Source organism: Metopolophium dirhodum, chromosome 5 (assembly GCF_019925205.1).
Source record: "Metopolophium dirhodum isolate CAU chromosome 5, ASM1992520v1, whole genome shotgun sequence".
NCBI classification, from domain to species: Eukaryota; Metazoa; Arthropoda; class Insecta; order Hemiptera; family Aphididae; genus Metopolophium; species Metopolophium dirhodum.
This window is the reverse complement of record NC_083564.1, coordinates 11,049,412-11,193,590: the sequence shown is the minus strand read 5'-3', so window position 1 is coordinate 11,193,590 and position 144,179 is coordinate 11,049,412. Positions and strand designations below refer to the sequence as shown.

At 29.1% G+C, this 144,179-nt stretch overlaps 11 protein-coding genes across 20 annotated transcripts in view; 5 read left to right on the top strand and 6 right to left on the bottom strand.

Annotated features, from left to right (window-relative positions):
• The window catches only part of LOC132944972 (uncharacterized), a 4,418-nt gene extending 4,141 nt beyond the window's left edge, over nucleotides 1–277 (bottom strand). Inside the window, exon 1 of one of the 2 annotated variants that reach the window (XM_061014551.1) lies at nucleotides 1–277. This exon is cut by the window's left edge and continues 211 nt beyond it. The gene's annotated coding sequence lies outside the window, so the exon portion shown is untranslated. The other variant, XM_061014552.1, reaches the window with a different exon arrangement.
• A 14,544-nt stretch (nucleotides 278–14,821) lies between these two features.
• Nucleotides 14,822–22,725, bottom strand: LOC132944817 (beta-galactosidase-like). Its single transcript, XM_061014332.1, has 7 exons — nucleotides 22,657–22,725; nucleotides 17,376–17,565; nucleotides 16,878–17,215; nucleotides 16,537–16,812; nucleotides 16,342–16,479; nucleotides 15,108–15,323; nucleotides 14,822–15,025 (listed from the first exon to the last, which is right to left on the bottom strand). The coding sequence occupies exons 1-7, from the start codon at nucleotides 22,723–22,725 to the stop codon at nucleotides 14,822–14,824; spliced, it is 1,431 nt and encodes a 476-aa protein (XP_060870315.1).
• Nucleotides 22,726–23,168: 443 nt separating this feature from the next.
• On the top strand, nucleotides 23,169–26,389 carry LOC132945301 (UBX domain-containing protein 6). Of its 2 annotated transcripts, XM_061015003.1 has the most exons (7): nucleotides 23,169–23,309; nucleotides 23,413–23,718; nucleotides 23,807–23,973; nucleotides 24,050–24,177; nucleotides 24,259–24,662; nucleotides 25,476–25,605; nucleotides 25,673–26,389. In XM_061015003.1, the coding sequence occupies exons 2-7, from the start codon at nucleotides 23,486–23,488 to the stop codon at nucleotides 25,919–25,921; spliced, it is 1,311 nt and encodes a 436-aa protein (XP_060870986.1). In that variant the 5' UTR covers nucleotides 23,169–23,309; nucleotides 23,413–23,485; the 3' UTR covers nucleotides 25,922–26,389. The 2 variants fall into 2 exon arrangements, with proteins under 2 accessions (XP_060870986.1, XP_060870987.1); XM_061015004.1 differs by lacking the exon at nucleotides 23,169–23,309 and having other exon boundaries at nucleotides 23,491–23,718; nucleotides 23,785–23,973.
• A 1,573-nt stretch (nucleotides 26,390–27,962) lies between these two features.
• On the bottom strand, nucleotides 27,963–29,598 carry LOC132944865 (uncharacterized). 2 transcript variants are annotated; one of them, XM_061014388.1, is made up of 4 exons: nucleotides 29,366–29,598; nucleotides 28,697–28,920; nucleotides 28,405–28,596; nucleotides 27,963–28,315 (listed from the first exon to the last, which is right to left on the bottom strand). In XM_061014388.1, the coding sequence occupies exons 2-4, from the start codon at nucleotides 28,894–28,896 to the stop codon at nucleotides 28,057–28,059; spliced, it is 651 nt and encodes a 216-aa protein (XP_060870371.1). In that variant the 5' UTR covers nucleotides 28,897–28,920; nucleotides 29,366–29,598; the 3' UTR covers nucleotides 27,963–28,056. The 2 variants fall into 2 exon arrangements, with proteins under 2 accessions (XP_060870371.1, XP_060870370.1); XM_061014387.1 differs by having other exon boundaries at nucleotides 28,697–28,904; nucleotides 29,366–29,595.
• Nucleotides 29,599–35,970: 6,372 nt separating this feature from the next.
• LOC132945504 (nuclear pore complex protein Nup153-like) lies at nucleotides 35,971–49,497 on the bottom strand. Its single transcript, XM_061015275.1, has 11 exons — nucleotides 49,156–49,497; nucleotides 48,741–48,960; nucleotides 48,540–48,662; nucleotides 45,715–45,843; nucleotides 44,561–44,644; nucleotides 42,901–43,007; nucleotides 42,610–42,819; nucleotides 41,959–42,113; nucleotides 38,233–40,504; nucleotides 38,034–38,161; nucleotides 35,971–37,967 (listed from the first exon to the last, which is right to left on the bottom strand). Exons 1-11 carry the CDS (start codon nucleotides 49,177–49,179, stop codon nucleotides 37,901–37,903), a joined length of 3,519 nt encoding a protein of 1,172 aa, XP_060871258.1. The 5' UTR covers nucleotides 49,180–49,497; the 3' UTR covers nucleotides 35,971–37,900.
• Nucleotides 49,498–49,780: 283 nt separating this feature from the next.
• Nucleotides 49,781–81,943, top strand: LOC132945505 (sushi, von Willebrand factor type A, EGF and pentraxin domain-containing protein 1). The gene is made up of 13 exons (XM_061015277.1): nucleotides 49,781–50,079; nucleotides 55,720–55,929; nucleotides 70,081–70,293; nucleotides 73,069–73,292; nucleotides 74,563–74,774; nucleotides 75,491–75,723; nucleotides 75,824–76,000; nucleotides 76,071–76,250; nucleotides 76,323–76,505; nucleotides 76,602–76,759; nucleotides 76,944–77,103; nucleotides 77,192–77,273; nucleotides 79,246–81,943. The coding sequence occupies exons 1-13, from the start codon at nucleotides 50,040–50,042 to the stop codon at nucleotides 79,628–79,630; spliced, it is 2,457 nt and encodes an 818-aa protein (XP_060871260.1). The 5' UTR covers nucleotides 49,781–50,039; the 3' UTR covers nucleotides 79,631–81,943.
• Nucleotides 81,944–90,227: 8,284 nt separating this feature from the next.
• LOC132945373 (small ribosomal subunit protein uS5) lies at nucleotides 90,228–92,113 on the top strand. Its single transcript, XM_061015095.1, has 6 exons — nucleotides 90,228–90,386; nucleotides 90,578–90,784; nucleotides 90,891–91,008; nucleotides 91,393–91,556; nucleotides 91,651–91,810; nucleotides 91,900–92,113. The coding sequence occupies exons 2-6, from the start codon at nucleotides 90,584–90,586 to the stop codon at nucleotides 92,052–92,054; spliced, it is 798 nt and encodes a 265-aa protein (XP_060871078.1). The 5' UTR covers nucleotides 90,228–90,386; nucleotides 90,578–90,583; the 3' UTR covers nucleotides 92,055–92,113.
• A 1,582-nt stretch (nucleotides 92,114–93,695) lies between these two features.
• LOC132945474 (E3 ubiquitin-protein ligase rnf8-B-like) lies at nucleotides 93,696–105,558 on the bottom strand. Of its 5 annotated transcripts, XM_061015226.1 has the most exons (9): nucleotides 105,288–105,558; nucleotides 104,805–105,051; nucleotides 101,918–102,050; nucleotides 101,795–101,853; nucleotides 101,515–101,729; nucleotides 100,820–101,033; nucleotides 100,506–100,746; nucleotides 95,972–96,061; nucleotides 93,696–94,639 (listed from the first exon to the last, which is right to left on the bottom strand). In XM_061015226.1, coding segments are annotated over exons 2-9 (1,071 nt in total). In that variant the 5' UTR covers nucleotides 104,923–105,051; nucleotides 105,288–105,558; the 3' UTR covers nucleotides 93,696–94,638. The 5 variants fall into 5 exon arrangements, with proteins under 5 accessions (XP_060871209.1, XP_060871212.1, XP_060871210.1 ...); XM_061015229.1 differs by lacking the exon at nucleotides 95,972–96,061 and having other exon boundaries at nucleotides 93,963–94,639; nucleotides 105,288–105,557; XM_061015227.1 differs by lacking the exon at nucleotides 93,696–94,639 and having other exon boundaries at nucleotides 95,612–96,061; nucleotides 100,506–100,737.
• Nucleotides 105,559–105,764: 206 nt separating this feature from the next.
• LOC132945471 (coiled-coil domain-containing protein 186-like) lies at nucleotides 105,765–107,838 on the top strand. Its single transcript, XM_061015220.1, has one exon. It carries the CDS (start codon nucleotides 106,233–106,235, stop codon nucleotides 107,775–107,777), a length of 1,545 nt encoding a protein of 514 aa, XP_060871203.1. The 5' UTR covers nucleotides 105,765–106,232; the 3' UTR covers nucleotides 107,778–107,838.
• Nucleotides 107,839–110,040: 2,202 nt separating this feature from the next.
• On the bottom strand, nucleotides 110,041–116,704 carry LOC132945472 (E3 ubiquitin-protein ligase rnf8-A-like). Of its 3 annotated transcripts, XM_061015223.1 has the most exons (11): nucleotides 116,311–116,704; nucleotides 116,144–116,216; nucleotides 115,942–116,054; nucleotides 115,749–115,859; nucleotides 114,321–114,472; nucleotides 112,725–112,806; nucleotides 112,022–112,138; nucleotides 111,355–111,424; nucleotides 111,172–111,290; nucleotides 110,917–111,115; nucleotides 110,041–110,639 (listed from the first exon to the last, which is right to left on the bottom strand). In XM_061015223.1, the coding sequence occupies exons 3-11, from the start codon at nucleotides 116,038–116,040 to the stop codon at nucleotides 110,446–110,448; spliced, it is 1,143 nt and encodes a 380-aa protein (XP_060871206.1). In that variant the 5' UTR covers nucleotides 116,041–116,054; nucleotides 116,144–116,216; nucleotides 116,311–116,704; the 3' UTR covers nucleotides 110,041–110,445. The 3 variants fall into 3 exon arrangements, with proteins under 3 accessions (XP_060871206.1, XP_060871205.1, XP_060871204.1); XM_061015222.1 differs by having other exon boundaries at nucleotides 116,144–116,704; XM_061015221.1 differs by having other exon boundaries at nucleotides 115,942–116,216.
• A 5,443-nt stretch (nucleotides 116,705–122,147) lies between these two features.
• On the top strand, nucleotides 122,148–124,873 carry LOC132945817 (uncharacterized). The gene is made up of 5 exons (XM_061015589.1): nucleotides 122,148–122,428; nucleotides 123,167–123,274; nucleotides 123,358–123,491; nucleotides 123,580–123,838; nucleotides 124,636–124,873. Exons 2-4 carry the CDS (start codon nucleotides 123,220–123,222, stop codon nucleotides 123,805–123,807), a joined length of 417 nt encoding a protein of 138 aa, XP_060871572.1. The 5' UTR covers nucleotides 122,148–122,428; nucleotides 123,167–123,219; the 3' UTR covers nucleotides 123,808–123,838; nucleotides 124,636–124,873.
• Nucleotides 124,874–144,179: the final 19,306 nt, after the last annotated feature.

Here is a 144,179-nt window from a genome sequence, read left to right as displayed (position 1 = left end):
TATTGATTTTACAATGGAGTGATATTTATTTAATTTTTTTGTGTTTGTTTGGATAATCTGTAGTAGAAAAATAGATTCGATTAGGGGCGGCGCTTACGTTATTCATGAAAAAGTGCGGCATTTTTAAAGGAAATTTATATTAAATTCAGAATCACGCTAGCCGTCGTCGTCGCATCGGCCGGTTCCCCCACTCAATTTCGTGTATGCAGCTCGAGGCCTAGGTGGGAGCAAATGACGACGAGTGTCTGCGGTCGGCGGGTCATAACCATCTATATTGTATAAATCACAACAAAAACCCTTCGTAAACTTCGTGCAAAAATGACTAAGTAAAAAAAAAATATTAGATCATTAAGCACTATAAAGATGTGATATCAATTAATGCTAAGTATATTGAATTTAAGTAAACGTATTTTGTTTCAATAATTTATTTACTTGGCGAGGAATTATTTCTGAAAAAAAAATTTTGATTAATATAAATATTAATAATAATATTATTAAAATAATCATAAATATCTAACGCAGCAATGCTATTATAAGGTGATAAACTCTACAAATTTGAAATTAAAAATCACCTTACAATAAAAATTACCACAATCTCGTTGCTCTAAAAACATTTTATAATTAGTTGCATTGCTTTCAGTTCTAGTAACATATAATAATAAAAATGTAATATTAAAAATAATTTACCGCCCAAAGCACTAGCTTAAAGTGTTTACTGGGAAATACGGCACTGGCCATTTAATTATTTTGTTCATCACACTTTGTTAATTCCTCGCCAAGTAAATAAATTATTGAAACAAAATACGTTTACTTAAATTCAATATACTTAGCATTAATTCATTATATCACATCTTTATAGTGCTTAATGATCTAATATTTTTTTTCTTAGCCATTTTTACAAGAAGTTTACGAAGGGTTTTTTTTTTGATTTATACAATATAGATTCACTCTAGTGTAAAACTTTCAAAGTTGGAAAACGAAGCATTATTTCAACTACCTACTTATCGTGTACACGGAAACAAATTTTATAAAAAAAACACATCCGCTCAGAATCTAATATAAAATAATATATAATGTATACATAAAATTATTTATAAAAAAATGTAATAGTTATAATGTGTATTAGCTTAATGAACTATGGTTAAAAAAAAATCGGTATATATTATATATATAGTATATTTTTATTATAATATGATGTGTGATTAGGTACTTACGTGATTCCATTTTTTTTACCATTATTGTCATATCGGTATCCATCATGGTTCATTGTAAAAGTGTGTATATATTTGAGCAGATATAATAAATATAATATTATAAATTTTGAATATTATAATTTATAATATTCAAAATTTTAAACTACCAACATTAATCCTCCTTGAAGTCTTGATGAAGAATGACAAATTTCAAAACTCAAAAATAAGAAATATAATAAATAACTATATACCCGTATTGATATATATAAATTAATTATATATATAAGAGGTATAAGTAAATATTATAACTGATTTAAAATTGTTATAAAAACAAAACAAAAGAGTCTAGACATTATGCTTACTTACCTTTATAGACCTACAATTGTACGGGTTACGTGGGATTAAATATTATATTATTATTTCCAAGGATCCGCTATTTCAAATTAATAAATGATACCCATTCTAGGTAACTGTTACATTAAATGTGTCTAGACTAATTAATAATAATAAATAAAATAAAATAATATAACTTAACACAAATTATTAGTTTTAATTTTTACCTTGTCTAAAGGTACCTAATACGTTTTGCCTTGCGCTATCACGATCTTGTCTTCTTGGTTTATTTCGACAACACTACGTTGCGATCGACAAATTTATAATTTATGCTACATATTTGCATTGTTCTAAATTATAGTTTTTAATAAAAATAAACGACCATGGTACCTACAGTATAAAAGTTTTTTTTTTACCAATGTAACTGGTATCGTCAAGTATTAAATAGAACCTAAAAATAATTATCTGTTTTAATTTGTTTAATTTTTAAACACATTTACTTTACTATATGTACTTCTTGTTATTTTTTTAGTTGACATAATATATGTATTTTAACTAAATAAAATAAATTTAAGAATGAAGATCATAAAACATTTATATAATAATATATAACAAAAAGTTACGTTACTTTGGGATCTTAGGGTGTTATTAGACCTGAAACAAGACAATTTTTTTTCTTATAGGCAATAAGTACTTGCATCTCATTTTTAGTTCAAATTCATCTCAAATTTAATTCTAAGTGCTCTTTTAACAAAATCGCGTTTTGGGAAAACAATATTTTTTGAAATTTTTCGCCGTTAACTTACAAGCGAAGGCTGTAAACTAGAATATTGTTCCAACGTTAACACGTCCTGAGCAGGTCTGTGTACCTACATACAATGGTATATCATGATTCATGCATGATTTATGTATGATTATATGTACATTCATAAAAAAACTGGAGTTTGTAGGGTACACGCCATGTGCCATTACATTTTGCAGAAAACATTGCATTATACAATTTCATTGTGTGTATAAAATATAATATTATAGGTAAAAGTTATAATAGTCACCAAAAATAATGTTTTTGAGTTATAATGAAATAAAAAATATCATTAATATTCATTTAAACATCTAATTTTCTCCAAGTTTCAACTTAAAATAACTATAAAAAAATCTGTGCTTATATATTTTTTTAGATTTTTTAGTTACAATATTACCCACTTATGAGATATCTCGTTTTAAATTTCCAAGCATTAAAAATTAAACATCTTATACATTTTGAACCGAAAAATGATTTGCAAATGTTCGTGATATTGAGATTGACTAATTTTGTAGAAATCTGAACTTAAAATCTTCATTGTTTATCTTCATAACAACTATTATGAAGAACCTTGTATTAATTGTTCAAGATTTTAGATTTCATTGATCAATAATAAGAAAAAAAAGTTTTCAACATTTAAATTGCCTATTATGAACATTTTATCATGTAGGTAGTAGGTATAGACAGCCTCTCCCGGCCCGTTATCAGTTTGGTACCGAAAATGGTTGAAAAATACCGAGTTTATTTTTTAAATCAAATATTTTGTAGTTTTGTACATTGCCAGGGCGATTTTTTTCAACCTTAAAAAGTTAAAAGTTGAAAAGTTATCTAAGATCAACAATGAATGAAGTAATGTATTTTAGGAAATATTTTTATAAAAGTTATAAGTTATAACATAACTATATCAAATTCTCTGAGCGGAGCTATGAAGCTAGTGGTTTTACAATGATGTTTATTTATTTTATTTTTTTTATCCTGTATACAAAATTTCTACTAGAAGGAGTGCTTTGATTTCAATATGTAGTATCTTATCTTTTAGCAAATTGGATCAAGGCGGTACTTTAGGGACGTCATTTTTTGATTTTCTCAATAGTTATTTAATGACACGGAAAAACCACCGACAAATTACAAAAAACCGCTAAAATTGGGATTTTAATTTCTAACGCTTTGTTTATCACCATAAAAACGAATAAAAAAATAAATATATTTCAATATAAAATATCCAGACTGACAAATCATCTCCGCTCAGAATCGTTTTTCTTATACAATGATAATATTATATCATTGAATTCAAGTTGTATGTGTTCTTTATTAATATTTACCTATTTGATAAGCATTACTTATAAAAGTGTCTAAACCATATACAATTTTACAATACTAGTTATATTATTATATAGTATTTTTGAAAATATAAGTTGCTTTAGTTCGATCAAAATTAAACCGATTTTAAAATTGTGTTTTATCCATATTTAAATCTACATAACAGATTTTAAACGTTTTAAAAATATATTTTTTTTAGACATTGGGAAAAGGAGGCTATTATTCATACGATACACATACAAAAAAAACTGTACTAGAATATCTATATATTATCGAATTAGAGTAACTGACTTTCCAATTATTAAATATACCGTAGATGTATAATAATTGTATACCTAACTATTTTTATTTTTATTTTGTATCTATTTAAACATAAAAAGTACCAATATATTTTTTACCAAAACCATTGTCAAACCATTTATTTATTTATTTATTTATTTATCTCATAATTATAACACCATGTTCATAAGTTTGGACTTTGGATTCTAGTATTGTTATAGTTATGAATTAATTTTATTCGCACTTACACGAAAAGTAAAACTACATATTATGTAAAAAACATTTTTTAATTTTTTTTTTTTTTGTGTAAAGGGGCCTATTGAAAATTATTGTCGTGGGAGTCCAATATTAGCCAGCCGACACTGGGTACAGACGATTATAAATTATAATATTTTATTTTAATTATTTGGTGACAATTTTAAGTACCTATCTATGTTCAGTTGGTTTTCTTGTTGTGTTAATGCACATATTATATCATATAAAAATGTTGTTAAAATTAAAAGTTTCTACGGTGGAGCGGTTATTCATTTTTGAGTACGACAGAAAAATGATTTTGTCGATAACTGGTTTTGTGTAGAAACTACCTTTTTTTCTTAATTTTTTTTCGTTTTCATGGCGCTTTGAAACTACTGGGAATTTTTTACTTTTGAGTTTTGAGCCAACAAAGTAATGACTAGATTCACTTTCCTATTAGAAAAAATGCTGAAGTATACAATCACATAATTTTTGCTGTCCTAATAGGTGATGGTAGACACAAAATAAAAATAAAATATAAAAGCACAAATCGTTGTAAAATCAATACATTGGGCCGCGGTGTGTGTGACGGTAAATGGACATTTCCCTCCCCCCCCCCGACTGTTTTCGGTTTAGTAGGACATCCCCCCCTATATTTTTGATGCGGACATTTTTCTCCAATTTTTTTTAATTAATTATTGACTAATAATATTGAATTTAACAATATAATATTATTTATTATTTAATATGAAATTTTTTTTTTAAATAAAATATAAAATATATAAAATAGTTTTTATTTTCATAAATGTAATAGATTATAAATGTATATGTTTGATTAACTGAACTACTTACTTGAAACAATAAAAATTTAAAAAATAATAAGTAATTTATTAATTAATAATTTATTATATTTATGAAAATATTTGAAATTAGGCATAAATATATTTATACTAAATAATAATATTATATTTTTAAATAGTAAACTTTTAAAAAAAGGGGGGAATGTCCTACTACACCGAAACAGTACCGGGGGGGGGGGGGGGGGAGAATGTCCGCGATTCGTGTGTGACATGGTGTGAGTTTAATTATTATGTACGTCGAAAGCAATCGGAGTATACGACAATACTCAGTGGTGTTTTGGAGGGTATACGCGGGTATACGACGTATACCCGTGAACCAACTTGGTGATTTAGCATATACCCTATAAAAGTAACGCCAATACGCACGTATACGCTCGTATACCTACTTCATAAACAGAAAAAAATCCATAGGCATAGTTTATTTTTAGAAAATTTGTTATTGGTAGGTTAATAATAAAATTGATAATTTATTATTATTTATAGCTATCGATTATCATCTAGCTATATTCATTAGGTATCAAATTATAATAATATATCTACAAGCGGCCGTTGATGTTTCTATACAAGAATATACTAGATAGTGTGGCGAGTGCTATTGGAAAAATCAACTTGGCCTGAGGACCCAGATATTCGATATGGAGAAGATGATATTAAATACTTATGTAAAAGATTTTCACTGGACCAAGATGAAGCTATTAGTGGTATGAGAAAAATTATTTACGACCAAACTATTGATCCTAAAAACGTGATGTCTGCATTCTACATCTTTCTTAAAACATTTCCGTGTTCAACCGCAGAATGTGAAAGAGGATTCAGTGTTATGAATAACATTTGTACGGATCTTCGTTCACGGTTAACCATAAATAATATTTCTAATTTAATGTTCATAAACATAAATGGACCTCCTCTAAGTGATTGAAATCCTGAAGATTATGTGAAAAGTTGGCTATTCAATCATAAGTGTGCAGAAGACACTAGGACCAAAATAGCAAAAAATAACACAGACAAAGGTGAGGGCAAAGTTGTCAAAAAGAGTCTATGGCAAATTTTGTAAATTAATTAGTGTTCAAGTTTTGATTTAATGTTAAGTACCTACTATATAAGCATCATATTTTATTTGTTAATTGTTACTTATTTAAAAAAAGAAAGTTATTTTTATTATTTTTTATTAAAATACTATTAAATTTTGTTAAACTTTTTCCACTCACTAATACAATTTTTTTTTATATATAAGCCTAATACACTTTCAAATAAAACTAGTTTGAAAAAAAAAATTATATTTTTTATTCCTTATTATTATGTATAGGTTCTGTTAAAGTTTTATATTTTATATTTTTTGCAGTTACCTATTTGACTATTACATGATTATGCTTTTATTTTACAATTATATTAATATTTTTTGCCTTTAAAATCGGGCAATTATTGAATTTTCCATAGAAACTTTAAATACTTAGATAAATCAAGAAACAATATGGACATATGGCATAAAATTAATATACATTTTTTTTTGATATAAAAGCTTATACTCGTGAACATGAGATCTAAAAAAAACTTGAATATTCGCGAGCGAAGCGAGCGTCGTTTTAAGTGATAAAATCTGATATGTTTTGATCCCAATAAATACACGATAGTCATTGTCATAAATTCTTCCGCGTATACCCTCCAGTTTTTTTACCAAAACACCACTGACAATACTTAATTACGTAATTACAAATATGTTTACAAAACAAGTTTTAAACAACTTGTTTTAAACATGTTTAAAACATAAATTCAAAACATTTATTTTGAATATTTCGTTAATTATTTAAAACGAATAAAACGTAATATGTTTAAAACAGTGTAACTCCAAGTAATATTGAGTTTTTTTTGTTTTGAACCGTTTAAAAATATATACTGTTTGAACTGCTTGAAACTCAAACAATTTTTTTTGTTTAAAAACCATTTTGAACAGAAAAAAACAGTTCAAAACAAACAATTTTTTTAACATAAAAATACACCAACTGATTATTAATTGTAATCTGGTGTTATGCAAGGGGTTTAATATAGGCAATTTACAACACTTTCCGGACAAATACGTTCCGGGCAAATACGGTCCGGATGAATACGGTTTTTACCTTTTAAGAGTCCGGGCAAATACGTTCCGGTCATATACGTTCCGGAAGAATACGGTTTATACTTTTTGGATTCCGTCGAAATACGGTCCGGATAAATACGTTCCGGAATTATACGGTCCGGACATATACTTTCCGGAACTATACGTTCCGTTAAAATACGGTTTATATTTTTTGGATTCCGTCGAAATACGGTCCGGATAAATACATTCCGGAATTATACGGTCCGGACATATACTTTCCGGATTATTATAGCCCCCCAACATAACAATGAAAGAAAATATTTATCAACTGATTACGTTACGTATTACCTACGTATTGTTAACATAACTATTCTACCTTTACACTTTTTCTTCCCCCGTCTCACACAGCTATATACAGGTTCAGCCACTCTCATTCCACTCCTCCATATGATCGGTATTCTGTCTATCCATCTCTTCTTCAGTCTTCTCGCCCCTCATTTCCCCCCTAAATTAACTTCTATAGCCACTCTCACTATCTCTTATCATACAGTGACCGAACCACCTAAACCTATTCTCTCTTGTTTTCACTACAATATGTACACTACCCTTAATTAATTAATTTCTTATTCTATCCTCTTTTGTACCTTAACACTTAACTTATTATTCTCATATCTGCTACCCTCACTCCACTTACCTACCCTAACCTTACATTTCTTTTTCATCTTTCCCTTTCATACACCAAACATTCTGAAATCCTGTTGACCCATTTCCTTATCTTCGCCATATCACACACTTCCTAATTCCTATTCACTCAGTCTCTAGTTACCTACAAGTCATCGTACTTGATTATCGGTGAAAATATTTAAATATCATTGAGCGAATTCCCTACTCGAAAGAATTGCTTAAAAAAATATCATACCTCACCAATTTTCTAATTTTGAACACGACTTTATCGATAGCCCGAATAGCGTTATACCAGTATAGTTACAATACAAATATTGAAAATTTTCGGGCAATACATCCCCTGATCAATTAACTATAATAAAAAAAAACCTACTGAGAAATAAGAAAATACATACCCCGTGACGGAATCAAAATCTGCTACGGAACTTAGTCTTCGAAGCACTGAAACGTTCACACATTTCAATCTGCTATGATATAATATTATTCCCAGTTTGAAAATTTTCACTGACGAATACCATTTCTGAAATAACACGCATCTTATGCAGTAAAATGTTCAACAATATTCCAATGACCTATTCGTTACAGTCTATAGATATTATATAAACCTACCAATAAATACCTAATATTAATTTTTATTACACAGAGTTTGTATTTTTAAATGTTGTATTCAAGGATTTATAATTTTTATTTTTATACCTAACAAAAATTACATTTATTCACAAGTCAGTTATCAACTAGAACTCGACTACGAGTAAGACAGCGTTTGGATTCTTCGGACTGGCGAATAATTTATTATTATTATACATTGCGCCTTTGGTAGGTAGTAAACGTATATGCTTCTACGTTACTGAGTTAACAGATTTTCCGTGACAATAAAAATTTAATTCAAGTCTAAAAAGTAAGTAAATGTAAGCCCCAAAATAATATGAAAATAAACTAACACAACAATCGCTTAAAAATTAATTTAATTCAAATAATGAGATGAACCTTATTAGACCATTTAAATTTTCCAGAACAAGCCCCCAGTTGGTCGCATGCCAATTTTAACCATAACTATAGACCATAAGTTTATAGACATTCTATAATGCATTATCCTGCCGGTGGCCCTAGACACTGTTGGGGAAATAATATTTCTTTAGTAATTAAATTACGATACGAATTATAAGTTACGTAGGTACTTGTCCAATACTCGACTACCAGAATTTAAATTAAAGAATGTGATATACCTAGGTAACCTATCGATCGATTCTAAAACAGAAACTTAACCTAGGTACAAATAATATCATAATATCAAATAGTGAAATGTGAAAATTTGAAGAAAATTTCCTATAGGTATATCCCGTAAAACCCCCAAAATAAAACGTACGTTTGAGGTGTTCTCTTAAAACCCAAATGTTTAATACCCGTATCCGTATGCGTCGAAAATGTATGTTTCACATTTAACGAAAACTAAAACTATCGTGACGGAACGGAATTACGAAGAACGTATAAGACAAAAATAATCGTCACCAAGTGGTAGGTATAATCTGCTATGTACTTACAAATCATATTAAATAACATTAATCATTATGTATTTTCTTATTTTATTAGGTATAGGTATAAAAACCTACCTTCCTACTTATAAAACCATTGCCTAATCATTGATTTCAAATTTTAAAAATTATTCTACTATAACAATAAATTAACAGTTGTAGGCAAAGTATTATAATTTAAGGTATTTTTCATAATATTTTTCCTAATTTTTGTACACCTATAACAACTACTCTACGTCTAGCGGGTATATAAGTTTGTCTGACAATAAATATTTACATTAAGTCTACCGCGTCAACAGAGTAGAAGAACAAAACTTACGTAATTATTTATTATTCCGGCGAAACGCGTTCCCTTCGAGTGTATAATATTGTCTAGTGTCAGAGCTGTGCATCTCCGCCAAGGAAAATGCATATCTCCGATCCAAAAGTTCAGTCTGGATGTATTGAGATTAATGACATTTATAAAAATAGGCACCTAGCTTAATAACCAGAATGGAACGAAATATGTGAGTACGTATTGGAATCGCTGTTCGTCTCAGACGATTGTCATTTGCCATAGATTATTTATAATTATAACCTCACCGTCCTAATCATAGCAAATATATATATGGTCCTAACCGATGGATGATGGATATTTTTACATTATCTTCAAAAAAACATTTATTTGTTTCTATGCGGTAAATTGAATTCAAATTTACAATATAGATAACGGTTTTTTTACTTGGTAACCATTTATTTATTACTTGGTTTATTAACAAATTCTAATTGATATAAAATAGTAATTAAATGAAAATAGTTTTATTGATCCCAATACTTAAAAATAATGTTTCAAATAAAATAATAAAAAGAATTTAAGAAATACCTATTAATTAATATGTAATACCTAAATAACAAAATAACTAAATAAATTCGTGTTTTTTTTAAACATTTTCACGCCTCCTCTCTTACGAAATTGTGTCACTTCTCCTTAGAGTAGCATAGGAGGTTATGAACACTTGAAATTGTGCATGTTAAAAAATCAGCCATATCCTCTTCCTCCCCCCCTTGACAAAATCATTTGACTCATTTAGCTACTTTTTGAATTAAGAACGTTACATTGAACATACAAAACGGTACCTAGCTACTAAATAGTTATTTTGTTGTAATTTAAAAATAGTAGGTATTCGCAGATTTATGAAACTTTTAGAGTATATTATTATAATTTATATACACGATGACACTCTCAAATGTAATTTTTTGGGCAAAAATGACTTTAACCTACTATATTGTAGGTACTAATGCCTAATAGTAAAATAAATTACTTTAATCTCAATATTATTTATTAGTTAACGATGTCTTTGCTCAGAATCGTTTTTCGTTTGTTCGTTTTGTATTTTAATAATTTATCCATGGATATATTATTATTACTAATAATTATAGTAGGTGTGTTTGTTCTATTTCATTAATTTATTTAATACTATACCAATAAATTATATATTAATTAATAATTTTTGAAACATTGTGTTCGAAAAAATTAAAATAAATGTGATTTTAATTAGAGTCTTGTAATGTAACCTACCTATATGTAAAAAAAAAAATAAATTTAATAATAACTGTTGAACTTTTAGGGACATAAAAGGTAACAGATTCGTGCATGTAGTATTACACTATTTATATATAGGTATATTACGAGTATACGAGTATATGAGTAGACACATTATTCATAAGTGCGCACAGGGCAGGATAGGCTGCAGTTGACCATTCCGTGAATATTACTTTTATGTGTACTAGGTTATACGTCCCTAATCGCTATGATATAGAATATAGATATTAGGTGAACAATAGAAGTTAAGTATGTGACACTAAATTAATAGTTACCTATAACTTATAATAACGTTGTATTTGGAAAAAAAATTACCAGTTATTAATTAAAATTGTAGCTTATGACTATTATCAGTTAAAAGCTATAACATAAATTTCTATAAATTAAACCAAAACATATATATATTAAGTACCTTATATAGGTAAGCTCCTATTGATTATAATTATTCTACGAACAGGGACTGGAAAAACGACGACGACGTTTATATCTCGCGTATTTTATACATTTTTGGTTCGGAACTAAAATATGCGCATACAACACTTGGATAGCACATTTTTCGTGACATTAAATATTTATTTTAAGTCTTAAAAGTAAATTTAAGCCCCAAAAGAATATAAAAACAAACTTACTTTAATTATCGACTCTTTCGGCGAAATCCGTGACGTGTGTGAACTGCGACGCCCATGAGGAAACGCTCCAGATTACAGAACTTAGAATATTGTAATTTATGAAAAATAAAATTGCACGAAACGCAGGAAGTTTTTTGCTCATGTTTTCTTTGCTTATTGAAATTTTAGAATTTTTAATCGACTGTGTCTTCTGCAACGACTTTGAGATTTGCCATAGATTAAATAAATAAATGATAGATATCATATTAGGAACGTCAATATGATGAATCCACGGATATAATATAATGGAACTTTTTATATCAAAGAGTTCTGTGTTAAGGACCAATTTGTTCATTGAAATTTGATATGACAATAAACCAAAATAGTTTATAATTTTGAATTTGAATTATAATAATATGATATAGGTATTATTTAAATTATTATTTTCGTTTATCGATTTAATTATTGATAAGGTGGTGAATAGATATCAGAAGCACAAGAATATTTTTATAAGAGCATATTGTATTTTATGAATTATTAAATAAAAATGTGATTACTGGATTTTAGAGTTAACATAAAGCCATAAACGTACACAGTAAATTCATCAAATACTATAATACCAACTATATTTTTACAATGATGTGTGTTTTTTTTTTTAAATATTTTTAATTATTTTTTCTTGTGGTCTGTGTAAACGAAAGTATTCGTAAAAAAGATTCAATTTTCATATATAATATTATATTATAGGCACTCAGTATGTAATCATATGTTTATTTTTAGTTTAATTTAATTGTAGGTATTTAGTAAATAATAATAGGTATACGAAATTGTGTTTTCGAATAGCAATTTATTGTTTGTATTAATACCTACACCATAATAGGGAACTAAAATTTTGTAAATGATGTACAAATGTATTTTTGGTGTTTTAAGGCTGCTGTAAGATCAATTTATGAGAATCCTTGCATTAAATTGTAAGGATTATTTGATATGAATAATTATTTTATTACATATAGGTTTATTACATATTGGTAAGTCGATCAGAAACTATATTTACACTGAATGTTAATAGTAAAAAGCTATTAAGATATCTATTATTTGTATTTATTTGTTAATAATAATTAAAACTTAAATATTAGCAGTAATCTTGTTCCTTTCACAAAATGTTTTTTAATTATTTTTACGAAGACGGTCTCGCGTATTTTATACATTGCGCTTTTGGGATTAAACTTATAAATGCTTCTACGTAACCCAGTTAACAGATTGTCCGTGGCAATAAATATTTAATTTAAGCCTAAAAAGTAAATGTAAAATAGTAATAATATGAAAACAAACTTACGCGTAAGCATCGACTCTTCCGGTGAAACCTAGCTAGAATGCCGCCGTCGCCGAAGAAACTATCTTTATCCATCTTCATCTCGCTCTGAACTGAAACTTGAAAGTATCAAAATATATTATGAAAATAACCTGAATACCTGATCATAACGAAATGTGTGAGTTTGTATTAGAACTTACATTATAATGTATACGGCTCATAACTGTCGGTCTATATCGATGGCTTATTACTTATTTGTTCACTGAAATTATTAAAATTGTTTATCGTCGCCGACGAATGTCGACAATTGACGATTGCCATAGATATTATAAAATATATTATTTACTATGATAAATCCATAGAACTTTATATTATACTAAGTATCTATACAGTCTATTGATAAATATTAAATCGAATGTACTTTTACAGAAAGTACTTTGTGATCAGCAATGTACCTATTCTGGTTATCTATTTCAGTTATAGTTTGCATGCCAAATGACTACCGGGATTTAAATAAAAAAATGTGATTTATAGGTAATCTATTGGCTATTGATCTATTATAAAATAGAAATTTAACCTATACCAATAATATCACGTTTTAACAAAATCAATTTTAGTTTTTGGTGTAACTTTAAGTCAAATGATCGTAGATAGCTAAGGTACATGCAATTTCCCCTGATTGTTTATAATAGCATTTTCTATACACCACCAAAATATTTTGACTTGTTTTGGCTGTTTGCGGGCATTTTCAGTTTCCATTTTTTTTAGTTTTATTTTCTATAAATGTCAATAAAGTTTTAGTAGTGGGGTCAAAAAGCATGAACATTTAATAAAAGGCTCCTGATATATTGTTACAATAACAGGTGAAATTTTTTAAAACAAATAGGCACAATTTATGAACTTTAAAATTGAAAAATGATATTTCAACTTTTGTAGCTAAGGTTTGAAATTTGAAAACAAAGTTCCACGTAAATAGATTATTCTGTAACCAAAAAATCTAAAAATTTTTTTTAGAAAAAACACAGTTTTTCTTATACCTAGTTATTTTATATTTTTATAATCAAATTGGACGAAATCAGATATTTAAACAAAGAAGAACGATTGTAGTTCGTGCTATACCTATTTTAAAAATATTATTCGTGGGTAATTGAAACGACTAAAATATATTATTATATACAAATATGACAATAAACAAATAATAATAATTCAACTTAACCGTATCTATTCATACGTTGCAGATCACAAAGATTTCTGTAAAAGAACACACAATTTATCAATTGACCATATAGGTACTGAGTATTATATAAGTTTAATGGATTTATCATAATATACCTAATATATTTTGTATCATCTAAGATAATCGCCAATAATTATCGACATTAGTCGGAAACGATTAACAATTCTTTGATAATTTCGGTGAACAAAAAAAATAAAATGAGCCAACAATAGACGGACAGTTTGTTAAGCAGTAGGAATATATAATATTAAAATATAAGTTTATACCACGAACTCGCACATTTGAGTGCGTTCAGGTTATTTTCATAAAATAGATACTTTCAAATTTCAGTTCAGAGTACTTTTTAAACTTGAATTATATATTTATTGCCACGGACAATCTTTTTACTGGATGACGTATCGTCATCTGGTATGTGGTGATGGAATCACTAGAAAAAATTATGTAAATAAAAATTTAAAAAACAACAAAATACCTAGGTACTCAATTTGAAGCTTCTAACGCAAAGACCATACTGTGGCATCCACTCACTTCCGTCGCAAGATACCTAGATTGCATTGCTATACACAATATATGAATTATGTAGGTATCCTAGCTGGGCCCTATCTAGTTGATGTTATGAACTGTGAATTATTGCTTGTCAATGAATGGTTTTATAGAATGACACACAGAGTTTAAAATCACGATAATTATTATATGATAAAAATAAAATAAATCAAACATTTAATAATTTTAATATATTTTTCTTAATCAATTATATAACATACATTTTATCTATGTCATTATAGGACCATCAAGAACAGGTTTATCCACAAATTTCACGGACAAATCTTGAGATGTACCTTCAAGTTCTAATATCACTAGTGTATTAGCATAAGGTGATGGTTTTAAAAAAGGAGCTGGCACATAAAGTGTAACTTGAGGTCCACCAAGTGGCCAATACCGACCAAGGTTTACATTGTTTAAAAACACTACACCCTGTAAATATCAAATATTATTTTTTAAATTGTAAATATGTGGATAAAAGTCGACTTAACAGTATTAACTTGTAAGAACACACCTTTGTCCAGCCTGAAGTGTCCAAATAAGTGTCTAAACATTTTGTATAGTTAACTGTTAATGTAAACTGTGTTTTATAAAATGCTGGTAATTTAACACTGTTGACGTTTTCAACTGATTTGATTGAAGAAATCCATGATGTACCATTCAAAGGATATGCAGTCATTTTCCAAGGGCTTAATATTTTATTTCCGAGAATCACTTGATCAAAAATTCCCTAGAAAATATAATTAGTATTATTTTACATACAATATTTTAATTCAGTAATTATACTCAGTTGGTAGTTAAAATAAATATAATACAATCTAATTCAGTGATTGTAAATATTACCACTTTTGTTTCTAAAAAGGTAATGTAACCACTCGCCAGTCTGTACACAATTTATCAAATATTAACTTCTATGGTAACTGGTGTAATGATATGCTCACACACCCTTATAATAAACTAAAATTTTACAGAATAATAAACAACGGCCAGACTGTCGCTTGTAGAAATCGGTCGCATCAAATAAAACCATTGACAACGACAACTAATAATTCGACACGCACTCATAACAATATTACGTAGGATGTGTGTGACCTTATTTTATGCTGACGCCAAAGAATAATCTAGTTCCCAGGCCCACAATAAGTTAGTGACAAAGCCACCCTCCACTCTCTGGTCAGCATCCTCGCGTCCGTCCCTTAAACCAGTGCATGAGCACCAACCACCAAAGTAACAACCTCTCAAGTATCAAAACCGATTTCAACGAGCGACAACTGGACTTCTTATGCAAGCAATAATCAGTGCGTTCGTTAATTCAATTTGTGTATTTGAAGTAGTACTTTATCTTATCTAAAACCTAAAACTCTTACAATATCGTCTACGAACAACTGCGAATCAGGTAAGGCATTTGATATAATATTTTATGTGGATTGCAGTCAATACGTTCTATGTGCTTTTTTCCATAAAATCATATTGTACGGTGTATTTGATATAATTCTCGAATACACGATCTCGAGAGCCCTCCGAACACCTGGAGGAAGGTAATAGCGTAATTATACTATTCTAACTTTTACTATTTTAATATAACTATCGACAGGAGTCGTATTTATAATTATTTATATTTTATCTAATTTTACGTTATTACACTGGAAAGCATTATATTATACTATAATACTATAGTATACTATTATAAATTATACTATTTCAGTCTCAGACCATGAATAAAATAATTTATTGTCAGCTATTATTACCTTCCTATCTTCAATTAAGTCTCCAAAATTCATCCTTCCCTGATTCTCAATTAAAATGCTTAGGTTTTGAACAGTACGGTTAATGTTTAAGCTTATTGTAGTATTAGCTTTCAACCGATTCATAGTACCCACTTGTACCTAAAAAAAAATTTGAACACTCATGTTTCTAAAACTATAACTGCAATGTAACTCTACTTGATCCAGGTAAATGATTGCTCGATCTCTAACCGTGTTCACAGTTAGGTTTACTGGATTTTCAACATTTTTTTGATCATCTGTTAATGTTGTTTCATACATTACAAAACCAGTGTTAATATCTAAGTCCTCAAACGGTAAAGGAACATCACTGATCACTGGTTTAATACGTTGAGCAACCTTTTCAAATATGCTAACCAAAGGTCTTAAATAGAATTTTCCATAGGCACCTTTGGGTGCGGGATTTGGTGATATCTCGTTTGTCACAGCATATTTCTTAAAAATAATTAATTAATAAACTGTATATGTATATTGGATAGTTAACTGTTATTAAAACTCACGGCTTCTTCAAGTGTCTGTTTAATTTTGAAATACTTTTCTGTAGGGTCTACAGCTTCATCCAATGGAGCATTATAATCGTATGAGGTCAACTGTGGTAAGTATCCAATACTTTCTTTGGTGTCATTTGTATTCGCTCCCGATGTGAATCCAAAATTTGTACCGAAAATTTTAAACGAAGCATTAATTGCCAACATTACTTTCATTTGTTTTACAACATCGATGGGGTTGACTATAGATACTGATTCTTGCCAATGAGTTAACCAACCGGGATAGAACTCTGAGTTCACTAGTGGACCTCCTTTTTGAACCTTTCTCATGAAGTCAAAACATTGAGAAGCTAAAACAAACATATAAAAATATACTATAATTCAAATCTGCAATAAATTTAATATTTATTAATTCAATTTTATAAATTGGCACGTCTTTCAGTGTTTTGATGATATTTTTAAATTTTTTCACACACCAAATAATCTACTTTGACTTTTTGTAATACTAACCGTTTAATGAAATTCCAAAATCTACAGTTGCGTATACTTCTGGAATAACGCCACAGTCAAAGTATGACTGACCACATCCATCAATTGTAAAAATCGCAGCCTTATTTTCTATATAACTCCTAAATAAATCACGTATCCATAATTTATACCCAGAATCGAAGGCATAAAAACTTCCATACTCATTTTCTACCTAATGAAATTTATATATATTTTTTTCATCCTTGATTGACAATAGAACATTAAAGATATCTACCAGGCAATCAGAAAAAAATTCCCAAAATATTAAAAAAATAATTTCTGAAAAAATTTCTAACGCTGTATAAGAACAAATAAATGTGGAATTGTGAAAATACAAAAACAAAAATGATTATATATACTTACTCGTTATTAGTTATTACTTGTTAAATTCCTGTTCGGTTTTTAATGTAGTATTAAAATATAATTTTGATCTGCAACATCATATTATGATTCAAGTTATTAACTTTGCTTATTAAAACTGCTTAGTACTGCTTACTTTCAACTTTTATCACTATTTTGTTACTAAGTCAATAACGTTCCGAAAAGTGCAAAAACTAGGATTTACCACATTGTGACTAAAGTGATGAGTACTGACTGTTTTAAAACACTAATACCTTAAATATATCTTTAACATTAATTTAAATATCACAGTTGGATTAATTTAATTATACCTTTACGGAACCAGTCCCGGATTTTCAAATTTTCCTCAATTCTATAAAATTTGAAAATGATTACAAAGTTCAAACTAAAATGTCCCGAAACTTAAACAGAAAAAACTATTCAAAATATTTAGTTCATTAAAGAATGATTATTCATGGGGCACCAAATTATCAATTTTCAAGTCAATACAAAATATTCAACTAAAGTTACAGTACTAAAAATGTTTAAAAAATTCGGCTAGAGTTAAAATTATAAAAAAAAATTGAAGGAAGGTGTTGGCGCCCACCGGCAAATGCATTTTAGAATACAAAAAAAAATTTATATAAATTATATTGTTGGATTACACATTACAAACATCAAACTAAAATCTCCAAAATCTTAAACAGAAAAAACTATTCAAAATATTTAGTTCATTAAAGAATTATTCAAAGGGTACCAGATTGTTAATGTTTAAAAAATTTGGCTAGAGTTAAAATCATAAAAAAAAAATTGAAGGAGGTGTTGGCGCCCGCAGGCAAATTGATTTTAGAAAACAAAAATAAAAGTTTGGAAAAAATTTGACAGTAGAAACACACATTACGAAGTTCAAACTAAAATGCCCCGAAACTTAAACAGAAAAAACTATTCAAAATATTTAGTTCATTAAAGAATGATTATTCATGGGGCACCAAATTATCAATTTTCAAGTCAATACAAATTATTCAACTAGAGTTACAGTACTAAAAAAAAAAAATTGAAGAGAGGTGTTGGCGCTGTAGTAAACCCAAAAGCCATTATACTATTTTAAATAAAATAAGTAAAATAATAAATTATACATAGTATAATTTATGAGTAGAAACGTAGGTATTAATATAATCCTAAATAACATAATCCTAAAGGGCTAAGTAGATTGCGCACATCTGTTGGTCACTATGTAGCGTACTGTAAAAGAGGGCCTAACAATTGGGAATTATTTGATGACACTATCAAAAAGTCAAAAGCAGTCAATCAAAATACAGTTGTATTGTGTGAGCTTCTGATTTATACAGTATAATAAAATAAATTATCAAAGCATTTGTATACCATAAAATGTACAAATAAAACATTTTGATTAACTGAATTCAAATTGTATAGGTACTACATTAAAATAACTTGACAATAAATTGTTATCTATTTAAAAAAATTCCAACCTCCAAGTGTAACCAATTTTAAAAAATAAAATTTAATAAGATTGTTTACGAAATTTCTATTAAACGTTTAAAAAACTCTGTGTAAAGTTCTAATAAATACTTAAATATAATACTGCAGAAGTGTAATGAGTGGGGAATAAAATACTTCATACCTGTACTTATACAATAGGTGCCTATACCAATGGAGGTAGGAGGTATTTTATGATTCAACCAGCTTCAGCTGCCTGAGAAGAGGCCGAAAACTTATTAAGTTGGGATAATAAAGCAAAATTATATGTTGATTTTGATTCAACGTGGATGCGTCTGAGTAAAACTTAAGTTAAATTAATTAAAATATCAAATGGGGAACTTTATTTCAAAATTTTCTTAACCAGAAATTACGTTTCGAAAACCTTTAATTTAAAAATATAAACTTGGCGCAACTCGAATTTAACTTTGTACACAGTTTTGTATTATTACCAAAATTAAAATCTTAGATTTAAAAAGAAAAATTTTTACGAATTCTCAACTCAAAATAATTTGCTAACTTTCGTGATTTTTGAACTTTAAATGCTTATAAAAAAAACGCGCGAAATAGTCGAACGTGGTTTGTTCGCGAACCAGACACGTGCGAATTTCCGGGTATATCGTGCAAATTCGTGCTAATCACGTGCTACATTTTGGTATATCGAGTTTGTTATTATTTTTAATTTTTCACGTTGGGTGGTGCTGGTGAGACGTCTCTCCAGCACCGCACATCATTTTTTGTCATAGAGTTGTATACTTTGTCATGCAAATTTTGGCGATAGTCATGCAAATTCATGCTAATTACATGCTAATTTCCTGTAAAAAAAAATTGTAAAATTTTTGAATGGGTGGTGCTGGAGAGACGTTCGTCTTAAATATTCTGGGGGGCTACAGCACACCTAACAAAACTATTAATTTAAAATAACCTATAAACGCCTTATATCTAAATAAATAAGGAATATTTTTTGGAGGGGTCTGAATCGTAGTTGGGGGGTGGGGGCTATAGCCCCCCTCTCCCCTCCCCTGTAGTTTTGCCACTATACATGGGCCCTATATATTTGGTCGCACACCCACCAATATGTACCAAGTTGCGGCACTGTAGTTAACTATAAAAAGTTAAGTTACAACAATAAACATTTAAACTGAATAAGTTAATAAGTTAAAAACAAAAATAATTAACAAGTTAATGTAGGGTTACCAACTTACCATTAGTATTCTTTTAAAAGTACATGTACTCTTATGAGCTCTTAAAATTTTTGTACTCTCACTTTTTTTATATTGGCAACAATGTACTCTTTTTTTCTATTTCTATTTAATTCCGAAAATACCAAAATGCCACAAGTCGTAATAAATTTATAAGCTAATCTAATAAAGTAATAACATAAATATAAATTTAATCGGCACGGACGTTATCGATGTTATCGACGTTTTTCTCAGAAATGTCTGCGGTATTACGGTATATATAATATATGTCACATGTATGAATGTATGATCGATGTTTGAAAATTGGAATTAGTCTGTGTTAGTATTTGCTACTAGTACTATAGTTACAACCATATAGTTTAGTTCGTTAATTTCGTAAATTGTGTTCATCAAAAATGTCTCGCCGAAAATGTAAATTTAATGATAAATTAATAGAAGAATACCAAATGTTTAAAAAACAGAAAATGAACACGAGGCTTTTTGTAAAATTTGTTGTTTAATTGTTTCATTGGCCAATAAAGGCAAAGCTGATTTAATACAACATTTGTCTTCGTCTAAACATTCAAAAAATATTCAATTATGCATTTCTGTATTAAGTATTCATACATTGTTTAGTATATAAAATGTCTTGTTAATTAAATAAATATGTAATCAGAGTTTTTATATTATGTACTCTTTTCTAAAAGACACAATGTGGTAACCCTAAGTTAATGCCCACCTTTGCTTGTTAGGTATTTACTTTAGGTTTACCATTAGGTTTTTTGATACTACATATTATTATCTAATTATCTATTTATCTGGCTGTAGTCAGTTTTATGACTGTATAATGCAAATTTAAGTCACCATATCACTATTATTAAAAATAGACGGTTAAAGCCTTTATATACTATTGTTTAATGGAGGAGGGGAGTTCACTTAGACTCTAAGTCTTATTTGTATAAATCATGGCGCCTATGATTGTACCTATATTACAGTACTGCCTACTCTGGCTACTCTATAATATCAAGTTTCTAATATTATATAATCATAATATATTGTTTCTATTGTTTATAGTTATAAATAATAATATAGGTCTCTAAATATATAGAAATTCATTAATTATAATTTATCTTACTTAAATCCATATGAGTTTTTCAGTTTTTGTTTTATGTTCAAAAACACATATAATGGATCATGGTACCTATATGGATGATGGATGGAAAGCACATCCGAGATCGCAATTATTGTTATCAACTCAATGGTGTTGGGTCATAGACATAGGCGCCAAGATTTAAAATAACCTATGGTCATAGGCATAGGCACAACTAGGGATATTTTTCTTGGAGGGGGGCTAAAATTGTGTCAGCACTCAGCAGCAGTGAAGTACAAACCCTGATAATTCACCTATAATATTTTAAACCAAATTAAGTAAAATATGACTGAAAAACTGGGAGGGGCTTATCCCCCTAACCCCCCTAATTGTCATAGGTCCATTGTTTGAGTAACAAATAACTTTTTAACTCTCGTAAATCACGTGAATTTCAATAACATAATTATTTTCTTAATATTCATTTTTGAAAACGAGTGAACAAATTCATACGAGTCACGTACTAAATTATGGATCCGAAAAAAACACCCTGACATCATGGTGGGGGGGGGAGTATCTCCAGGAAATCCCCAGTTTTTTGTTTGTGGTGCGAAAACTAAATGCGTATAAAATTGAAAAATAGTCATTTAAATTCATATTAATTGCATACTAAATATTAGCAAAAAAAAATTATGTAAATTGTATGTGAAGACGCTAGGAGAACGTACGTCAAACGACAGCGCGCACGATAAGTCCCGTTCGAGTCGGACACGTATCACCTCCTATATTATGTATAATTGCAGTCAGTGGCGTAGCCGGGGGGTTTTGGGAGTTTACCCCCGACAACATTGCCTTTTGTTACACTAATAATTTATTGTATTATTTATATACGAAAACTGTAAAAAAAACTTAGTTTAATTTATACTTCAACCCCCCGTCCCCCCTTCATAACCCTGATAACGCCACACATTGCTATGATAATTGCAATTATAATAATATTATATTGACTGGAATATATTATATCCATGAACATAGTTGTATCCATGTCTTCCATGAAGATTGAAGACTAGATTCATGAACTAAGAAGATTCTTCTTAGTTCATGACTAGAATAGATCAATAGGTGATTGTATCCTTGAATCTTGATCAATATTCGATACCTGGTAATTTTCGTCGATGATAAGTGATAACTGATAAGGGGGGTCGCGTAGTAGCGTTCTAGCTTCCATGAACATAAAATATTGTAAATATTGTAATACACGAATGCACGGTAAGTCGCCAAGTCGGTAACAAACGTAGAAGTCTTAGAACATACATACGTAATATAAAGTTACCGCGCTTACTTCAATATTACACGTTATCCGTCTTACGTTGGTCGTCGTCGTTCTTAGCTGACCGTTCGACGATAATACAATTAAATAACATTAATATTATTATTATGGTTTTTCGAACGCCGATCGCATCGTCTGGCCCGCATAGGCGGAATCACCGTGAGCAGCTGTAATGACATTTCAAGAACAGGTCGTCCCGCCTCCGTCGAACAACGATACATCGACGATCGGCTGTCTGCACGGTCTGTCCACGTTCGCCAAGCTCTACACGCTCACCGTACTCGACGACTGTTTCTCGGTGTCGGACCTGCGCGCGGTGGTTGTTCGGGCCCTGTGCGACACACTGCACTTTGTCAGCTTCGACCGATTCCAGGTCGACATATTCAACTCGCTAGTGCTGTTCGAGTGTCTGCTGCTCGTCCTGTTGATATTCGTTTGGGGCAAGTACAGCGGAGACATCTACGAGCGTTTCCTGTCCACCGGTTGGTAACAGATCATTTCTGGAATATTCGGCTGGTCGAATTCTTCGATCGGTCTGACTGTCCAGGTAGTAGTTACTCATCAAACGTCGTGTTAATTTTCCAGACACGGTAGTCGATGAACTAAGGGAGGACGTGTCTCAGTTGAAGTTACCCAAATCATACACCCCGCGCATATAATGAGCGACAAATTGAAAAAATTTTTCCAAAAAAAAAAGGCTGACGTGAAGTTCAAAAGAGCGGGGCCCGGTCACCGTTTGAATGAAGGCGCCACCACAGCCAAGACTGTAGCTAAACCGGGCGAGACGTCTCGCGCCTGTAGAGTCGAACCTACTGATGAAGCCAAACAGGCTGCGGCCGCAGCCTTGGCCCGGTTTGAGAGTAAAAAGACCACCACTGGCCCTCTTAACATGTGAGTAAAATATCATACCGTAATAGGCAAGCTATTATAAGAATAATGTTTAATATATGTTGCAAGCGGGTACAATTTTGGTTTTCAGTTCGTTGGCTGCCATCAAGTCAAGAGCTCGAAAAGAAATGGAAGCCGAGAGAAAAAATGTGGATCAAAACATAGATACATTTACATATTCAGAAGAAGAAAATACGAGCGCTGAAGTCCCTAGCCAATTAGCTACTAGTGGTATTTTTTTCCAATGTCCGATGATAGGCGAGTTTTTATTTTATATTTATTAAATTTACTGGAGTAGTAGAAAAAATGTTTTAATAAAATCAATTGCATTTAGGCCTGGAAGTTTTGCCACAAGAAGAATGGCATGTAAAAATAGAAGAATTTATTAAGGAACAAATGAAAGATGATCCTATACTACAATCAATTCTACTAATCCAAAACTGCAATCACAATAGAACCAAGGTAAAATAAAATCTTCAAACTAATACTGTAGAATTAATTAAACTATTTTATTAATAATAATAATAATTTTCTGTTGGAAAGGTTGAAGAGTGCATTAAGTTGCTAGTAACATATGCAGAAAATATCATTAGAAATAAAGATGAAGAAAAATATCGGAAAGTCAGATTAACGAATAAAACATTTGTGGAAAAAGTGTTACCTATTAAGGGAGCAATTGAGTTCTTAGAATCTATTGGATTTGTTAGAAAAAGACTTATGTACCAAGAACAAGAAGAAGATTTTTTAGTTTTCCCAGAAGAATGTTTATGTAATTTAGCCTCAGTGCAGAGCACTGTGGACGACTTGCAGTCTGCAGAACGTATTCAATTGGTGTTGGATAGAAATGCTCAGGTTCTTTTACCGTCACAGGCATCAAAACAAGTGTCACTACCCCCAGAGTTTTTCATAGTCTCTACTGCTGAAATAAAAGCAGAACATCAAAAAAGGTAAATAAATATAATAAATAATTAATGACACAAACTATTTCTTCAATTTATTAAAAAAAAAAAAAAACAGCTTCAACATGGAAAAAACCAAGGCTAGGCATTAACAAGTTAAAGTTAAGTTACTAAATTTCTTTCTTAATTGACGTGAAATTAACGAGTTCATTTTTCATTTTAAGAAGTAAGTTAAGTTAATTTATTTTGTTTTTAATTTTATAATATTTCACTATTTCAGTGTATTTTGTTTTCATGTCAAAAAATATGTATCGTAAATTGTTTAAAGTTAAAAATGTATATCATTTGAATCTAACTTATATGGAAATACTGTATGAAGTATTAACACTATATCTTATAATTTAGTTTTGGGTTGGAAAAAAATTAAGTACGCTAGCGTTGTATAAACAAATTAACTTTTTTTTAACTTAATAAAAACTAAAAAGTTAACAAAAAGTGTGTATTAGCTTCTAACTTAACTGAGTTAACCTATAGTTAAATTAACTTTTAACTTTCAACTTTTTGTTATTGATGCATATTAACTTAACTTAACTGAGTTAAAAAAAATCATTAACTTGCCCAGCCTTGGAAAAAACTATTCCCTATTTACTGTGAACATTTTGTAAAGCTTACTGCTGAGAGCCTGAGAATACTGTCTCAGTAAGTTCCCTTCCAAACCATTTTTATTTATAAATTACGGGTAATGTTGGCACGTGGCGCAAGTCCTCTTAATAAATAAACAAGTACTTTTCTTCAAATGAAAAATCATCATAATATACGCGAATTTTAAATTGTACAATTTACTTGTTTATTTTATTTTAGAACTGAAAGATTGGAGAGTGAAATGATTCTGAAAACTAAAAACATGCGTATGAAGGAACAAAATAGATACAAATCAAATTACAAGTACTGTTTGATTCGAGTGAAGTTTCCAGACTGTTTGATTTTACAGGTAAACTTGCATTGAAAATAATCAATTTTAATTGTAATTTATATAATGTTTTGATTTATTCAATCAGGGAACATTCAGTGTCAATGAACATTTGTCTGACGTACTGGAATTTGTTAAAGAAAGCGTATTTGACGAAGAGCGTCCATTCAAGCTAATACTGTCCAGTGGAAGTACATTTGGTAACGAGCACGAAAACATGACCTTAAGTGAATTGAACTTAGTGCCTACCACGGTTTTACTCTTCACAAACGATCCACCTGAAAACAATGAAGAACATCCATATTTAAAAGACGAGCTAATGGCATTGGTTCAGTAAACACTAAAAACATTTATTTTTTTTTCTAATCAATTGTGATAAATTTCAATAACCAATTTAATTGTGTATTGTTTAACTTATACTTGGGTACAATCAATGAATATATTTAATTAGTTTCTTTTTGACTTTATTAATAAAATGATATAATTTATTTCATACTTTGTGATACCTAAATAAAATAAATTATACATTACTAAAAATTTAACATTACTTTTCTGTTAATTTCTTTATAGTGCTTCATTTATACCAGCCACATATCCTTAAAACACTGCATAGAAATTATTATTGTTATTTTGGTAAGGTAAACATATTTCTAAATTTCATATTATATTAAAATTTTATTTGAAAAATAAGTATTATGTATATGTAAATTAAAATTTATTTTCAAAATGTACTCTGCAATTATTAAAACTTATTATTGTAATATTGTGTATTATTATGGTAAAATAAATTAACAATTTATGAAAATTATCAATTATTTTTTTTCATCTATAAATAATTCTTGCATGGGTTTGATGAATATAAAAATAAACAATACTTCTTATACCTAATATGTAGTATGCTACCTACCTTAAAAAGCTTTTTACCTACCAAAAAAGTTTACAGGTGTTTACCATTTTTAAATACTGATTAATAACTATTTATCTAACTTAAATGTATTTAATGTATTGCTGATGATCATCATTGTCGAGTATTTTAATACGTTATATATTGACATATTATTCTGCGTAACATATTTGTTATGCTTTGTTTAGGTTATCTCAAAAAACTTCAAATAAATTTAAAATTGTTGTCGTTGTTGTGTTTTAATTGACCGCCACCATTCTCTTTTAGTTGGCGGTCTAACAAATCTGCTACTTTACAAAGTGAGGTGGAAGGACACAACAGACTGCAATTTAATATCTAAAAGTAAGTTATTATGGGGCTTGGTAGATATTTGCCGGCACTTAAACAGTATAATTTTTATTTAGCCATTATAATATTTAATTTATATATTATGTTATATGACCAACGAATGTTATGCTGTTCATCTTTATAACTCAAGCCACAGGTACTTTCTCGTAGTAAAATTAAATAAAAATATAACGCTTATATTATTTATTACTTTATTAGTATATAGGAATTTTAGATATAATATTAATTATAATAATTTACATTCACTATACATACTTATAAGTTATAAGTATAAAAGTTTAAAAGTAAGTATTAGTAAGTTACTCATAAGTTGTATGTCACAACTATATTTAGCATAATATAGCTATTATTGGGCCTTTAGACGAGAATACTCAGCGAGGTCCAATATTCTTTTTTTGAGAAATAAACTAATAATAATAATTTAGAGCACAGCTAATGGGCCGTGAAGTGATAGACAGGCCCCCCTCTGGCCACCCCTTTAAATCTACCTTTGAACACTGGTGGAATGTAAACTGTCAGTTGACTATCAAATTTATAATTTAATACTCAAGTATGAATATGAGCAAGATTCTAAGAATCTACTCTCATAAACCGATGACTGCCCAATGAAATAAGATTTTTTTTACCCTACAGTAAATCTTATTTATAGGTATAATATTCTGAATCTTCATTAAAATGGATGTCAGCGCACTATATGTTTTTCTCCAATCTACTCATAACATGACAATGTGCATTCAGCAGAACCATCTTTAATATTAGAGTAAGTTGACCTACTATTAATCTTAAAGTTAAGAATATAATATAATCTGTGTATGTATGTCAAATTTTTCACAATACAAAAATTTTTCTGCGATGCATGATCATTTTTAAAATGTATTATGTTATATACTCTTCATTTGCATAAAAATGTAAATATAGTAAAAAAGTAGATATTATGTTCTTAACTTTAAACTTGATAATATAAAGGCCTGGTTCAAATAAACACAAATATGGTATATAGCGCTAGGGTCAGAGATAAATTATAGGCTCTAGCCTATTATATCATCTAACCCATTAGTCGTTATTTTAGGTCTTGTAATAAACACCTTTTTTTAATCACCTATATTATAATCACAATAAACGAAAGTATTAAATATAAAAGTATAATTGACATTTCTTAATGGTTAGTGTTACTCATAAAAATTAATTATTTTTAATTAAAAATAAATTCTATCCGATGTTCAAGGATCTTTCAGTATGTTGGTGAAATCTTTTCTCATTAAGTCTATTTGTTGTAAAATGTTATTGTATTTAGTTTCACATTCTTCTATTAAAATTGTTATCCTCTCTGATACTTGATCAAATCGCTGTTTATTGAACTTTCCTTGATTGAACAAAACTTCATTAGTTTCTTCCAAATCAGAAATTTGTACATCAAGTTTACGTATAGTCTCTTCTAGTTCTATGATTTCCATGGATTCATTATTAATGTAATATTTTCTATAAATTAACAATAATTTCTCATATAATATTATATCAATGTGATCATACTTAATAATAAATAACTAATAAAACACAAAATAATATACTTTGCTTCTTCCTCATTTAATGCATTCTTTTTGGTAAATAGTTCAGACAGATTTTCTTCCTCAATAATTTGTTCAAAATGCTTGCTCATCAGATTCCTGATCTGCGTTTTTAATGTAGACAACAAATTTGTTACATTCCTTTTACTTTTTAAAAATGATATATCGCCCATTATGTTTTTAAACTCTTCTGGACTAAAAAAAATGAAAATGTTTAATAGTTATATAAATACTACTAACTCCAGTAATAGAGTGGGACGTGAATAATATATTATAGAAATTGTTTATAATTTACCCAATGCAATCGCTAATTTCTTCAAATGTCTTATTGATAGCTTCGAGAAATTTTGTATACCTAGGTGGATCCTTGGACACTATTTCCTTAAACGCCACACTTATATTCATGTGATCAGACAATGGATGAATGTTGGAAACTTGAACTTCATTTTGAGGTTCGTCAGTGACCATTGGTTGGTGTACAGCTTTATTATCCATTCTGATACCTAGTGACAAGCAATTCTAATACATTAATTACAATAGTAACAGTTTTGTATGAATAAAAAGTGTATATTGATAAAAATAAATGTGTTGCATGCACAAGTTTAGAAGAATAAACAAAATATCATATTATGGAATTCTAGACACAGGTACCTAGGTGAAGTTAAATTATGTCGAAAGTATTCATTATAATATTTAAACACCCACATGCACAACTCGAAAAGTAATAATTGGTCAACCTAAATGGTTAGGCTTAGAGCTTGGGCTTGGGCTTCGACTAATGGTTCATGGTTGGAAATCAATTATGACTTGTGTTAATATTCGTATCGGGCTGCAATTTGATAATTGTTTAGATTGTTTGAAGTTTCAAACGAAATTGAAAATCAAGGGTATAAGGGGAAATAAACAAAGTTCGAAAGTAATGAGAATTAAATCTGTAAGAAATATTAATAGATTTGGAACCCACTTTAATACTTCAATAGTACAACGACTCACGACGGTCGACGGAACTCGAGACAATAGACGTTACGTCTTACTTCAGTAGTTTGGTTAGTCAATAACTACAACTACAGCTACAACTTTCGGTCGTAAGTCGTTACTTCGTAACTTTGAACTTCGTAAAAACAAAATAGGTAATAACAACTAACAAGTGTCAAGTAACAACAAAAACAAAGAGGAAAAAGTTAAGATAACAGATAAACGTTCGAAATTCAAATCGTTATCACATACGGACATAAAAAGTTTTGATTTCGCGGAATCAGCTACTGTGGTAATTGTCATAGACCTTAAGGTATACCTTATACCATACCACGGTCTTCTACCGTACCATACCGTACTTATGCCACTACCTTAAATCATGGTTCCAGTGGGCACACGTCGTGAGTGCGCTGTTCGACTATTACCACGGATTAAACATAAAGAAGTAAAGAAAGTTTTAAATAATGTACTAAACGCTGGAGTCAATTTTTAATCACAAACCAAACATTTTAAATACAAAATATAAAAACATCGTTATTTATCGTTTATTTAATCTATTCTATGGTTATAATGTTAAATTATATCAACCATGATATCAACAGTTTTGGTATTTGTAAATAAGTGGGGAAAAAATTAAAACACAAAACCATATTTTACATTAAAAATAACTATTTTATACATTTTCTATTAACAATGACTTAAAAGTATTAAAAACCTTATAAAAACCCTACCTATATACCGTCGATCCTAATTAATGTTTATAATGTTTACATTATTATATTGTTAAATTTAAAAATAAATGTTCATTTATCATGGTTTGTAGTAAAGAAACCATTAATTTGGGTTGGCTGTATTTAAGTTTTAAATTACCTACATAATATACTGGTACAACGCTTTACGCTACCCAGCCAGCTATAAAACCGTGTTTAAAAATTATGATAATTAGTTGGGTTCTAATTTCCCTCTCTATTCCTCTCCCTCCCTCTCTATTTAAATATTTTCTTTCATCGTTAAGTTTTTTACAATATCAAATACCTTGGTAATTACCTACTAGTTAGTAACAAAATATTGCAAAGCTCACGACCAGTAGTGATGACAGTCGTCTATCATGACCATAGCTTTAACTAACCATAGGTTTACCTAACTACCTTCTAATATAATAATAATAATGATAATATGACTTATTTAACTAGGACACTTTGAATACAAAGATCCTGAGATTTAAGTGTTGGATCCGTTGATCTTTGACACCTTATAGGGCCATATATAGATACTAATGTACTATGGATGGAGTCAGCTCACCTCTGTAAAAAAATTGATGAACATAAAACTATATAAGCGACGATTCCCTGACGTTTTAATTGATACATATATAAATGCACATAGATAAATATATTGTGACATTTCTTTTCGCACATGTATCTTAGTCAGACACTATCAAATTATCAGGATATGGGCCCATTCATAGTACCTATACCTATAATATAATATATATTATTATTGCAATATAGTATATAATGTATATGATCTAAGGTTGGCACAATAAGTGTGATCAAAACTTGAAAGTATGGTTTGATTTAAATTGTAAAAGTAATAACTAATAGGTATTAATGATTTATCCGCATGTATCGTCTCTGTCTTACAATTGGGCATCAATTTCAGCAGATCTTATCTAGCATTGTTATTTTAATATTAGAGTGAATATTATTATTTTAAACGAACGAAGCTGAATGAAAATTTGATATCTTTCACACTTGTACCTAAGTCACACTTGGATACAAGTTTACAACACATTCAGACGAAACGTATTCTTTAGTGCAACTTTTTTAGTGATTTTTTATTAACTTCATATGTTTTGTAAAAATACTAGGAACCTTTTGAGATTTGAAGCAATTTTATAACGTACCTACCTATTCAAATAATTTTATATTGGACTTCTTGAAGAATGGTCTGGACTCTGGAGGGTAGTCCTTTTGGTCGTCCAGTGTCCACATAGGCACAAATATTTCAATTTATAATATAAAAGCTCAACTCTGCCATCATAATCTAATATGAAAGTGCAAGCTCACCATCAGATTCATTAAGTATACAAGAAGTACATTTAAGACAAAATTATAATTTTGTAATAATATTTCTGATTTTATTAATTTTTAGTTTTTTGTATATTTAGATTTGGAAAACGGAAGCCGATAGGTAGTTCATTTAATTTTATAGATTCATATGTATAAAATGATATCATTGATCCAAGTTAAACAATCTGTTATGTTTAAATTATTATTATCTAAAATATTTCCATTTGTATTATATTATATGTAATATTTTTAGCCCACATTTGTAACTATTTACACCTTCCGTTAAAAGCCAATATTATTTTAATAGTAGGGTAATATAATTTCCAAGCACATACTTGTTTTTTATTATTCTTAATTTAATTTACATTTATACTTTTGGCATTTATCTCCAAGTGACCCCAGAATAATCATTTAATGAATAATTTAATAGTTACATTAATGGGAAAATAAATTAGAATAAACTGCAGTTTTCAGCTTCTAGTACAACAGTATTTTATAATTTTATATTTTATTTTATGTTTTTAATTTTTAAATGCATTCTGCCACCTTTGTCGGCGACCCTAGACATAGTGTAATAAAATTGATACCAGTGATACCTCAGTGGCGGATCCAGTGGGGGGTAAGGGGGCATTTCCCCCCCCCCCCCCCAATCACCGTAGTTTCTGTTTGTTTTACAATTATGGCTTATGGATTATTCGTACTCGCGTATTTTATATATATTGCGCTTTTGGGAGTAACCGTATATGCTTCTACGTTACCGAGTTAATATTTAACACATTGTTCGTAGCAATAAATATTTTTTCTAACACTATAAAGTAAATATAAGCCCAAAATAATAATATGAAAACAAACTTACGCGTAACTATATCGAGCCTTCCGGTGAAACCTAGCTCTATATACCTACCATCAATGGCGTAGACATGATTTCTGAAAGGGGGGGGGGGATAAAAAAATGAAAATTACATAGCTAAATGGGAGGGAGAAAATGGAAAATCCCCCACCCTCTCAAAACGTTTTACTAAGGTAATAAAAAGCCAATTTTGAGGGGGGGGGGGTCTGACCATAACCCCTTGTCTACGCCACTGCAGTATACCATATATCTATAGAATGCAGAATTGCTGTATGTGCCTTCGCCGAAGAAACAGCTATATCTTCATATCCGTCTAAATCTCGCTCCGAACTTGTGTGAGTTTATAAGTATAAATTTATATTTATTAAGTATTTATATAAATTCAGTTGAAAAAAATGAAAAAAATGCGGGAAATTGAATATTTAAATGTATAATAATATAATATGGTAAGTAACGAGTTGTTACTCGGTAACTGTTTATTTATTACTCGGTTAATTAACAAATTCTAATTGATACAAAATAATAATTAAATACAAATAGTTTTATTGATCCCAATCTTTGAAAATAACAGTTTCGAATAAAAAAAGGTGGGTAAGTGGACGTCGCTCTTCTGTACAGTAGGTTAAAAGTGGGTCACTGTAATGGATGGTGTTAAATTTGAATTCAATAATATAATATCATTGTACCTATAAGAAAAACGATTCTGAGAGAAAACGGTCAGTCAGCCTATGACATTACCAAGTATATTTGATGATATTATTGTGAATATCTAAAGTAATTTATATATAACCTATTTACGCGGAGCCTTGTTTTAAATTTTTAATCCTTCTCCTTATCCTCAGTCAAATTAAATTTTTATGAGCGTTTGAAATTCATATTTTTACAACATTTGATATTCACTCGATTTCTCATGTAACGATTTTCTTATTTTGTTGTAATTAAAAAACGAATGACTGTAAATACTTGAAAATTTTGCTGAATGTTTATATTTTTATTTTCTATACACCATACAATTTTGAAAATATTTTGACTCTTTTTGAGCTGTTTACGGACATTGTCAGTTTTTAATTTTTTCAGTTTTTTTTTCTATAAATATCAATAAAATTGTATTTGTTGGGTAAAAAAGCATGAAAATTGAACGCAAGGCTCCTGATATATTGTTAAAATAGCAGTAGAAAAATATTAAAAATACAAAAGCACAATTTTTTTTCTATAAGCATTTAAAGTTCGAATTTTGACAAAATTTAATAATTATTTTGTAGTTGAAAATGTATAAAATGTTCAACTTTTATAGCTAAGGATTGAAAATTTAAAACAAGGTTCCACGTAAATAGGGTATATATAAATTACTCCATTCACAATAATATCATCAAATATACTTGGTAATATCATAGGCTGACTGACCGTTTTCGCTCAGAATCGTTTTTCTTATACAATGATATTTTATCATTGAATTAAAATTTAACATCATCCATTACAGTGACCCACTTGTCATATACTGTACATCAGAGCAACATCCACTTTTTTGTGTGTGTATTTTATCAACTATCTATCTATTACTATATCTATCCATCTATCTATATATTAAAATAATATAAACTGCTGCACCGATTTGGCTAATTCTTTTTTTGTCGTGTTCGTAATATTGTCAGGAGAAGGTTCTTACCTCTTAAGCTCATTTTAAGAAAATCCATCAGAAAAGTAGGACATTTGGATGTAGGTGCCATCTGTCCAGTAAGAACAGAAACTAAATAATAATAAATTTTTGTTTATTGTAAGGTTGCTATATTGGTCATGATTAAATAATGAATATAATTTTAGACCTGTAGCGCAATATAGCTTAGTAAAAACGGTATTCCCAAGACTAATTTTTCGACACATGCACATCGTAATATCAACAGGTTAATAAATATTCGTAATTACGTACGCACTTCGAGGAGTCTGCAATCCACCGCTGAAAACATACTACGTGTCTCACGCATACAATATACATACAAGCGTGTCTCTCGGGTAATTATATAGTCAAGAAGATCGATGAAAATTTTTAAGTTTTGAACATCATACACCGAATATTAAATAAACGACTTGAACAAAGTTTCAATCATATAGAGCTGGTACATATTTTAACGAGCAACGAAGTGAACGGGATTAGCTATAATATAATATATACAATTAATGCGTTTTTAAGTCCTTGAACTTATACACATAAGTAATAATATTGGCTATTGCCAACTATTTCAATTGAGGTAACTTTTGCCCGGGCAACGCCGGGTGGGACAGCTAGTATATAGGTATAAATTAAAAACTATTTGGTCCTAATTAACCCTGTAAGTCTTAAATCAGGTACCCCATTTCACGGTAGGTAACGAAGATCAATAGTGTTTATGGTTTATACAATAGATAAACAATTGGCACAACTGGTGCTTAGTCCATGTTTTTTTTGTTTTAAATGCTTGCTGGTAATATTGTGTGCAGATTATTATAACAGTTCTTGCATACATTTTTTAAGGAGATTACTATATGAAAATGTTGTCCCTATTTGTGCCTTGGCTTCTCGTGTCTTCAACACTCTTTGTAAGAATATCAAATTTGAAGGGGCTGGGACGAGGTACTTTCCTTTAGATCGTTTTTAAAAAGAAGTCTCATCGACATTGATTGAGTTTATAGGTCTATGCTTCCAAGTTACACAAACAAATAATAACTAATTCACATATTTTGTGTCATTTTTTACACAACAATAATAGGGATAATTTTAAATTTTAACTTATAGACAATATTATTTGATTTTTTGTTGGGTTCATAATTCATCAATTTCATCTTGTGATTGAGATTCATTGATAGGTTTAATTGGACTGTCACTGAGGCCTCAAAGTAACATTTAACACCCACTAAATAGGACTCGCAAGAACATTTTGAACATAGCCTCAATATTAATCAAGGCTGGCCAAATCATAAGTGTAGAAAGAAAAACCATACAATGAACTGTTTTCATAAATTAATTTTGGTAACCCAAAAATAAAATACCTTTTGTAAGGTTGTGACATTTGTAAGGCAGTTATTAAGAAATATCTTAGAATTTTCTATAGTTTAGATATTACTTTATAATTATTTTTATGAAGATAGCTAATATTGATGTCTGGCACAATGCATCAGAAAATTAAATTAATATCTACTATGTATAAATATAATTTTTGATACCTATTGTATCATGTGTTTCTATATTTAAATTATATTGTTTTATTAACTTGTAAAATATATTATACTCAATATTCTTTTGACAGAAAGTCTAAGATTCATCTAAAAAAGACAATATAATTAAACATACATTTAAATTCACTTGTAAGGTAAAAAGTAATTATTGAATTGATGTCTTTTGAATTAGCATAAAATGAAATTTAATTGCAAATATTCGAATCTGTAATGGAAACTATGACTTATGAGTAATATTAAAAACAATTAATTTAGTATTTTGTTTTATATAAAAAGGCTACATATTATGCAATTTAGAATGGCCTAAATTATTATTTTTCAAGTTTAAAAATATTTCAAAAATTCCCACCTTAGATTGTCTAATTTTCAAAATATTACATACACAATCAGCCTTGAAATTGAAAGACACTGAAATATAATACGGTTATAGGATGTTATATACTAGTTAATAAATGAAAGATGTTTAAAAAATAAACAAAACATATAATTTTATTATGCATCATACCTAAATTACAATTTTTAAAGAAATGTAATGCAAACTATTGTACAATTAAATTTATAAAGACTTAAATTACACTTATGTTAACTAAAAGACTGTACACTTTATAAAGAAAAATAGTCTACATGAAGCTCAAATTAGCAGCCTTACTCCTAAAATTATTCACTTGGACAAAAATAAATTATATCCTTACATCACAGTCAAATTTGTTTATTTCCATTTATCGGCTTACAAAATATTAAATCAGCAACACTTTACAACAAAATGTATATATATAAAAAAAGACAACAATATAATAACTACTTACTGATGCATAACTATGTAAATGGAAATAAACATTCTGAAATTTAAAAAAGTTCTAAAATATCATTTATTTTATTTCTTTTTATAACATATTAACATATTAAATGTATATTTAAGTTTTTAAATTAAAAATACATTTTTTTCAAAGGAGTGAGCCTGCTACAGTTTTCGATAATTATCATCGAACATAGCCTGACCCACAAGAATATCACAGACATCAAAGCCATTTGGGTAACTTTTAACTAGTAATGTAATAGTTACTTTTTTACATTTTACTATACAAAAATAAAATATAATACCTGTATAATATTTAGGAATTATTTTTTGAAATAAAAATAGGGGATCATTTGAGTATTTTTCATACAGTATTATAACCACACTTCTGTTGCCAATAGAAATTCCCTGGGTCAGACTCAGAATATTACACTTAAAAAAATAACCACTAAAAAAAAAAAAACATTATTTAACATTTATAATAAACGACATTTAATAAACAATGTTGTGTTCTGTATACCACGAGTTATTAAATAATAACACTTAAAATTGTTTTGTATCATAACAATAGAATGGCACATAGTAGCCAATAAATGATAATCAAATTAATTAAACTCACTAAAACAAAATAGTTGTACATTTATTTAATTATTTTTAATATAATTTTTAAACCGTCAAAAAATATACACATTACATGTTTTTAACACAAAGCAAATATTTAACAAAATATGTTAAAATGTATCAATGAATTAAATCAACTAAAATAAAATATATATTATCTTATAAACGGTTTGAATAAGGTTATAGAAGTGAAAAGGCGGCGCACAGTAAAAAGAAAATACTAGTATTTTAGTTGTTGAGTTATTGGTATTTGATTTTTTTTATAATAAATAATTTTTACATACATATAATTTATTAGATGAAATGAAAATGACCATAAAATAACTTACAAAAATACAAAATACAGAACATTTATTATTATGTACATAATTTTTAAGATATAAAACGTTAGTATATTATTCTAAATTGTATAAAATACATTAAAGAATAAAGTTTAATTAGGTCTGGTGTGGGTTGTAGTGAAATTAGGTAAAATATTAACAACTGGGACCAAATACTTACAATTATTTGATAAGATTTTTAAAAAATAGGTTTCACAATTCAAAATATCAAAGATTAAGGACAATAGTTGATAAGATTTATTTTTTTTTCACCAAAATAATATTAAAAAGAAGTCATTTAACTGTTTGGTGTATAAAGTTAGTATATGTTATGGTTCATGACGTAGAAAGTTTAAACTAAAATTAAAAACTAATTTATTAATATGTTATTAACATATCCTCAAATTCTGTGCGCCATCAAATATGTTGTCAAATTTAATTGAATATCCAAATAATAATCGTTTATCTGTCTAAAAAATATTATTGACCTCAACCTGTTTATTAAATAAGCTATTGTTAACCACAGAATATAATTATACAAATATAATGACAAGAATCAGTTCAAACATTGAACAATTTTAGTATAACATTTAAACTTTGTTACACAATAAAAACAATGTAACTTACAAAATATACAAAGCAGTAAATCCATATTTTACCGAATCCTTCTAACTGGTTTTAAAATTTTTCTTTTAGGTTGCTCAGATGTTTCTGGTTTGGCACTAAAAATAGAAAATATTATAATTAAAAAATTAAAAAATAATGAAAACAAAATTTTCAATACTTACGTAAATTGAGTAGTTGCTCCACCAGTAAAATTAATAGATATAGGTGCGTTGGGGTCTAATTTAACAGTTTGTTTCGTGCTTGGCTGATTGAATATATTATTTGATGTACATTTAGTCTGATCATCATCCTATAAATAATTATTAATTAATTGTTTTTTTAATGTTATATAAGTATGTTATATATTGATGTGGTTTTTACCGTAGCAGACATTTTTGTAAGCCCTCCAGTATTGGGAACACTAAATACGGGTGGAGATTGTGCACCAAAAGAAAACCCAACATTATTCGTAGAATTGAATGAATTAGAAGTTTGAGCTAATTGTTTTTTATCATTGTCATTAGTAGTCTTGGAAAAAAAACTATTGGAAATCTGTGGAGCCAATGAACCAAATGAAAACTGAGGTATAGAAGAACCCAATGTTGCTGGAGTAGATGTAGTAGGTCCAGTACCAAACATTGAATTACTTGCACCAAACACTGGAGCAGTACTAGGAAAACTACTAGTACCCATTATCGAAGAAGTAAATGGTTTGTTATCACTAGTGGCTGATCCAAATGTAAACATTTTATGATTTTTTTGGTCAATGGGCACATTTTGATCTTGTTTTGCCAAAGAACCAAAACTGAATAATTGAGAAGTCTTAATCAAACCTGGCTTTTGATCTTCGTTTAATGTTTCATTAGGATGTGAATGACCATTTACCAACTGATTTGTATTTTCAATTGCAGATTGAACAGGCTGAGTAGAACCAAAATGTACTATTGGCTTAATTTCAATTTTTTTATCCCATACAAATTTCCCTTTGGACAGATCTTCATTTTTGTGTTCAACATTTATTAATGGATTTGAGTTATTACAGTTAGTTTCAACAGATCCAAAAGATACTTGGGGACTTGAATTTTCACTTGCATCATTAACTTTACGCTTATTATTTTTGTTTTGTAACTCTAATGAATTTTCAGATTCTTCTTTTTTATTATTTACTATTGACTTAAATTCATTTGTTGATTGAGTAACTATATTACTATTAACAACAGGGTTCTGAAGAATAGATTTTTCAGTTTCGATTTTATCTGAACCAAATTTAAATTGTGTCATTGGTTTATTAGTTGTGGCACTTTGACCAAACTTAAACTGTTGATCTTGTTTAGATTCAAAACCAAATTTAAACTGGGTTTCGGGATGATCGGTATTATTGATAATTGATCCCTCATTAACTTTCTTTACTGGCAAACTAGATATACTATCTGTGCCAAATTTAAATGTACTAAGGGGTTGATCAGTTTTATTGTTAACCATGCCAAATTTAAATTCACTGGCAGGAGTATCTAATTTTCCATTATCAGAACTTGAAAAAGGTGCAGCACTTCCAAATTTAAACTGATTATTAGACGTTTGATCAATTTTACTATCAAATCCAAATTTGAACTGACTAGCGCTAGAATTTTCAAAAGTGTTATTATTTAATCCAAATTTAAATTGAGTTGAAGCCAAAGGTTTATTTTCTGGAGCAGACCCAGGCTTTGTTGTCCCACACGAAATACAAATGGTACAATCACTTTTATTTTTCACCCAACATCCATCACAAGTCCAAGTAACACTTTGTACGACAGTTTTCTTTGTAGTTCCAGGCTTCTGTGTTTGACATGCAACACATTCTTCAATTTCATTTTTATTGGGAACCCAACAAGTTTCACAAGTCCATGTACTTGATTTGATTACTTTTAATGATTGTGTTTGGGATTTTTCAGACTTGGGAGTTTGACATGCAATACATTTCATTATATCAGCATCATTTGAAACCCAACAAGCATCACAAGACCACTTCTTTTTTAATTCAGGTGATGATTTTTCTGGCGGTAATTGATTTTTATTTATAATTTCTAGTTTTTTAGGCGAGCTGTCAACATTTATATTCACAGGTTTTGTAATTTCTGATTTAGAGCCAGAACATGACAATGATGACTTGAGAGAATTTTTAGGATCATCAACAACACTACTAAATTGTGACAGGGTGTCATTTTTATTTGAATTCTCAATTCTCAATATTGCAGTATCATTATTTGCAATTGCTTCTTTCTTGGATTCTTTAATAAAAGATTCACTTGTAGAAATGTTAAAATTTGTACTTGGAATTTTGGTACTAGATTGATCTATACTATTTACCTCAATGTTAGTATTTTGTGAATTCTTCAAAGTAATTTTATGTTTTTTTCTACAAGTTTTTTCTGCAATTTGTGAACTAAACTGTTCTATTGTTAATGGTTGATTGAATGTGAATTCATTATCTTCCGCCAAAGTATTTGATAAATTGATATTTGGTAAAGCAGTCAATGGAAGAGAAATCCTAGGCAAATTGACTTCGGCGGGCATTTCAAGTTCATCAGACTTAAAACCAAGCCCTTTTTTTGAAAGATTTACTCGAAGTTTTCTTGTTGTATTTGCATCTACTTGGCCGGAATAACTTGATCTATAAAAATAATAATATCTTAATTACACATTACTGTCAATATGTACTTTTTTTTACTGAATCAGTTGTCTCGCGGTCAGACCTTATTTTTAAAAATAAATTTATTCACAACAGCTTAAAGAAAAAGTATGATAGGTATATTCTGATTCCACCCAAATTTTAAGGAATAAACTCACATTTACAAAAAAAAAAATAATAACTTAAGTGTTATTTTTATATTTTTAACTTAAAAACATGATTTTGAAGTTTTTTTGAAAGTGCAATCATATGAAGCATGCAAAAACATGTATTAAATAAATAAAATCGCTTGTAAGTTAAACGGTATTTATTCCAAATATTCTTCCTAAAAACGGAACAAGTGCAGTTATAACTGAAGGTGTCAATCAATGTTGGGGGATGAGTGGATCTATCTTTTTTCCAATGTTTATGATCTGATAACCATAAATTATATTATAAATAATCATATAGTGCATGTTAAAAAATCAGCCACATCCACCTTCTCAAATCATTTGACTAGGTGGCAGTAATCAGCAAAAATACTGGTCTACAATTGTTGAAAGATTCCTAAAATTGATGGTGAGTAAATGAATTTATAAAATTATAAAGATTGTCCATACAAAATAATTCACAATAATATTGGCAAGTTTTGAATATGCACTAATAAGTGATGCAGTAGAACGCAGTTTTTTGTCATACAAGCATAAACAAACCACCATTTTAATTTCACAGAACTAATATGGAACATACTATTGTCTTTTTTTGCTTTAAATCAATGTAAACAATTTAATAATAATTAAGTTAATTGTATACAGTATTTTTTCTTGTATATTTTTACATTAATTTGTTCATAAAAATTGGGTCTTTATAGTTATATTATAAGCATTTAAAGTTTTGATGAGTAGAGTGGTTACTCATAAAAATGTTGGTCTACAACTGCACTCATCTAAACATTAAATGTATAGCTAATAAATTACATGTACAAAATTTGAATTCGATAGATTGAAATACTCCGAGTTAATTAATTGTTATTTGAATTTATATTATGTTTGTTGGTCATATTGTTATCTGTTAGTTTTGTGTTACATCATTTACTATACATTATCACTCTCAACTTGTTGGGTTGAACTGTGGTTACACCGAGATACACGTATATCCTGTTGTTTGGTTATGTTCATATTTTACTATTATGTTTTTTTGAATACACACATTACAATACAGAGACCGCTCATGTCAAATAATAAAAAACACATTTTTTTCACAAACGTTTTTTTTTTTTTTAAAGTACTTTTATATTTATTGTTTAAGTTTTGAACGTATAAACTTTAAAGTATAAATACAGTATGATGATTAGAACATCAAAATTACGAGAGACATAAATGGCGGAAGAATACTTTTTTGGCTGGCGCATTAACTAAACCAGTACCAATAATAATAAAGTTAAATGTTTTACTCACGAGATTTCACTAGACTTGTTATCCGCTTTTTCAGGTGTTGTTTCAACAATTTTGACCGTGGATTCTACTCTAATAGGTACATTTTTTTGATCTGCTTTATGCCTTTGATGCACTTTAGGTTGAATAATAAATTTATTTTCTTCAATTTCCTTGTTCTGAAATAAATATGAACTATTATTTTGAAGTCAAAATTAAGTTTCTTGTTGTAAGCAGTATGCTAATTAAGTAATTATAGAACAATTTTGTTAAGTATTTGAATAAATGTATTCAAATAAAAGTATTTAAATACTTTTTTTTATTCGATTACTATATTAATAAATTTTTGAAAAAATTATTTGAACACGTATTCTAAATAATTTTTTTATTCATTGACAAAACAGTTTTTATTTGAGACAATCAAAATTTTTATATAAAAAATCAGGCACATTATACCTAAGTTATAAATAATAGTCTTTCTCTCAGAATAAAATATGATTGACCCACGTTAATTTTCAACCATTCCAAAAATGACAAATATTAGCGGGGGAAAAATAAATATTCTAATAGTATTTGTATATTTATTGTTTTTCATGTATTCTTTACAAGACTGTTATAGAGAATATAATTGTTTGTTACTATTCTATATTTTCTTATATTATTTATTTTACTAACCTTAGTAGAAATATGTCCCAGGAGAATAGATGAGGTTGTTCTAATTTCACTATTATTTGTAGAAGATATTGGAATCACCGCTTTTCTATGAATTGGTGGAGTATTCCCTAAAATTTTTGATAAGTTGGAACGTGCAGAACTGCCCCCATACATAACTTGAGAACAATTTAAAGGTGACTTTTGGGCAAATAATTTTTGACGCTCTGACAACTGAAATTAATACACAGTCAATTAAAATAAATATATAATTTCTTGTAATGAATACCGTTAAGTATAAAATGGATAACTTACTTCTCCATAGTTGACAAATGTGTCCCATCTAAATGATGCTGATGATACATGATTTGTGGAAATTTCATGAAATTTTATTGAAGATTGTTGATGTAATTCATTCTCTCCTAAAATTAAATGTTTGATAAAATTATAATATAATCCATTTAAAAGAAACAACAAGCAAAAATTGTCTTTAATATGCATAAATAAATAAATAAATAAATATTAGGCTTCTTCAACAATATATTTTTGAATATCGATATCGTTTTAAATTGTGCGATATTGAAAAAAAAAATTTAGGTATCGATATAGCGATATCTCTATGACTATCATAAATGCCAAAACTCAAATACTCAATTGACTGGGTACTAGGTAGTAACTAGTGGATATTATTTATATCAACAATTAATTGTTTTGAAATATATTTTTCAAGAGCTTTGGCATGAAAATCAGTCTTCTTGATATACATCAATTATCGATACCAACATTTATGAAAAAAAGTTCGTGAATCGAAATATTGATATCCTAATATCCTAATAAATATCATTGAAATACTTCCATATAAATTATTGATAATTGGTTTAAAGACTTTATTAGTTAAGTGCTTCAGCAAGAATAAGAGTATAATCTTAATTGATATTTTTATTTCTGATATTAATTTAAGTTTTTTTATAGCAGTTAAGTATTATAGAAAATTAAATATTATGGAATTAGCAAATTCAATGGTGAACGGGTCCAACACTAAAAATACTTTCAAATATTGTTATTTCATATATAAAACTAGATTTCTAGAAAATGGGGATATTGTGTATCTAAATAATGAAAATTCTTTACATTTTGTGAAATATTTATGAACCAGATTTCCTCTTTAAGAAGACATTGTAGCCGCATATGTGGTCTGTCTCTCACACACATACATAGACATTTTTTCGTTCACTAATTCTAATAGTGTGCTGTTAGTTTTGGTATTAAGATAATGTGATACCTACGTGCGTAACTTGAAAAATTTTACGCTCAGGAAAACACGTGTATCTCCGTAAAATTTAAAAATGAGAGTGAGACCTCTTTTAAAATCTAAAGGTAAGATTATTATCTAGGCAACCTCATGGGCTTTTTATTGTATTTTAATTTCAAAGTGAGTTATGTATATTTTAAGATGTACAAACAATTTACAATTTTAAAATTAAAATATAATAAAAAGCCCACGAGGTTGCTAGATAATAATCTTACCTTTAGATTTTATAAGAGGTCAATTAATTCACTCTAAATTTTTAAACTAACGGAGCTATACGTGTGCAGCTGAACATAAAATTTATTATGTTACGCTCTTGTAAGACGGAGACAAGACATGCGGGTATCACATACTCATAAGGTATCTTTAAGTATAAGGAAAAACCTCCAAAAATGTAACAAGTACAATTTAAATCCAGATTTATGGTTTATTAATGAGAATTTATGATACCTTTTAAATCTATACTCTAACAATAATAATATACAACAATCATGTGTCAACGTGAACAGAGCATATGTTTTCAGCTTCCAATATTATTTTACAATAATAATTAAAATGAACATATTCTGTATTTATGTAAAATACACAGCCCAATCTTTGTTTATTCTTAACTATAGTCAAAGGTTTATTCAAACAAAAATAAAAGTTAACACTCAATTAACTTACTTGGTTTTATTAGTTTTGATGAAGTTGGCGTTGAAAATTCATTACTAGTAGATGATTTGTCTAAATTTAGTGATCTTTTTGTATCTAGAAAAATATATTTAATCACAGTCCAAACATTAAGTAAAATTAATTAATTGTATTAAAATATAAGTTATAAGATTTTTTTAATTCTTATCCGTAACTTAAGCACTACTTCAAATTATTAATTCTATGTTTATTACATTTAACAAAGCAAAATACAATTTTTTTAACAAGTAATTGCTGTTATAAGAATCATCTTAACCTAAAGAAACTACCCACTAAAGATGAAATCTTCACATAATTATTGGATATTCTAATATCCAGAGGATGTTTTCTCTCTTAGACCCAGGTGCAACATAGATAAAATGCTTCACCTAAAATCTTTTCTTTTTTTTTGTGATTTTTGAGTGGTCTTTTAAGTAAAATCAACTACTTATTAAAAAAAAAATTACAGAGGATAATATTTTTGAGAGTATGACATAATATTGAATTTATATTTTATTAGACTTTCAAAATAAACAAAAATAAAGTTGTACATTTAAATGATGTACAAATTGTTTTGAGACAATATTTAGACAAATCGATATATCATACTCTCAAAAATATCATTTTCTATGGGTGATTTTACTTTAAGATAACTTAAAAACATTAAAAAAATGATTCTGCGTAAATGCATTGTGTCTATGTTGCACGTGGGCCAGAGAAAGAAAACGAAGTGTGCTGACATCATCTTAATTTACATAGAATTTAATGTATCTTTTACATATTTAATAAATATAGCATACTCGGGAAATGTTTTATTTTTTTTTTCTATTACTCTAGAATACAAAAGGACTAGAGGTAATTTTCTTATATATCGTCGATGGGCGAGTAATATGTCGTATCTCAAGAAAAACCGATTTAGCGTTTTATACATTAAAAAAAAAATGGGAAAAAATAACACATGATTTGATCATAATATTAATACAATAATAATAATCTCCGAGGAGATTAAAGATTTAACTGTAACTTTTACGTAACTTGATTGCATGTTCTTGTCTTTCCTGATCATTTTACTTTTTTTGAGATACGACATATTACTCGCCCATCGACGATATTTTATATTCAAATAAAATAAAAATTATAATACTTACTAATAGTAACTGGTTGTTTATTTCCTGTAATTACTGTAGGTGTTGATGAAGCAAAATTGAAAGGTGTTTTTGAACTTGGTCTGTTTATATTTGACAAATCTATCACATCAGATTTTCTTTTAAGAGAACCTTTATTTAAAATGACACAGTAATTTTAGTTTATTTTATACATTCACAAACCCTGGGAGGTTATTTTTTAGAAAATTAAAACTATTGGTGCTATGGAAGTAATAATGACAACATCAACAGTATATCATAGGTATAAGTATAAACTTATCTATAGGTAAGTATATACATATTGGAAGGGTTCAAGCATGAGTATATAAACGTATTGGTGTAAAAAAATGTACATTTATTTTTAATTTAATACTTTTAAAATATATACAAAAAATAGCATAGTGTAAATGCAGTATAAATTATTTTGTCTTAATTATAATATGTAGTTGGATCTTTTCTCATTAGTTGTTGCTTGTGGTAGGAGAAGTGAGTACTAACAGATCAATTTACATTATACTTAGTACATTATCTAACTATAAAGGTAGTCATAGTAGTGTCAATGTAGTATGTAAATGATCGATAATCCTCAAAATTGAAAAATAAATAGTACCAGATATTTACAATTGTAAAATAATGATATCATTTAATGAATACTGTCTTTGAACATATCAATTACAAAAATTAAAATATGAATGGATCTAGGGGTCCCTTAAGCATCCTCATAAATACGTCCCTAAAATAACAGGTAACATTATATAATTATTAATTATTAGTATGTTATAGCATAATAATTCAATGACTAATATACGAATATGATTAGAGATTTTTCATTTCGGACTTTCCCATTCTACAAATTTTACTTAATTTTGTACTGATGCAAAAGAATAAATGGGACAACTTTTATAAACAAGACTACCTAGTATTTCATGTTTATGAATGAAACTCATTTTTTAACTTGTTATCTATTACAAGTCTATACATATTTTGTACTAAAAAGCAACAAGTGTTAAAAACTAGTAAGTCAGATAAAAAGAATAGAACACAAGTGATTAAGCAAATATTTAACATTTGTAGCTATGTACCATACTGTCAAGCTATACGAATTAAAAAGTATCTCCATCGAACCAAAATCAACTAAACAGATTTAGACACAAAACTGATCTGAGCACCAAGTATAATTAACATACAATCCTAAAATAAACGTCCATATACTTATTTTAAACCATAGTATTGATTTAATGAGCTTTTAAATATTTTTGTTTATTCTTTAACCATCAAAATGTACTTACTTAAGAGGATGCAGCACACTATTCGTTTTCTTTCTCTAGCCCACGCGCAATATAGTCAAAACACATTTGCACAGAATTGTTTTTTCTACGTTTTTAAGTAATCTTAGAGTAAAATCACACATTACAAAAAAGATAGAGAATAATATTTTTGAGGGAATGACATATCGATTTCTCTAAATATTGTTTCAAAGTGATTTAAACATAATTTAAATTTACAACATTTTTGTGTTTATTTTGAAAGTTGAATATAAATAACAATAAAATATAAAACTGATATGTCATTCCCTCTAAAATATTGTTCTCTATCTTTTTTGTGATTGGTGATTTTACTCTAAAATTACTTAAAAACATAGAAAAAACGATTCTGCATAAATGCGTTTTGTCTATGTTGCACGTGGGTCAGAGTTAAAACAAATAGTGCGCTGACATCCTCTTAAGCACTATCAGAAGCAAAATTACAGTATATTCATTTATATTCCCTAAAACTAATAATGAACATAATATCAGCGGTGTATAAGTTGTGACCAACTACAGAATATACTACTATGTATCAAATAGAAAATACGAAGGTACTGTGTTTTTAGTTACTATTTAAAATAATTAAATGTCTTGAAAATAAGCGAAATAGCAGTAAATCTATGTCACTAACTGCTTATTTGCTTTCTATTGGAATTTACCGTACTTTTGATTCTAATTTCACAAAAATTATGGACCTACTGTTTATTTTTTTAATTTAAATTGCTTATTTTCAATTTTAATATAGGATACACTGCTTTTTATTTCAAAAAATTGTACAAAACTACATTGTTAATTCCCCGGGACCAATCTCAATTTTGACCAAAATTGGAGATAATGATAATTCACTTAACACAACAGCATGGTCCATAAATTAAAAGTATGCTTTATATAACAAAAACCACACTGGATATATAACAGATTTATATATTCATAACAACCTCATTGTTTGAAGATTTCACATATTTACTAGAGGATAGTTAAAGAAATACAGTTTATAATTTTTCACCTAACAATTTAGTTTCAAAAACCTAAGCTAGTAAAAGAGGTATTTTAGTTTTCAGTTTTTAACTGGTTATTTCATAGAGGCAATAAAAATAATTAATATTGATTATTTTAATATTATTTTGTATGATAGTAATTCAAAATATGTTCACTCAAGAGATAATTTTAAGAATCTGTAGTCAGTGTTTAACTAAGCCCAAACTTAAATATGCTAACTTATGAAAATAATTGTAGCTCCTCATAATTTATATTCTATCACCTACTAATTCAATCGATAATAACATCATAAGATACAAAAAAAATTAGCTATAGGTATGTATAGTGGTTTAGAAGTTTAATTCTTACCTAAACTTTAAATACCATTGAAATCTTTATTTATTTAAACTGAAAATATTGATAAGAAAATATACAAGCAATGTATGGATACTAACACAATCAGAAATTATAAAGAATTCATGTTATAATATAAATACTTTTGTCTAGCTAATTTCAAGAATAAGGTTTAACATTCACACTTACTTCTATTGCCCACATCATGGTTTAGCAAGGAAGCACTTGATTGGCTTGTAAATTTTGGACTTTGTTTACTCGTACTTGGTATACAAGTAACGGCAGATATCTCTGGCAAAAGGACATTTACATCTACACATTTACAAGTACAACAGTTAAGAAAGGTAGACATTAGACATCATACAATTAGCATTATGGATCATAGCTTACTTGAACTACTCCTGTGGTTGTCAGTTGAATTTGTATGCTGGTATTTGGTATTTGTAAATGAGTTATTGGACGTGCACAGTTTTTTCACTGGAGGTTGATCGTTATTTTCGGTCGTCGACGTAGGGTCGTCATCGGTTTGCGCATCGCTGATCAGCGTATTCATCCACGTCATGCCGGGTAGGTATTCGGACACGCGTTTCGTGACCCTCCTCATAAAGGACTGGAAAACAAATATAAAAATTTAAATAAAAATTGACGGATCCAAAATCGCACGAGACTCGGACGTATCAGGCGGTCGCGCCGCACGAGACCATGTGATCGCGCGGCGCAAACGGGCGGGAAAATCAGTAGGATATCGTTGGACGTGACGTCGTTGATCGGAGGAAAGCTTTGCGACGGCAAGTACTCTACTTACGTTTGATTTGTCGTACGGCTTCATGGTTCTCGAGGCCCGATCCCATCTACACGCAAACAAACCACACGGCTCAACGTACGCTCGTCGCACAGCGGTCGGACAATCGCGAAGTCGAGGGCATAATCAACCGAGATAAAAAAAAAACGAGGCAGCTGAATACCGAACGCACTTGGTTTCGCGGCCACCTTTGTTGTAATTGTTGTTTGGATTTTGCGGTTATTGTGTTACCGTTGTTGTTATTATTTTTTAGTTTTTATTTTTATATCCCTAATCGTTGTTAACGGAGAACGCGATCGGCACACAAGCGTAGGGACGTGACGGCCATGATGGATAAACTAGATCAGTCCGTCGCGCGCGACCAAATACACTGTGACCAACGGAACGGACCGACGACCGTTAGGCCGGCAGCACTGGTCACGGCACTACCGTAGAAACGCCGGATGTAGCGGACAGAGCGCGACGCCGTAAGAATGCCGCCGCCGAAGAGTTTCCCTCCTTCCAGGCGTTTGATGGGGCGGCGGCATCGCACCTGCTGCTCTGCCCGCTGGATTGCTGGTGGGCGGTGGCGGCAACGCCGATGACCGGTTTGGCTAGGTTAACCGCCGGGTAACTTTCGTATTTTTCAATTTTCTCCAGTCGCAAGTGTCACGCTGCTCCGGTTAGTGCTGTCGAGTCCCGGTTCTCGTCCGCCGTCAGTTTTCCGCGTCGTATCTGTCGTTGTAATATTAATTAATATATTTATAATTATTAATTTCATTGGTCATCTTGGTTTTCTCTGCCGAATGTGTCGCGGAACACGACCGCCGATAATATCGTAACTACACTGCAGTGTGCAATATACGCGATTTATTCTGCAGGGGTGCTCTTCTTTTCTTTGCTGCAAGATGCGGCGATTATCTCTTCTCGTCGTCTTGACGATTACAGGTTGGTGTGATTTATTTAATACACATACCTAGGTACCCATGCTGACATGCAGTATGCAACCAGTTCCGCAACTACCGTGGTCCGGGGATGCCAAATACCCTCATTTTCGATCATTAGTCAGTCGAATCATGGTCGACATGTTTGATTTTAAATATTAATAATGTTATAATATATTTTAATATATGATTTAAGCAACTAGCATATTTATACCTGATCAAACTGTATTTTTTACCAATTATACTTACCAAACTGATAATTTAAAATTTCGCATAAAATAATCTTGCAGCTTGCACCCTCGGTGATTTATAAATTCTTAAGTTGCGGAACTGTATGCGATGCGTGATATTGTTACTACAGATCTATATAAATAATACTACATTCAAATTATTAACTAGATACTTATATTGAACATTATCGATGTAATTTTATTATTTTGAGAGTTGGGTGTATCGTGATCATGTACCTATACAATACTTATAATATAATAAGAGCGTACCTATAAGGGCAAATCTTCCTGAAACATTTCACATTTGGGAGTTACCTAGAAAAAAAAATCTTACTGGCTGGCACCTTCCTCTCAGTATTTTTTTCCTTCCAGACGGGCAAATACTTATTCATAACTATTAATGTAGGGCGTAGGCCCGAGTTAAACCTATATAAATAGCTGTTTTCTGGACTGCTAGTCGAAAAGATTTTTACGATTTGACAGAAATTCTTACGAGATAGAACATGAAACACAAAATTAAACTTTAAGTTCCTAATCACTGATCATAGGTTTGACTGTAGTGGAGTGCAGCTTGTGGATGAACACCAGCTTCCTCTGTAAATACTTGTTTCCCCCAAAAATCAAAAAAAATATTACAGGAGTCATAGATCATTAAATTTAATCTAATCAAACTATCCATAACAAAAAATTAGCTAAAATTTGTGTTGTACTCTTTATTTATTTATTTATTTAATAATATTATAACGGATAAAAACCCTATTTTACAATGTATAATCTATAATTTATTCTATCTGGTATACCTTATAATATATTAAGAACATGATACAACTATAGTAATATTTAGTACCTATTACAAATTACAATAGTCTGTCGAAATCTAAATTACCTAATGGGCAATAGCTATTGATCATAACAATTTAGTTTTGAAATTTGAATCTCGATCAACTTTTATGAAAAACTATTTAAGTATCATACTTGAATCAAATCAACTTTGACTTCAGCTCATGAAAAGTTTACGTGATTTCTAACAACGAAACATAAATGCAGATTAATTCTCAACCATTTTTGTACATTTTTTGGAATCCTGTGTATTTCAACGAGTTAAAAACAATGGTACAATCAGAATTTGTTGGTCAGACTTAGTTTATGCTATAATCTTTTGTTCATGATTTTGCGTGTTACCATTTTTTTTTTATTCCTTTATTAACAATAACATAAAAAGTAAGTACGATAGGTAATTTGTGATTCCACCAAAATGTTAAGGATGTAAAAACTCACATTTATGAAAAAAAAGTTCAAAAAAATTATTTTTTTTAAAACGCAATTTTGAAGTTTTGAAGTTTTTTACCATAACTTCTAAAGAAATTTTGACTGACTTTTGAAATTACTATCACTTATTAAGCATGCCAAAATTACACATTTTGAAAAAAATTTCCAAAAATCGCTCGGAATCACTATTTGTTCCAACAAGAAAGTATAGTTACCCTTAAAATCAAATATATCCCATAAATGTCCAAATAATAAAATGTACTTACTTATCCAATGTTGGTTATTTTACTTATATAGTTATATATAAAGCATACAAAAAGTTTCAGCTGAAATAATTAAAACCCAAGAAAGTGAAAAAAATATTATTGATTCATTCTCGATTTATACAGTTTTTATATCATTACCTCGTAGTTTTATTATATAAATTAATTAGTAAAAATAGTGTAGGTACGATTTCCCTGCAGTATCTTGACGAATGACAGCCTTCCCCGTGCGCTCACTCTAGAATATATATAATAGGCGTCTAGACACTATGTCCGGGCTAATTAGGTCTAGATCCTATAGATGGACAACTTATACTAATATATGTACTGCTAATCACTGCATCACTGCAACTTTATAATTTAATTAAAAATTAATTTAAATTTGTAGTAAAGTAGATATAACATATTGTGTCTGTTTATTTTGCAATAATAGTTAAGTTACTATACATTTTGGTAAATACTACTACATATAGGTAGTTACTATTTGTTTTTTAATATATACCTGGGTTCTACCTATGTGGCTAATGGTTATTTTACGTTAATTTGTTTTATTTAAATTATTATTTTCAAGCGTTTTCTCCTGCTACTTACGCATATAGATTAAATCTGGTCATGTTTACTTAGGTAACGAAATTGTATGATTATCGACATTTTTATTACCTTTCCGGAGTCAGTTGCCTATATATTGTACAACGTTTAAAATATTTTTTTAAAGTATTTACTTTTTTTAATGACACAAAAGTTAGCTTATAGCCTATATGCAATTGACATATTGATATATTATAGCATACCCCAAAGCACAACCACCACCAATAGTTACGCTAATTCGCCTGAACTGTGTTTTACAAAATAGGTTCACGAATACATGATAAAGGTTCTTATTCGTAATTTGCAAAAAGTAATAAGCTATATAATATGCATATGCATACTTTTACATCGATAGTCTGAAAAACACATCGTATTTTTTTTGTGATTATAATTTTCATTACCTATTTTATAGATAAAAGCCTTGAGAAAAAAGTTAATAAAAAAATGTAATTTTTATTGTATTATTTTTTTTCAAAAGATTTTAATTATTGTAGGGAGCTAAAAGATATTAGGTTGTATTATTATTTCGGGCCTTCGGGGGGAAACTATTTGAACGGAAGAAAGTGCTAATGTTATTTTATCGTATTAAGACCATACAAAAATGTAAAAAAGAATAAATACAAAATTACCGAACACCCTTTATTATTTGTTTATACTTATTTGTACCTACTTGTTTGGAACGATAAAAACGAGAATAATTGGTTTATGCTTTCACATTCCATTATTTTATAATTTAAAATATTTTTAATACCTTATTTACATTTGAATTATTTATTAATTATGGTTAATTAAAAAGTGTATATTTCAATATTTGCATTACCTGCTGTTTGCTGTATTAAGATTTATGCATACAATTCCATATAATATAAATATATAATATGCTGATTTTATTATTACCTATGCTCGGTAGTATACCTACATCATATTTCATGTGAATATAACTGATAAGTAGTATAAAATTGAGAACGATCGGTAGTCGGAGATGCTCTAAATTAATACATTTATATAAATATATAATTGTATTTATAATCAATATTACATAATAAACTTAGACTAGAAAAGTACTAAATTCTAAGACCCTTTCTAAAAATTAAAAAATAAAAATGTATATAACGACCTATTGTCCTGTACAGTTCTGAGACGTGGGCATTGAGGAAGGCTGAAGAACAGAGACTTGGTGTATTTGAGATGAAAGTTTTAAGAAAAATATAGTTAGGCAGATCAAAAAAAGAAGACTCATGTGGGGGACATGCCTGGCGTAAGCAAGGATCTCTAATTAGGCAGATAATAGTGGAAGACCATATACGTAAAATACCTTTATGGAGACCCAGATTGAGATGGGAAGACTGTGTAAAAAAGGATATAAAAACGATAGGACCAGGAATCAGATGGAGAGAAGCGGCAGAGGACAGGAACAGATGGCAAGTTTTGTATTTAGCGGCATGGTCTTAATGGCCAAAACCAAGAAGAAGAAGATTACATAATAAACTTAAAATATATATAATATAGTATTTATTACCAACCGTGGTATAAAAATAATAGTTTTAATGAGTCTATAGACAAATTAACACGGTTTTATAGTTGTTATGCTATTTTAAATAAAAATAAAAAGTATTATGAACATTTATTTTTTTAATTTATAGTAAAAATTAACTTAATATTTTATCAATAAATATAATTGCTGACTTTTTGGTTTCTTTTAGTTAATATTGTAGTAATACATATAGGCCGTAGCCAAATATATTATGTAGGTACTCACTAAATAAGTAATTGGTACTAATAGGTTAGGTACCGTAATTTGAAAATATAATGTTATTATTTACCTATTTTCAAGACATAGTTTATTATATCGTACCTATTTATATTAGTTAGGTACTGTAAATATTTATTCTTCATAGTTGTAATACTATTTTACTACATTGCCTACATAAACAATTGTAACGATTTTGTCATTTTCGAACACATAAGTATAGGTACCTAATACCTGTAAGTAAATATTGGAGTTAATAATAATAAATATATGTATATATTGCTGTACCTATAATATATATAATATATATGACATATTAATCATTGATCAATAATGATTGTTTTCATAGAATCAAAAATTGAAATAAATCATAAAAGTAATTGTAATGTATTCAGTTCCTAAGTAGTAAGTACTAATAACTAATATTATTATTATTATAATGCCTATATAGTTATAAAGTGGCTATATAGATAGTTTATTGTAAAAGATGTTGGGATCATTATTATTTCATGCGTGTTTTAGATTGAAACTTGACGTCAAACCGACAATTATAAACATTTAAAAGAAACATGAGAAACAATAAGGGGAAACGCTTTAGTAGATGTTGATTATTATGATAATCACCATTCACCGTAGATTTAAATTCAGGTTACTCTAGGAAATTCATAGAAATGTCAGTGCGATAATTTTGAAAATTGGAGGATGATTACAACATAACCAAGAGGCACTCGGTCATTTGACACGGTTGTTTGTTTCGCTTATGATTAGCCCAGATCGTTTTTCTTCCGTAAGTCCTCCGTATTTGCTCCATATAACACAATATTATGTTCTATCACTGATCACTTCTATGACCTATGTAACATGCTTTACGTGCTCTACAGAATAACAAAAACAGTAGTTTTTACTTTTTTGTAATCAAAAAGGATTTTTGTGGTTACGTATTACAATTATCTAGTATTTAATTTATATTTTATATTTTACATATAATTATTCAAAGTCTGATTATTTGAATTTTTAAATACACATAATATAGAGACCATATTTTAAAATTCTTGAATTTTTTTACATTACTTAAGAAGATCTTTTTTGAAGATATAAACTTCTCTTTTTCAAAAAACGACCGGGGGGGGGGGTATTTTTGTACAGTACATATTATTTACCAAATAATTCTTCTGAAAATGTTGACGTACCAAATAAAAATTTGAACGAGTAATTTATGAGTTATTTTACTTTAGGTCCATGATAATGGTATAGACTATATAGATACGATATGGGAACTATGGTAATTTAAATCTTTTAGTTATTTATATATTAATCTAACAATGCCTATTTATAACTTATAAAAATGGTCAAAGTATAATAAATACTAGACCCGATATAATACATTTATTTTGTATATGAATTACATACCCCACATACATTTTATTTTAATGCAAATTTATTCAGTAGATAATATGGACAGTTTTTTTTATGTATTGGTACCTACTATTTAAACAATAGTTATACTGCTTGTGATTTGTTTTAATATTAATTTGGTTTTACAGGGTTGGTAGGATGTTGGGCAACTTCAACTGAAACCCGATGCAAATTTCCTGGTGCACCAGCACACTCAACTGTATCGTTTTCCAATGAAACGTTAACCACTGGTGCAATAGCTACGTATACTTGCGAAAGAGGATTTGAACTTCTAGGACCAGCAAGAAGAGTATGCGAATCTACTGGCGAATGGCTACCAGAAGGAATACCGTTTTGCGGTAAGTTTAAATTGTTCCTTTCTTAATTTCAACAAATATACAAAATATAAATGCATGAAATATAGTTGTATATAATTCTATAACCATATAAATTAAAAATTTGAACGATGTTTGATCAAGAACTATTTTTATCCTTAATATATTTCGAGTTTTTGATTCATTTTTAATCGATAAAAAATAGTTTCCGGCTTTGTGAACGACACGCTCGTTAGATTTTTAAACTATTTTGATTTTTGGAAACTGATAGAAAGTCTTCGAGCTTATTCTATACTCCACGATTACTTTCCTTATTATTTTTAATTTTTCATAATAAATAGTAACAATTGATCAAGTACTATAGAAGAACTGTTTATTTTACAAATAATATTTTTTTCATTATGCGTTTTTAATAAACATTATGTCATTCTTTTGTTGTTGTTTTTGAACTTTCTCTCACGTTTATAAGCAGTATAAGCACGATTAAAATAAGATTTAATTATTTTTGGTATAACGGCTACATTTTGTGGAAGTAGTAAATGATAAATAATATTTACAGTGTATTTTATTACAAATTGATACGCCTATAACTCCTATAATGTAACTTAATATAGTGTGTAACGTGTATATAAACTGTATGTATACATATATATATTATACATTATAATGAAATATAGATAAATCTAGTAAGCGAACGATGAGATTATGTATGTATATCCTCGAATTTGCGTTGACAAAAAAACACTATGATTTTTTACTAAAATTAGTATATTATACCGTTGGCTAAGATGATAAAAAAAAATAGTATCATGATTGTCGTCGGTTAGAATAATACAAAGTGGGAAATTATGCTCGTAAATTTAATGCTCCGTGAAAAAGTATATTTTCATGTGTAAAAAATATGGAATTTATTTTATAACAATAGTATACTGCTGCTACTTCGACAGATTCTAGAACCGTAAAGAATTGTAGTATGTTACCTCCACAACAACAGGAAAATATCGATTAAAAAAATATTCTCTATACTAAAAATCATCATTAAACCCTAAATATAACTATTTGAAACAAGCTCTTGAACTATAGACATATAATGATATTGATGATTTTATTTATAACTTGTAAATTATGTATCTGATGAATGATGATTAACTTATTTTCTTATATATATTAATGCACCTATTAATTTTAGTTTGTAATTAAATTGTTTTAAGATGATTATTGAGTTTTAATGTACCTATATATTTGAAGAATAACAAACCCATATTATACAATGTCATTAGGTAGGTACAATAGTTATTTATACACAGGTAAATGATAAATTGTTTATATTTTTAAAATTAATTTAATACTTATAATGTTATAGGTACCCTCTCATATTTAAATATAACTAAAATCAAAAGTTTAAAAATTGAATATAAAACTTTAAAAAAATTAAAATAACTTAATTGACTTGATTTATCTCTACACTATAGGACACAGATACCTACAACGTGTATAGAAATTAAGCAAAGTATATAAATTCTGAATTGGAATATTTTGTTGTATTATAATAATATTATATATTGTATTTTTTATACTTACTGAAAAGATAAGCACGGAAATTCGTATAGTTTTAACCATGGGAAATGTTGAAACAATTAATACATTTTTAGTAAGGCGTTAAATTCTCATTTACATCTAGTGTAAGAAGTGAAAAGCTAATTTGTATGTGACCCTATTATAACTTCCAAAGTGGGTGACGTATTCATTCCTGTGACCCATCGATTTGTGGGGCCGACACCATTAACTGCAGTATTCTATCGCGGGACAAACCAATACTTATACATAACTAGTATATTGTACATATGTATTATTATATACTCAATAGTATAACGTACATACGGAACACGCACATACATATATAAAGAACCTGTTTTTTTTCGGCTTACAACGTTACTATAATCTTGCCACGTTGAACGATAAATTAAAATAATCACAGTTAAGAAGAAAAGTACGTGTGTTTATAAAAATAGTGGCTATAAAATTTGAATCTACATAATATTATAATATCGTCCTATTATTATTGAAATCGAAAATGAGATACAATGAGAACATCGACAAAGGCGTGCATTTATTATCTTATTGATACTTGACGACACATATAAAATATTTTCTCGATCAAATACAACATTAATTTTATGTCACACACTCACACGGAAATCCTTTTGTCGCCGTGATGAATTTAAACACACATTATTATTATGGTAGGTACTTTGAGTGTTATGTACACGCTAATACGTGGCCCAATTTTTTCGGACATACTTCTACGTCTTCCCATATTATAATAGTCATAATACCGCTATTACAACGGTAAACTACACCTTCTCGCCTGCGTCTCGTTTCATTCCACCGCACGTTTAGATCTGACAATCGGCACCCATCGTTGCATGATAATTGTCAATCGGCATGAGTAATCGATGAGTTTGCCAAATCATTATCAAGATAGCAATCGTTCAAAATTCAATAGCTGTTTGTTTTTTCCTAACCTTAAATTTCCAACAATCCTTATAGGTATAGGTCATAGGGACTTTTTTATTATCAAATGAAAATATCAAATTCACAAGTTATAATAATGGGTAAGACCATTACCATTTAGGGATAACTGATAATTAACTTTTTATTGTTTGACGAATGGGAGTTAGTAACTGTTTTAATTGAGAAAGTTTGAACCTCGCGGTTTAGGTTAGGCCTTTTATTTTTCATTAATTGTTTTCATAATAATCTCATACTTACGAATAAAAAATATTTAACTCATTTTTTTTATTTAACACTAGCAATACAAATACAAATTAAAATAAAGTTAATAGCTGCTCTTCAAAAGTAAAATAAGACCTTATATCTACCTAACTTCAAATATAAATATCAGATAATATAGGTACCTACAATATATCAATAAAATATTATAAACTAATTATTACTAAAATATATTATTACTAATATATTATGGCTGTACAATGTATATTAGATTATATTATATAGTATTTTTACACGCAATAAGTAATAACTATACAATGTATTACTTGTAAATTAGCTGAACTCCTAGAATCAGAAAAATTTTAAATTATTAATATAAACTATGTCAATGCTTTTACAAACTGTTGAGGATAATATAGAATTGTATAATAATATGGTGTTTGTATTATTATTATTATTAATAATTGGTGTTTTATTTATTTTATGAATTCTTCTTCAAATTAGATTCGGTAAATTATGAAAACGTACTTTACCACCTTCCTATTATTAAATATAATTGAGTAGGTAACAAAAAAATAGGTATTTTTATTAATACATATACGATGGACATCTTCAAGATATGTGGGTAGGCAAATAATGTTTTTTTTTTTTATAAGAGTCATCTGAGCGTTATAAATCCGTAAGATTCGCACCATAATTGACCATTTAAATAGTACATGGATAATGAATTTACCTATGTCGGATAAGCGTGGTCTCTTAACCTCAATATATGCTATTGTGTAGTGGAAACGCATTTAACCAATATTTCATACGTACGGAAGATGAATTTAAATAATCTTACTATCTATGTTATAAAACATAGGTATTATTAACAAATATTTTGTTTTTGTCATAATTATCAATTTGTTATGATTCTTAATTTAAAAAAAATTCTAAATTGATTGAAATATAAAATATATACTATTTATGTACTGTCAAAGTTTGATACTTAGAAATAAAGAATATGTGTCCTCTAAGATTTTGGTATGTTATGCTGGTTAAGGTAAAGGATATAGTCTACTTATTATTACCTTCATCGTACATTCAAACGTTCATGCCTATAAGCATATGATACAATGAAAGAGTAAACATAGAGGAAAACTTGAAAGTGTGTGCATAATGTATTGATGAATTAAGTATTTAAGGTTGGATTACGCTATTTTTGTAGTTTATTAAATCTATTATTTATATATTTTATTATTATGATATCTACCTACAATAGTTTCCAATTTGCATATCTTGATTTATCTTTAGAAAATAAAATTGAAATAAATCGAATAGGTAATTAAAATTAAAACGAAGATTGCAAGATTAAACTTAGATTTAATTTTTAATTTTTAATTTTTAAATGCTGTGGATTTTATTACTTAAAGGATCCAAAGGTTATAAATATATTAAAAAATTATATATATTTTACATACTAGATATAAAAAATATTTATTTTATTTCACACGTCGATTTTAAACTTATATATGTAATAAATAAATAGGATGAGTTAATGCATATAATGCTGTATTGTTGTGAATATAAAATTGATATTAGTATAGAAAAAACCAAAGTGACAATATAAATATGGATACATTTGCAGATACAGTTTTATAGATTTTACTTAAGTAACTATTAAACTATGTAAGATTTTAAGACTAAATTAACCAAATATAAATGGATAAAATACAGAAAAACGACTTAAATAATGTCATTGAAGTTATTAACTATTATTTAACAAAACTATTGTTAGGAGTACCAATATTTTTTGTATTCAATCAATCTAATTTTACTGATGTTAAAAATTTAACAAAACTTTTTTTTTGAATTAGGTAATCCTTAGCAGTAAATTGGACTTTTTTATAACACTTAGGTATACAAAACTTATTGTGTATAAATAAATGCTAGTAGAGTGTGATTTTTTTGTCTACAATTTAGTAAATGTACTTATTCCAAAAAAAAAATAATTTAACTATATAACCTTTCTTTATATATCTAGGTATCAAGATAATATACATAAATAATAAGTATACTTACATAACTATTTGTAATAAAGTGTACAATAAACAAAAATGATAAAATGCAAAACAATTATTATTATGCAATAGTTCTTTTATGTTAGACCGTCTTAATGAGGCTGGTAGTAATGTTTAAAAATATAAAACTATACTAACAATGTTCCAGAAGTATAATTTGCTTGAAAGTACGCAGTTTAAGATAAAAAAATAATACGTAACCATATATTTTGCATTGGGTCATCCTGTGCCAAATTAACGGTGCTTGGGAGACGAGCCAATATTACACAAACAATACGTGATCTTACTATATTTGTGGGTGAAATGTGAAAATATAGGTCCTGACCGCTTTTTAACTTCTAACAGGCAACGTGTATCATACATTAAAAACAAGTTAAGCAGCTATTGTATTTAATAATAAATATATTAGATATTAGAATCGTGATGGACAATACGTGCGAGAATTTGATTTTATAAACAAATATGGAATAAGTATTTTTCAGTATGATAGACAGCTATACCACATAAATTGGTAACGGTATACAAAAACAAAAAAGTCTAAAGGCCAGACAAAAAATACATTTCGAGGGTCTTTGTCATCAATGTGTAGCCTGTGTCCATTGTAACATAGTGCTGATACGGTTTGATTCGTAATTCCTGATTATAGTTAGTTATGGCAATCCCAATTACTGAAAATTTAATTTTAAAACAAAAACTGTTTTCGTTGGTTGAATTTGTATTAATTCACTTTCCATTAAAAATAATTTAAAGCTAGTTAATAATGGGATGTTAGTTAGGTAATACTTGAATTGTATTAATTCAGTCACTCAATACTTACACACAAGAGTTAGGTACATCACTCAAAATAAAATAAGAAAAAAATTATTTGTTATTTTTTTTTTATTTATATAATATTTATTTGAATAAAATAATGATAAAAACAAAATGTTTTATTATTTTTACTAATTGTTTAGAAAACTATAATTGATACAAATTAAAGTAAGATATAATTTTAATCATCTAGGTACATCTAAATGATGATTTTTTAGATACCTATTTGTACCCACTTTCAAAATATAGGCATATAGCTATATCAGTTGAAAATGAAAATGAAAATAATATTATGCATTAAAATCACGACATACCCAATCGTATTTGCGTGTAGAAGTTTATTCGTGCACGATCTATGACATTGCGTTCTCGTTTTTTGTGTGATTTTTCTTTAAAACGAAAGTTATGTACATTTTTCATTGACCACGGTAGTTCAAAGGGCTAGCTTATTCCTGTCACGTTTTTTCCACAAATACTAGACTTATTCGCAATTAGAGTCGTCGGTAATATTACAGAATGATAATCATAGTATTATTTTTGATAAAAATAACATCAAAGATGTGATAGTTTTTATAGAATTATTATACATTTTACAAAAGATGTAGGTATAAGAATTGAGAACAACTTTCCATTAGCATTCATTGATCAATGATCAATGATTATAAGCTGTACATAGGTACATTGATAATGTACCTACATGGCTACATATTATATTAGATGTGTTTTATTCAAAACAATAATATTTGTAATCGTATACCTATAGTTTGTTTATTGTTTTATGTATCGCCAGATTTAATAATCTTAAGTTCAATGACATCATTTCAGCAGTAGGAGGTACCTATATTTGTTTTTACTATATTAAATTGATATTTTCATCCCTAACAAATATTTAACACTGATGAAAATTTAAAAAAAAAAACATTACTGAAAATATATTTTATAATATGCTGATGTTATTATAGTACTAATAACTGATAAAGAAAATAAATATAGACATTTATATTTGTTAATTAGACTTGCAAAAGAAAGAAATTTAGCTAACTCGCCTTTCAAAACTAATTAGCTTTAATATGCCAGAGGATTTGACATTATTAATTCGTTATAAATAAATTATATTTTTACCCTTTAAGTGTCAATTTTCAATGTAGTAGAATTTGTAAAAAAAAATGATGATGTGCACGCATTCATAACAATTAGCAAATAATCATATAGGTAAGTGATTTTTTTGTGGTGATTAGAATTCACACTTGTACCTATACCAGTATAGTTTTTTTATTTAAAAAAAAAACAGGCGTGGTAACTCAATTTTATAAGAACGTGATCGTTTAATTTCCAATTATTTTGTAAAGAAAAAAAAATCAATGACAAACTGAGTTTTGTATGTCTATACATTGAGATCACGTATTTAATCACATAAAAATGTCCATAGTAATATTACATAGTATTGTCAATCGTATACTGACTAATTAGCCACATTTTAAAAATATATATAGGCATTATTGTTTTTGTGCCATTAAACTTGGCGTTTATCGACAGATAAATTAAATTATGCACAATCAACAAAATTGATTTAGGTACTCTTATTTAAAAAAATATACTATTAATCTTGACATATAATATTATATTATGTATTTCACTGTAATATTCTATATTTACATGAATATCAGTTATAAATTATAATGTTTTTGAACTTATAAAATAATAAACAATGAACAAATAAAAAAGTTATATAAATAATATTTTTAAACGAAAGTTGGAATTTTATATTTTCATCAAATGGATTATTGGATTTCAAATTGCTTAGTTTCACAAAATGTAACATAGTGATACAATTTGATAATTTTTTTACAAAGTTAATAATGTAGATAGTTGTTAATAAATCATAACTATTTACATAATACAATGTTAATTACTAAATATTATAATGTGTTATGGTACAATAATTTTAGGCACATTTTTTGGGGAACTTAACTTTATTTACTATGTATTTTTTCACGAAAGATTTCATACGGAGATATTTAGATGGAATTATTTAAAGATTGATTTGTCTTTCAAATTTAAAATATTTATTATTAGTATCCGAGTGTATCACTGTACTACGTATACTTAATTTTTTTTTTCACATTCATAATAGGGACGATGCGTAGGTATTGCATTTTGCCGCGTATGTGTATGTTATTTCATGGCCTCCAGTTAGGTGAAGGCCACGGTCGGCTCTCATTGGTTTGCAACCGGTTCCGCCACAGCATCTAGGTCAAACATTCCGCATCTATATAATGCCTTGCATCGCAGTATAAAGACGTAGGTACTAATATACTAGACACGAAGAAATTTCACTGTAACTACTGAAAATGTGTGGTAGTAATAGTAGTATCAAACCCAGAGTTCTCTCTTTCTTTTTATAACACATACACAGCATGTGTGTTGTTGATATTGTTAGGTTTTTATGGCTATTTTAGCGAGTGCGTAAATTATTTTCTCGTCTGAATACTTCGAACGGCATTACGATAAGGGTACCCTATTTTATTTTGATATGCGCATGTGGTAATCATTCTAAATGACATATTTTCAATTTTCAAATACCTACTCAATTAGTTTTTCCGAAACATATTGATTCTAAATAAAAATTCAGCCTATAACAATTTAACACCTATACTTTTCAAATATTTATTTCGGATAAAGTGTTTCTTAAAATTATAATTATAAAATTATATTATTGGGCCAACTAACTTGAAGCTATTATAATATTATGTCATTATAATACAAGTCACGTTCAGATATAAATATAAAATTTTTCCAAATTAAATTATTAAATTTGACCGTATTTTTACCTAATTAGTTTGTCAAGTATAATTAAACATGTTTTTAAAAAAACTATTATGTCTACTTCACTTAAATGTTTCATTTTTCCTCTTTTATAGTATAGAGTGACATCATTAGGAAGTTGATAAAATCTCCGAGAATAGTTCAATAAAGTAAAAGTAATTTCAAAGTAAAAATAATAAATATCGATCGTTATCATTTTATATTGTTTTGATGTTGGCCTGTGAACTTGAATGTTTTAAAAGATGCGCAACGGGACCTTGAGATGAAATTCTTAATCTATTGTTACTGTCTTAAGTCGTGACCATTTCACATTATAGGTAGGTGTAATAACCATATGAAATATTTTATAATTTATTATTATAGATATTAGATATATATATATATATATAAGGCCAAGGGCAAATATTTTGATAATCTACTTTCTTTTCTACATACCTAATCAATAAACTTAGACATATTTTGTTTTCACTTTATTTAATATTACAAATATATAGTGGATATTGATAAGCTACCTTTTAAATTTAAGTAGATCTAATTCAAACTGTATTTCCTAAAAATTTAGAATATTTAAATTAAGTACATAACTATAAAAATATATAGGTACACGTTTAACTTGAAACAATTGTTTTGCTTTTTTAAAAGATTTTATTGGTTTATTAGAAATTGTTAATTTAATTTTAACAATTAATAATGTTCGCTTTCGTTTTCATTAAATATACTTTCACGTGAAATTCAATGCAATGATGACATTTAATCAATGTTTATAAAAAATTATATTCATAATATAAAAGCATTACTCTCCTTAGTCCTTACTCCTTATGCCTCAATAGTCTGAGTATAATAATGGTAATAAATAATAATACCCCTGTCTTCTATGTTTTCTATAGAATAATTATATTATCATTATTATTATTATTATTATATTCTATAATATAACAAATACATTATATTTGTCATTCATTATATTATATTAGATACACATTTACACTGTAAAATTCGTAATAACAACGAAGACAAACTCTATGAAACGCATAAATAACTTTTAAATTATTTATTTGAACTGTTCACAAATCACAATTATATTCTTATTCTCGAGTGTATCTATATAATATAAAGTTATTCTATACTAAATGGTAACCGAAGTTGATAAGGACATTTACATGATTTTGTGTCTAGTAACTATATTTATTTATTGTTTATTTTAGTATCAAGTTAATTCTATACATGCAGCAAATTTCTTGAATCTTTGAAATTCGTATTATTACATTTTTTAGATGTAAATGATAATATTATTTCAACATTTTGTTTTATTTTATTGTATTGGCTCACGAAACAATTATTTTCGAAAGTAAAAAAATGAACAGGTGCATGATACATCGTTGTTAAATTATACGTTTTTCACTGTACGCCTATAGATAACTACCTTCCTATAATGGGGTTGGACCCTTTTAAACAACATTCAAAAACCAGTTGTTCCACTTTCTGGCAATACACCCATGTCAAATTATAAAGAAATCTCCCCCAAACTATAGAAACACAATATTTGTTGATCTTTATTAAAAAAAAATATATATTTTATCCACATACCAAAGTTATTATATATAAATTTATACGATACCTATATATTATATTATAGTCGCGATGTATTTGTTACGTAATTTACTGATATATTATTATGATTCAGAGCCTCGGAGGTATAGTTCGATAAAAATGTTTACCATGTTCATGCTTCATGAAGAATTTCATTCGATATATGATGTCCTAATGCATCTATAGACACATGAATATTAGAATAAAAAATAATAGTGTTTGTCGATCTTACGAAATAAAAAATCAACCAGATAGGTAAATAGAATAATATATAGCAAACAATTGACATACCATTTTTTTTATTTATCAAAATGTGTTTTTTAAAACTTTAGGTTTGTTTGTTTCTAAATTCCTAGTGCTAGTTGTTAGTTAATGTGAGATCGCATTAGTTTTTTTCCTTACTTATAATATGCTTTGTCAAGTGAAACAATAGATCACGCAAGTGAAACTTTTACCGAGGGGTCATAACATTATCTCCCAGCAGGTCATCTATATTTCAAACATTATTCAAAAAAACAACAACGTCTATGTATGAAAGTAACAGTAACAAGCCCATTTTCATTGTTACGCTCAGTAGCCTGTTAACATAGGTATATTATATACGTTACAACAACAAAAATATTGGTCATTTCAATTATATATATCATTTTTAATTTTTCGAAAGTCTAAATTAATTTAAGTAGCAACAATTATAAACATTTCGAATACATTTCTGTCAAACTTATTTATTAATACTTAAATAAAATGTACCTATTCGTAATGTAGTCAATTTTGTTATTAGGGGTAAGAGGTATAGAAAGAGTTGCATGACCTGAGGACCAATCATCAGGGCTTATGGAGGGGGTCGATCAACAATAGTTTCAATAGTATAGTGTAATTTTCGCTTTTTGCTTGTCCGCCGGCGAGTCCACTCATTTGGAACTCCACAAACCACAGACGCTACACAAAAATGATGGTTTTCTTTGCCGATTGAATAAAGCACGTCGGTTATATTTTTCATTTGACTCGTAGATTGTAGACGAGAATACCATAGAAAAAAAATCGAACAGACGAATATACAACCGGTTCTACCTCACTTGAAACGTGCTCTAGGTTTTCCGACAATTCGTCTGTTCAACCAATAACTGCAGTTAGCGATCACTGTGTATTTTCGTCAATAAGTTTCCAACATAATCATCATTATTTTTGTTCATCGGTTTATAATGGTTTAATACATTAAACAACGACCATGCGTGAGAATGTTTTTTTTACAAAGTGTAATTTAGTTTTTGATAATAATACCTCTAAGCAATTTTTAATCATCATGTCGGTGTTAAGAATCGTATAAAGAGATTGATCCAAAAACGAATTTACAAAATATCAGGTATATTAAAGTAGAATATATATGTATTTTATTATTTTTGGATTGTAAATTGTAATAATTATTAATCAGCCGTATTTTAATTTAAGCTAATTTTAATTTTTAACACGATCCGGAAATATTAGGTAGGTATTAGGTACCTATAGTAATAAGACAAATTGTATTTTTGATTTATATTTTTTTTTATTATTCAGCCTTGATAAATTTTACCGATGAAATTACAATAATATTGTAAACAGTAAACACTAGTAATTTTAATCTATAGGTAAAAATGAATGTATCTATTTTATTGCGAACAAAACTATAAAGTACAAAATCGTAAGTTGTTGGAAAACACTATTAAAAAACACGAAAATAACAAAATGTAAATATTTATTTATCATAAATATTATAGAGGATAAAGATAGTTTAAAATATTTTTAAAAAAGCCATCTTATCACTTCTATTATTTTGAAAAGAGAAATTATTGTGTATTGTACATTAGTATCTATAAAGGCTAAATTACAAATTTTCATGAATTATTAATGATATGAAAATGAAAAAAAAAATACATTTTTGGAATGAAAATAAATATAAAATAATTCGAACTTCGTATTTAAACAGGTTTATATACCTATAATTTATAAAATCAAGACACATATATAATTTTTACAATCCAAAAATTGGGGCTGAGTTTACACTAATAAAATACAAACGATGTTGTTACTTTAAATCGGAGCATGTTTATTAAAAATTTAAACGTATGCAGAGTTCCTACTCAGTTTTCTAATCTTTGTTTTATTCAAGTATTGGTTGAGTATAGTTCCGTAGATAAAGCATGTATTTTATTGGAATTAATATTTTATGTAATACACAATATGTAGCATTTAAATTTGAAAACCATCCAAAGTTTAAATCACTACGTAAAATTACGTTATATGAATGATTCATTTCCAAGCAGGATTATGGGTGCCTACTTAACTGCAAGGTCGTAAGGAGAAAATTATTTCTTAAGTACCTATGTAGGATGTATAGGTGCCTATAGCCAATTATATGTGATGATTAACAGTCAGAATTCCGTCTTAATGTCTGCGCTGGTGTGGTCAGGAATTCCATTATTAGGAAGTATGATAGTATTTTATGTCTGTTGACACAACTAATAATATAGGGTTTGTGTTATTGCTAACCATCGAGGAGGTTGAATCACACAGACCATGACCACTCCCTCCGCTTTCACTGGCTGCGTTCCATCCGGCCGGAAGACCTACATATAGGAAAGTTTCCAGGCTATAACGCCGTGCATACGCATATATTATTATTATATATGCACGATACTAACTATGTTATAGACACACACACACACACGCACAAGCACGCACTAACATGACGAAGTGTGTGCTGAAAATTTCCAAAGTCGATTTTGAGTCATGGCTATATGATAGATACTTACATACATGATGTGTTTACTGCTCTGTTCTCTTTTGTATTTTGCGACACAATGTGTTACATTATAATATATTATATTATATTATGACCAAAAATAATGAGCTCGAGTGATCCGGTAAATTATTGCTATAATATTATGTATATATTATAATACAAAAACGTTTAAGACGAAATTTCCATGCAGCCACCGTGCGTAGGTAGGCATATTATAACAATATGTATATAATATGGTATACCTATTATACCTTATTTAGTGTTATTGTGTTAGTGCACGTATAATAATTGCTCGACCGAAGCGAAACAAATTGAATTCTCCTCGGAGGATCATGCGCGACTTCTTCCGGAAAACTTTAATCGATGTGCAGTACCTATAAGTATATGTATATCCATACATAAATGGTCAATGCAACGAACACGAACACAGTTTTCAGTCCAAAAAATAAACAATTTATCGCCATGTGTTATGTACCTACTTATGGTGTAGCATATATTAAATTAATAAATATAATTATTATAAGTAATGTTCATGAGCACTTGCCGTTTAATTTCATGTAATCTATATGGTTTTAAATGGAAAATAAATTGTACCCAAACACGGCATCGTAACAAAATCAAATATGAACAACAAAAAACAAATTTAAATACCTACTAACTAAAAATTAAAAACCCATACCTAATTAAAATAACGGATAGAATTTCTTTTCTATCTTTCTTTCTCTTTAAACATATTTTTTATTGTTACTATTATTATGGTTGAGGTAAGAACGACGACGTTTACGCTGATCCATGTTCTATGACCCACAAACTCGATCGTTCGATACGACCGTGATGCTATTGGATCTTATGATTTTACATGGCAAATTCGTTTTGGTTTTCTCGCACAAACTAAAAAGTGAAGTAATACGACTATTTAGAGCTTGAGTAGAATACACGACAGTCATTGATTGATTTACGAAATTATTATCACATAATATAATTTAGTATTTATGTATTAGGTATGTATAATCCCTATAATATATATACCTAAACTGTGAATAGGTTAGTTTTAATTTATTAAAATATTATAATATAGCAATATAATATTCAAACGGTTAAAATTCTTGTGAAAGAAAGTAGGATACCTGCAGATTATAAATGATACTAAAAATTTTTGGATTAAAAACATAGTTCTTTAAATGATCCAGTATTTTTTCAGCCATAGTACTTTCGTTTTAAATATATGTATAATACTGTAACTTATAAACTATATTATCTTATAATTACACCAGTTTTACGAGATTTCACTGTGTATGACATACCTACATGTAAATAGTCGTATTATATCGATATATTATATACAATTTAATGTTTTGCCTTTAATTTGTTGTATAGTGTTAAATGTTGCTGCGGGCAAAGCGCCTATGCAAATCAGCTCAGAACCCGGCGGCCTACCTCAAAAAGCCATCGATGGTAGCACCAGTTCATTTTTCAGCCCCGAAACATGCACGCTCACCAAACCGGAACGTACCCCATGGTGGTATGTTAATCTGTTGGAACCATACATGGTACAGTTGGTGAGACTGGATTTCGGTAAAGCCTGTTGTGGTGAGTATTTTAATTTAAAATATTACCATAGTTAAACGAAAATAAGAAAACTTTTTAGCTGATAGATTAGGTATAACAAATGCAGTACAGCAACATTATAAATCATAATACAAACAGTTTTGAATAACGCTGAGAAAGTATTTGATAATTATTATTATCAAATACAAATAATCAAGTCTTAATATTATTTTTAATATGATAACGTCGTAAAAATATATGACCACATAACAACATTATTTAATTATTTACATTTTCAGATTTCCTTAAAGATGTGTCTTATAAAAAAAAAAAATGTTTTAAAAATAATATGATAATGTCGGAATATAATTTGAGATATTATTCAAGACAAAGTGATTTTAATTTTGTGTACATTTTGGGTTTCAAAAAAAAACTAGAATTGAGCATTTGTTAAATTATTTCTAATTGATAATAAAATGGTAAATTCCTAATGGGGTGATTATACTAAGAACCTGAATATCGGAAAATAAAAACTCAACATTCTCGAACTGATGAAATGGAATGTAAAATAATAATGGAGAACGGAGATCGTTGTAAATTAATACTAAATCGATTATTTATTCAATCAAATGGTATGAGACACCAAAATATTTTCTCTTACTATTATAACTAGAGAATTAATTCTATTCTAATACATTTTTATACTTAAATAAAATAAAAACTAAAGGTGTTTTTATTCAGTAGGATTTAAAACAAACATAGGTACATATTATAAAGAAATATTTTTTGAACTCTATAATACTATTAATAATATAGTATAGTTAATTAAGTAGTAGGTATTATTATGTAATATAATTTATCAACAAGTTATTATTATTTTAATAAGAACCATATTAATGAAAAATACACAATTATTTAACAACAAATTACTAACTTTTATTTTAATAAAAAAAACGAAACTTCCAATTTTTTACACGAGGAATACGAAGTATACAGACATTATAAATAAATGTTACAGTTATCAAAATTAATATCGAGATCATTGATTAGCACTAGTGTTAAAAAGCATCGAGCATTTATTTTTCTGATAACATTTTTCTATAAATTAACATTATAGATTTAATTTTAGAATTTAATTTTAGGTCATCTGAAAAAATTTATAAATAATCGGGAAAAATGTGTGATTTAACCTATTAAAAAAAAAAAACGTAGATAAATTACTGTTGGTGCAATAAAACAACTACCCACCTACCTATTTACCTACGTACCTCGTAAAAAAACATGTAGGTAGTAACGCTGCTTAACCTATATTTAAAATATATTTTGATTTATCTGATTATAATAGTTTATAAAGAATTGCAGAACTGTGTTAAATATATAACTCAACTTTATATAACAATAGATACTTTCAAAATAATGGATTCTAACAGAAAATGTAATGATCTGATATGTATAGTTTTATTTTGAGGGTAAGTACTAAGTATTGTGCAAACGGTTTACCCGCATGCAGCGATACCACGTCCGTAAACAGTTCAAAACAAATCAAAATATTTTGAAAATTTTATCGTGTATAGAAAATGCTAATATAAACAATCAGTGAAAATTTAATGTATCTACAGTCATTTGTTTTAGAGTTACACCAAAAACCAAAATTGATTTTGTCAAAAATCGATTTTGCATATAAATTCCCGTATTTCCTTAATTTTTATTTTATTTTTCAATGCGCTTTTGAAAATTATTGAGAATTTTAAATGAGACCTCCTGAATACATCAACTTGTCATCAAACAAGATACTGCTGAAGAAAATCGAAGCAGTTTTACTGCCCCCAACGGTGATGACAGACGCAAAAATAAAAATTATTAAAAACACACATTATTATAAAACCAATACATTCAATCCTCTCAGAATCTAAAAAGAAAAGAAAAAAAGATGTATAGTCTAAAAAACATATTTTATGGAATCAGTACCTATTGAATCCGTCATTTAATATGCAAATGCAGTTCTTATTTACTTATTTAATTTATCAATTAATTGTTTAGTTTTCATTTTAATTAACCATCGTTTTGACTTTTGACTTTCTATAGTATACTATGATTTGTTAGCATAACTTCAAGCCTGTTGTAAACCATAGGTATGTTGGTCGCTGAAAATGATCAACTTTTTTATTTCTTCATTTAGTTCAAAAATGTAGGTAGACAATTTGAAGATGTTATTTTTATATAGACTTCATAATATTAAATATCTTAAACTTTGATAAAAAATCAACAAAATGTGGAGAAAAAGAAAATATTACAAACAGTAAATTATATTATGCACTGGTATTTTATGAAAAATATAAAAAAGTATACGATTGTTTTCACTTCAGGAGGAATTTTGTTATTACAAAAAAATTTTGATAATCTAAATATAAATATTGTATTATTTTTGAGTTGCTTGTATTCATAGAGGTATTTTTGGTTAATTAGTTACAATGAATAAAACCAATTCATATTATCATTCAATATTCTATTAGCACGTGCGAAAAACGTGCACAAGAAACCGGTCAAAGAAAGTAGTACCCACTATACTAGTATATTGTATCCTATATTATATTATATTATAGTCACTGTCTAACTACCTATATTGTCGCTTCTGTATAATAAAACAATGCAAATACATTTGATTTTTGGAAAAAAACTTTTCACATGGTCTGAAGATTTCCCAAGTAATAGGGCTTGTCATAATGACACGATAAACATTACTTATGATTGTTTACATTAAATTATATAAATAAAATGTAAGTGTTACCTGTTAACTTATGTCGGCATTGATTACAGGCAAAAACAAACCGGCTACGATAGTCGTGCGAGTGGGAAACAACAGGCCCGACCTGGGCACGAATCCTATATGCAACCGATTCACTGGGTTTATTGACGAAGGAAAACCGTTGTTCCTTCCGTGCAATCCACCTATGCCAGGAGCGTTCGTTAGTGTCCACATGGAAACCGCTAGTGGATCCACTCAGTTATCAATATGTGAAGCTTTTGTCTATACAGATCAAGTAAGTTTATAAAACTTAAGTTTTGTAATGTAAAAATAAAATTTCTAGTTAAATTAATATATTAGTTTAATTTAATTAATTCAAAATTCATTTAAAATGTTCATAGACACATAGTTAATACACCTACATATATAATACCTCTAATAATATGTTATCGTTAAAGTCTTTAATCTGTTTTTCGATAATTTAACGTATTAATGTAGGCTGGTAAAGTATATATAAAAAAATGAAAATAATACTTCATCTAAAAAATACAAATATACAATAAATAGTTATTCCACACAATTTAGCCTGCTGATTATTAGTTATTTAATTATTTTAGTATTTACATTGTATAATATGATTCAAAAAAGGTAAAATTCGTTATCATTAGATACTTGAAATACAAATTACAATCATGATATTACTATTACAAAATAAGTATTCGATGCATTAACAGTAAAGGTAAACCATACAAGTCGTCGTGTACTCGTGTACTCGTGTACTCGTATTCTTATTTGTGTATAAATTGTAATACTAATTTTATTAATAAAAAAAAAAATTGTGAAAAAACAATCTAATTAATTAATTATTTTTTTTATTATATATTAATATTATTAAATCATATACACCTATGTATCATTTATAAAATGCATTACACAAATTAAATTTAAAAATAAAAAAAACAAGTTAGCTTAAATTATACTTTTTTTACCATTATATATATTATTAAATATAATATTAATTACATTTTTATTGTTTTTAAAAATAAATACTTTTATAAAAATTATAATTTACCTATACATTTTTTTTATTTATTATCATTTGATAGTTTAAAATAGATTCTGGTTGAATTTTGAATTTTCCAATACAGTATACACTACTATTTTAACATATCATACATAGATTATAGGGATACAACTAGTAATGCATGTACATTTACGAATAAACTTTCATATTACCGATGCGTACCTACAAGAAACAAAATATGGATACTGGATAAAAATATCGGTTTTATTTTATTAGAGCGTATGAAGTATCTAGGTAGGTATTTCATGAAATAACAACATTTATATTTCAACTTTAACACAAACATATAAATTAATTAATAGGTACTTGATTGAAGTCTGAAGATCAACTTTTGACGAATAAAATATAATAGGCATTATAAATTATTATTGTTAAACACAATTAATCTGTATATTTTAAAAAAAAATATTGAAAAATCGAGTTACTTAATACAATTTAGAACAATTATGGTTATGACTAAATTTATTCATATTATTTGCAGGCGTTGCCAATTGAAAGATGTCCACAATTTAGAGATCAACCACCAGGAAGTACTGCCACATATAACGGAAAGTGTTATATATTTTATAACCGTCAGCCAATGAATTTAAGAGACTCATTAGGGTTCTGCAGATCAAGAGGTGGAACATTGGTCGATGAAAGTAACCCCGCGTTACAGGGATTCGTCAGCTGGGAACTGTGGAGAAGACACAGGCAAGTTAAAATATATATATATAAATATATATTTGAATAAAAACGCAATTTTATTAAAAATTAATATAATATGGTGATTTACCAAGCATGCTAACCACTATTTTTCATTTAATAATGATTTATGCATTTTGAATTTTGATTTTTTTATACTCTCAAGATCAAAAGCAGGTTACTGTTTTCAATTAGTTAGAATTGTATTCAATTTAAAGAGAGTCCCGTGGTGATTCCGACCTTTTTTATTTCATATGAGAATCGTCCTTAATTCCTGACAATTGATAAGCAGAATGCTTTTTGAAAAAGTTGATATTATATATAATAATTTGAACGAGTATAGTTTTTGTATTATTTAATCCAAGCTTTTATTCTTAGTATATACATTTTAATAACGCAGAAACAACTAGTTCAAATATTGATTAAACATCAACTTTTTCAAATATCATCTGCTATACAATTTACGGTAAAAAATATTAATTTGAATTTGAATTTGAAAAAAAAAGAAGTTTGTATAAGCATAGGACACTCTTAGGACACTCTATAAAAATCAAAATAAATGACAATACTATGGTCTATACTATAGAACCATCTTGTATGTTGTATAACAATATGTATGTATACTATTATACGAATATTTTTACCTATATACCTATACACAAACATTAATAACTACCTCTCTATATTTTACTCCCAATTCACATTTTCACGGTATATATTTTCAGGAGTGATTCACAAAGTCAGTATTGGATGGGTGCTGTAAGAGACACTCACAACAAAAATAATTGGAAATGGTTAAATGGTGATGATCAAACAGTATCTTTTTGGAGTTTACCGTCAAGTGGTTCTGAAACCACATCTATAAATGGAGGCGATTGTGCACGATTTGATGGTTCCAAAGGCTGGTTATGGTCAGATACTAATTGCAATGCTCCGCTAAATTTCATTTGTCAACACCGTTCGTATTAATTTGTTTTTAGTATTATTAAATAAGTACCATGTACAAATAAATTGTAATTATTAGAGTTATAAAATCTTTTTTAAATTTTTTTTCGTAGAACCAACTGCTTGTGGTAGGCCAGAACAGCCACCAAATTCAACAATGATAGCTGAAAACTTCAATGTGGGCACTGCGGTCGAGTATTCTTGCGATGAGGGCCACCTGTTGATCGGGCCGTCTACTCGTACATGTCTCGGAACAGGATTTTATAATGAATTTCCACCCGTGTGTAAACGTAAGTTAAAATAAATATTTTAAATCAGTTAAAACTTAAAAGTTAAAACTGGGTCATGCTGTTTTTATAGGAATTCAATGTGGTTTTCCTGCGGACATTTCAAACGGCAGCTATAAGCTAATCAATGGTACCGTCAACTACTTAAGCCAAGTACAATATAGTTGCAATGAGGGACATAAAATGATCGGCAGGGATAGATTAATTTGCGATTTAGACGAAAGATGGGATGGACCACCTCCAAAGTGTACAGGTAATACAAATAATATTCTTATAACTTTTTAATTTTTATATAATTATTATAAATGTCTTTTTTCCTGTTAAGTCCAAAAATGTGATGATCCTCCGGTAATTCCTAATGGTGAATACCAGATGTCAAACAATGAAAGCATTGTCGGTACACTAGTGGAGTACACGTGTGTGTCTAGACGATTCCGTTTGGTCGGACCTAAACAATTAGTATGCTTACCAAGTGGTCAGTACGACAATAAGCCACCTTATTGTAAAGGTTAGTATTGTGGTTATTTATAATATATTCTGTTCAGTAAATTGTACTCCACTATTTATGAAAAACTATTATTGATGTTAAATATTTGTTAAACAGAAGAAATCAAAACACCGATTGTACCAGCCGTGTTGGTGACCAAGACTGTATCGACTAGTACTGTTCCTAGCAGCCGTGCGCCACCGACTCCTAATCGTGAAAAACCACGGCCGTTCACAACCAAGCCAACCATATTAACGAAACCAGCTACTGATCAGGTATGTTAATTTACTATATGAATATTCTACTATAAAAAAATTAGACGTATACACTTTCTTTGGGTTACAAATTTGAAGCAAGGTCGATCTATATAGTTTATCCGAGATTATTAGTTCAAATCTGAAAATTCGGTGCTTTATCAACCGGAAACTGAGAGAAATAATGTTACTTTCTCTTCATTAGGACGATAGCGGCCAAACGTCATCCAATGTGGTAATCGCCTCGGCGCATCCGCATGACAACGAGATTCCGGATAGCGTTCACGTCCGAACAAATCCGAATGCGGCCAACATACCGTCTCAGGTGGAAAGCGAACACCGGCTCGGCCCCAAATTGAATTTGGGTAATTTATACTAAAACAATTTCGTAAACAATAGTATACCTAACCATAATATCTTCAATTTTTTTTTTTTTGTGTATTTGTAAAACAGGAGCAATAATCGCGTTGGGTGTGTTCGGAGCATTTGTATTCCTGGCAGCAGTTGTGACCACAATCGTCATACTAGTGAAAAGGTAACGTGATTTTACTAAGTGGTGTGCTGCAGCAGTGTAGGACTTAAGTTAAAAAAAAAAAAAAAAATTGTGCGCGTCTGAAATCCTTGTGTGTCTGTGCGACTAACAACAAAAATCGCTTGTCGGCTGCTATATGTGGGCTGTTTTGTTTTTGTTTACAGCAATAGGAACCACAAACTTCCGTCCGGTGCGCATAACATGCCGTCCCGATGGTATACGCTACTGGCAATGCCGTTCCCCGACCAGCAAGTCGGACGGCGTCAGTTCTCTAGGGCGTATAGAAGCCGAGCTGGCTATTTCTCTAACCCGTTATGACAATAACCGTGCACCTATAGACACATTAGAATTTTAACGTGTATCCGTACCAAAACAAAACAAAACAAAAACAAACCATATACCTACCCGAAACCCATAAGTCTAAGGTACGACTGATATGTATCACCACCACGTTTTCTAATCGCACTGCTATAATTGTTGTTATTATCGTCATTATTATTTATTAGTATTGTTGTTGTCGTTGTTGTTGTTGTTGTTATTGTTGTTGTTGCGTTGCTCTCGTCCGAGTCGTCCGACTATCGTAACAATAATATTATTATTTTATGGCACACTTTTGACGCACCACATGCTACAGTTTTTCGCACGCTTTTATATTTTATAATATTATGGGTATAGCAGCACGGTGTTATTGAAGTATGGGATGTTGGATCGGTTGACGCGAACGTGGACGACCACGAATACCTTACTCGTATTCAGGCGTGCGCACGGGATATTTTAATTCAGGTGTAGCTCAAAACATGCGGTGCAAAGGGCAGCGAAGAGCTTAGAATTAAATTATATTTTAATGGAAAACAAATTCGGGATTCTAAGTGAAAATCTCAAAGATAAACAATGATAAAAAAAAAAACAAAAATCAGTGCGCACGCTTATAATATTATGATGGGTGCATGTGTTAATTGTTTAGCAAAAGTTTTTTTTCATTACCGCCAAAATGTGAAAAGGTTCGATTGCCATTCAGGTCGAAAATAATATTACACATATTTTTGAATAGTTATTATATTGATTAAAACAAATGGCTTTGAAATGAGCCACACGGGGGCTTACTTGATACTTAAACTTTATAATATAGTTACATTTTGTTAAATTAATAAAAAATTAAACAGATAAATAATTATTAATTGTATTTTTGTATTATGAAGTTTAATAAGTTGTACAAGGTAAATTTTCGATTTTATAATAGAATTTTGTTATACAAACATTTAAAATTTTGTAAGCAAAAAATGTCAATATGAAAATGAATGTTAAAATAAAAATTTACAAACCACAATTTATAAGCGATTTGAGAAATATTATTAAGAGAATGTAAGCGCACCATTTGTTTTCTCTCTTTGATGTTCGCACAATATAATATATATATAGCAGTACCAATCCTGTTACTTGTAGAATTTGAGTGGAATCACTTATTATCAAACTTTAAGTCAAAAACATTGCTTAAATCTATAAGCATTTTTAAATTGTAATAATTTACATAGATACCTCCTACTCATAACTTACATAAAAATTAAAGTATGATAAAAGGTGAATTCACTCAAATACTATAAAAGTAACTATACACAGGCTGTAGCCTATAAGGTATTGGATCTGCAAAACGTAAATTTGGTATGTCGCGCGTGGTTCAGAGAGAACAAATGTCAAATAGTGCTTCGACATATTTGTAATATAAAATATTGGAGGGATTATTTGAAATCTGGAAGTACTAAGGAAAAAAAATGAATCAATGATGATGATGATGATTATGATTATGTTTATGATAGTTTCGAGATTATTTTTGGCGGTAAACGAAAAACGAACCTTTTTTAGTTAACAACTGTAAATTGTCGAGTTTTCAGCAAACGCATCACTTCCGCGGTCACAATATATAACGTACAATACCTGCATATTAACATGCAATTTTCTATCTTATTCACATTCGCAGGAATCGCAGTGCCAAACATTTCCGGCACCGGGCATCGCCAGACACCAACACGGTCGCCTCGCTGGACTCGTCAGGTTCCGAGAGCCGGGGAGGCCTGAACCGGTACTACAGGCAGGCGTGGGAGAACCTGCACCAGTCGGCCGCGTCGCCCAAACACTCGCGGCCGCACCATCACCACCATCACCACCACGCGGGCGGTAGGCGCAAGGATACCGCGGCCGACGGGTCACCCCGCGTCGAGAGCATGCGCGACGGGTCCGAGCTGGTCGTCAACGACGTGTACCACCCGCGGTCGACGGCGGCGCCGATGGACCACAACAAGAAATCGTCCAGGCATCACCACCACCATCACCATCACCAGAACAGGGCGGCCAACCGATATTGATGGCGGGCGCGAACTGTAGTATAATTATTACAGGCGAGATTTCGACGTCGCCCACGACTTGTACTACAGTATAATAATCTATAATATAACTGCAGCAGCTGCTGACGTCGCGCGGTCATAATAATATTATATTTATACTCATAAAGTTAAACGTTAGTTAGGTGTATGCCTATTTTTATTATTTTACACTAATTATTGTATACAGAGCGATTGATTCACTTCCAACAACGGAATCGCTCGTTGTTTAGAAAATTATTCACTGTTTTGGAAAACTCAAGGTACTATAGGTATACCTATATGGACGCAATCATATATATTATTTTTTTCACGTTTGTCGACTGATCAAGAAAATACTCAAGTAGGAAAAATATTGATGTACCTACCTACCTACCTACCTACCTATGAATATCGAATATTGTGAACGAATTGTTTTGTACCATTAATAAACATTTAAAGTTTAGACGAGCGGAGTATATCTAGCGAACCACAAAATATGTTTGCAGAATGTACCCACCGTAGCCTCTAAACTTTAAATGCTTATAAATGAATAATGTTAAATTTGCAATCGTCTTCAGTTTTCCCGAATAAACACTTTTATAAAACTTCATACTTTTTTCAAAAAAACCATTAGGTACAATATGTAATAATGAGTGTTTGCAGCTGTACAAAAATCGCAAAGTAGCGAGTGCTGCACTAACCACACTGCGATTATGCATGTCATATTGTTACATATACATTAACGGTTTCGCATCCCGCAGTTTCATAAATACCAAAGACTTAAATACTATTTTTATTTTTTTTTTATTAAACATACGACTATACGAGACACTGAATGTACTTGAATGATAATACAATCGTCGATATGTTCGTCGGAACAAGTTTCCTCGGATTATTACTATTTTCTATTTATTTTTAAAAAAATAATATTTTTCGGGTGAGTGCTTTGATATTTGGTTGAATATACTTATGTAAAAGATAAACTATGACAAATATATTTTATAGTATCAATTAACAGTGATTTTAAACTATCATTGAAATTGGTTTCTAATATATTCATTGTTGATTTAAACAGATATCAAAGTGTTGGTGATTGCTTTGTAAATACAAAATTCTACTTCAAATATAATCACTATATACCAATCCAATCTCCCGAATGAACCGATTTATTATTATTTTATTTATTAACTAATTACATTTTTACAAAGATACACAGTTCATACCTTCCTTAATTCTCGTAGTCCCAATTAGTTCACAAAAACAGCAGTTAATTAAATTATATTTACATAGGTATTAACTACAAAAAATGCACTTATTAAACAAATAGATTCTTTGGAAAACTTGTACCCATAGTACATGTGGGTATATTTCTTTAATTTTATTGTAGAAAATATAAATTAATTAAACAAATAATAGGTAATTTGTATATAAAATATATTACTAAACATTATAATATAAATGACATAAATGTAAAATATCGCGATCAATAATTTTCGTGGAAAGTCAAATAGGCACCTATGTTCATTGTTTGACTTTTATTTCTTCAAAATATTTCAATTCTTGAGTTTTTATAATATTTAGATAAATAACCCTTTCGCTATTGAAAGATCGTATCACTTTATTTTTCTATTTGTCCATCTCTATTATATTATTACATTATATATAATAATATTATAATATAGTTGATTCTCAAGCCTAAAAATTATTTTACTTGTAGAATGTAGAAATACAACTATCAATGACTGACAGTTAGAAAAATAAAGCTTTAAGTCAACCGAAAAATTAAAACCCTCATTTTTAGTTTCTTTTTATTTATAAGAAATAAGATCCATTATATTATATTTGTCAGCATTGGACACACAAATATAAAATAATTTTTTAATGATATATATTATTTTTAATGTTACCTTTTCTGACGTTGAATTTTAAGTCAATAATGTTTAAGCTTAATTATTATTATTATTATTATTATACAATAATATTTATTATATATATATATATTGTGAATTATTTATTTATTTATATAATATAATACTATACATATATTTTTTTTTAATGAACCGTTTTGACCACAGTATTGTATCGTAATTACCGTGGTTATAACAAACACGTTCAAATGAGATGATATGTTTCTATTTTTTATGTAATTAACAGAATTGTAAAAAATTGAAACATATTTTTACTGCCAAAGTTGATCGCGTTTATCTATATAAAAACATAATATTTTCATATTGTTTATCTTTAGACTAATTATTGAGTTTTGTAAATATAGTAAACATAACCAAAGTATTATAATATATTTTGACTTATATACTATCTGCGTATTTTATTCAATGATAAATATATCTGTTCTACGAGTTGTATTAACTTATATTTTAATTAAAAAACTCAATTATTTGTAATTACGGCCAAATTATCAACATAGTTATAATTCAATGACGATGACCTATAGGTAAAAATCACCCATGGATAATGGGTATGCCGTATGCCGTATGCATACGTAAATTTCCACATGAAATAAATTACACCCGTACGTAAGTTCCCTCCCGAAAAAAAATTATACCAAATAACCGAATACAAACTTCTTTCTCACTTGACTGACAACTTAAACGTAGTTGGTGTGGTTGAAATTTGTTTGTTTTTGTGTTGTATAAAAAAGTTTAATCTAATTTTTAATTGAATTTAGTCCATATAACATACGTCATACAATAATATAATGTGTATATATAGTGCACATATTATTTGTATATAGGTATAAAAAAAAAAATAATAATAGTAGGTAATAGATAAAATCAAATTTTATTTGGTTTATTGAGAAAGCTCAAACACTTCACTTGGTCATACTGCGTGTAATTATTTTTAAGTTATAATCTGATATTTTCTTATTGATATAGTTTTTCTTTTCTTCTTTTTTTATTTTGAGGTCTATAGCAATCCGATGTTCTTATCGTTACATAAGTATTTGTTTGAAACATTTATAAAACTTCAATTATTTTGTATATAATAGGACGATGATATAAAAATGTGTTTTAAATTCGGAGTGGAAACTTTTACAAGTATTTGTAGTAAGACTTGTATCAGAAGTCAAATACTAGGGAGGAACGTACTGGTTAGGTATATTCGATATAATTAGTCACTAAATAATCACTTATAATCGTTTCTATTTATTATTTTCTGGTTTTCAGCCATGAAACTATCTAGAAAACAATCTCCAACTTCTATGAGATTAAGAAATGGTAAACCAATTATATGTACCAGCCAATTTCATAATTTATCATTTGAAAACCCTAAGCTTTGAATTTTTTGGTAAATGCAAGATTGACCCAAATGGAATCAGCATCCCCATATTTGTGCTATCAGAAATATAATATTTATTGCTTGGTGCATTAGTATCTCTAAGTCTACAAATTTATTTGGGTTTATTCCAACTGCATTCATTATTTTTTAATAATTCAATATATATTTTTAATATTTTATCAGGTAAAAATTAAAACATTAATGCAATATAAATACTATTTTTTAATCCTCAAACTGTATATTATAGTTGAGTGAAATTTTTATCAGAATAATTAAAATTGCCATCCATGTAAACTATTTCCAGTTTTTTCAAAAATGCAATATCAGTTTAACATGAAAGTTAAATAATCTCATTGAAATCGTAATTTAAAAAAATAAAATGTTCACCTCTATTAGTTTTTACATACCTCTATGAGCTTCTTTTCTTGACCTTGGTATTTTAGGAAAACAACTGGCTTTAGCATTGTGTACATTTCTGGAAATTATAGCTTTATATCAGACATTAACAAATTAGTTTCGTTTTCATGTTGTGAAAGTTATCGTCTGATCAATTTGATGGTTTTTCAACAACGCTGTCTTCTGCTTTTCTTTTACAAGAATTATTTATTTGTTTCTGATTTAAAGTAGTTTCTTCTTTAGGGTTATGTACAAAACATGTATTTTTATTTTCAACTGATTTTTCATAATCAGTGACCTACCTAACATTTAGCACGGCACTTATTGTTTATGCATATCTACCTAGGTACATAATATATTTGCTATACCGGTAAGTTTTTTTTTTAAATTTATAATTATTATGGACTAAAAGAATTTTTCCCTTTTTACTTAACATATAATAAATTACATTAATTTTTATAAATTGTACCAATTTACCTATAGTAAATTTAATATTTGTTTAAATGTTAAATCTGTTAAAGGTCCTGGTGCCAGTTTTTCAAATTGTCCACAATTCTATAAAATTTGAAAATTAAATTTTATGTTTTAGTTTCCGCCTCAATTATAAGACTTTTCCACTAATCTACTACCCGATACCTTTTTAGATGGGAGGGGTAGATAGGGTATAATGGTATATTATATCGATAAAAATGACTTTACGGGAATAACTCTCAAGTTTTGTATTGTCGGATTTTGATGACTATTTAACTGAAAGAAGAAGACTTCCTACAGCCTGCATCGATCTCTGATTTTGTATTTTATTTCATATAATTGTATTAAAAAATTTTTAAAAAAATGCTTTTTATCTTGTATTTTCTTAGACATATTATTAAGTTTGAGAATAAAATATTGAAAAACAGAGATGAATGCGGGCTGTAGAATATATCCCTCTAGCAATTAAAAAAAAAAATTATGAAATTTGGTTGATTCTACAAGGTGGTATCGTTATTCCCGAGGTTATTCCCGCAGAGTGTATTTTTGAGGACAAAATGGCATCGGCACCGGGCGCCTTAATATAATGAACGACAAATGAATTCAATAAAATGGACTGTCTATACTATTTCATATTATTATAGCCCATGCCCCGTAGGTAATAAAGAAAAGTCTAGATAGAAAGTAATGCATTTAGTTTTATCGCCACGCGGGAAAATGCATATTACTTATTAGTATCTACATTTTTGTTCGTCTATAATAATTCAAATAAAAATTGAATTTTCAGAATTTTTCTTAATTTTATATTATATTATTTTATATTATATATTATATTATATAAGAAATCAAAAATATAAGAAAAAAAAAATTGTAAAATATATGTGATGCCGCTATATCATCTAGGTTATAGTGCTATACCTACACTACACTAAACATCGTTGTTAATACTGATAATGAGTAGACAAATACATTGTTTTAAATACTTTGCCCGAATATAAAGTGTTGTCCGGCGTATTGTATAGGCAAAATAGGTACCGCAGTGTTCAATATTGTCCATAATTACATTTTAATTCATCGCAAGTATATACTACGTTTGCTGAAAGAAAGTGGTTGCGCACAATCCAAAACTGATCGTATTTTGCCACAAGCGGACCCAAAATCAACAGCTAAGTTAGTATGCGTAAATATAAAAAAAAAAAATAAAAATAATTGGGAAGAGAATGATGCGATCAGTTGCAGACAAATGCATATTTAGAAGCAAAAAATATTATGTAACTAATATATTATGCACTACACTTTAAGTTTTAGTCTGCGGAATAATATACTTTTTGTAACCAAAAAATTACTCTCAAAAATAAGCTTATTGTCGAATGAAAAGATTATAGTCTTCCAGAGATAGATGGTCAATGTTTAAAAATGTATAAAAAAAAGGTGGGTAAGTGCGGATGTCACTCTCCTATACAGTAGGTTACAAGTGGATGTTACTCTGCTATTATAGAACCATATATCAGGAGCCTTATATTAAATTTTCACGCTTTTTTACCCAACAAATAAAACTTTATTGATATTTATAGAAAAAAAAACTAAAAAAATTGAAAACTGACAATGTCCGTAAACAGCTCAAAATAAGTCAAAATATTTGGAAAATTTTATGGTGTATAGGAAATGCAATTATAAACATTCAGTCAACATTTCATGTACGGTCATTTGTTTTAGAGTTGCACCAAAAACCAAAATTGATTTTCTCGAAAACAGATTTTGCGTAAAAATTCCCGTTTCTCCTTAATTTTTCTTTTGTTTTTCACGTCGCGTTTGAAAACTACTGTGAAAATTTTACCTTTGACCCCCCAAAGTACCAACTAGAATCACTTTCCTATCAGAAAAGTTACTGTTGAAGAAAATCCAAGCACTTTTACTGTCCTAAAAGGTGATAACAGACACAAAAATAAAAAAAAAAATAAAAACAAAACACACATCATTGTAAAATTAATACATTTATCGTTACACTCAGAATTTAAAACGCTTGCCAAGTCAGGGATCGGCATGTAAACTATCTTGGTCTTTAATTTTTAGAAATGTATTAACTGATATCACATCCAAGCTGTATAACAATTTGAATCCAGAAAAATGTCGGTGTGTGCAGCCCCACAAAATAACATTTTCATTTAGTGAGATAGATCTCCGAAACCGGAGAGCGGATTTCGTTGTTTGGGGTCTTGTTAGATTCACATTGCAGGTTAGGAAAAGTGCAGTGAAGATTTTTAGAACTTTATCTTTAATAGTTAATTCACTACAAAACATTAAAAAAAAATTAAAACCAATTTTATTTGGCGTTTTTTTACGATATTATCATAGACTTAAAATGGACAGCGCATTCCACTCTGTCCTGTTAACAATACTTGGTGATCATAAACCATATAACTGAGAGACAAAGAACATAAAGTACTGCCCTAAAAGGTGATGACAGACACAAAAAATAAAAAATAAAAAAAAACACACATCATTGAAAATCAATATATTAATCGCTTCGCTCAGAATCTAAAAATTGGAAGGAGAATATGAGCACCCGAAGAAAAACTCATTATAAGAAGCAAAAACAAAAAGGTGGATAAGTGGATGTCGCTCTGCTGTACAGTAGGTTACAAGTGGGTCACTGTAATGGATGGTGTTAAATTTGAATTCAATGATATAATATCATTGTATAAGAAAAACGATTCTGAGCGAAAACGGTCAGTCAGCCTATGAAATAAGTATATTTGATGATATTATTGTGAATAAAGTAATTTATATAAAACCTATTTACGTGGAGCCTTAGCTATAAAGGTTTAACATTTTATACATTTTTTAACAATATTTGAACTTTAAATGCTTATAAAAAAAAATTGTGCCTATGTATTTTTAATATTTTTCAACTGCTATTAGAACAATATATCAGGAGCCTTATATTAAATTTTCACGCTTTTCTACCCAAAAAATAAATTAGATAATTAAGATAGATTAAGATATTTATAGAAAAAAAAACTAAAAAAATTGAAAACTGACAATGTCCGTAAACAGCTCAAAAAGAGTCAAAATATTTTCAAAATTTTATGGTGTATAGAAAATGTTAATATAAACATTCAGTGAAATTTTCAAGTATCTACAGTCATTCGTTTTTTAATTACAATAAAATAAGAAAATTGTTACATGAGATATCGAGTGAATATCAAATGTTGTAAAAATATAAATTTCAGATGCTCATAAAAATTTAATTTATGTTTCTTGTAGACATTTTTTCTTTGATAAAGGTAGACAAACTTATGAGTAATCTTATATTACATTTTCAAATCTCAGATTTAAAAAGAAAAATTTTTATGAATTCTTAACTCAAAATAATTTGCTAATTTTCATGATTTTTCCGTAATTTGTCAAAATTTTGAACTTTAAATGCTTATAAATAAAAACCGTGACTAAGGATTTTTAATTTTTTTCATTTGCCTTTAAAACAATAACCTAGGAGCCTTCTATTAAATTTTCAACCTTTTTTACTCAACAGATAAAATTTTATTGATATTTATAGAAAAAAAAACTAAAAAAAATGGAAATTTACAATGTTCGTAAACAGCTCAAAATAAGTCAAAATATTTGGAAAATGTTATGGTGTATAGGAAATGCAATTATAAACATTCAGTCAAAATTTCATGTTCCTACGGTCATTTGTTTTAGAGTTACACCAAAAACCAAAATCGATTTTCTCAAAAACAGATTTTGCGTAAAAATTCCTGTTTTTCCTCAATTTTTCTTTTGTTTTTCACGTCGCTTTTGAAAACTACTGGGAAATTTTTACTTTTGACCCCCCCAAAGTACCAACTAGATTCACTTTCCTATCAGAAAAGTTACTGTTGAAGAAAATCCCTTTCCTTTACTGTCCTAAAAGGTGATGACAGACACAAAAAAAAAAAAAAAAACACACATCATTGTAAAATCAATACATTCATCGCTTCGCTCAGAATCTAAAATTAACTTTGAAAAAATACTCAAAATATAGTCATCCTGGTATAGCTGGAAAAAGTATAAAAACGTATAGTTTAACAATAGAAAAAAAATTGTAAGGGGAACGTGGGCACCTGCAGGCAAACACATTTCAAGAAGCAAAAAAAAACCAATTTAACTACAAAACAAGTACCTACTATTGTTTGTATTAATATAAACGAAAAATATTATCAGAGGTCATATATCCCCATTGCTTCAATGTATTAGAAAATGTATAAAATAGGTTATGTAGTATCACCCGTATTAGACAATACGCGGTAAACCAACTATACTATACCCCTCGTATTCTCTGGTTAATAACACTCTCTAAAGTTAATTAAATGACACTGTTAACTCGTTGAGGTACGATGGTATGCGCTTGTCAATTCTTAGTTAATTCCTATCTAGTTGAAATAACTCAAAGATTACATATACCTTGGCACTATTCAGTTTAATAAAACCTCATTGACACATAGTACGTATATCCCGGCGCTGTTCCTATAAAAGGTAAGAACGTAAGAATGACTAAAATAATGTTTAACTCGGGTTTTCAGGTCGGAAACACTTTTATTGTATTAAAACAACCATAAATAAAACACTTAGCAAATTCAGATCGCCTAGCCCGTACTACGATCGGCGTTTCACACGCACGTCGTAGCTATGTCCTCGCCGAATCACTCAGCCTGCGCGTACGGCCGTGTTATATAGAAAATATTATTGTCACCTCAGCACATTATTGCTTCGCTGGCCTGACCTATGTCAATAATTTACAATTTAAAATATTCCCACCTATATTACATATATATTAAATAATATTATTTTGACGACTGTCTGCAATATACGACAGTTAGGTTACCTATTATAGGTAATACGTATAATACGAGTATATAATAGTAAGTATAACTTATTATTCATAAGTGTGCACACGGGTTGGTCAGGATAATTAGCAGTTGACTATTTTTTCAAGTGTTTTATCCCTATGATTTAGATATTAGAAGAACAATAGAAGTTAAATATGTTACAATACATTAATAGTTACCTATAACTTATGACGTTTGATTTGGGAAACAAAAATGACCAGTTATAAATTAAAATTGTATCTTATGACTTATCAGTTATATGTATAACATATTATATTCCTACAAATTAAACCAAAACGTATGTTCATTGCAAGTACCTAAGTATATGTACCTGTTAATTATAATTATTTTACGACCGGCGACTGGAAAAACAACGACGGCGTTTGTACTATTCGATCTCGCGTATTTTTATACATTTCGAGTTCAGAACTAAATTAACATAATGCGTCTACGTGGATAGTGGAATCGTTACATTAAATATTTATTTTAAGTCTAAAAAGTAAATGTAATCCCCAAAAGAATATGAAAACCAACTTACTTTAAACATCGAAAATGTTGGCGAAATCCTTAACGTATGTGTCGTGTGTGCACTGCAATGCCGGCGTGGAAATGCGCCAGATACAGAAATAAAAAAATTATGATTCATGAAAAATAAAACCATACGGAACGCAGTACCTATATTTTTTGTTCATGTCTGGTTATTTCTTATCAAAATTTTAGAGTTTTTAGATTTTGGCAATTGCCATAGAATATAAATAATATTTGTCATATTACGTCTATATTATGATGAATCCACAGATATATTATAATTCAATTTTTTATCAAAGAGTTCCATGTTTAGGAACAATCAAGAACTATGATTCATAGTTCATGGGAACAATTAATTGTTCATTGAAATTTGATTTGGCAATTAAGAACCAAACTAGTTTATATTTTTGAATTTGAATTATAATGATATAAAATATTATTTAAATTATTATTTTCATTTATTAATTTAATTATTGATTAAGGTGGTGTATAAATATTGGGAGCAGAAGCATATTTATATAAAGGCATATATTTTTTTTTATGAATCATTAAATACAAATGTGATTATAATTTATAAATAAATGTAATTACTGGTTTTTTAGTTCTTAGAGTTAACATAAATATATACAATAAATAGGTATACCAAATTTACAGTACTGAGTATAATAACAACTAGATTTGTAAAATTTCTATAATAGAATAACATTTTCTCCGAATACTGCCGGGCACGAAATTAATAACATTGATTATGATAATATATTATAAGCAATGTTAATAATAATTATTCAATATAATAAACTATACATATACGAGATACGACCACAGAATATATTTCATATATTCTAATAAACCTACGACGTCGTACAATTATTAATTATACCAAAATGGTATAAGGTCCATCGTCCATGGTAATTTCAAATTCACTACGCAGCCGCGGGCATCCGTGCTTTGATAAGAGTGGGAACATCCAGTGTAGGTAACATGACCGCAAAGATGTTCTACGCACCGACATTTAGCCGGTGCGCACTGTGCACGAGTGCACGACAACATAACCAACAATCTGTCTTTTCGACTCTTCGAGTTTTCCGTCTTTTATCTAGGAACGGGATCACACTTCGGTTTTGGGTTCTACACGTTTCCCTGTTTCTTTCCCGTTCACTTACTTTTTGTTTTTCTCTGACGGCGTTTCACCAAAGGTAAGTCTAGTACACTTGTATTCATCCGCTACCGGACCGCTTGACGTTTAGCTTGCCGTCCGGTCTTACATAAATGTCGTCAGCCCGACGATCATGTGTGCGCCATGACGGCGTGCGACGTGACGTGTATCTAATACTCTAATATGATTATTCGCGATAAATCTTAATACCACACTGGTGCTTGTTCACAGTTAAATATGGCAGAAACTCGCGGTAATTTCCGCGGTGGATTCGGCAGGGGAGGGTCCCGCGGCAGAGGACGTGGACGCGGTCGCGGCCGTGGCAGAGGCAAGGAAGCTGAAAAGGAATGGGTGCCTGTCACCAAGCTTGGCCGTCTGGTAAAGGATGGCAAAATCTCCTCGTTGGAAGAGATCTACTTGTTCTCGTTGCCGATCAAGGTAAGATCGTTTGGCCTACATCCTTCGACGGGCCTGAAGCTTTTGGCAGCATGCGGCCTGCCATAGAAGAGCTGTAACATTTATTAATAGTGTGTGTGTTTGTTAGGAATTCGAAATCATTGACTTCTTCATTGGGTCTTCACTTAACGATGAAGTTTTGAAAATTATGCCCGTCCAAAAACAGACACGTGCAGGTCAACGTACCAGGTTTAAGGCTTTTGTTGGTATGTATGATACGTTATAGTGTATTGATTACTGTTTTATAGACCAAGTTATTCTTTGGGAATACTTTTTGCTGTGGTTATTCAACTATACATTTGAAATAAATTTTAACTTAAATAAACCCCTTTTCAACCTCTTGAAAGTAGTTGTAAATAAGACTACCTAAATGTATTCTTGGATTTTGTTTTTTCTCTTTTACACAATTATTTCTACTGACTGACAATTAATCATTTGGTTATGCTTAACTAAATAAAGCAGTTAATTAACTTACAATCCGAGAAAATATCCATTTATCTTATAAACATGATAATTAATATTTCATACTTGTTTAAATTAATAAAAATCTGTTTAATATCTATAACACTCATTATCTGAATGTATTTTAGCTATTGGTGACTCGAACGGACACATTGGATTGGGCGTTAAATGCTCTAAAGAGGTAGCAACAGCCATTCGAGGTGCTATCATTTTGGCTAAATTGTCAGTAGTTCCTGTACGACGAGGCTACTGGGGAAACAAAATTGGAAAACCACACACAGTACCCTGCAAAGTATGATCAAATTTAAATAATTTGTTTTAGTTCAAACATTTTCTATTGACTTATTGATTAATTTATTTGCTTGCTTGGTAATTTTCCCATCCAGGTCACAGGAAAGTGTGGATCGGTCGCTGTACGTTTGATCCCAGCTCCAAGAGGAACTGGAATTGTCAGTGCCCCTGTTCCAAAAAAACTGTTGACTATGGCTGGAATTGAAGATTGTTACACTTCTGCCCGTGGTTCCACTGGTACTCTTGGCAATTTCGGTAAGTGAGAAAGATAAAATATTATCTTCTGTACTTAAAACGTGGCTAGTAATTATATTTTGTATTAATTATTTGTTTTGTTATTATAGCCAAGGCCACATACGCTGCTATTGCTAAGACGTACGCTTATTTGACACCTGATTTGTGGAAGGATGTACCACTCAAAAAGACCCCATACTCAGAGTTTGCTGACCATCTTTCAAAATGTCACAAAGTTGTCCAGAACGTCAGGGCAGATGTTTAATTTTATGTTAAAGACATGATTTACATTGTTTTGTATCAAATAAAATGATGGAAAACCTATTTAAGTATAATTTATTTCTAGAGATAATAAACACCTTACTCCACAATACTCCTAAGTCTATTAGGTAGTTGACATATTATTTTGACATTTTAGCAAATGTTTTCGGTTACATACTATATGGATTTAACTTTTAATAAACATCCTGAACTCTTGAGTTGTAAAGAATTACTCGAAAATATTGTTATGGTAATTTATTCATAGTGGTTAGGTTAGGTTGTATTTTCAAGGCAATCTAATCTGTCACTTCCTCTAGAGTCAAATATGGAACAGATAAAGTGAACAATGATTTTATGAGCAATTTAAAATCATAATATATATTTTAAACCAATATTACTGATAGTTTTGGTGTCGGCGACAGATTCATTTGCTGAAAGATGGTCAAATATTTATATACATTGCTCAATGTTTCAGAGGTAAAAATTGTATTATTTAGGTCCTATCAATTTTAACTCGGTCATTGTATAGAGTACTCTATGGATTAAAGCAACTGGCGATAGTGGAAGGCAGAAATCTGGACTGTCGATTTATTTTGTCTTCATGTTGCTATTATAAAAATATAGACTAAACAAATTTTTTTTTCTGGACCTTCATTATTTTATTATTATGGACTCCAATAGAATTAACTTTTCGTCCCATTGACTAAAGGTAATAAAAAAATATTAAAATTGCAACTATGAACTGTAATTAATGCATTAATTTAATAGGATTTTAAATTGTTAAAAATGTAACTAGTTATAACTTATAATCAGGGCAGTATTTACACTTTCTGTACCCTGGGTCTACATTATTTGTAACCATCCCCCCACCAAAAAAAAATATAATTTGTTTTTTAATTGTTTAGTTGTAGTTCTTTATTTATGAAAATTTTGTTAAATACAGATCACGACGATGCATTATTTTAATTATTGTAAAATGTATAATATACAATTGTGATCTATAAAAAAATTACAAAAATTAATAGTTATCATGAGTAAATGACCATATATATCATAGTCATGCATGCATGCAAAAAAAGTTCCAAGTATAGGTCAAACAAATTCTTAACAAAAAAAAAATGTTATTTGTATAATATAGTTGCCTGGCCACCCCCCTAAACATGTAAAAAATTGGCCGCCCAGGGAATATGTACCCATTGCCCCCCCCCTTAAATATGGCCCTGCTTATAATGTATTTGGTTTTAATGAAAAAGAAAAATAGAGGTCGATTGGCAAATAAAGGGCATCAAAATTCATAAGAGTACACTGAACAGTCAAACCAACAAGACTCATAATATTAGTGCCAATATTTTTTAGCCATAGTGCAAAAGATAGCAATAGTTGTGGACAACTTGTCGGATTGCATTCAGTAGCTAAGAATATTATTTTAATGGACATTCAAATTAGAACTAATACACAACAGATTTTTAGTATTAACTTACCAGAATGACGTTATGGAAGACTTAAATATATACCTATTATTCAATAACACATCAGAGAATATTATTATTTAGAAGAGGATTTCAGTAAATTATTTTAAGAAAGCGTAATATATAACGTTAAATAGGTTTTTTTTTTATTTTGTGAGCTTTATAATGTTATTTACGTTATAGTGTTGGTCAGAAACAGATACATTTGCTGATAAATCTCATATTTTTTACAATTTTCATCATTTCAAATTATACGGCATTGTAAAATTGTTAAAAATACGCTATAATTTACTGATAAGCGATCATAATTGAATGAATAATGAAAAATAGTAATGAGCAGCTTAAATAACATTTAAAGCCAACACTTTGATACAAATGTGATGAATTGAATTGCATACATTATTGTATGAGACATTTTGTATTGAAATCAAGTACAATCTTTATTACACATCATATCATTTCTGTGTATTATTTAAACAAAATTTTTTTTACAATAATATAGTTCTAAAATTGATTTTCGTTAGACATTTCCATTGTGTGTCTCTAGATAAACAAAAAAAAAAAAAAAAACAAAACAGTAATAAGTTTTGAAATTCGATTATTTTTACCATCCCGAAGGAGAAAAAAGTATAATAGTAATAATTACGTAAACTAACTTAATTAATAAAAAAAATAATTATAAATCAATGATAATAATTGTCCCCAAAAATAATAAGGAGGAGAACAATAATAGTAGTTGGTCTTAATAATTAAACATCATGTTCAAAATCAAAACTGAGAAAAAAAATTATACTCCCATAAAATTAAAACTTACTCTAATGTTCAATCGCATCAAAAAGTGAGACAAAATAATTCAGTGACACAACGGATATAGAACAGATACTTAACAATAAAAAAAAACTATGTATTAATTAAGTTACAATTACACAAAAATAACCAAATGCATAAAAAAACAGGAAAAAAACATTAATTAAAAACTAATTAAGTCTAGGCACGGAACTGGTTGAGTTACCTCGGTAAGCATTTGATTTTAACTTAGTATTTTGTATTGTATACCAGATGATACACATCAACTCAACTGATATTCGATCTCCAAGTCAGTTATTCGATAACTAAAATTCTGAAACATTTATAAAAATCGTAAAAATATAGGAAATCAATTATTATTATTTAACATTTGATTCTATATGAATGTTATGATGTTCAACCAATTTATAAGTAATCATAATTGATTTCTAATCAAAATACTAGTTTTCTTTGTTATTGTTAAACATCAATATAATATTTTCAAATATAAAAAATGAACACAAAAATTATGAATTAATATTTCAATACAAAATTTTGTTTTTCCAATATCTACTTAGACTATCATAATTTGGTATCAAGACTTGTCAAAATGACTGTATTAATTATTTCAATTTTTCAAATTTAATGGCGATTGACAATAATATGATATTAGTTGCATTAAATATACATTTTGGTTAGACAGAGTTCAGTCATTGGGTATTTAAATATTTATTTAGATGAATAGTTGTAGCGAAATTGTTGGTTTCTTCAGATAATCACGGCACCCAAGTGTATTAAATACAAATAAATGTATTATTCCAAAAGATTCCTCAATAAAGACAACTAAATAATCTTCACATATAAGAATATTTTTATATATCAAGTTTTACTAAAGGTTATCTTAAATTTTATATAATTCATAAAATTAGTTTATCAAGTGTTATTATATTTATAAGCTCAGCAGTGTTTAACATACAATTTAATTTTCACCATTGATAGCTAATTTTGTGCTTGTTTATATAAGTGTCGTATGTGTAAGAAAACATAATAATAAATGATATTTTTTTAATTACGAATAGGTGTACAAATCTAGTAAGCTTCATGATCAGAAAATAAATATAATCATTTTACAAAATGAATTTAAATAATATAATTACCTTACATAATAGTATTATTAATCCACAATTTCTAATAATAACGATGATTAGGAAAAAAAAATACTAGACAAAAAAAAATTCGATCCAAATATTTAATTGTAAGCAAATAAATAACTAAGTACGGAAAAAGTAGTGCAGTAATACTAATGTTGAAAAGATATATTTAAATTATTTATTTTATATTATATTATTATTATAAAGACCTGAATAATATAAATGAAAAAAAAAAATATACATACATTTCATAAACCGATCATCTAAGTTTAACAATTAATAATTATAAATTGAGAAAAATAATGAGTGAAACACATTTACCCCGATTTATGACATAAACTACTTCTAATAATTAAAACAGTTACATTACAAATATTATATTTTTATTTATAATATAATATATATATATGTAAAAAAAAATTATATATAAATAATATAGTCCCAAAAAAGCGTATTAGGAAGTGCCTTCAACGCAAGCAAATAACGGGATAGTAGAAAAAAGCAGTTAGCTCTACCATATATCACCAGTCTCCTCCATTATGGATATGGGGCAGTTGGACGCTGAGTGTCCCATATTGTCACAATAAGAGCAAAAGTACTCATAACTGAAGACCGGAAAAAAAAAACACACGAATAAAGGTATTAAAAAAATGTAATGGAAAAAAAAACAACATATTTCAGTTTGTTTAAACAATATAAATAATCTACTAATCACTACAATCAAACAGATTTTGAAGACAATATAAGCACAATCTTTCAATTGCTACGATATTTTTTTGAAATTTAGGACATCAATAATAACTTTTAACAAGGCTTTGCATGCCAACTTTTATTTTAAGAGTTTAAAATAAGCTATAAAAATAATAATATTTATTCGGGTGTTAAAAACCTTTTAATTTTTTGGTATTAGGGTTAAGTAAAAATTATTACTTAATATTTTAAATAACATCCTAAACCTCTCAACTAAAGACTCGTCCTTATGGAAGGCCACTAAAAAATTAATCCATCACAAGCTACCATCCACCCCACTCCGTATGCCAAACAATTTGTGGGCCACCTCCGACTCAAATAAAGCCAACATTTTTGCCGAACACTTAGCTAACGTTTTCAAACCACATAATATCATCCCAAATAAAACTCATACTCTAAATATTACCAGATTTCTTGAATCCCCTCTTCCCATGGCCCTCCCTGCTAAACATACTAGCCGAGGTGAAGTTCAATACATCATCCGCAAACTCCCAACCAAAAAAGCCCCTGGGCACGACCTAATAAGCAACTTAGTTGTCAAACACCTCCCTGAAAAATCTTTCTTCTAGCACTAATTTTCAACTATGTTTCGTTTATCCTACTTTCCTACTGCCTGGAAACATTCAAACATAATCGTAATTCCAAAACCGGACAAGCCACCTGATATCCCATCTTCCCATACACCAGTTTTTCTCCTCCCCACATTCGTAAAAATTTTTGAAAAAATACTTCTCAAAAGGCTACTTCCACTATTGGACAAATTCAACATCATCCCAAATCACCAATTTGGATTCAGGTCCAAGCACTCCACCATCCACCAACTCCACCGCACTGTCGACTTAATCTCTACCAGCATGGAATCAAAACTTTACTGTGCGGCTGTACACCTTGATGTGGCTCAGGCCTTTGACAAGGTGTGGCATGAAGGACTTCTCTTCAAGCTAAAAAAATTCCTCCCTGCCCCTTACTACCTTCTTTTAAAATCATACCTCAAAAATCGCACCTTCTGTGTTCGCGTTAATAACAGCTACTCATCAAATTTCCAAATACTAGATGGAGTCCCTCAAGGAAGTGACATAGCTCCCTTCTTATACTCTATATTCGCCCACGACACTCCAACCTCTCCACATACATTACTGAGTACATACGCTGACCCTCAGGTAGTAACTCTTTGGCTACAAAATCATCTAAACTCAATTCAATTATGGTCAAACCACTGGGAGATCAAAATAAATGAAGCCAAATCATCTTTTATCACGTTCTCTCTTAGACCAGGTGACTGCCCCTCTGTATCGTTCAACAATAACCAAATTCCAATCACCCCGACAATAAAATACCTGGGTTTGACCTTTGACAGGCGCCTCACATGGGCCCAACACCTTAAAATCAAAAGAAAAACAGTTAACTCCAGACTCCATTTATTCCGCCCACTTCTTAGATCCAAGACATCATTAAAAAATAAACTACTAATATACAAAGCCATCATCAAACCCGTTTGGTCCTATGGCATCCAGATTTGGGACTCTGCCAAACCCTCCAACACGAGAACAATTCAGGCATTCCAGTCTATCTGTCTGAGGCAAATTGTCTGCTCCATGGTTTATCACAAATAATAATCTCCACAAAGATCTAAATATTCCGTCGCTCTCTCAGCTAACAAAGTCCTACTACGTCTCCTTTCACTCCAAGTTAATCAAACACTACAATCCACTAATAAAACGCCTATCTTCTCTAACAATCCCTGATAACCCCTAGACGTCTAAAACGCTCCTGGCCTAGAGACCTTCTAATTTAATATGTCGGGTGGCACTACTGAGTGCCCTCCCCCATCTGTCATTCTCGATATGTAAAATGTAAATACTTTATCAAAATTACTTATTGTACTAAACTGTTGTATAGATTGTAATTATATTTTAATAAATAAAAAAAAAAATTTCTGGTTTGATCGTGTATGCTAATTGATAGCACATTAAAATAACTTTAAAAAGAAAATTACGATAAAAAATTGAAAAATTTTGAAGATACACCAGGAAATGTGTTGTAGGTTCGGTTTTGATTAAAAAAGTTGCCCATAACTATACATAAAAGTTAGACCCACCCATTAAAGGGTTTTTTTTTCAGAACTTAAGGTATACTGTTATATTATGACACTTGTACGGTAACTCATCATGGGACATATTGTATATAAAAAAAGGTCTTGGGGGGATCTATTCCCCATATCCACCTGTGTATTTATATATACCCTCCTTGTGTTCAAACTCATAATTTGGTTAGAAAAGAAAATTATTTGATCGACAATAGTTATAATCTTAAGAGAAGGATGTTGTCTTAGTCTTACAAACATAAACATAGCAAGTTTAATTGTGTGTAGTTAGATTTAATATTATAGTGAATTTACCTATTATCAAACTGTTTAGAAAGGAAATTATCTGTTTTTTCTTTTCAATATTTTAATTTTAATATAAAACATACACATAATTTGTTGAAAAATTAAAATATTGACAGTATGCTTGATAGTAGATTGATAATTGGTAAATTAATTAATTTCACACTAACTAAACAAAATGTATAATAGGTCCTTTTCCCTAAACTTAACCAGTCATAATCACGGAAGTACAGTAATGTTGGTATGGCCCTTAAATCAGTTTTTAAGTAATTATATCATTATTTAAATATTTAAAATTTTACTGAATTATTGATTTTTTGAAAATCGTCATCTCCATGCCCCAGACCTGTACTATAGATTTAGATTCTAGAAGATATTCAATTTCAGATTTCTAATTTTGTGCTAAGACAAAAAAATACAAGTTATTATTTCAGAAATTAAAAATACTAGATACAAGTAACTATTTCCATTCTTATAATTTAATGTTAATAGAAATGATTAAATATTAAGATTATTTTGTTAGTTTGAATCATTTAATTTAATTAAAATGTAATTTTATTTGTAATATTTATGCATATTGTTAATGTTAATGGATCTTAAAACGAAAAAGAGCCTTTATTGGAATTTAATAAAATGCATTATGGATTTAATGGTTTTATTATGATAACGATAATTATAAAAGTATCACTATGAAAAACAAACTAAGACCTAATATTCTACCATCTGATAATTTTACTTAATTTTACTCTACTGTATAAGAAAACAATTTTAAACAAGATACCGTAAGAGGGGTTTTGCAATATATTTAACACACGAAAACATTAAAATCACCCTGATCTTATATTATTTTCATACAGGCTACATACATGGCACGGTAGATCACTTTGTACTGACATAAATGTTTTGTTCTAATATTTGTAAGCTAATCAATTTCAAAGTAAAATAAAGGTTGTTATGTTAAACAATAAAAATGTATAAAATGTCCGATATATTCACTTTTAATAACTGTTAGTGATTAAACAGTAAAAAATATCCATTAAAAAAATTCAAATAATTCATTTTTTTGACAGTAAATAAAATGAACCAAATATTATTCTAGTACATAAATTTATAAAACTACTACTACATTAAAATACATTAGTAAATAATGTCAATACTAGGGCTCGGATTTCAATGCATTCGCATATTTTGTCTACAATGCTGGACAGGATACATTTTCCAAAATAAAATGTAATTCAATTGCTAAAACATTTTGAGTAAAATATTTTAATTTTTCAAAAAATATGGAATAAAGAGAAACTTGATTTTTGTAAATATAAATTTTAAAAATCATTTGTGTAAAAATAGTTTCTTTTTCAACATCTCCAGGGTCAAATTATCTTTTATATCGTCATTCTAAACTGTCTTTACAATCTTAATAATTATTATAATATCAACTATCATCTTTTATCAACAAATTGTCTAAAATTTATTTTTGACACTTTTAAGACATTAAAATCCAGTCCCTAGTCATTACAATAAAAAACGAATAAGTATTAAATTAAATCCTTAGTTATTATCATTAACAATGGATGTATGACCCAAACAAACACAATACATGCATAGATAATAGGTATGATCTAATATAAAATATGCAATTTGTGATACAATATTATTAAAAGGAAAAATCTTACTCAATTTGTGCACATTTCAAAGCTATGAATCAATACTTTTCAAATGAGTGGTATCTATTAGTCTTAACTATCAAAATTATAATAATGCCATTAAAAATCTTTCTAGTAAATTAATATATGAATTGTTAATGATGTTTTTAATTTGTACATGACAAGATATATCAAAAGAACTTCTTATTCAGAGGTTGAGCATAGCTAGCTTTAATCTAATTATTTTAAAATATTGTATTGTAGTTATACCTGTCTAAGGTGCTATCAGACAATTCATCATCCCAGTCGTCCCTATCATCTCTATTTCTACCAATTACATCGCCTAAACGAATTGGATCAAATAATGCTTCTTCCAGCGCAATATTCCATTCAGCACCATCACGATCACGTTCACCCCATAATACACCTAATGTTCGATGCATGGACTGATTTCTATGGTTTCTTCTCCTTGCATTATTTCTTCGACTTCTATTAACCTCCACTGTTAATACTAATAATTATTTTAGTTATCATACAACAAATATAACTTATTCATATATTTTGTTAATTACAAAATGTATTACCTCTATTATTGTTGCGTTCGACTTTTAAAGTTTCCCGCCTTGTTTTTATTTCATCTGGTAAACAGTCAGCTATTTTGTCCAAAAAGGTGTCTAAAGTTAGACAGTATGATTTATTTTTTACATAAACTCGACATGTTGGGCAGTGATTAACTCTTCGGGTCCATGACTCTATGCATTCATGACAAAATGTATGAGAGCAATTAAGCACAGTTGGCTGTAAAAAAAAAAACAACTATATAATATTAATTAAATCTAATATTAAATGCTATTAATAAAAAACAAAGATTATTTAGAGGATGTCTACCCACGTGATTACTCAGTCTAAATAATGCATAACATAGAAAATCATATTTCAAAAATAATTCATTCTATTGTTATTTTTTAATAATAGATTGAATTGATCTATTATCAAGTTTAAAGATAAGAATATTATCCTGGGTCACACATAGGATTTTAATAATATATTTAAACCGTAAATAGTCTAATTGAATAGAATGGAATCAAGTAATTTGGGTATGGCGTACTACTTTTAAGTTTAACATTATAATAATCAAACTGGAATAAATAATACTAGAGAAATTTATAAATAAGTAATTTAAATATATTAATTGAAAAATATTGAAGATTCCAAGTAATATATAAAATATAATCAGGTAATCATTGTCTATTTTGTCAATTTGAATTAACAATATTACCTTGATGAACATTTCATAGCATATATTACATTGTAGATCACTTTCAAGGCATTGTTCCATTTGATGCTCAACCCAGGAGAAATTGTCTGCCTCATTCTTAACACGCAGCTGTTGACGAAGTGATACTACCAAATTATCAGCTTCATTTAATTTTTTTACAGTTTCTACAAGCACACTATCGGGTGAACCTGCTCTTGTCTCCCCAGTATTAACATCTGAAAGCAATTTTTTTTAAATTATTTAATAAATGTTCAAATATAGGAAAAAATAATATGATTACTTTTTAAGCACCATTTATCTTTGGATGCAGATGATGCAGTTTCATTAGTTTCCGATGACCTACAATTAATATAATTTATTAATAAAAACAACAAAAGTTAGAATAAAAAACTATATATCATACTTATTTGCTGAATCGGGAAGAACTTGATTTTGTTGTCTAGGTCTAGAAGCACTACTACTTGGCGAAGCAGTCATCGGAGTAGTTTCTCTTCTTGCTCTAACAACAAAGTGGATTTCATCATCTGAGGTATCCACTAGAAAAACAAATATAATACTATAGAACAACAAATTGAAAATATCCTATGTAAATTGAAAATTGATGTGCAATACACGCCAGTACATTCAATAAAATTATAATAATTCAATATACATCAAGAATAAATTATCTAAGAATTATAAAGTAATCATTATTATTGTATTCCATTATCTTAGATGGCAGATAATTATTATATGTATACAATATACATATTATTTAAGCCTTGGTTAGGTTAGGTGGGATAAAAATATACTACAACAGATATAATCATTGTGGTCAGTTATTAACATATATCAGTATCATACCAATAGGTTCAAATATTTTTTTAACTTCCTAAATATAACTTATCTCCTGATAAGTTTCCATGTTGAGTTCCCATTGTTATCAGTAAATATACTAGTTTACAGTATCAGCATATTACGTATTTAGAAAATATTTAACCCATGGGCAAAATATAGTTACACGAATATACAGATACAGTCGAGTCGCGATAACTCGAAAAACTTGACAACTCGATTTTTTTTTTATTCCCCTAGAAATTCTCATAACACTCAATGTATTATAAGTCTTGTTAACTCGAATATAAAATTGTAATGAATATATGAATTATATGATTTATATCTGTGATATATGGGTATCTGGGTATTTCGTAATATTTTGTTTTATCTACTTTAAGATAAAATGAGTAGATATAGAAACTGATTAGTAGCGCATTCACAATAACGTATGTATGTATGGTTAATAATGTTAGTATGTGTCTACCTGTCGTGTCGATTGTGCGTATTTTTGTATTTTTTTAAACATGTCTCAAAAACGAAAATTAAATCATTTAACTATAGCTGACAAAGTGCATGTGATACAATTGGTGGAAAAAGGTAACCGGAAAACATCGCGAAAGAAACCACTACACACTGTTAGGCAGTGTATTGAATCCGTCGCAGGTGTAGATACTTCTATATTCGAAGCCATAGGAAAATTAGAAGATTTTGTCAATAAACAGCCGAAAAGTATATCTACCACTTGTTTTTATCAAATATTTTTAATTTTTAGGTGTATAAATTGAATTAGTTGATTTATTTATTTTTTATTTTCAATATTGTCATTTTAGTCTTGATGGGGATTTTTTTTGAAATTAATATTTTGGTTAATTGATCTATTGATTCGATATTATATTAGCTTTAAAGTGTGCAGTTGGATACGTTCTATGGAGCAGAAGAGAGTGATGGATTGGAAGAAGGCTCAATGTGTACAAATTTGGGATGGCAGCAAACTAAATTTGAATGGACCCAAATAATGATTTTTGTATGCATTTTCAGTTTCAATTTGGAAATTGTTTATCGTGTAAAACACCACCATATAATATCAATATTTCTGGCCGTAAAAATTTTCAAAGTCTACGAATTTATGGTCAAGAAAAAACTAATTTGCCAGATTATTTTTATAGATGCCAGTGTCTGATACCTATACCATGACGTAAAGAGGAATCTAGGAAAAAAACTCCCAAAGCTATACCTAACCGTACTGTTAGGGGTGCAGCTGTCAAAAATAATAATTAATAATAATAAAAATATATAAAATTTGAATGATAATTATTATTATATTATTATAATATTGATAAATAGATACATATTATATTATATGATATTATTGATAATGCTGTATAAATATTTATTTATTTATAAACGGATAGGTATGCCATGCCCTTTGGCAATAAAAATTAAAAGTACAGTAAGTTGAATCTCAATTTTAGAAATATTATTCTGAAATTAAATAATATTATATTATAAATGAGTTAATATTTTAAAAATAAATCGTATCCCTGTTTAACATTAATTAAATTATTAATATGTAATATACAATTATCAATTTTATAATTAAAAGCAATAACTAATAACATTATCTAGATGAAAAAAAGTAATAACACCGCAATTATTTAAATTTAGTGGGAGGTAATTTCGACGAATATATAAGTAACACATTTGTTTAGATTTTACTATAAAATTAATCTATCATAGAACACATCTTCATCAGAAATCATCATAGTCAATCATATTAATACTTAATTATTATAATATACTTTTGATGTCTGATCGGAACAGTAGGTATAACTACTAGTATACAAAATCGATCTATTCATCGATTTTGTGTCCACAAAAACTCTTACACAGTAATATAATATATAAATATTTGTCATTTTAATATAAAAAAAAAAATAAAAATACTTATCAAAAATTGTACGATCAGAAGATCACGTTAATTTAAAATTAGAGTGAATCAGTGGCATATTATATGGGTGCACCCCAAATCGCAAATTTCCTTTATATAAACTGTTAAATATATAGTTGCATCTAAGCCTCTAAGTGCTATATAGATCACTTCTACCCACCCCAAATATTATTTCTATATACGCCACTGGAGTGAATTGACTTCTTATAAAATATAAATTTAAGATTATTATCTAGGCGATATCATAGGCTTTATATTATATTTTAATTTTAAAGCTTGTTATGAGTATTTTATGATGTATAATTATATATAAGTATTTGCTTTGGGGATTTTGGATTTTATTTCCTGTGGATTTTTTTTTTCGACTAACATACAGTCAACTATGACGGAAATCGATCGAAAATTGTAAAAACCGTAGTCAACTCGTATTTTACCGCGAGTAAGGTAGAAGAACGCGCACAACAGGTACCTATACACATTGCGTTGTCGTCGAACCAGGATAACACGCACGCGGCGGATCACTTACCCTCGTCCATATGATACGGGCTGTCGGTGCGGACGGATCCCAGATCGTGCGAGTTCCAGCAACGGTTGCCGAACCGGCATGATCCTCTCATGTAATACGAACAAACCGAAGATGACATGGTGGACGTGTAATTGTCGTAGGCTCCTGTTGTTGTTGGGTCTTATCTGCAAGTCCGCGTACTGTCGCTGTTAAATGTTGCGGCGGTGTCTACCTACGTCGTCCAACAACGGTATCGTGTGGCTGGTTGCTGCTGAAACGACAGAGAAAGCAGTCAGAAACCGACGATATGGTATTGAGAAACGTGCGCGCAATAGCATAACGCGTCTGGGATAGGTGGAAACTGAACTACTATAGATAAGTAAATACTATTATATTAACTACGCAAGACGGCCGATGAAGACTCGACCGTGGTTGTATCGCAATTTTGGGGGAGGGGGGGGGGTTGTTGCCGCGATGCGGACAGGGACTACTTATAGTACTTACACTTGTGGCCGTGTCGAGGAGTAAACGCGAATATTGAGAGGGCGATCGGACCGATGAGACTCGAAAAAACGAACGGTGGCCCGCTTTAAAATAGATACGCGACCGCGGCAGACGTACAAGCGAAGAAGAGAGGAGCAACTGAGTGGTGTTGACGACCGTCGACTGATCAGTGAACGGAGGTTAGAGAATGGTGTTCGACGATCGGCATTCGGCGAACGAACAACAAGCGGCGGCCGGTGACCGGTGGCGCGGCGACGGTGGATCACAGAGTAATATTACTATTTACTGTATGAGGAGGTTGCGCGCCCGACGAGTACGTGGCTTATGCGCAGTTAGTATAGTCATAGAACAATATAGTGTTACTACGTCTCCGTGCGGACAGTTTGGTAGGGGCGTCCTGGACCGGTACAATGGTGGGGATTTGTTAGGGAAGGGATTGCGGGGGTCTCGAAGTTCGGCCGGAATGTTGGTCAGCTCCTGTAATCTGCGAGTGTGACCACCACAGAAAAATCGGACACGGACGCTGTGTGTACCTAACGTACTATAATTGTTCTGTTACTACTTCTATGCTACTAGTAACTAGTTCCCCCGGAGTGTAATCTAAATAAAAGTATACAACCACAGAATACAACTCCGGTCGTTATCGATAACCGCACAGCTTCCTTGAACGTTATCTCTGTAGCGTTGATGCGTTATCGGATACCTTAGCTCGCGCGCTCGTGAATCGTGATTAAAAATAAAAATAACAAGTAACAACACGACTGCAGTAAAGCAGTACAACAACAACCCTACAACAATTTAACAACAGTCAACAGACGGTGACATTTCTTCGGGGACTCGGAAACTCGGAAAGTCTAACCCCAATTTAACATTAATGACGTGCTCGGTTGACACGTCACGCTGCTTTTGCTGCAGTCGTCGGTAGCCGTTGTCCGTTGATCGAACATGGAAATCCCGGATGTTACGAACGATTCTCCGCCGCCTCAGACGGCCGAGAACAGTGATCGCGGTGACAGCAACCATGTGGTGGTAGATGATGACGGGGAGGAAGATGAAAGTTGCGCGCCAAGCGTAGACCAACTGAAAGTCATTGAAGGATACCAACTGAAAACAACCACGGAAGACCAACTAAAAGCAATCGGTAAAGACCAACTGGAAGTACTCGGCGAAGACCAACTGAAAGTACTCGGCGATGTTGTTCGACAGCAACGGGACGAGCTTGACTACTATCAGCGGCAGCTGGCCATCAACGAGCACAAGTACCTGACGGACGTCAGCGATTTGCGATCGCAGTTGCAGTCTTCAAAGAAGATGTACGATACAGCTAAGCACGAAAAGGAAGCAGCTTTCATGCGATACGTGCTCAAAGAAAAGGAAATACTGGACCTGAGCACCGAAAAAAAAAAATTGATAGACAGTCTAAAGGACAGGGACAAGCAGATTGCACGGTTGAAAGTCAACTCCAAAGATGTGGCCAGTTGTACGGGCGTAATAGAAACAAAAAACAGAGAGATCAAGGAATACAAGACTATAATTGACTTGCTCAAAGATGAGAAGTCAAAGATTTCAAAAGACTTAGAATTCTGGAAGACTAAGTATGAACATGAGTCAAAGTGTTCGCACGAAACAGAAAGTAAATTATTGTGCGAAGTTCAAGAACTGCAGAATAGATTAGAATCGTTGACCAAACAAAATGAATCGTTTAATGAAGAGAGTAATTTAGAAAAGATTATACTGAACAGTAAATTGTATTTGGATTTGAAGGAATGTTTAGAGCAACAACTTCAAGAGGTGAACATATTAAAAAGTGTTATCGAAGACCTGAACAATAAACTAACCAAAATCACTTGTACTGTTAACTCTCTGGAAAATGAAAATATTGACCTTAAAACTTATATGGAAAGTTGTGAAATGAAAACCAATGAATTGCTTGTGTTTACAGAAAGTTTGAGTTCGCGCAATGCATCACTGCAGTCGGAATGCCTAAATTTACAAACTGCTTTGGACCGATTAAAAAGCAACTGTGATATTTTAAAACAAAAAAACAATGATCTCAAGATTGCTTTCCGAACACTAGAGGATAGCGTAGCAAAAGAAAAAGAGCTTTATGACCGCGACAAAAAAGAACTGGCCAGTCATTTGGCGCATAAAATGCAAATGATTGCTGACTTGAAAACCACATTGGAGCGCACCCAAGATGATTTGCATGTTTCTAAACGAAAGTTTAAAACTACCGTGGCCGAGCTGACCAAAGAGTTACAGAAAAAAAACATTGTTGACACTTCTGTTGAAATGAAAATGGTATTGGACAAGATGGTCAAATTGCAGCAAGAAAATGCCAGGATATGCGAAAAGCTAGATTTTGTTGAAGACCACAACAAGCATTTGGTGTGCGAGCTAAAGAAAAAAAGTAGTTATATGCTAAAACATAGTTTACCTGGCAGCAAAAATGGCCCTAGTCTGAGCGAACAGAAACCAGAACGTTACTGACAATGCATGGACTATCGGCAGTCGACCTAAACACATTATCACTGTATTAATTTATTTATTGTATTCATTATTGTTTTTTAACTTTAATACAATCCAAGTATTTAATCTAGTCCTATTATATTATTATTATTGATATTCATCATTGTGAACGTTGTTACTCTTTATTACATAAATAAAAAAAAATGTATATATTTAAAACCGTGATAAGAGTTTTTAGTGTTCTTACACCGATATTAACCACAAAAAAAATATTTTGGTTCATTACATTCAAGAAAAAAATATTGTATTACTGTCGTACACATCAATTCATGATTCGGTCAAGGGACGTTGTAGTTATGAGTATGTAAAACATTAATATTTTAAAATGCTCATAATATACTTAAATATTAAAATCTCATAAAAAACCAACAAGAGAACACAGCAAATGTTGATAACGATTGAAACTGGCGAACAAAAATTTGTTATATCGTCTGTGTGTAAGACGGAGACAACACTTGCGGGTGTAGCGTCCTCTTAAGCAAATCACATTTATACTTGACTGTGTTTAGCTGATTTAATTTTTTTTTTTTTAGAAATATTCTACAAACAAAATTTTTACAATCAAATAAATAATATGTTATTTTCTTATGCAATTATTTTTCTTAAAAATTATAATCTAACTTGGTTTATTTCTTGTACTGAATACAAATACATGATAAATACATGTGCCACATGCATATTGTGACAATAAGCAAAAATATGCAAATTAATTTATCGAGAATATTGTTTTGGATGAGGTTCAGGTTGGGGACTCTGACTTCAAAATAAAATAGAAAGAAACTTCAGCTAAACACAATTACTTTTGATTAATTGAAATACTGCATTTTATAAAATATTTCAATCAATTTAAAAAAAGAAAATAATGATTTTAGTAATTATCTCAGACTCGGGTAATACAGTTAAGTGACTTAATACTGACATATCATTCGGTGGATATCGGACAAAGAACTTAAAAAGTATGCTAAGTCAACCTTTTTTCGCCGTCAATTTCATGTACTGCTTACAAATATCTGATAAACTTTGGGCAGAATAGGATAAAAAGCAGAGCCAAGAAATCATTGAGTGATGCTGTAATTGCCGCTATAAAGTTTGAAATAAACATTAGTTACAAGAAATAGAATTTTAATCCAATGAAATAATTATTACTAAATTACTACTACTCTTGACACTTGAAAAAATATAAAATTGGTCAGCTGTGGCGCTCACGTTTGAAGTAGATGATTATTTTATAAGTCAAAAGCAGGTGATCAAATCCAAGCACACACCTCAATATTAAAAAAGGTTTGAAGTATGAGTCTTTTTATCTTTACTCGATAAAAAATAGTTACACTAAGAATAATAAATATTGATTTAACATAACAAAAAAAAAAATTATTGTTTATCGATAATTCTTAATGAACTGTTGATGGAATGAGACTGTTCATGGAATTAATTTAAATAAATTATACTCCAAATCAACAAACATATTGAGCAGTTATTGATAGATACTTCAGTAAAAATGGACAAACATAACTCAATCAATACAAAATAGTTAATATTAAGGCGGTTGCAATACCAACAATTTAAACTACAACACTTGAATACTCACAATATATATATATTAAACTTGACAAACTGTACTAAGGATTTTCACTAAATTCAATAAAATTGTATGTATAACGCACGACCAAGGAAGATATTAATGATATTCTATTCAAAAAACAGTTTATTTTCATTTAACTTCAAAATTATCATAATCAATTTAATTTTATGATTTATTATATGTACGCGATTCAGCATGGTAACCGAAAGTGTGTTTATTAACAATGTGTTTTATACACAAAAGGTACAGTAAAATTAAAAAAAAAATAAATATAATACATCAATAAATATTTAAATTATAAACATAAATGACAAGTGTAAAAATACAATTATCTTAATAATTTTTAATTGAGCTCTGGATATCAAATAAAAAAGTACACACAACCCAATTCACTGGTTTATAAGAAGAAAAGAAAATAAAAATTATAAATAAACTAAAAACATTAAACAGAATGTAATCTATCAATTTTATCATGATAAAAACATGTATAAAGTTTGGACCAACAATTGAGATTTATACTTAAATTCAAGTGTTGTACCAAGAAAGATTTTTTTTTTGCAATCTATCTGTCTAAATAAAAACTAATAACTAAATATTCTGGTGACAGATCAAAATATTGTATAAGAATCGACAAACGTAAAATTTTTGTTTTATAATAAATTGATACCTGATTAATGAATAAATGTTATTGTAATGTGGAAATAGTCAATGACAAATTAAAAACAGTAGATATACTATAATAGTATACTAAATATTTTAATAATACAAAGATCAGAGTTAATATTTATTATAGAATACTTTTATTAAACATTTTTATATAAGTATAAAAGAATATTATGTTTCTAACTGAATCTTAAGTCTACATTAAATATAGAACTAAACTTAAATTTAAAAAAAAAATGTTTGAACATAGGTGCCTTATCATTATAAATGAATGCACTAAGATTTCATTGACTTATGAAATTAGTGATTTTAAGTTGCAAATGAGTGATCAGACATAAAATAATCATTTCAGTATACTCAAAATATTACATAAAATAATTAAAATTACCGAGACGTATTATTTGTAAGATCTACAATGTCAATAATGTTATGTGACCCGTTAGTAAATCTAGAATTATTTCTGGTAGGGTTGTCATCAATTAATTCATATGTCGGCGGCGGTTCTCTTCTACCGCGACTTGATTGATTTGCCGCTCTTTTTCTACCTCTTTTAGCCACTTGAGGTGGATGCCCATTCCCTATCATATAATATATTACGTTGAATGATATATGATTACAGCACTTAACATATACTTAGCCTAATTGTTATTAAAATAAAATACAGTGGAGCCTCGATAACTCAAACATCTAAAAGTCAAATTTTTGATAACTCAAAACAATGTTTTGGCATCTGCATTTCAATAAAATGTACCCAAATACACAAAATTTTTTCTATAACTCAAATTTTTTTTTGTCCCCGACCGATTTGAGTTCTCCAGGTTTCACTGTTGATATAATTCACTTAAAAGTCCTTACTTTCACTTTGTAGAGTAAGACGTTGTTCTTTTATTGTTCCACCCAGAAGGTCACATACGTTTGTGATATAATTATCCAAAGAAAGAGAGTAAGTTGTAGAATTTACAACGCTTCGGCAGGTAGGACAATGATTGCTTCTAGATAACCATGATTTGAGACAGCCTTCGCAGAAAGTGTGAGCACAATTAGCTATACTTGGCTAAATTAAAAAATATTAATGATAATAACAATAGTAAATCAAGAAATAGTTTGTACCCGAAAGACCACTTCATTACAAATAGCACATTGAAAATCATTTTCTAAGAGTTTATTAATTTGGGTTTTGAGTGTTTCCACAGAGTCTTCTTCTTTAGCAATTTGTGTGTCCAACAATTCTGCTTCAACAGATCAAATCCTTAATAAAATATTAGGTGTTCAAAAATAATATCACAATATTACCTTTCTGATACATACATCTTCTGCGATAAATAGTCAAATCGTTATTTAACTCTCGATTGTGATCTCGTAGCTGAAATATTTTTATTTATTCAGTATTCATTAAAAGGACATCGTACCTACATGTGATGTCTACGCCTTACACACAGTATACCAAAATGTACATTCAGACGTTCCAATTTTGTGTTGTTAGCTCAATATTAGAATGAATTGACCTAATACTAAACTAAAATGTAAGAACATTATCTGTGTTCTCTCGTTTTTTACGATATTTTAATTTTTAAGTGAATTATGAGCATTTTTAAATATTAATATTTAATATTTTACATACTCAACTTAAGTGCAAATAAAGATGTACTAAAAGGTATCAATATATTCCATATAATATGCAGCCAAAATCGTAAAAATATGCAACGAATAAAATTTTAAATTGTGTAATATTTTAAATTCTCAGTATATCTTTACTGATAAATCACTTAAAAATTAAAATATGGTAAAAATTCAACAAGGTACCACAAATAATGCTCTTACTTTTAAATCTGATAATAGGTCAATTCACTCTAATATTAAAGCTAACCACACAAAACTGGAACTGCTGAATGTATATTTTGATATGTTATGTGTTAGTAAAGTAACATCCTCTTAAGTGTATACAATAATTTTTACATACTTTAATCATTTCATTATTGGTCTTGTTATTTAATTCTGTTGCATTATCAACCGATTTTTTTAATTCATCCATTTGAGCTTTAAAGTCATTGATGATATTTGTTTTAGCAATTTTTAACTACAATCAAATAAAAAGGTATTTAAATAATCAAATATATTACTTTTGTAATATTTCAAATAAAAACAAAAGTGTTTGTTTATTTGTTACATAAAAAACTATGTGGGCCAATAAGACGAAGGATGCAAAATGTATATATACTGCGTAAAAGCTATAATATGTTTGAACTATTTAATTTCAATGGGATACAATTCATAAATAGGTTAACATTATTCTCTGCACCACGAGAGAACACAACTGCTTTGCACATCCGAAAGATTTACTCGTGCATCCGAGAGTCCAATTTTCCCCCTCCAAATGGTCACCAGTCACCTAATAACACGTCACGACTAACTTTGGTGGTCGTCGGTGTAGCGCTTAAATGTGCTTTAGACCAGTTTTGGGCAGCAAATGTGCGGACTGAACACAATTAGGTCGGTGAGCGATTCTGTTCTCTTGTAGCGCAGAGTATAGAAGTGCAATGAATATTACTAATTAATAACCCAATATTTTGATCAGTTATACACTTTTAGGTATAATTTGGCTATACTTTATGTTTACTTGAAAGAGTATAGAAATTTATCTTATTTAAATCATTATTACTTACTTCTTTTACTTGATTCTCAAGTTGTTCTATTGAGAATTTGAATTTGTCATTTTCCTCCACAGTAGAATTTTCTTCTTCTAATCTAAAAGTAAAAACATACAGATACTATATTAATCAAATTACTAAAAATGTACAAAACACTTTAAATATTTTTTATAAAAACAATTACCAAAGTTAGATTTTAAACACAAAGATAGGAAATTATTAATTTTAGAAGCTATTCTTTTTCAATAATGTGTCTTTCAGCAAACAATTTTTTAGGTAAAAAGCTCAAGTTTTATGTAGCGCATATTTTTTAAAAACACTTTTTTACTTTCACAACCATAGAGAAAATTGATCAATATCCATTTCAAATGTTTAAAAATATTCAAGTTTTTTTTTTTTTTTTTATTTATTAAGAAAGATAATTTACAATCTGTACACAGTAATTACAATAAGCAAATGAGATATAAAACAGAATAAAATGACATGAATATCGTGTTGAGGAAGAAACCCAATGGTAACATCTCTTTTAATAATTTAATAGGTCTCTACACCATTTACGCTTAAGTCTGCGTGGCGGGTTTTTTGGGAGGGTGATGGAGGACATGTGTGATATTAAAGTATTGCTATGCGTGCTTAGATTTTGGTGAAAGCGTTTGTACATTGTTTTGGCTAGTTCAGTGGTAGTTGTTATTTTTAAGTCATTGTGTAAGGTAGAGTTCGAAACGTACCAGGGGGCTTTGGTTACTAACCTTAGCGCAATTGATTGAAAAGCCTGAATTGGCCTGATGTTTGATGGCTTGGCTGGACCCCAGATTGCTATTCCATAAGACCAGACTGGTCTTATGATTGACTTATATATAATAAGTTTGTTTTGGAGTTAAGGAGTGGTCGGAGGAGGTGAAGTCGATTGTTTGCTGATTTACGTTTTTCTTTTAGGTGGGGGCCCCAAGTTAGTCTTTTATCAAGTGTAATGCCTAAGTAAAATATTCAAGTTAAATGGATTTGTATCAAAACTCAGTTCAGAATAAGTTTTTAATGTGACAATTTATCACATTTAATATCACAGTAAACAACTATCTTGCAGAGGTGAGAGAAGTTCCAGACACCAGGGCTTATTTTACCGTCTAGTGTTTTCTATTTATTTATAAAATAAAATCTTGTTACTGAATTCTTTTGAGGAAATAATTGTTGACTTACTCTGTCAAGGATATAAAGATTATAACGTTACAAGATATAACATTAATACATTTAAAAACTATAAACAAAATTATGTTTTTAGAAGTTTTTAGAAAATTGGTGGTAAATATTCCTGATTCTCCATAAATTGTTTTCTAATGAATCCTAAATCCCTTTTGATCCCCTTAAGTATCAGCTCTATCCAATATACTACCAAAACCATCCTCAAAATTTAAGATTCAAAAGGTGATGACAAAAGTACAAAACACATTATTATTAAACCAGTTCATTCAGTATCTAAAACAACATATCGAATATACTCACTAGTTGAAAGTACCTACAATACCTATAGTGGTTGTTTTATACATTTAGTAAAAATAAATTGATATAGTATTTTAAATTTGGGTAAAATTTGATATTTCAGTAGTAATTTACCTGAGTTTCTTAGTAGGATTTGATAATAAGCAAAACTTGTATACAAAATCCCAGGTCTTACTCTTATCCGTAAAGGCGATAAGGTCTCCATTTTGTAATATAACTTCCTTGGAAATTTTTTTGTAATTCAAGTATGTACCTGTGCATGAGTTCTGAAAAAGTAAAAAATTTTAAATTTTAATATTTGAAACCAAGAATTGTTACTATTTTTGATTGGGTTGATTGCAGTGGTGTAGACATGATTTCTGAAAGGGGGGGAGATTAAAAATAGAAAACAACATGGTTAAATGGGAGGGGAAAATTGGAAAATCCCCCATCCACTCAAAACTTTTTACTGAGATGGTAAAATATTTAAGAATAAGGGACAATGAATATAATTTGAATTGATTTAAAGTTTCACATTAAATACAATATTTCAGATTATCCACTCCAAAGCCAATAGGACCCATGTCCCCCCCTTGTATACGCCACTGGTTGGTTGACACAATTATTTATTATTGACTGTACCATATCCCATACTATCTTAAACTATAATATTAGTGTTGGAATAATGGAAACTCATGATTGATAATATTGTATAAGGAATGGTTTTTGAAAAAATATCTGAATAATAAAGAAAACATAATTATAAATCTGGAATATATTTATGTATATAATCTATGGTCTTCTCACTAGAATAACATACCTGCAAAATTAGCTTCAAAATATAGATATATTACACCCAATATCGTAAAAAAAAAAACTTGATTTAATAACTTAAATTTACATAAACCATATATTGTTCAATTTAATCGTTTATGTATAGGCATACTTTATTAGTTATTACCAAGTCACACTTTCAATCTTGTCTTAAATGACTCTCCTTTTAGTACACTTCATTCAAATTAATGTTTTAAATTGTGACCTCACCCATATTATATTTCATTGCCATGCTCTGCAAGCTAAACGACTTATTTTATTAAACTTAAAACGCTCAATATTTATTTCAACCCCCACTCTATTTTAAATACTAAATCTGTATCACTTTATATTGGAGGCTGGTTTTATTATATATAAAATATAGGTACTGTTAATTTATTATATTTTGTACTTAATAATATTGTAATAGTTGAGTATTTTAGTAAAGTTATATATTAGTGGCTTTTAAAGTAAAAAAATAAAATAAATCAATAAAAGAAAAATTGTCAGCAGTTTTACATTTGTACATCCAATTCCCCACATTTGCATCAAGATTCAATCATTGTATATCTCCTCTCAATATTTACCTACAGGACACCACTGCAAGATACCCTTACAATTTGTTGAGGTCTTCACCCTTTAACTAACAGTATTATATATCAGTAAGATCATACAAAACTGTAAGCAACTCACATGGTGAACGGTCCACTTTATGTAATATTTAATAAAGATGTTTATATATATACTTACGTTGTCCTTAAGGAGAAATTTATCATTTTCATATCTAATGGTAGAGTGAGAGCGAGAAATGTATAGTTCTTCAATTACTATTGAGGATTTCAGAAAGCGTCCGAAGAGAAACTGTTTAAACAGAAAAAATTCAGTTACATATTTAAAACAGAGATAGACAGTATAGGTAGTGACAGGTAGGTACAATACTTACGTCACTGTCAGTCTTCACATCGTAGACTTCTCCAGTTCTTGTATCCTGAACGAGTGCATGCGATACCTTTGAATCTCCGTTCAACCTTTTGGAATTCATTACGTTTTTGATGTCTTTTAACATAATGAACAATGCTAATGCATTAAACGGGCATATGCCATGGGTGCTTAAGTATATTTTATAGTAACTAATTAAAACATACAGGCACCTTCCAGATGTGTAAAACTTATATGTGAAAACGCGATTGATTAAATTTAACTGGGTCAAATCACATTCTGAAATATACGAGGTCCACAGGACGTGTCAGCCGTCAAGTTGACTATTTATAATATTTATTTTATTAAGGTATATTCGGTGTTACGAACTTACGAAATATATCTACGATAGATGAACGGACGAAAATCACGAGACGCGAGTGAATTAATATTAATACTTATTATAGATAACAATAAACAAACGAAAACGATGTGAACGTTATCAACATTTGTATAACTTCCGTTTATCGGATCTATCCTTCACCAACAAGAATTATACAAGATCGAGAAATAACACTGAATAACAAGAACTCAGACTTTCAGTGTCGAAGAGTTTTATTATACTTGTATCACGAATACAGCAATGCAGCACTCAGTAATCACCATACTTGTCCGTAATCCGTACTCTATACGAATATACTACAGGGTATGGAGTAAAGAGACAAAAAGTTATTGAATACTTCAATGAATAGTTTAATATTTTAGAAAAATTGAGTAACCACAACCGTCGCTACAGCATCAGCTGTGGATTCAGCTGCATTGCGGCTTTGACATCGATGATAAACGCAGTGTGACCACACTATTTCCTGAAGGTCTTCCGATCTTCCAAAACAAAGATAATACAATATGATATTGCTATCAACCACGGATATAAAAATAAATTAAAAATGTCACAAACTGTCCTACATTATAAATTATAAATAAATTATAATTCATGAACTACTACACAAGTGTCACTAGTAGTTCATGTAATCATGTCATAATCAAACTCTGCAAAGTACAAAGTGCACACTGCCAAACTGCAAGAGTATATAATAATTAATATTATGCATAGACCTATACACTAATGGACAACGCTTAGAGAGAGAAATCACTAAATCAGGTGTACGATATAGAATGAGCGAGAAAAAAAACAAAAAATAGTAAAATTTATTGCAGTCCTTATGCGGGCTCCTTCACTACTTTATGTTCTTTGTCTCTCAGTTTATGATCACCAAGTATTGTTGACAGGGCAGAGTGGAATGCGCTGTCCATTTTAAGTCTATGATAATATCGTCAAAAAACGCCACATAAGATTGGTTTTAATTTTTTTTTTAATATTTTGTAGTGATTCTAAAAATTAAAAATCAAGATAGTTTACATGCCGATCCCTGACTTGGCAAGCGTTTTAAATTCTGAGTGTAACGATAAATGTATTAATTTTACAATGTGTGTTTTGTTTTTATTTTTTTTTTTTATTTTGGGTCTGTTATCACCTTTTAGGACAGTAAAAGTGCTTGGATTTTCTTCAACAGTAACTTTTCTGATAAGAAAGTGAATCTAGTTGGTAGTTTGGGGGGTCAAAAGTAAACAGTAGTTTTCAAACGCGACGTGAAAAACAAAAGAAAAATTAAGAAAAAACCGGAATTTTTACACAAAATCTGTTTTCGAGAAAATCGATTTTGGTTTTTGGTGCAACTCTAAAACAAATGACCGTACATGAAATTTTGACTGAATGTTTATATTAGCATTTTCTATACACCATAACATTTTCCAAATATTTTGACTTATTTTGAGCTGTTTGCAGACATTTTCAGTTTCCATTTTTTTTAGTTTTTTTTCTATAAATATCAATACAATTTTATCTGTTGTGTAAAAAAGCTTTAAAATTTAAAATTTAATAGAAGGCTCCTAGGTTATTGTTTCAAAAGCAGATGAAAAAATTAAAAATCCTTAGTCACAGTTTTTTTTTATAAGCATTTAAAGTTCAAATTTTGACAAAATACTGAAAAATCACGAAAATTACCAAATTATTTTGAGTTGAGAATTTATAAAAATTTTTCTTTTTAAATCTAAGATTTGAAAATGTAATATAAGATTACTCATAAGTTTGTCTACCTTTATCAAAAACAAAATGTCTACAAGAAACTTAAATTAAATTTTTATAAGTGTCTGAAATTTATATTTTTACAACATTTGATATTCACTCGATTTCTCATGTAACAATTTTCTTATTTTATTGTAATTAAATAACGAATGACTGTAGATACTTGAAAATTTCACTGAATGTTTATATTAGCATTTTCTATACACCATAAAATTTTGAAAATATTTTGACTCTTTTAGAGCTGTTTATGGACATTGTCAGTTTTCAATTTTTTTAGTTTTTTTTTTTTTCAATATCAATAAAATTTTATTTGTTGGGTAAAAAAGTGTGAAAATTGAATATAAGGCTCCTGATATATCGTTCTAATAGCAGTTGAAAAATATTAAAAATACATAGGCACAATTTTTTTTTATAAGCATTTAAAGTTCAAATTTTGACAAAATTTATCAAATTTAATAATTATTTTGTAGTTAATAATTTATAAAATGTTCAACTTTTATAGCTAAGGATTGAAAATTTAAAACAAGGCTACATGTAAATAGGTTATATATAAATTACTCCATTCACAATAATATCATCAAATATACTTGGTAATATCATAGGCTGACTGACCGTTTTCGCTCAGAATCGTTTTTCTTATACAATGGTATTATATCATTGAATTAAAATTTAACACCATCCATTACAGTGACCCACTTGTAACCTACTGTACAGCAGAGCGACATCCACTTACCCACCTTTTTTGTTCGTTAAAAAAGCTTAAAAATTGAATAGAAGGCTCATCCTAGTATATTATTTCAAAGGCAGATGAAAAAATTAAAAATCCATAGTTACAATTTTTTTTATAAGCATCTAAATTTCAAATATTGACAAAATACGTAAAAATGACGAAAATTAGCAAATTATTTTGAGTTGAGAATTTATAAAAATTTTTCTTTTTAAATCTAAGATTTGAAAATGTAATACAAGATTCCTCATAAGTTTGTCTACCTTTATCAATAAAAATTTGTCTACAAGAAAGTCAAATTAAATTTTTATGAGTGTTTGTAGTTCAAATTTCTACAACATTGAATACTATCTGGGTACATTTTGGGCATTGCAATTTGTCCAACGTCAAACATAATATAGGTACCTACTATTCAAAAGCGATATGATTTATTAATTATTAAATATCTAGACTCAGATTATCATATAAATATATAATTAATTAATTTATAATAAAAAATTCTAACAGCTATGGGAGTGATGATGATTCTTTACACACATTTTATAATCCTATAAGTACATTTAATTATTTAAAATAAATAGGTACCCATAGATATTATAAAATCTATGTAGGTACCAGATTTTTCGAAATAGATAAACAAGTATACTGTTATCATTAATTCAATAATATCTTATATTATAATAATATTTAACAAAATGTTAAATATATCACCTAAATTTTCTTATTTTATGGTTTGCGGACTTAACTGATTCTATTCAAAAACCGTATGTATAGATCGGCGTACAAAATATGGTCCGCAATAAATAATTGTATAGAAAATAAACAATATGTGGGAAGAAAGATTCAGGGGCCGACGATAGGCAGTTTATTTTCAATTGTGAACGTTATGTACGACCTTCACAAGATTAAAATATTTGCTGAAAACGTAAAGATAAAATAAAACAATTACACGACTTTTTTAAATTTAATTATACGTAGATATAGTAAGATTGTACCTATATAGTATAGAAAAATTGGTTATTTTATTTGTCTTATAATAATCAACGAACTATATAATAGGTACCCGATAAGTAAGTGTTTTTTTGTTATTAATACATTTTTTTTTTGTCAATTTTAATAATTTATTAAATATTATTATAATAATTTAATCTGAAATATATACTGTACATACTGTATTATACACAAAATATAAAAATGTTTTATCAATCTCAAATAATTTATTACTCAAACTCCAGAGTGATTAAAAAAAACCCTTTTATCAGGCGAAATTAAATATTGTATCATTAATACTAATACAATTAATATAAATACTAATATTTAATTAGCTACAAAATTAATGGTGATCAGTAAAATAAATATTACCATCCTGATCCTGTAAACGACTATTCACAGAATTATGTATAGGTATTTAAAATATTTTAATAAACCCGTCTCATTAATGTTAAGTACCTCTATCATAAAGACTGAAAAAAATTTTTTAATATAAATACTTATTAATGAAATACAACTAGGAAGGTAGCTAGTAGTTACGTATTATAATATACGAATTAAGAATACGATATGTATGAAATACCTTTCAAAACGTAATCATAAATATTCGGTCAGTGTCATTTTTGAAATTAATAATATAATAAAATTGACGTCGTCTTATACCCACAAATTATAATCTGAGCGGATCTAAGTTAAACGTAAGAGATTGTGATTTAGGGAGCTTAAATTTCTACGAGATGACAGGAAGGCAAAAAAATATCTATACATAATAATATACATCTATATAGACGGTGGGTGTTGCAATTCGTTTATAACAAAAATACAAAGTTACTTTCATCCCTTCCCGGCTCTCACACCAAAAATTACAAGGCCATTATTTTTCTGCAGCGTTCACCCTGTTTACGATCGTACACAAAGAACCTACAAAGACTCATATCTACGTGTAGAATCCCATAACTGACGATTAATTTTTATACACAAAAAAATCATATATTTATCCTTAGTGGTGAAATGGGCCATTTAACTATGTTTTATATAATATAATCATTGATCACTTAATTTATTGTAATTTTTTGGGCCAATAAATATTATTATTATTATTTACCTACACGCAATTCGGTGGGGGGCTTACTCTACCGCCGCGTAGTAAAATTTAAAATAATTGTACATATGTTTATATGCCGTGTTTAATTTGTTAATGAAATAATAATATTATTTTAATATAATTTTTTAAAATATTTACATAGATATTTTGGCATTTGGTTTTCATTTTGGTTAGGTTAGGTTTTCACCAAAGGGTTTGAACATGTGCCCGGGCATAGTTCCTGACGGGTTTGCTTAAACGAATTTACAACCCCCATCTCCAAATTAAAAAATCAATGAAATTGCCCACTTATATATTAAATACCTAGTTATTAGTTACCAAAATAAATATAGAGTAGTACTCACATATAATAATATCAGCAATCGAAAATCGGGCAAGTTGTTTGTTTAATCAGGAATCAAAAATCTGCGACAGCCGGCGACGGTACGTGTACTTTTACGTAACGTGTATTGCATTATGTGTACTGCCCAAAGGGGGAAAAAAATCAGATAGCATTCAAAAGAGGAGAAAAGAGCCGCGTCTGCGCGCCGGCAGACAATCACGGTCACAATTGTACCAACATTGTGAGAAAAATATGGCTGATAAAATATACAGTATTATTATTATGATAGGGTTCTAAAAGTCGCGGACTAATAGATATACAGAAATGGACACGAGATGAATATTGTGGTTACGTAATGTTATACAACAGGCGGAGTTCGGGGGGATATTTTCCTTTAAGCATTAATAGCGCCGTCTTAGTGAATACTTATGGAACTAGAGCACATTATACAAATACCTAGTTTTATGAGTATCCACTATAGCATTTCGTGGTCAACCCTCCACACTCTCCAACCTTGTCGTGTCCAGTCCATGGTAAAAGACTTTTATGTATACTCAACTTTACTCACTCACTATACCGCTGTATTAACGGGTACTTAGGTACTACTCATAGACCTATAAACTTATGGACACATCGCATTCCACTCCACCCTGCCGCCAATGCACAGGAATCATATAAGAGAAAGAAAGAAGAAAGAACGAAGAGAGAAAAGAGAGAAAGAACATAAAGAGGGTAATCATTGACGTATGAAACTAATACTATATCTCCCCCACGTTCTCTTTTCTCTTTTACTTTATATCGTACCCCTGAACTCTCTCTCTAAGCGCCGTCCATTAGTTTATAGGTCTATGGTACTACTATATAGGTGGACCTAGTTGTACATGCCGTATTTTTATAATTAGGCCCCGGACGTCTTTTCTCCTACTGCTATCAGTCTGTTTCGTTAACGAAAACGAACAAATATGGCGAGCTGTCGGAGGACGCTTTTCTCACGTTGCCAGCACTGTTTGCATTACAGTTCCGAACGGGCCACCGCTCGGTACAATCGCGACGCTTGTACAATATCAGCCTGCTCTTGTCGTGTATTGGCTGTTGTAGTTGTATCGGTGTTTGTTATTTGGAAAAAAGAATGTCTTTGGTTTTTGCACGGTCGGATTTTGTTTCGCGCGTTATTTAAATTTACCGCAGATCTATAGTATACCGGGTAACTTCTTCAAAGCAGGTATATTTTTTGGTTTTGTTATACATATTATTTAATGATTTTATTATAATTTACGAATAAAAAGGTGGTTTACCTATTATAATAAGACAATACATACCTTTTTAAAAAAATAATATATTATATTTACTTTTTGAATTAAACAAAAACAATATCTACAATTTTTGTACAATTAGCTTAAGTAATAACAGAATTTAGGGGGGATACCGACCACTGATAATTTTCCCGTACATTACCTAATATCATATTACTTACGACATTCACGGTTTTTAAAAAATTTTAAAAATGTTTACGCCTCATCGAAATGACGAAATGCTATCAGAGTACGCCGGTTAGGTATACACTCCGTTCCTGTGACTTGTAAATTGTTATAAATTGATTTTGACATAATATATCTATTATCCAAAGTGTTTGGGTTTTGTAGACGTCTGGCAGTATTTTGTTGGGCGATCAGAATCTGCAGCGGAGTTAATTATTTGCGATATAAAATATTATATATAACTATGGGAACATTGAAATCGAAAATATGTTCGATCTGCCCCATGCATTCACAAAATAATCGCAAACACAATGTGTACCCACATTGTATTATACATCATAATAATACATTGTGAAATTATGTATGAGAGAAACGGATCAGTCTCTAAATTAATATTAGATACGTTGGAATTCACATATATAATTTTTATATAGCGTGTAAGACAAGTAATAACGATAATTTTTTTTTTTGGTTACTATTAGACGTATCAACGATCAGCAGCTATCATCAAGTTTATTATTTTGATTGTCAAATAATGAGTCAAGAAAACGCCGGCAACTCTTGGTACAAGTTCCTTGAAAGCTTGCAAGGTACTTATTGCGATGAAGCTACATTATTTTTGTTTATTATTTTTATTTTTGACTAACCATGTTTTATTGTTTATTAATTATAGAGACATCAACAAAAACGTCTCTGAATCGGAGAAAGATAGTTTTTGCAAAATTAAATGATAACAGCTCATATCCTGAAATTAAGTTGTGCTTATTAAGTTATGAATGTATCATGTGTTCGAATCATATATTGGAGGTAAGAGTTTTGTTTTATTTGTTCGCGAATACCCACACGCAAAGTCAATGTATTTCAATGTACCATTCGTATTTATTTTATAATATAGATTCGCGAGGACGATACGTGTGAGCACCAGTGCTGTGAGGCTTGTGCGCCACGCATTCATTGTAGTGAAGACTGCATACCTTGGTTTATTTATGATCTACCTGCGAACGACCTGGAATCCCAACAAGAAATTATCGATCAATTCAAACCAGAAACTGGCGTTAAACTAGTAAAGGTGGGATCAAAAAAGAAGAGGAAACGGCCTGAAGATCATGAAATGCAAGAATAACTTGCAAGTTGCAAGTGATTCATGTAAATTAGTAAGTGTTTTCAGAATGTACCTATGTATGTAATGTGTATATTAGGTTTGATGTCAAACTGACATTTTTACAGTAATCACTAATCAGCCTATATGAGATCATATGTTGAAGGTGCTAAAGTTATTTAATGCTCTCAGACACGTCCCCAGATTTCACCACTAAATTTGGGAACTACCATATCCATTATTGTTAAATGCATCAAAGTAAAAAACACACACCGATATTTTGTAGTACTAAAACAGTAACAAATATATTTAGGCAATATTATATCTATGTTATAATAAAAACAGTCTTTTATGATACACAATTTTATTTAATAACTACTATACTCCTGCAGTTAAAATATTCATAATATTTTCAGCTGTTCCGTGTATGAATTACACTTGAAATAATATTTATCAGAATTCAATTTAAAGCACATAAAAAAATTATCTATACCTACAAAATTATATTTACGTTATCTCAAACATTAAGCGGATTGACAATGGACAATTATTTCAACTAAAATGTACCAATATTTTGTCAATCATACCGATGAACCTGATTACGCGATAAGACTTCTGAAAACTGATTTGAATTCGTTAATATGTCAACTACCGGTGGGGGGAGGGGGGTCTGAATTAGAGCCGAGTTTGCTGGAACACGCACGGTTCCCGGAACCCGGGAAGTAATAATTGCAGAATTGCACGTATGCCTAAGATCTAAAAATATGAATTTGGTTAAATATGGTTGAATATAATTTATTGAATATTTCTGTCAATACATATACTCTAATATATTTATATATATTTTTACAGTATTTTAATATAAACGCAAATGTGAGAAACATATAAGCTCGACTATCAAGTATATTATTATGATCAACGAATTTTTTTAATATATTACATTATTTCATTAATATTATAATAATCCTTTTATATTGTTTAATAGTAGCTAATATAAACTATAATGTGTATTTTTTACTGTCCAACTTTTGTAATTGTGTATCATTATTGATTTATAATTTATTATCTTACATCATTTTTTTCAATGATTAATAATTCGGTATATCAGTTTACTATTTGTATACAACTTCTATTCCTTTAGTTTTTGTAATAAATAATATTAATATATATAGTAATATAATATTTTTTATAATAAATTATTAAACTCGTTTGTATAATTTTATTATATCACATACCTCGTTTATACATATTATACAAATTACGAGGTAATTCTTTTATCATGAAACACTCGTAATTTCAAAAAGTATTAATGTTTTTGAAAATATTTTTTTACATAGTTTCAAGTTGTTAAAAAAATGATGATTTATTATTTATCCTTATATTTTTTAAAAGTTTTTTACTTTTTTGAATGGGAATATATAGTTTTAATTTCATATTCCAATACAGAATATTTTTTTAAGTATTTTGATACATAAAAATCGAATTTAAGACGAGTAGTATATGAGTTATAAGTATTTAAAGTTTTGACAAGCGGAGTGGTGGACAATCATTTTGAGGGTTACCCCGTACCACTCCACTCCACCTATCTAAGCTTTAAATACTTACAAGCTACAACTTATAAAATACTCATCCTAAATTCGATTTTTATGTATCAAAATGCTTCGAAAAAAATTCTGCTTTGGAATATGAAATTAAAACTATATGTTGCCATTCAAAAAAGTAAAAACTTAAAATATATAAGGATAAAAAATATTTAAAAATATGAGTTTTTAATAAAAACGTTGTTTTTAAAAAAAAAATATTTTTAAATACATTATTACTTTTTAAAATAATGAATATTTCGTGATAAAAGAATCACTCTGTATTGTGACTTGTAAGCGTGACAACTTTTATATGCATTTCTCGAGAATTGTAATCACACTTTTCGATTCCTGAAGTATTAAGCGAAATATTAAAACCGACCGATACACATCCTAAGTAGATGATCAAGTGAATCGCGTTAAGCACGTAAGAAAACCACTAAGGTTTTAATTGGTATTATACTAATGTCTAATAACCAATACGAAAGTCAGGGAACGTTATCTGCAGCTTTTCTGCTGCAGTTGATGGTATCCTCTACGTCAACGTACACCTATTCCCTGGCACAGTGTTTCAAAATAAATATGTATAACGAAAATTTTTGTATGCATAGGTATAATTACATGCACGTGTATATGTCTTAAAAATATAGAATGATTATGGTTTTGTGATGTTGAAGACCTACGTCTAAATATTAATGATGATGTTTCTAGAAATTGGTAAAGTGAAGTCAAAAACTTTTTTATAGCAGGGTTGTTATTTTACAGAGATTGTGAATTGTGATGTATAAATAGTATGCAGACCCTAGTGAAATGTGATTGAAAATATCGGGATAGGACTAAGATTGAAATTATGATATTTTGTGTAATGATGTGTAAAAAAAATAGATTATTATAAACGTTATTATGTGAAAGAATTTTAAGTGTTAGGACGCAATCGGGATACTTATATGTGGGACTCAATATAAGGCTACCTACCTGCGTTTGGTCCAAAATTGGAGTTTGACAAAATGTCGTCAGTAGGTATTAATGTATTATGTACCTAATGATATCATATATTTTTAACTGGAATCAAGTATAATAAAGTATAATTGTAATACCTTATAGTGAGCATACCATAGGTTACATAATAATTAAGAGTTTGACATTATTAAAAAATGTATTTTAGTATTATCTGTAGAATGAAAAATGAAAAACAATTAATGTAAGGAACCATTAAGATTAAATATTAATTATACTTTGAGTTATGTACAATACTGTATTATAATTATATTATTTTGCTTTAACATAATTTTTTTATACCACTCAGTATTCATTATTATAATATACCCACATATTGCTTACAAACTATTAAATGTTAGTTGTACTTAAATTGGAGTTATAAATAAATTACATATTAATTAATATTGGTGCGATATTTTATACTGACTATTTTTTTTTGTCCTTAAGATGTTTTACTAGGTTTTAGGTCACTTTGTACGGTCGAAAATTAAAAGTGCAAAACGTGGACACTGGACACTTTGTACGGTCAGGTAAAAATTAAGATTGCAGAACGCAGACACTTTGAACGGTCGGGTAAACCTTTAGATTGTAGTACGCGGACACTTTGTACCTACTATAATTATATATATAATATTATATAACTACATAAAGTATATAGGTATAGATATAATATAAAAAAGTCTGAATGACCACCAATTATATTAAACATGTTATTAAGATTATTAAATGCCATTTGACATATCCAATTTGGTAATATAATTATAACCCAATGTTACATGTTACCAGCTAACTTATAAATTTAAAAAACTTTGATAATTTTGGCTTCATAACCTATATATTGTTCATAACATCTTCAAAGTTTAATTTACTAATTACTTTTAAATATAAAATAATGTTTAAATCTCATCAAATTTTGTATACAATTATAAACACATATATATAATATGTACTTTCCATAATATATACTTAAATAGTTCATGTATATATTATAAGAGTACAAAAAGTGACCGCGTTCTGAAATTAACATTTTTACCTGTCGGCTTTAAGTATCCGCACTACCTATGCATTTTAAACAATGGACCGTACAAAGTGACCGTTTACCGTTTTACTGATGATATTATTTCTGCGCGGTACATTGGTTTCAAGATATTTAAGTGGTGATGTCTGGTCTGTTATAAATATTGTTATCAAGAGAATTGATTGGAAAGGTTATTTTTTCTTTACATTTGAAAGCTTCGTGGCTCCCCTTATTTGATATATAGACTATAATTATACAGGCGTTAGCTCATTGCATAGAACTTATTTATTATTAAGACTGATCTTTGAATTTTTATAATATGTTTTCATATTTAAAATAATTTATCTAAATTGAATATCAAATAAGTTTACACTGCTTGCAGGGAGGCAATAAAGTTCGCAGAGCGAAATAACAATAAATATAAAATAATAGTTTAGTTGTCAATAATACATTTAAATCAACAGTATTATGTAGGTATAGTATATTAATATACCTACATAATAATCCTACTAGTCGATTATATTATTGAATATAGTAAATAAATCATTTCAAAGACTATTTTTTAAGTTTTTACATTGTAACTTGTAAGTAAATTTATAACATACAATTATTGATACATTTTCGATTTCATATTCCGAAGCAGAAAACTATTCAGAGTATTCCCAACTATAAAAATTAGTTAGTTAGTTAAAGTAGTCAATTAGTTATATCCTTATATGTATTTAAATTTTTGATGGGCAGAGTAATGGGATAATATATATTTAAATTAATAAATATATTTGGGGTACCTACCTATTCTAGTGCTACTCCAGTCCACCCATGAAAAATTTAAATACTAATTATAACTCATAAATTACTCGTTGAAAATTCGATTTTCATACAACGAAGGTCTCTTAACAATATTATGCTTTGGAAAAAGGATTTAAAAATGTAGGTATGTGTTCATTAAAAAAAGTATAAAATATATATTGTTTTCAAAAATTTTGTTTTGTGACGACTTAAAATTATGTACCTAAAAAAAAGATGAATAAAAATGTTCTTCGATACAATTATCAATGGTGTACCATTATAAACATCTAAGCATCGTTTAGTATTCGAAATTCATTATCTACACTTTAAGTATTTTCTTAAAAAACAATTTAATATTAAATGTTGTATTGAATAATTATTTTCCATTAGGTGAATGTAGAAGTGTTTTAAAAACCAGTTATCTTGTCAGCAAGTATATTGGACATATTTACGACGAACCTTCGTGAAGAAATGTTTAGGAATACATCGCTAAAGAAGCGTAGGTATGCCTACTATTACGACAATACCACTACTACGGTTTTTGTTTTAAAATTGTGATACGTTTAAATAAAAATATGTACTTATCGCCGGTGGACCAGAGTTTTATCTCAGGCACTCAATATTTTATAATACATACGCGATACGCGTAGGTATAGATAGTCTTCTAATTACTTAATGGTTAACATATACAGGATGGTTCACTAAGTATTCTCACTCCCGTTTTTTTTTTTATTAAATATACAATGTATTAAATAAATACAGTAATTCAAATTCTGAATGTTGGAATTTTTTTTCTTGTGTCTGATAGATAATAATAATAATAAGCCGTAATCATACATTTTGACAAATTATCGTGACTATAATCACTATAATATCACTATAATATTTAATTATTATCGAGTACTGATACCCATTTCAGAAGAAATCTGCGGTCAAATATAATTATTACTGTTGAACTGGACTGTTATTATGCATCTGTACTGCAGTCCGGCCGCTAATTTACAGCTATTGCGTGTAATTTTATTTGGTACGTACCTATAATTGACGAATTATTGTGTTTAATATTTAATCGTTATCGACTATAAACGCGCATTTCAGCGGCGAAATTTGTAATATTATTTAACCGGACTGAAAATTTATCTCTACCGCTTACGTGCAGCAAATGTACGTTTGAATTAAATAATTATATAGACGAAACGCGTTCTAGTCTGATACACCAATAAAAATTATATGTATAATACGAAAAAGCTTACGAAATGCGTACACGTGTCACATAATAGTCTTAGTATTTCGTCGTATAAATAATTACGTATATTTATGCCGTTTTAGTGTTTAACCAGCAAATGGAACCATACGGATAATTTGAATAATAATAATAATAAATAATAATATTCTATATTTCTATTCTCATGTATATTGTGGTAATGTAAAAACAAGAACGGGAGACTTGTGTTAATATAGTAATAATATTATGTAGTTTAGTCATCGTACATTCAGAATAACTAAAATAATATTCAAACCACCGTCGCGTCAGGCTGTAGCTACAACACACAATCAATTATATAGGTACCCGCTGTATAATTTTATGATTTAGAATAATTTCGTTTTACATTCTACATTTATTTTTTCTACTAGATTGATATCGCACGTAGGCATACGTTTTTAAAATAATATAATGGTGTGTAAAGTCCGACCGGATTTGAATCACAAAACGAGTTCGACGAGGTTAAATGTCAAGGCGTCGCAGCTAGGGGTCGGCCACTCTGGCGCGTATATCGATTTAGTGTATTCTCTATAATATTATGCCTAACTCAACTCTAACTGTGTCCAAGTATTATAATCCTATTAATTTATTATTTTCACCTGAATAATATTACCACACATTCCAAATCGATATTTTTTTTTTGTATAATCTTCTACGCAGCTTATATTTTTATGTTTACAATTTTTAACTTTAATAATACCATTTATTACTATTTCGGTGTTATTATAACAAATAAGGTACACGTGCGTTTGACCGTCTTATAGTAACATATTGTAATAATTTTACATATAATATTATGTACCAGCTGGAAATGCTGCCACAGTAATATAATATTTTTCTTGGCTTGATCCCTCGACAGTCATGTGATTAATGTAGGTACAAACAAATCAGTAAGGCAAGGTGGCAAGTTAAAATCAATTTCTTTTTTACTTGTTATATAAATAATTTGATAAACCAAAGTGAAGTTAAAATTAAAAGTTGATTTTATGTTGGTTTAACTTGTCATCATTACAATTAAAAAAGTAATTTCACTTAGTTTAAAATCGGTTACTTTTTTTTAAAATTAAATATTTCCAGCCTACGCAAAGCTTAATATTATAATTTAATGATACATAAAAATTTCATACAAATATAGGTACACAAAAATAAAAATAAATGATACAAATAATACATAATATTATTAGAGAAATTGATAGAAACAAATAACAGAGGTTATCCTAAGATAAACCCTTACATAGAGAAGTCATTAATTATTTAAATTTAAGGTTTATTTTCTGTTAATTATAATATTGTAAGAGATCACGGTGCCAACGTATCTTAACACTTTGAACTGGTTTATCTAGTATTGTATTATTGTTTAGAGTATTTTAATTATATTGGGTTTCCGGTGTGATTGTGATTTTCTATGGAGAATTTTATTCCTACGTAAATATTTAATTAGATTCCTAAAGAAATCGAGAGCTAGTGCATCACTTCGGTAGCCTATCAATATAATATAAAATTATAAATTATATTTCCAATTATTATTATTTTTTATAAAAACAACCATTTGTTCAAATGAAAATAATATATTTTAAACCTATAGAGTTTGTATTGCAAACGTTTTATCGTGCGTATTCACTGTAGCCGAGCATAACGATGGTACTTGTATCACTCTTTGGCGTCGACGACAACATCTGGCGCCTAATCGATTTTTTCTTTGTTTGCGATTCTCGGAATTTTGACCAAGGGTTGCAGCAGCTGCTCTGGCTCTGGGTGGTCTACTACAGGCTTCGTCCTTGAAATGGGAGGGTTGCGATATAATGGGTACTTTGTACATTCCAATCGCGTTTTGGGACACAGTACATTTTATTATATTATGTGGAAGCGTTGTAAATAATTTTGTCATGTGCTCAACGAACACGTACAACATAAAAAAAAACCATATAATATAATATTGTGAGATAAAAACGGGAAAGGTTGTTTTCGAATTTCTCAGTAAGCAATAAAAGGTTATTATCATAATAATTAATCATGATTAGGTCCCTAACCATATTATTGCTTTGTATTGTAAGGTTTTAAACACGGTCACTATCGCAGTAAGACTTTTAAAAACAGTATTCTTAAAAACGAACGTCTACAAGATAATTTATTATGTACATTTATTATATACCTACCTATACATACAATACGATATGTGGTATTCTGTGACTGCCATGACTATACGTATCTTGACAAGACTGTGTGATGAGAGGTCGAGATAATAGTTTTACATTCTACCCACGAGTTCTGTAATATTAGTATCAGAGGTATTCAATAAGTATTATAGGTATCTAAAAAAAATTAATATATAAAAATAATAATAATAATATAGTAGGTAATGTTCTTATGAGTCGAATGACGTTACTGAGCTTTAAACACAATAGTGAAATAATACACACGACATAGAAATTTAAATTAAAAAAATATGTACACAATTCTTCAACACGAAAACGAAATAAATGTTTTTATTATTATAATAACACATTAACACAAAATTACAAAACATATTATGCAAATCATATAAATATGACTATACCTATAAACACTATCGTAGTTAACAAATAAATAATTTATGTGTCAGAGATGTAGCCGTACGTTGTATAATATATTATTGAATGTATGACAAAGTATCATTTTACTGTGACTTTGAATTTCACTGATATAATAAAATTATGTACCTACTCATTTAATATTGAATATCGTAAATTGTGCCAAGTGTAGCCAATCCACAACGCATATAATATCGTTATCGTCATGTTTATTTAGCGTATAACCGTTTATGTAACAACAACGCATACATACATCAGTATAATGAATTGTATATAATATGGTAAAACATGCATGAGTTTGAGTTATCAATAAAAACAATATTATAATATGCTTAGCTAATAATATTTTAGTGTAGACAGTAGAGTGTCCGTATTCCTTGGTGTAAGTATACTCGATTAAGTCGATTATCCGTTTGTTATAAAAACTTGACGATTTTAAATTTTAGTCCAGCCATGTTTTAGATTGCGGCTTAACACGTTCGGTCACATTTACCTAAAACAGAATACTTTTGGGTGATTTCCCTTTCTAATACCATTTTTAGTCACATATTATATTTGCATTAGGTACACTAATTCCGAGCCAATTAGCGCTACCACGAGGAGATTAGCTCAAAAGTCTTTCAAAAATATAAGTTTTTTTTTCATGTCCTAGTTTTATTTTTGTACGTATTTTTTTGAATTTCTTATCTTTTATACTTATTTTTATGCGATTATTTAATTTTTTGCCGCTAAACGTCGTTCTAATTTTTATATGTTTATTTCATTTTATATTTTATTAATACATTTTTTTCCGCATATTTTGGTCCTAATTTTTGTATGTAATTTAATGTTTTTTTTTTCTTTTAGATAGGTTTCTCAATATTTTTGTACAAATTTTAATTTTTTTTTCAGTTTATTTGTTATTTTTCTTACAAATATGCACAGCGTATATTTGTAAGAAAAAATTCGGTGTGTATACCTACAAAAATGTACCATCCCCAATTACATGATTTGATTCAGTGAATAATTTTAAATTAAAAATGCAAGTATAAACGGGAATATTATTGCTTATCAGTTGTGTCACTCATGTTTTGTGGTCAAGCGTGTTATCAATTTTCAGGTAAATTGTACATACTGCTCCTATAATTGTGTTACGCGTGTTAGATTGTATATTATTTTTTTGCAGGGCATTGCGACAAATCATGATGTTTTTCGTTCCAAAACCATGACAAAATATTGAAATATTGAACACTAAGGGTAATTTTGAATTTTATTGATATAATTAATTCCTACTCATTTAATTTAATATCACGAATTGTGCTATCCAAATTAGTACAGCATATAACATCATTATAGTCGTATTTATTTAGCATAACTGTATATAGACCTACAGTGCATATAAATATAAGTATAATTCTATACAATATTAGTAAAACATGATCGAGTGATCAGAAGAAAATATTAAATGATGGTTTGTTTGTTTGTAGCTAGGTATTCATGCATGATTATCTAAATATTTTAAATTTTAGTCCATCCATTATTACGTGTGTCCTGTTAAACAAAATGTTAAAAAATTCAAATATAAAATTATTATTAAATTGTAAATCAAAAAGATAAGAAAACAAGTCTAATATGTACCTAAATACAGTGATATATTATACAAAATATATTATGATATAATATAAGTACATTGTGTATGTGTTTACTTATATATTATAAACAGAACTGAGTAGTCGATATACCGATAGTTCGTATTTTTATACTAATATATTTGGTGGCCCACTGAAGAAAAAAAGGTTGAGCACCACTGCACAGATAGTGTACTATATTATTTTTGTGGATAATTCGACAAATCGTGATGTTTCTGTTTTCGAAATCATAAAACCATTTCTACCGTCTATATACGCTGTGCACAACTGTGGCAACAGGGGGTCGGCCGACACTATATACACAGGTAGGTAAACGCGCTGCGCATCTAACATGTATACATATATTGGTATAGTGGTATACATTATGTAAAAGGACCTTGAACACTTCTTAAATATTCTCCCCTCGGCCGACGATGGTGTGTAACAGGAATGCGGTTTCGTTAATCGTTAGGCTGCACCCTCCTTCTGAACGACAACGTAGCGATTCCAAAATGTTATGCCCATATATGGTTATAAAACACGGCATTTCGTTTTATATCTTATCCTCCTTCTGCAGCACCTGCCCTCAGGCACCCCATCGACTAGGCCTTACAACAATAACGAACGATTTCGGCATCGTAAATTGTGTTCCTCTGTTGGCATACGGCAATATATTATTCTGTATAATATGATAGTCTTCCATCTCATATTATATAGAGGTAGTATACAACTGTAATAATATAATAGTATAATACTAGATTATAATTAGGGCCTTGATTCGAAGGCATTAAAACCTGAAAAAATTCACTTAAAATATCGGAAAAAAAGCGGTATAATATTATATATAATCAATATATAAATTACAAAAAAATACACTAAAATATATTATTGACGAAGAAAGTATAAAATCCACTATGAGTATACTTACCTAAGCAATATAATTTAAAACATTTAAAAATCTATTAAGTGTATTGTGTATAATATATTTTAAATTAAAGATGTTATTAATTAAGTGCGACGTGTATACAGACAATGTAAAAAATATTTATAAGACGAAAATTAAATTATAACTGATAAAATGTGTGAAAAACTATTGACTGTCGGAAATTATTAAATTATAAAAAAATTTAAAAAATTACCTAAAAAGGATAATATAATAGAGCAATCAGAAATGTCAAAAAATACAAAAGAATGCAAAATAAAACTTTTAAAATTAAATTCATTAGTACCTAATTTAAATGTTGTGTTAAACGAGCTATATGTTTTATAGTAAGCTAAAAATAATACATTTTCTACAAATTAAACATTTTTATACTGTAAAATTGTAGAAACAAAAATAAATTCTTTATTAAGAAACCTTATAGAACAAATACTACATAATTTTATGAATTATAATTTAAGACCACTAAAGCAACTTCATGCTAGAAAAATGTTACTAAATTTATATCACCTGAATTGTAGTGATTAGTGAAGTCTTTTTAATCATAATTATCATACCCATCTAAATACAATTTTTTTTTAGATTTTAAAGTAAGTACAGTACCTATAATACAGTCTTGTATAGTACTGTATAAGTCTTTTATAATACAGAACTTAAAAAGTAGATGCTTTTAATATTTATATTTATTGGCAGGTGTAGATACAGTGGCGTCATTTGGGGGGGGGAGGCATTTTCCCCAGTCTAGTATTTACACCAACCTTAAGTCGGCACATTTACCACACGCCCCCCCCCCCCCCCACCCATGTTAACCTCTATTACACTATGCTATAAGAATTTGAGTGAAAAAATTTTGAGTCGGAAAAGCAGCGAAAAATTGCCCTAGTCTAATAAAAATTTAAATGACGCCACAGTGTCGAAAATCGATTTCGTATTAACATCAACCTAACAACTTTTAATAATTTTAATAGGTACCTAAAATATATTATCAAACAGTTTAAATTTGTATTGTAATATTATATAACTATAGTTATTATTTTTTATTGTTTGATTGTATATTTTTGTGTTTAATGTTATTCATACAATTGTACACATTCCTATTTTTTAACAAGTTAAATTATTATTTGGTATAATAATAGGTATATAACTCTATGTCTCCTACACAAGTTTGCCTTTTGGAGACATCATAATTTCATATCTTATGTTGTATTTATAATTTATGTATAATTGTGAAATGAAAATTATATAAATAATTATTAATATTATAAGTTTACAGCTTTAACTATATTATATTAATTATAATTTTACACCGCGTCTAACAATCTATATAATTATTTTGTTATTATACGATATGACGAACGCCTAATTATTATACTATACATATTACATACCTATATTATTGTTGGTGTAAATAATATTCTTTTATAATATACGTTTGGAGAAATAATTGTAACAGATTTCGATAATACATATTATTATACTCTTTTCACTAATTTCATTTAATGATGGTTACAACGTTTTTTTTATAGGATTTAAACCACGTGAACTCTCTGGTGACCCTTTATCGAACTAACGAATATTATCTATCAAAAATAATAATTATCATATTATCTAAAGACGTCATTATAATTTTATCTGCTGTGCTCTTATGATCTCGAAAAGGATCGTTATTCGAAATATATAACAATTATTGATGAATACGTGAGACGTGCCATGCGGCCGGAGCATAATATTAAAATGTATCTTAAACCGTCGTAATATTACGAAATTACTTCTTCCGAATCGATTATCGAAACGAGATTAACCGGCAATGTAACCGATGATGGATGATTACGATTGAATGTTGGTTAAACCTACGAATTGTATGGGTATTGTTATATATAGAGTATAACTAAACGCTGTATCCGGTCGTTTGGTTTATCACTTAAAAGGTATAAATGAAAAATATAAACTTTTTATCTGCAACAAATATCAGGCTGTGCAAGAAACTATGTAATTGTTGTCGAATATGTTATACCGCATGTGGTGACATAACACTATGCCTACATTCTAACATTCATATACGGATAGTTTGAATGGAAAACATTTTTTTTTTAACTGAAAAGCGTACTTTGTTTGTTATTATATCATTAAATCTCAATTTAATGTCGAGTCCATGGAGTTCACGGTGGTTCCGCGTAGGTATCTATATATTATTGTCACTTTTTAAGTATTGTCGTTTGCAGAGACTGTTAGAAAATAATAACTACGCAGTAGGCTTTACAAATAGATTTCACAAAGCGAACGAAATGGTTTCAAATTTCAAAAGACGTTTCATTGCGTGAGATAGCAGCGATGAGTCATACGATAATATTAATTAGTTCTACGGTATAATATATTATATGATATTGTCATTGAATCTAAGGAAACAAAAGTCTAGAAAAAAAAAGCCCTCTGCTAACAAATTTAAATATTCAATAACTATGCTCTAATTATTGATATTATTTACTATTTATTTTAAAATTTAACAACATTTAAGATAAGGTTCTATATAAGTAGTAACAAAAAAATTCATATTTTCAGGGGCTTTTTTTTCCGAATACCATGATATTATACAGGTATACTCGACAATAATTGTTTGAACGTCATTGACGAAAATGTTATACCTATTAACTTAAAGGTCCAATGTACCTATACTCACACTTCACAGGATTCATATACCTGCAGCACATTTCCATGGTTACAACACGTTAGGACATTTTATCCAAAAAGCCGACATGTACGTTTAGGCATTCTTTTTTCTGACGTAACACGTTTGGATACGATATTCTATGATAAATATTTAGGTATATATACGTTAAAAATATACCTTTATTATATAGGTAACTTTATTAATTATAAATCATATTATGTTATGAATAGGTAAATTAAAATTAAAAATACTTTTCTATGTAAATCAAAACGGGACTTATTACTATACGGTAATTGTACCTGTATAGTGGTGAGGCACCCATACATCAAAATAACATTTTAACTTCGTAAATTACGATAAAGTTCAATATCACAGTCAATATAGAAAATCCATAGGCGTGTAATTTCCAAATATTTTTTCATTATTACATATATAAATTATTTTATTGATTACTATATACATAATTGGCGTAATACGTTAAACAGGTATATTAATAAATTATTATATAAACTTGACGTAAGACAGTTTTCGGTATATAACAAATATCAAGGGACTGAGAAAAAAATTCGTCTTTACATCAAAATTCTTCAAGAACTTATAGGTAATTAAAAAACTAAAAAAATTCGTTGATTCGGGTATATTCCGAGTGCGTCCACTTCTTATCTACAAATATTAATTTAACTTAATGTAGTATAGATACTATTGCATTATACAGTAAAATAAATTACTTCAATCACAATAATATCATAAAATATAGAAATCCATTGGTTGCACCGCTTTATTTAACATACCTAGGTAATAGCAGGTCTTTACATCATTTTCCAACACAATACATATACTTGATACATTTTAATGCTTAAACGTGGTATCTATATACTTAAAATTATTTGATATATCTCTTATTAGTTATTGTTATATTTTATGAAAATATTATAGGTAACTATTGTGAGTGCGACATCTGTTGAAGAGACTTTTTCATTTTTCGATCGATCGTTGCAGCAGCTGCAACTATTTGTTATATCTCTTACTAGTTATTGTTATATTTTATGAAAATATTATAGGTAACTATTGTGAGTGCGACATCTGTTGAAGAGACTTTTTCATTTTTCGATCGTTCGTTGCAGCACCTGCAACTATTTGTTATATCTCTTATTAGTTATTGTTATATTTTATGAAAATATTATAGGTAACTATTGTGAGTGCGACATCTGTTGAAGAGACTTTTTCATTTTTCGATCGATCGTTGCAGCAGCTGCAGCGAATAATAATAATAATAAATATCAAAATGGCCACCACCGGTTTGTTTTGACAAAAAATTAAAAGAACCTGGAAACCGAGGTACTTCCTTTCCACCTCACAACGGACCCATCGCAGTTCCTCGTTCTCCGTACGATAATCTGGCACAATAAAAAACGATGATGGCTCGCTCACGAAAAGTGATCGTACCTCTCGGCTCTCGCCCCCCCCCCCCACCCATCCAAACCACCATACCCACATTGTTCTTTGACAAGAACGTACGCCAGAAGAAGAAATCGAAATTAAAACAACGGTCTAAATAAAATCTATTAAAACTCGAACAATTATTAAATATTCGTATACAATGATTCAGGGCGCGTCACCATCCCACGTCGTAAAAATTATCGTTCGAAATACGGAAATTACCGAAAATAGCCCACCAATAAGCACAACAGGTAAGTTTCACACAAACATGTGGAATGCAACTTATCTGCTGTAACATCAGCCAATCATAGGCGGAAATCCATTAAAATTTCAGGGGGGCTAACATTATTAACATCAATATGAGCGGAGGGGCTTCGATCCTACAAAACTAAAAAAGGAGGGGCTTGATGGACTTTTTTTGGGGGGAGGGGGTGGCTAAGCCCCCTAAATCCCCCCTCCAATTTGGCAATCGCTGGTAACTGCAGACGATGCGGGTTGCGGGCAAGCATACATTTCACTTTACCGTAACAAGTTCCACCAACCTGGCTGAACACCACCGTTTAGGATTTTCATTTCGAATTTAACATACGACCCGATCGGTTGTCTGTAGCAGCTGGTTAGCAGTAGCAGAAGACCCACCTACTATACAATCACCGATTTCAGCAGACAAACCGCAGCCGCCGCCTACAGTGAGTATATAATATATATGTATCATATATAATATAATCATTCTTCTTACCCGTTGTTTATTATTGCGTATAATACAATAAAATTAGCACTACGAGTTGCGTAAAACTGTAGTCCGCGCGTTACGATACGTTTAGTTTTCCGTTTCGATATTTTCGCCATTCGCCAATCGTCGTACGCGCACGCGTGATTCGATGGCGGCCATTTTGCGCAGCCGGCTGGTCCTTCCGGTGGCAGCGTTCATCATACCAATATTATATTATATTATATAGGTATTTAAAGGGATTAGGGACGACACTTTAATCAGAAATTTTTTTATGATACCTACTTTTAAAAAAAAAATTGTATATTATCTTGCAGCCTTGCTCATATACCGGGTAGGTACACCGTACGCGTATATCTTTATGTTCGTAACTATACACCTTCACACCTTATTCCTTATCGCCATCCCTGGACATATTTTTTTTATCGTAACGCGTACTTCCCCTCGTAGCATGTGTACTCTCTGCAGAATATATTTTGTGCGAGCGGCTGTTGCGGCCAATTTCGGACAGCTGGTGTTGTCGTGAGACGGCGTTCAGCCGTTTAGAGGATTTCAAACGGACAGTTATTTCCACCAAAATTCACCTGCAATCTTTTATCAATCATGCCAATGGACCTGATTACGCGATAAGACTTCTAAAAACTGATTTGAACTCTATACTCTATATAATATGTCTATACTTGAGATCGATCAAAGCACTTTGTTAAAATGTTGTTCCTATAAGCTCCTATACATTTTGTTTAAATGTTGATTATTCGAAAATTAAATTAAATATCTTAAAATGTGCCCTGATAAATCTCAAGTAGACATATTAACGAATTCAAATCAGTTTTCAGAAGTATTATCGCGTTATCAGGTCAATCGGTAGGATTGACAAAAAGTACCTACATATAAATGAGCATAAATTATTTACTGTTCACACTCGCAACGCCGCGCCGTAGTGATGACTTGTACGTGCGTATTATGTTCGGTAGCTCTCTCTTTTATTTACACACACACTAATGATCATTATTACTACGCACACATTTACAAGACCCGCATGCATACAATTTGGAAATTGACTATTTTGAACTCCTTACCAACTGTCAGTTTGCAATCCCATTGACTTTACCAGCTGTACATTACCTATGTTTAAGAATATTTAGAGACTTAAAAAAATGTATTTTTACTCTAATCATAACAATATTATTATGATTCATCTCGAATAAGACAAGAAAAAAATATCGATTTGTATTTATAAAACAAATTGTGTACCAATTATTGAAGTACTATACTTTATTAGTTATTAATAAACTATTGTTGAAGGGATTTTTTAAAATTAAAATTTAAATGAATTGTTATTATTTTCTGTTAAAATTTAAACGAACGATGGAAGTAACTAACTGACATTTATGTATTCAATTTATGGTCTAGGAAATTTTTATAATCTTGTTATATTTAGTTATTCTATTATTAGGTCTATACGATGGAACTAACAAAATATTAACAATGTGTATGATTATTATCTCACAATAATATAAGATTTAATTTTTCCATAAGATTTATAGACAATTTTTTGCCAAGTTCAAATTTTTTTCTGTATCAAAATCGGACAACGTAGGTACACTAGTCACTATAACTTTAATTTTGTCAAAACTTAAGGTCTATAGAGATAAATGTACAGTAGCGAGGCCTCTTAATATAATATACTTATAAAAAGGAATTAACTACCTAAGTCCCAAGAGGGTCATATAACATGTATGTAAATTTTTATGTTTTTAATGTGTTTAATCTTAATGTGAGTTGTTTAAATCTGTTTAATGATGTTTTCACTTTTTTATTTTCAAAATAGGTCGAGCTGGTCAATTTGGTTATCCCACGGTAATATGCAGAAAGATGATGGACCTGTAATTCAAGAGACTTAGAAATCCCACGGATATTCCAAATTTACACATATTCGCCGAAATATATTTATATTCCATACAATAATTATCATACCTACATATTAAGATAATTAATAAACCTAATATTAAAATTACTTAAAACAAAGATCTTATACAGTAAAATTTTAACTAGTGATCGTATACCTTAAAATGTCGATGAAATTTAATATTATTCATAATAATAATTTTATCATATATGTTAAAATTTGATTAATTGAATATGAATGTATCCTAAATCGTTAAGACAATAATATTACTTCTTAATAATATTTTTTAAACACTTTTTACTAGGAAAATTATGAAGTTTTTAATTTGTAGCCATTTACATTTTACTGTTTTTTTTAGTACCTACAAAATAATTTAGTTTATATAAGTACAAATTATTTTATTATTCCGTAAGAAAATTTCAGTAGTTAATAAGACTCAATAGTTAACATAAAATATCAAGATGACTGAACAACTAATGATCATAATAATATTGGTATATCTATAGACTTAATATACATATAAAAACACAATTTTTTTTGGTGAACACATAGGTACTTAATTGTTTTATTCTTACTGGAGAGTGGAGACATTTCTTTTGGAACTTTCAACTGAAATTCAATATTTTTTAAATTTATTCTTTTACATTAAATTATTAATTTATTTTTCTTATTAAAAAAAATTTTAAGTATATTGTTTATTATATAATATTATATAACACACAATACCTACTAATATATTGTTAGGCTTTTCATATTATACGCGTTTAATTTTACAACGTCAACCTAACCTAGCCTGGTTCTTTGCACTCAAATATAGTCTAGCGCTGGATATACCTATTATATTATATATACATATATTATTATAAATATTTATTGGATTTAGTCTTGTTATCTTAATTGTCGTAATCTACTATAATAGTCAATTATCATTGATGTCTATACACTACTTTTATTTTGTTGTTAATATTTTATAACCACGACAGCAATAAATTATTAGTAGATTATCGCTGTGTTTGCGCGCGAGTACTTAAAAATCAATTCTGTTGAGAAAATGTTAAGCGAAAAGGGAAAGTTAATTTTTATAGTTAATAAATACAAGTTTAGTTTTCAAAAACTCCTCCAAATATTCTACATCGTTATAAATGTACAAAACGAGGATTCATTGCCAATATAACATACATAATATATTTTATAATGACGTGCTTAGGTATAATATTATCTGTGTTTTAATTTAACTTTGTATTCATATAATATGCATATATTTTATAATGATGCGCTCATTGCTCAAGTATAAAATTATTGTCTGTTTTCATTTTTTAGATTCTGAGTGAAACGATGAATGTATTGATTTTACAATGATGTGTGTTTTTTTTTTTATTTTTTTTTTTTTTTATTTTTTTTTTATTTTTTTATTTTTGTGTCTGTGTACACGATAAGTAGTCGAAATAATGCTTCGATTTTCGACTTCAGTATCTTGTTCGATGGGAAAGTGAATATCGTTGGTGCATTGGGGAGGTCAAAATTTTAATTTCCCAGTAGTTTTCAAAAGCGATGTGAAAAACAAAAGAAAAATTAAGGAAAAACGGGAATTTTTACGCAAAATCGATTTTTAACAAAATCGATTTTGGTTATTGGTGTAACTCTAAAACAAATGACCGTAGATGCATGAAATTTTCACTGGTTGTTTATATTAGCATTTTCTATACACCATAAAATTTTCCAAATATTTTGACTCTTTTTGAGCTGTTTACAGCCATTGTCAGTTTTCAATTTTTTTAGTTTTTTTTTCTATAAATATCAATAAAATTTTATCTATTGAGTAAAAAAGCTTGAAAATTTAATAGAAGGCTCCTAGTTTATTGTTTCAAAGGCAGATGAAAAAAATTAAAAATCCTTAGTCACAGTTTTTAATTATAAGCATTTAAAGTTCAAATTTTGACAAAATACGGAAAAATCACGAAAAATAGCAAATTATTTTGATGAGAATTCATAAAAATTTTTCTTTTTAAATCTAAGATTTGAAAATGTAATATAAGATTACTCATAAGTTTGTCTACCTTTATCAAAAAAAAAATGTCTAGAAGAAACTTAAATTAAATTTTTATGAGCGTCTGAAATTTATATTTTTACAACATTTGATATTTACTCGATTTCTCATGTAACGATTTTTTTATTTTATTGTAATTAAAAAACGAATGACTGTAGATACTTGAAAATTTCACTGAATGTTTATATTAGCATTTTCTATACACCATACAATTTTGAAAATATTTTGACTCTATTTGAGCTGTTTACGGACATTGTCAGTTTTCAATTTTTTTAGTTTTTTTTTCTATAAATATCAATAAATTTTTATTTGTTGGGTAAAAAAGCGTGAAAATTTAATATTAGACTCCTGATATATCGTTTTAATAGCAGTTGAAAAATATTAAAAATACATTTGCACAATTTTTTTTTATAAGCATTTAAAGTTCAAATTTTGACAAAATTTAATAATTATTTTGTAGTTGAAAATGTATAAAATGTTCAACTTTTATAGCTAAGGATTGAAAATTTAAAACAAGGCTCCACGTTAATAGGTTATATATAAATTACTTTATTCACAATAATATCATCAAATATACTTGGTAATATCATAGGGTGACTGACCGTTTTCGCTCAGAATCGTTTTTCTTATACAATGATATTATATCATTGAATTCAAATTTAACACCATCCATTACAGTGACCCACTTGTAACCTACCGTACAGCAGAGCGACATCCACTTATCCACCTTTTTTTATTATTGTTTAGTTTTTTTTTTCTCCACTCTTGTGGATTTTTGTATTATATTTATTAAATAATTTTGTGTAAACAAATAGATGTATTATAACTATCAATG

Bases quoted from the DNA above. Each gene is read 5' to 3' on its own strand.
- LOC132945474 (XM_061015225.1), bottom strand. From the start codon at position 104,922: ATGTCATCTTCGGTTTGTTCGTATTACATGAGAGGATCATGCCGGTTC. The intron at 101,854-101,917 runs GTATGATATATA...TATTAATTGTAG, and splicing joins CTTCCCGATTCAGCAAATAA to GTCATCGGAAACTAATGAAA. The intron at 96,062-100,505 runs GTATAACTACAA...TCCGGTCTTCAG, and splicing joins TCTGATAGCACCTTAGACAG to TTATGAGTACTTTTGCTCTT.
- LOC132944817 (XM_061014332.1), bottom strand. From the start codon at position 22,725: ATGGAAGCTAGAACGCTACTACGCGACCCCCCTTATCAGTTATCACTT. The intron at 17,566-22,656 runs GTATCGAATATT...AAATTTCATTAG, and splicing joins TCATCGACGAAAATTACCAG to GTAGAAAATGAGTATGGAAG. The intron at 16,480-16,536 runs GTAGAGTTACAT...ATTTTTTTTTAG, and splicing joins CAATCATTTACCTGGATCAA to GTACAAGTGGGTACTATGAA.
- LOC132945373 (XM_061015095.1), top strand. From the start codon at position 90,584: ATGGCAGAAACTCGCGGTAATTTCCGCGGTGGATTCGGCAGGGGAGGG. The intron at 90,785-90,890 runs GTAAGATCGTTT...TGTGTTTGTTAG, and splicing joins TGTTCTCGTTGCCGATCAAG to GAATTCGAAATCATTGACTT. The intron at 91,811-91,899 runs GTAAGTGAGAAA...TTGTTATTATAG, and splicing joins TGGTACTCTTGGCAATTTCG to CCAAGGCCACATACGCTGCT.
- LOC132945301 (XM_061015003.1), top strand. From the start codon at position 23,486: ATGAGCGACAAATTGAAAAAATTTTTCCAAAAAAAAAAGGCTGACGTG. The intron at 23,974-24,049 runs GCGAGTTTTTAT...AATTGCATTTAG, and splicing joins TTTCCAATGTCCGATGATAG to GCCTGGAAGTTTTGCCACAA. The intron at 25,606-25,672 runs GTAAACTTGCAT...TTATTCAATCAG, and splicing joins CAGACTGTTTGATTTTACAG to GGAACATTCAGTGTCAATGA.
- LOC132945504 (XM_061015275.1), bottom strand. From the start codon at position 49,179: ATGAAGCCGTACGACAAATCAAAC. The intron at 48,663-48,740 runs GTAAGCTATGAT...GTAAATGTGTAG, and splicing joins CAACCACAGGAGTAGTTCAA to ATGTAAATGTCCTTTTGCCA. The intron at 42,114-42,609 runs GTTAGTAAAATA...TATTTATTTCAG, and splicing joins TGGGACATATTTCTACTAAG to AACAAGGAAATTGAAGAAAA.
- LOC132944865 (XM_061014388.1), bottom strand. From the start codon at position 28,896: ATGGATAATAAAGCTGTACACCAACCAATGGTCACTGACGAACCTCAA. The intron at 28,597-28,696 runs GTAAATTATAAA...CATTTTTTTTAG, and splicing joins GAAATTAGCGATTGCATTGG to TCCAGAAGAGTTTAAAAACA. The intron at 28,316-28,404 runs GTATATTATTTT...GTTAATTTATAG, and splicing joins TTAAATGAGGAAGAAGCAAA to AAAATATTACATTAATAATG.
- LOC132945472 (XM_061015221.1), bottom strand. From the start codon at position 116,064: ATGTTAAAAGACATCAAAAACGTAATGAATTCCAAAAGGTTGAACGGA. The intron at 114,473-115,748 runs GTAAGTATATAT...TTACTTTTTCAG, and splicing joins AATTTCTCCTTAAGGACAAC to AACTCATGCACAGGTACATA. The intron at 112,807-114,320 runs GTAAATTACTAC...TTTTACTTTTAG, and splicing joins AATCCTACTAAGAAACTCAG to ATTAGAAGAAGAAAATTCTA.
- LOC132945817 (XM_061015589.1), top strand. From the start codon at position 123,220: ATGAGTCAAGAAAACGCCGGCAACTCTTGGTACAAGTTCCTTGAAAGC. The intron at 123,275-123,357 runs GTACTTATTGCG...TATTAATTATAG, and splicing joins GTTCCTTGAAAGCTTGCAAG to AGACATCAACAAAAACGTCT. The intron at 123,492-123,579 runs GTAAGAGTTTTG...TTTATAATATAG, and splicing joins GTTCGAATCATATATTGGAG to ATTCGCGAGGACGATACGTG.
- LOC132945505 (XM_061015277.1), top strand. From the start codon at position 50,040: ATGCGGCGATTATCTCTTCTCGTCGTCTTGACGATTACAG. The intron at 70,294-73,068 runs GTGAGTATTTTA...CATTGATTACAG, and splicing joins TTTCGGTAAAGCCTGTTGTG to GCAAAAACAAACCGGCTACG. The intron at 75,724-75,823 runs GTTCGTATTAAT...TTTTTTTCGTAG, and splicing joins AAATTTCATTTGTCAACACC to AACCAACTGCTTGTGGTAGG.
- LOC132945471 (XM_061015220.1), top strand. From the start codon at position 106,233: ATGGAAATCCCGGATGTTACGAACGATTCTCCGCCGCCTCAGACGGCC.